The sequence below is a fragment of the Pan troglodytes genome, chromosome 17 (genome assembly GCF_028858775.2).
Source record: "Pan troglodytes isolate AG18354 chromosome 17, NHGRI_mPanTro3-v2.0_pri, whole genome shotgun sequence".
NCBI classification, from domain to species: domain Eukaryota; kingdom Metazoa; phylum Chordata; class Mammalia; order Primates; family Hominidae; genus Pan; species Pan troglodytes.
Genome location: NC_072415.2, coordinates 71823130 through 71967308, shown reverse-complemented (window position 1 = coordinate 71967308; position 144179 = coordinate 71823130). Strand labels below are relative to the sequence as shown.

The 144179-nt window shown below is 42.1% G+C and overlaps 2 protein-coding genes across 12 annotated transcripts; one reads left to right on the top strand and one right to left on the bottom strand.

The window, feature by feature from the left end:
• The first annotated feature begins 26415 nt into the window (after positions 1-26415).
• RNF152 (ring finger protein 152) lies at positions 26416-110852 on the top strand. Of its 11 annotated transcripts, none has more exons than XR_010151959.1 (5): positions 26728-28074; positions 52695-52895; positions 66741-66920; positions 67389-67520; positions 102307-102443. XR_010151959.1 is itself a non-coding variant. In XM_001143948.6 (3 exons), exon 3 carries the CDS (start codon positions 102442-102444, stop codon positions 103051-103053), a length of 612 nt encoding a protein of 203 aa, XP_001143948.1. In that variant the 5' UTR covers positions 26417-26720; positions 27952-28074; positions 102307-102441; the 3' UTR covers positions 103054-110852. The 11 variants fall into 11 exon arrangements, 2 of the variants coding, with proteins under 2 accessions (XP_523948.1, XP_001143948.1); XR_001711384.4 differs by having other exon boundaries at positions 52681-52895; XR_010151960.1 differs by lacking the exon at positions 52695-52895.
• On the bottom strand, positions 110501-127688 carry LOC101056901 (uncharacterized). Its single transcript, NM_001280262.1, is given in 3 exon segments — positions 110501-112327; positions 125246-125407; positions 127658-127688. A coding segment is annotated over 1 exon segment (309 nt). The 5' UTR covers positions 110839-112327; positions 125246-125407; positions 127658-127688; the 3' UTR covers positions 110501-110529.
• Between the last annotated feature and the right edge of the window lie 16491 nt (positions 127689-144179).

Here is a 144179-nt window from a genome sequence, read left to right as displayed (position 1 = left end):
AATTAGAACGTATTTTATTTTTACAAAACCTACCTCCATTTTACTAGATTGATACAGGGTCCAGCTTTGTTTCAATCACTACTACTGGCAACTTTTTTTTTTTTTGGACAGGGTCTCATTCTGTTGCCCAAGTTGGAGTGCAGTGGTGCAATCATAGCTCACTGCAGGCTTGAGCTCCCCAGTTCAAGCCATCCTCCCACCTCAGCCTCCAGAGTAGCTGGGACTACAGGTGTACACCACCATGCCTGGCTATTTTTCTTTCTTTCTTTCTTTCTTTAGTAGAGACAAGGTCTTGCTATGTTTCCCAGTCTGGTCCAAAACTCCTAAGCTCAAGTGATCCTCCTGCCTCAGCCTCCCAAGGTGCTGGGATTATAGGTGTGAGCCGCTGTGCCCAGCCTATTGGCAACTTTTGAATACTATTAAGAGCCAGGATAAAACACACCGCTTAAAAAACAAAACAAAACAGAAAAGCTCACACAGGAACTTCAAATGTATCTGTGTTCATTCTAAGTCTTTTGAAGCCCAACTCTTCTGGGGGTAACACTGATGTCCATGTGGTTCACTGGCTAAAAATGGACTCAGAGATTCATATCTCATGTGAACCTGAAATAAGAGGAAAAAATCCTTTAGTCTAGCAAACACTCCATAAAGAAAAATATTTGTTTCAAACTTATAAGGCAATTGAACATATTTTATAGCCTGGAAGAACCCTCAGGGTCTCCCTAGAGCTTTATTGTTAAATAACTTTTAAATCCCGATGCTATTGAAGTCTTAGAAGTTGCAGTTTTTATTATGAATGATGTTATTACCTAGGAAATAACCACCAGAATCACATTCTTTGTAAGAATTACATTGAATACAACACAAAAGTGTAGATTTTTCTGTATACAGACATTACACAACATAAACTTATAACAAATTGATTATGCAAATTTTTAAAAATAACCAAATCAAAAGGCTTTGCTGTATCAATATTTCTAGTAACTATATGCTGTATTACATAGAGTAAGAACTCTATTTTGCCTTTCTATTAAGTTTTACAAGTGTGGCTTAATATAATCATAGTCAAAATAGAAATGTAGAATTTTAATCGAGAATGATAAAATGCTCTGGAATCAAATAATGAGTAAATCTCACAACTGTGTAATTAATTTCTTGATTTATTAGGAAAGGGTTTGGAAAGGTAAAATTCAGCACGGCTCCTATTAATTTAACACTGATTATGAACTGGGGCATCTGAATTAATGAGGTTTAATTTTCAGTGAAACTTTATTTTTGAAAAAATTTGTTTTGATGATATTAATTATTTTGGTTGCATTCAGGATGTCTCCCCTAACTGAAAGTGCTTACTCATAGTAATCGAAGAAATTACCCCAAGGATCGTAATATCAGGGGCATAGTTTTTAAAGACATGCCCTGCTCATATTATTTGTGATTCTTGTGGGTTACTTTAATCTCAAGTTTGTAGTTTGTTCCAGAGCAGCCCACTCCTTCCCGATAGCTGGGCAGTAGAGTGGTGCAGCCTAACGAACTTGCACCCTGGAGTCAAACAGACCTGACTCCAAGTGCTCTCTCCAAGGCTTCCTAGGACATAACCTTGGTCTTCCTTAACCTTGCAAAGGCTCATGTTTCTTATCTGTAAAATGTGTCCAACTTCATAGGATAGTTAACAGGATTAAATGAGATAAATCCGGGAAGCACTCTTTAGTGCCCCGTAGAAATGTTAGCCAGTGAGATAGGCCAGCACCAGGTCTTGCTCTTCTATCCCTGGCAGTGTCTAGCACTCATAACTGGCTTAGAAAATGTTTATTGAACAAAACTGAGTCGCCATTATGTATGCTGGAGGGTTCATGGAGGTAAAAGGAGATGTGATAGTTGGTTCAGGTGAGATGATCTCACAGAGCCCCTTTAGGTTTAATGCTAGACGAGCCTGTGTGGTATAACAAGAAATAGATATTTGGTCTTTGCTCTGGATTCCTGGCACTGAGCTCTTAAAACCCTTGGGATTTACTGGGTGACAGTGGTGATAGGAACCTCTTGTGTTATTCATAAGGAGCCTCTTTCAACCATACCTGAGTTTATGTTGATGACATAATTCTTGGTGGCCCCTAGATGGGAATTGGCTGCCAGAAAGGCTAAGCCTTGATTAGAAGTTGGAACTTTCAGCCCTATTCCCCAGCCTCCAAGGAGGTGTTGCATCCTGACTCCACCGGGACAGAGGCTCCCCAGCTAGGGACCCTTTCAGACCTCACCCTGTGCACCTGTTCATCTGGCTGTTCATTTTTATCCTTATAAGAAACTATATTGGTAAGGTTAGCATTTTCCTGAGTTCTGTGAGTCATTCTCACAAATTATGGAACCTGAAAGCAGGGGCCACCTAAAACCCTGCAGATTTGTAGCAAAGCCAGACAGAACTGTAGCAAAGCCACAACATTCCATTTGTGATTGGTATTTGAGGTGAGGACAGTCTTTTGGGACTGAATCCTTAAACCTGCGGAGTCTGATGCTGACTCTGGGTGGTTTGTGTCAGAATTGAATATGACTTTTGGACACCAACTTGGTATTGAAAAGTCAGAGAATCTGAGAGCCTCTGAGGTTCATTTCTGCCAAGTTTTGTAACCCATTACATCTCAGCTGGGACCAGGGGGAGGTGTGTGTGTTTCTTCTTGGGGTCTCCACAGTGTATGTGCAATTGCATTGATGGGGGGCTGTCTTTCTCTTCTGGATTGCTGCTACCAGATGGGCGTCTTAGGGTGACAAATTAGTGGTCTAGATGAGCAACGATAGAGCTAACAGTCAAGAAAATAGGGAGGTTGGTTCCCATTGCCAAGGTCACCCTTGAACTGCAAACATGAAGCTGCAGATAAGCCACCTCACATGACCACAGGGGCCGTGCTTACTATGAAGGATTTTCAGATAGGTGCAAAACACTGCCCAATCCAGACTGAAAATATCCCCCTCAGCCACTAGGATTTTCTCATTCATTGTGAATCTTTTTTGGTAATGGACAAGGTGCAGTAGACATATGAATAAACACATAAATAAATTTCATCTTCATGTTAATGTCACTAGGATGAGTCTTGTTCTAAGGAGTTTCCATGCCCCCAGAAATCATGTGTCTCACCTCATGATTCATATTTTCCATTTTGAAATGCTTTCCCACAAGCCATTTTCTTTCAGGTTCTGGGCCTATGAAGCGAAATTAATTTACTTGCCTCTTTTCTGTGGTGTCAGCTCAGCCCTGTTAATTTGGTTGCTAGAGGACATGTGTTATAATGCTCCATGAGAACTAAAAATGTTTTCCAGCTTGTAAATTGCTTTTTGTTTATTTAATTGTGTCTTTCATGGACTATATATTCAGCATATTCCTCTGGGGTCTTCTGCACATTAACAATTCAAAAACCACTGACCCATAATCATATTAAAACTCCCATTTTGTCTCCAGTTTACCCATAACAGAATCCTCATACAGGAGCTGGGCAGAAGCCTTGTTAATAGCCAATCTTGCATCTAAAACACTAATGCTTTGTGGAGTAACTAGGGATTGTAAATTCAAATTGCGAGCCGTTTTATTATTGTAAATACTGTCATTATCATACCATTGCAAAACATTCCAAATTTTATTAATCTAGGTAGTCATCTCCTGATGAGTTTATTTATTTTCTTTCGGTCAGGGTTACAGACCTTTCCAAAAGGTAAAAATGAAAGTAGTTCCTAGTGAAAAAAAGGGCTTCCAGGTTCTTTGTGGGTGATGAATGAATCCTGGGTCTCTCAGTGATTCAAAATCAAGAGGTCATTCTCACAGTAACCTGAGGGATTGGAATACATCACTTAAGAAGCTTGTCCTCTCAAAAAGTAGTTTAAGCTTGGGACATTTGAAGTGTTAGCCTAAATTTGTTTCCCCAGCTAAACTTTGTCCTTATTAATCTTCCAGATTAGACCCTTAGCCTGTTTCTGAGTAGAAAATTCAAAGTATTTGTTTAAAACAACAATGACGCTGAATGTCTGCCAGGTTTCGATTACCCAGACAAGTAATAATGTCTGTCATGTTAATAACAGCATGATCTAAATTTCATAATTCAGTTTTATTGGTGGTTATATTATGAAAAAAAAAGGAGACAAGTTTAAAGCTGCAGGTATACATAGCCATTCATCCAGTCAATCTCTGTGCGGTGTGGTTGTTTAGACTTTTCAACAATAATTAAGGTTGATTTTTGCACAATTATTTGGATTACTATGTGGTTAAGCCAATTCGGTCATTATGACTGCTAAGATAATAGACTATTCTGTTATATTTATTTTGGCCATGTTAGGACAAATGAGGCTATATTTTAAGGAAATGTAACTGGCTAATTAAGTGGGATGATCTCAGTGGATACAAAAGTGATACAGAGTTATTTATTTTTCTCTTCATGGCTTTGTCCAATCTGTGTTCCCTGACCCAGGATAGCACTTTAGGAAGGTCTCATTGCTTTTGAATGGCTCTCAGTTGTAAGAACAATCTGAGGTAGCTGTGATTCACTTTCAGAAGCTAAAATGTCTCCTCGAGTCTAAATCAAAACTTCAATCTCTCATTCCATCCAGAGCTTCTTCCCTCCCACCCTGGCCTCACCTTGGCTCAGAGACACAGTGGGAGGGGCCATTTCCTTCACTCTTCTTCTCCCTTTCCTTGTCCTTCCGACGTCTTCTTCAAAATGCCCTCTCTGGCCTCTGGGAAGGGGTCTCTTGGGGCCTCCCACTTCCGGCTCAGAGTGGGAGGAAGAAGCTCTCAAACTGGGTGCTTGATAACATTCTCTAGTTGCTCTTTTCTATCACTGGCCTTTCTTACGTAAGCTGAAGGTGGACTTCAGGAATTTTTCTCTGATGGTTCTCAGCATTGGGGCTGTACTCAAAATATGTGACAAGAAAAGTCCCATTAAACATCTTTTTACAGATGCATATATCACAGCACAGATATATGCCAGTGTAGAAACTTCTCTTTATATAATCAGAGGCTTGTCTCTTTGGAGACAAACATTAGTCCTAGAAGTTCTTTAGTTTACTAGGGAAGAAGGGACTCTACTCTAGTGAGTAGAAAAGAATAGCCAATATGGAGCTTGGGAAACTGCTGCTTTTCGCTTTAGGGCCTAGACGATCTGTGTGTCTTGTTAGATTGTGTCTGTCATGCACGTGGTAAGATGTTGCTGGTGTCCATATTGACACGGTGGTCCTCGTTTGTTGGAAATAGAATTAGGACCATCTATTTTCTCTTGGTACCACCTCTGGGGGAGAAGGTGGGTGGTCTGAATAATGTGGAGAGAAATTTTGAGCTTTGTGCTAATTTAATTTGTTGATATTTTCATCGAACTACTCTGTTGGGACCATTAAATCAATGTGGATGATTTTTTGAAGAATATAGTCTAGAAAATTCAATTATTTAGTGCCTGGAAGGGTTTTGAAGATTAAAATGCTGTGTAAAAATGTGTAAATATTTATTATTACAATTAAATACATGTTTGCTCCGTGCAATTAAATTGTATTGTCCAAATGGTTTGCATAACTCAAAACAAATTTAGTATTATTTTTGTTTCATCTTTTCCTAGTGCACCCCAGGCGAATTAGAAATTGCTTTCCTCTGTTACTCCCATAGCTTTTTCTTTATACCTTCATTTTAGTTAGATTCAATTTCATTCGATTTCATTTCATTTCAAATAACACTTATTAAGTGTAAACTATGTTCTAGGTACTGTGCTAGGCCTTGAAGAACAAAACATTGAATCATACCCTCCAACAAGCATTTTTTGTGTGTGTGTGAACTTTAATGCAATTAGTTCCATGGTAGGAACAAAATTAAGGGAGGCAGTGGGGAGGGGACATTTATCATTGTTCCTGGTGCTGAAGAGTTTAAAGGTAAATGATTTTGGTTACATTGAATTAACTACGAACGCTTTCAGCAAAACTGCATCCTTTCTTTTGTGAAAGGATTCAAATCTTTGTGGACAGATGGAGAAAGTTCTCCTCTTCTCCACCCCTAAAGAAGAGGTGCAAGAGAAAACTATGGTAGCAAAACTTTCCTTTCACTAGTTTTGCCCTTGAACTTGATGAACACACTTCTGCAAATTGGAAATATTTCTGAGGTTTCCACACTGTTCAAATTTCCAGCAAGTGTGCCAATGGTGATGGCAGACTTCTTCCTGGAGTTAGGAAGTTTTCTTCAATTGCTCATAACTCTGGCTTGTTTACTGAGGAATTAATCCTGAATATTAAACAGTTGGTTTTCTAGAGAAAATCATTGGTAAGGAACAGGGCTTATGGGTATGGAGTCACTGCAAATGTAAGAATTAGAAAATCAAGATTTGGGCTGGGCGTGGTGGCTCATGCCTGTAATCCCAGCACTTTGGGGAGGCCGAGGCGGGTGGATTGCCTGAGGTCAGGAGTTTGAGACCACCCTTGCCAACGTGGTGAAACCCCATCTCTACTGAAAATACAATAATTAGGTGGGCATGGTGGTGGGCGCCTGTAATACCAGCTACTCGGGAGGCTGAGGCAGGAAAATTGCTTGAACCTGAGAGGCGGAGGTTGCAGTGAGCCGAGATCATGCCATTGCACTCCAGCCTGGGCGACAAGACAAAAGTCAGTCTCAAAAAAAAAGAAAGTGAAGATTTGGACGTAGATCCTTAAGAGGATTAGCAGAGTTTTTAAAGGGGAAGGACATTAAATACACTAAACTAAACAAAAAATATATATATTAAAGTTAAAATACAAAAAGGAAGGATGATAATTACAAACCATTTGTCTTTGTTTAGAAAGCAAGATAGAAGTCACCCATATTAAACATATTTATTGTTGAAATGTTGGATTCTGAAGAGGATAAGAAAAACATTTTTCTGCTTACTTCTTGTCTATAAACATGTTTCATAACCTATTAAAAGCTCCTTAGAAGCAAAAACCTTTTTAAACCATTTTGGTCAGGCAACAAGTTTGATGGAATATGGGGTTAACTGAGTGTAAAAGACCAATAAAATAAATAAAATGATGAAAGATAGGAACAAAAGAAAGTGAAGGGAAAAATTACAGAATAAATGGAGTAATTTTCATTTCTTACATGCCCTAAAACAGATTATGGAAGATATAAATTTTTATTCCTTGAGAATTTGAAAAAAATCTACTAGCAAAATGATCTGGTTCCAGATCCTTTTTTGAGAAGTAGTTCTTAGATTATTTTTTCAGTTTATTTTATTGTTACTGCTGTAGCATATTTTACTGTTTCTGGTTTCAGTTTTGGAAATTTGTATTTCTCAGATAATGTCCAGATTCTGGAACGTATTAGCACAGGGTTAAACATGGTACAAGAATTGCATATACAAGCTTATACTAATCTATTTAGATAAATTCCCTTTATATTAATTGTTGCATACTCTACCATTTCTAAATCTGTATTATTACTATTATTTGTCTTCATTTAATCCTTCAGACATGGTTTATTTTGCTTATTTTTTCTTAAGTATAAAGCTCTTGAATTTGTTGGCCAATTCCTAATCTTATTGTTTTGGGATTTCTATCTCTATTATTTTCTTTTTTCTCTTTATTTTAGGTATATATGATGTTTTTATAGCTTCTAGAGTTCAATAATTAGTTTTTCTTTTTTCAGCCTTTCTTGAATTACAGTGAAAGCTTTTAAAACTTTGCATTTGTTTCTGGGTACAATTTTGAGCAAATTCCTTAAGTTTTAATATATACAGTTCTAATTCTGATTTCTTCTAAATAGTATGCATTTTTATAGTAGCACAGTAGGATGTATATTAAACATACATATACAAATACACATGTATTTGTGTGTCTATATATTATAAATCTCCAATGGACATTTATAAGCATATATATATTTTTAAAATTTTAGCTTCGGGGGCACATGTGTGAGTTTATTATGTGCTTGTATTGCATGTTGCTGAGGTTTGGGTTTCAACTGAACCCGTCACCCAAATAGTGAACATGGTACCCAATAGGTAGTTTTTTTTCCTCCCTTTGTAAATATATATTCTTATTTATTTATTTATTTATTTTGAGATGGAGTTTCACTCTTGTTGCCCAGGCTGGAGTGCAATGGCATGATCTTGGCTCAATGCAATCTCCACCTCCTGGATTCAAGCAATCCTCCTGCCTCAGCCTCCCGAGTAGCTGGGATTACAGACACCCACCACCACACCCGGCTAATTTTTTTGTATTTTTAGTAGAGAGGGGTTTTTGCCATGTTGGCCACGCTGGTGTCGAATTCCTGACCTCAGGTGATCCACCTGCCTCGGCCTCCCAAAGTGCTGGGATTACAGGCATGAGCCACCGCGCCCTGCTGTAAATGTAAATTCTTAAATGAATACAGACAGGTATTAAATTAAATATATTGGTCAAATATTCCTAGGCTTCTTTCGTAACTTTACAGTATCTCCCCGCTTCTCAGTATATAAACATATTTGACCTTAGAAAATCTTCTCTCAATGCTGGTATTTCTTTGAGGCAGTGCTGGCTCTCCCCTTACCTGCACTGTATTTAGAAGTGTTGGCCACACCTTCACATACCAGGACCTCATTACTTGCTCCCGTGAAGCAAAAGGTTTGAATTCTTAAAATTTGAAACTTTAAGCATTCATTGAGAATCTACTTGAGGTAGGCAGTAAACGTGTGATGAGATCTGTGATCTGAAAGAGCTTGCACTGGGTTTGAATTCCAAGGCTCACATCAAGGACCTCTGATTTTGCTTGGTAGGAGACAGCCTTATTCTGAAGCTAGTTAGGAAGAATGGAGAACAAAGGCAGAACAGTAGCTTCTCTGAGCAATGGCTTCATTGTGCTTTCCTCTTCTTACCCTAGCCAGAGAGGTTAAGATTGGCGAGAGGAAAGGGCAGGCTGAGACCTCAAACTCTGGCTTTGAGGTCAGAAACATGGAGAGCAGGACCACTCTCCATGAATCTGGAAGGTGGGTGCCATGACCAGGCTGCCAAGAGCTTTTGTCTCTTTAGCAAGGGGTCAGTGGGACCCAGAGAAGGATATCCAGAGGTTTGGCTGATGATTTGTAGCTGTCAGGTCTTCCACTCAGAGTGGGGGTCCTATTTCCTCTCCTTCTACTTATAGGAATGCAATACCCTTTTTAATGTACTCTGGGATGCCCACCTTAACAGATGATTCTGATCTAATGTTACAGATCATGTTTTTCTGGGCACCGTCTCATCCCTTGTGTGACCCCCAAATTTTTAAGCCACTGCACTACTCTGCTATATATAATCCAAAGTGCTTTCTAATTTAAAATAAGCAAACACAACAATCTAAATATACAACATTTATTTATCCTGCCCTCCTGAAGCAGAGATTGAATATTATAGAATATTGTGGCTAGAAAAAGAGGCATCCCCTCTGACCCTGAGTGTCAGTGACCTGACCTTTCCAGTGTTTGGGGTTCAAGGCTCCTTCGCCATCCAGGTTCCTCTGCTCTTCCCTCTCACTGTCCAGCCAGGCAGCCCCTGCACTAGCTGTGCAGGACTTCTCCTGGGCTCTAGATCACATGAGTCTATGTATTTGCACCTTCTTTTCTTTCTGACATGCCTCTGAAGCCTGTTTTTACTTATATCTGACAAACTTCTGCTTGGTCTGCAAGACCCAGCTCCATACAACCTCCTCTAGGAGTCAGGCTTCTGTTGAATAACACTGACAGTCACTGATCTCAAAGTAGCTTTTAGCAAATAAGAATAACTAAATGCAGAGGTGCTGTGGCTTCAGAGAATCCCAGAGCTGGTAAGGTCATCAGGGCAGGCTTCTCCAGCTCTACTTCCCTCCATGTGGATGTCAGTCTCTCCAGGTCACAGTAAGGATGCTTGCTGGCAGCTCCACCAGGCTTGCCCCTATCTCAGAACAAGAGAAGAACTCTTCCATGAGTTCCAGCAGAAGCCTCTGGGGAATGGTTTGCATTCGCCTAGCTTGTGTCATGTACCCATCCTTGAACCAGTGTCTATGGCAGAGAGACACTATGTCCAGGGCATATGTGTAATTGGAAGGGCTCCTTCAAATGATATAAAAAGAGGCACTGTATTACCAGAAGACAGGGGAAAGGGTGCTGAGTATGCAGAAACAACAAAGGTGAAACATTCCACACAAAACCTTTCCTGACTCCCTTATATTTAGCTACTTCTATCTCTGTTCTCCCATTGTGCTTTCTTATTTCCCTCTTACAGCACTTACTGCATTGTATAGCAATACCTACTTACTTGTCTGTCTTTGCTATTTGTAGAATTAAGTGAAGGTTCTCCCTGTTATTTTTATCTATCACAATGCAATGCACCTGACAGGTGCTCCATAAAGGCTTACCAAATAAGCCTTGTCTTGAATTAAAAGACAAGAGTTTGAATGCAGAGAAGATTATGGCAAGTGAATGTGGTGGTTTTAAATACAGATGTTCCTCGACTTAAAGGGGGTTATGCCCCAATAAATCCACTTTAAGTCAAAAATATTATAAGTCAAAATGCATTTAATACCCCGTAAACTCATTGTGAGGTCAAAAAAATCATAAATGGAACAATAATAAATTGCGGATCATTTATATGTGCACAAATTCTTTAATACCTTCCCTTCCAAAGCTGGAGACAATTCCCTTTTTCTTGAATGTGGGCCACTCTTAGTGACACACTTCTAACAAATAGAATAAAGAGGAAATATTGATGTGCAACTTTGGCAGCTTTGGAGACTAGGTCATAAAAGACAAATGGCTTCCTGCTCTCTCTCTCTCTCTCTGTTTCTGTCTCTGTCTCTCTCTCATCAGATTCTCAGGGGGAAGCCAGCTGCCATGCTGTGAGGATATTCAGGCAAACCTGTGGAGGGGCTCATGTGGCAAAGAGCTGAAGCCTTCTGGTCAGGCCAGTGAGGAGCAGTGGCATCCTTCCAGCAGCCATGTGAGTGAACAATCTTGAGAGCAGGTCACCCAGTCCCAGTCAAGCCTTCAGAAGAGGGTGGCCTCAGCTGACACCTAAGCAACCTCATGAAAGACCCTGAGCCAGAACCACCTAGCTAAGCCACTCCCTGCTTCCTAACCCCCAAGGAACTGTGAGAGATGATAAATGTTCGACTCTTTTAAGCTGGTAAATTTGGAACTAATTTGTTATACAGCAATAGACAACTGTTGCAGTGTGTAAGATCTTCACAGAGAAGTACAAGGAGGGTTAAAGAAGGAACAGGTGAAATATCCACACAGGGGGATAGACAGCAGAAAACTCTCCAAAGAAGAGGGGGGCATTGGAGATGGGTCTTCCAGAGGACTGACCCCACATGGGCATATGGAGAAGAGAAGTAACATTTCAGGAAAAAGAACAAGGAGATGGAAAAGTGAAGATCATGCTCAGGGCCTAGCGACAGTCTCAGTGATTTACCTCGATGGTACAAGTAAGAAACCAGTGGGAGATGATCAGGAAAGGTGGTGGTACTCAAAAGTAAAGTACCCTGTGTGCATCCTCTTTCTCACTCAAACCCCTAAGGACAGCCATCTCTCCTGTTTGGTCCTTGAACCTCTTCTCTTTCATTACTGAGTTGCTTATTGATCTCCCCCATATCTAAGATGTTAATCAATTTCTACTGAATTGTTTAAGATGCAACCCAGTGATTCAGTCTCACACCGCCAATGGTTTGCTGGTCTTCTGCACCTGCATATGCTACCAGCAACTAAAATACTTTGTCTCTTAAATCCATTTTCCCTTCCAGCCATCCTGCCTTCAATCTCAAGAATGGCCCTGCTGTGGTTGACATCACCCAGGTTTTTTCCCCATGGGCCATGAATCTGGGTGTAGATGTGGAAATCCAAGAGGCAAACAATCTCATGGAATGTTTCCAAGGACAGAATTTAGCACCACTGGATAGAAGTCTGTGGGACACTTCAGGGGAAGCATTGTCCATATCACTACCTTTAGGGTTTGCCACCTCCAGCCCCCACTGAAGAACACACATTTGTCGTACACATACCCACACTGTTTACCAACTGTGGGATGGATGCCTGTTTTTGATCACATTGAAAGTAGCAATTTTCCTTTTATTCTAATCCCAAATGCAGCTGCTCCCAGTCATATGTGTTTCCATCCTGGTCTCGTTAAAGATGAGGTTAAAGAGGTAGTTAGTCCCTGAGGCTAAAAACCTCATTGCCTTGGCGTCTCTCCGCAGTTCAATGTCAAGTCTCATCAATTCTGCCTTCCCATGGTCTCTGGCTTTCAGGCCCTGCCTTACAGCCAGGCTGTGCCACAGCCCACAGGTTCTCCACCTGGCTGCAGTTGAGAGTCCCAGGAAGTTTTGAAAAACTCCCTTACCTGGATTTCACCCAAGACCAATTAAATCAGAATATCTGGGGGTGGCGTCTAGACACCTCATTGTTTGAAAGTTCATCCAGCAACTGGAATGTGCGGTCAGGGTGGAGGAGAAAAAGACTTGCCCATGCAGACCTGACCTGGCTGTGCTCGTTAATTACTCCCACCTGGGAAATCCTTCGCACTTTCCGAGAATCAATTTGCAATTCCATAAAATGCAATAATACTTTCCAAGCAGGATTACCAAAAGAGCAAATGAAACAGCGATGTGAAAAGATGTGAAAATATAAAGAAGTAGGTACTACTATTGTGATGATCACACTGTTACTGCTACCCAGTCTAATTCTAGTCTAATCACCTCATGGGAACTGGGGTAATGGCTTTCTAGCTGCATGCTTTTCCTCTAGTAGCTGCTCTCCAACTCATCTTTCATACCAGGGCCAGGTCAGCTTTTCTAAATCATCCTTTTGCTCAAGAACAATCCTCCTTTTCATTTCTATCAAACTTAAGTCCACCACTCTACACCTCCTTAAGTTGAAACCCAAAGAACTTTTTAACCTTATTTTCTATTTCCTAAATATGGCTCATGTATGTCCAACCGTCACCACCCAGCTAGCCAACCAGACAACCAGGGTTTGAGTTCCTATTATGTGACAGCATTGTGCTAGAACTGTGGGAAAATGCAAAGATGAACCAGAGGTACATGAACCAAGAAGTTGACCATCAGAAGCTCATAGAAATGATCGATTTTAGATCAATACAATCCCTGAAGTCATTTTAATTTTCCCATCTCTCTGCCTCTGTATTCTCTAACACCAAGGTGTGCCCAATGCTCACTGGCTATGAATAGCTCTTGAAAAAGCTTTAAAAGATGAACAGACACAATGTTCAATTACTAAATGGAAAAATAACTTGTGTCTGTTCCCCAGATGACAATAGTTGGCAGACCTGGCTTCATGGGCATGTGACCTGTACAATCACACAAGGTCCCATACTCAGAGGGGTCCAACATGTGGTTTAATGCTCTGCTGTTATCATCTTGAAATTCTTAATAACTTTTGGAAAGGCACCCTCCATTTCCATTTTGTATTGGGGCCTACACAATGATAGTGAGTGATAATGTTTGATGATTCATCGATTTTCTTTTTTATTGTTTTAAAAAGGATTTAAGGCAGTATTAAAAATGGCTAAAATGAAGGAAGATAAAATAAAATTTAAAAGTAGCTCTTTAAGAAGGCAAAGGAAAAACAAAATTAGGAAGTTAAGATGGAGTGGGGACTGAGTTCATTCCCTTGGAAAGCATGTCAGGATGGCCCATGGCAATCCCAGCAGCCATGGTGAGAAGGAAGGAATGACCAGTTATAAGATGTGCATTAAACATGATCAGTGACTAAGGAAGAAGCACAAATATCCCTGATAGGAGACCAGAGGGAAATTTCTCTCATCAGTCTTCATAATTGGGATATGCTAAAATACTCTTTAGGGACAACATGACTGGCAACATCCATACCGTGAACCCAGCAACAAGTGGCACAGGGTCAGTTCTTTTGATTTTCCTCACACTAGAGGCAACACACAATTTAGTAAAATTGCTTAGCATAGCTTTGCCCATGGCGGGGGCTCAGCACATATGTGCCCAGTGAGTGAATGAATGAAAAAATATGATGGGGTACACGAAGCAAAGTAGGTGTCTGTCTCTGGTGATCTGACTTAATTCAGGGATAGATTTTAGAGTATTTGAAGAATGGATGGGCTCCATATTCTTTAGAGAATCCTCCAAAGAGAAACGCTGCTTCTTTTTTGTGTTTCAAGGGATACTATGCACCCTGCAGAATGGGAGAAAATGTTTGCAAATCTCATATCTGATGAGGAATAGTAATCCAGAATGTGTAAAGAATGTCTAAAACTCAACATCAACAAAAACAAACAATTCAAAAATGGGCAAAGGACTTGAGTAGATGTTTCTCCAGAAAAGATATGAATGGCCAGTAAACACATGAAAAAATGCTCAACATCACTAATCATTAGAGAAATGCAAATCAAAACCACTGTGAGACGCCGTGCCGTATCCATTAGGACGGCTATTATTAAAAAAATGAAATGAGCAAGTGTTGGCGGGGATGTGGAGAAATTAGGACCCTTGTGCACTGTTGGTGGAAATGTAAAACAGCATTGCCGCCATGGAAAACAGTAGGAAGCTTGCTCATACATTTAAAAGTAAAACTACCATATGATCTGGTAATTCCACTTATGGGTATATGCTTGAAAGAATTGAAAGCAGGGACTCAGCCAGGTATTTGTACACCGATGTTCATAGCAACATTATTTGCAATAGCTGAAAGGTGGAAATAAGCCAGATGTCCACTGACAGATGAATGGATAAACAAAATGCAATATATGCATACCATGGACTATATATAAGTCTTAAAAAGAAGGGAATTCTGATATGTGCTAAGGCATGAATGAATCTTGAAAGCATTAGAGGAAAAAAATGAACCACACATAAAAGAAAAATATTGTTATGAGTACACTTATATGAGATACCCAGAGAAGTCAAATTCATAGAGACAGAAGGGGAAATGGTGGTTGCCAGGGGTTGGAGGAGGCAAATAGGGAGTTACTGTTTAATGAATACAGAGTTCCAGTTTGGGATGATGAAAACTTTCTGGAGGCCAGGCGTGGTGGCTCATGCCTGTAATCCCAGTACTTTGGGAGGCCAAGGCAGGCAGATCACCTGAGGCCAGGAGTTCGAGACCAGCCTGGCCAACATGGCAAAAGCCTGTCTGTACTAAAAATATAAAAATTAGCCAGGCATGGTGGCCCATGCCTGTAACCCCAGGTACTCAGGAGAATGAGACAGGGAGAATTGCTTGAACCCGGGAGGGGGAGGTTGCAGTGAGCCAAGATCGCATCATTGCACTCCAGCCTGGGCAACAAGAGTGAAACTCCATCTCAAAAAAAAAAAAAAGTTCTGGAAATGAATAGTGGTGATGGTTGCGTGACAATGTAGATATACTTAATGCCACTGAACTGACACTTAAAAGTGGCTAAAATGGCCAATCATATGTATTTTTTAACCAGCTTAAGAAAAGACGCAAAATGTTGTTTCTCTCTGTTGGAACTTTGAAACTCTGTATAGCAGTGAATCTGAGGTTATTTTTAATAATACGATGTCTAAAAACTGGTCTTACTGTGGAAAATCAAAGCATATTGGTAGAAAAGGCATATCGAGATGATTTCAGCAGCAAATAGCAGAAGGCAACACAAAATGGCTTAAATAATAAGGAATTTATTATCTCACAAAAGGAAAAATGTAGGGGGTGGGAGCACCTGTAGGGTTTGTGAACTCAGGCAAAATGATGTCATTGGTGCTGTTTCCTCTTCTCCCCGCAGAATGTTCTCTTGGAGGAAACTCTGCTCTTTGCTACAAGGTGGCTGCCGTCATCCTACTATCATATGCGGATTCGGTAACATCCAGCAGCAGAAGAGAAGCTGCCGCTTTGCGCATCTCTTTTTGATAGTGAGGAATGCTTTCTCTAGAAGCCTTCCAGCCGACTTCCTCTCATCTCTCATTGTCCGATACTGGTCACATCCCGATCCTTAAACCAATCATGAGCACAAGAAATGGGACCACCACAGGTTACTGCATAACTAGTTAGGATCATCTGAGGCACTTGGGTTGGGGAGGACACTGGAACAGAAAAAGGAATATGCCACATGGGGAAAGGCAACATAGATGACCAACGGGACACAGCCAGGCCTTGAAGTTCACTGGAAGCATAATCCTGGGTGACTTGCATTAATATCTCTGAGCCTCAATTTCCACAACTGTGAACTGAGGATAACAATACCCCCTGCCCCCAATTAGGTGGCTGGGAGAATTGAGAGAATGTTTGCAAAGCACCTAATATAGTGATTTATACACATTACTGTACTGAATATCATCTCATTGCTGACATACACAATAATGCTTCATAACAATAGCTATCATTACTATTTTTCTTCTCCCAAAAGGGAGAACACACAATTTCTTGGTTATCTTTTTAGCTTACCCATGGAGATAAACACTCAGAAAATAAATGGCATCTAGATAAAGAACCGCTGCAGGTTGTGGAATCCAATTCTGTGTCAACAAGAGTCCTAGGACATATTCGCTTGTAGGGCTACCATGATAAAATGCCACAGACTGGGTAGTTTAAACAGCAGAAACTTATTGTCTCACAGTTCTGGAGGCCAGAACCTTGAAATTAAGGTGTCGAAAGGATTGGTTTCTTCTGAGGGCTGTGAGGGAAGGATCTGTTCCAGCCCTGTCTCCTTGGCTTACAGACTGCTGCCTGCTCCCTGTCTTCACATCATCTCCCCTCTGTATTTGTCTACGCCCGTAATTTCCTCTACTTATTTATTTATTTAGTTTGAGACAGAATCTCACTCTTTCACCCAGGCTGGAGTGCAGTGGCATGATCTCGGCTCACCGTAACCTCTGCCTTCCGGGTTCAAGTGAATCTCCTGCCTCAGCCTCCCAAGTAGCTGGGATTACAGGCACCTGCCACCATGCCCAGCTGATTGCCTCTACTTATATGAACATCAGTCCTACAGGATTAGAGCCCACCTTACTGACCTGATCTTAATTCGATGATCTCTGTAAAGACCCTAATCTCCAAATATTCTGAGGTACTGGGGGTTAGAACTTCAACATCTGAATTTTAGAGGAAATAATTCAACTCGTAACATAAGGTGAAGATTGGCATTGGGAAGTCTGTATTCCTTAAAACCAAGAGTGAGAACTCTCATGTCATGTCATAACCCTTTACCCTACCCACACCCATCCCCTTCTCTAATCTCTGTTTTAAATGAATTTGGAAAATAATCCTAAATCTCACACTGACAGAGCTGGATCAACTGGGTTGTAATAGACTTGTGAAGAGACAATTTAGAGAGAATTTCCCTAGAGGGGCTACAGGAAACACGACTCTGAAAGAGAGAATAGAAAGTCCCAACTGGTCATTTTAAATGATTTTTTTTTTTTAAGACAAAGTCTCACTCTGTTGCCCAGCCCAGACTAGAGCGCAGTGGGTCACTGCAACCTCTACCTCCTGGGCTCAAGCGATTCTCCCACCTCAGGCTCCCAAGGAGCTGGAATTACATGGAGCCTGGAGCAACTGAGTTGTAACAGATTTGTGAAGAGACAATTTAGGGATAATTCTCCTAGAGGGGCTATAGGAAACATGACTCTGGAAGAGAAAATAGAAAGTACTGACTGGTCATTTTTAAATGAACTTTTTTTTTTTTTTTGAGACGGAGTCTCACTCTCTTCCCCAGGCTAGAGTGCAGTGACGTGATCTCGGCTCACTGCAACCTCTACCTCCCGGGCTCAAGTGATGCTCCCACCTCAGCCTCCCAAGTAGCTGGGATTATAGGCACTCAACACCACACCCAGCTAATTTTTGTATTTTTATATGTTGGCCAGGCTGGTCTTGAACTCCTGACCTTAGGTGGTCCACCTACCTCTGCCTCCCAAAGTGCTGGGATTACAGGCAGGAGCCACTGTGCCCGGACCATTTTAAATGAACATTTATTAAGCACTGAATGCATGCAGAGCATGAACACTTTATTCTGCATGATGCTGTGGGGCGTGGGTGTGCATGGGTGGTTGAGATGGAAAAATAACAGCTCAGGATCGACTGACCATTACAAATGTGTGAACAGCTAACTATGAGATAAAGCAGAATGCAAGTGCAAAATAAAACAACAATGTGTTATAAGAGTGCAAAGAAGGTAAAAATGAATCTGGTTGGGGAAATTTGAGTGAGCTTTGAAGGGGAGAAGGTCAAGGTGAGAGGCAGAGACATAAATGCCCCAGAAACTTTGAAATTACTGTATCTTTTGGGATTGACAAGTACAAATGTGGGTTGCGCTGCTGCATAAGGAAAGGTACAAAGGAGCTGTGAGAGTGAGGATAAGGAGGAGCAGATTGACTTGAAATCATGGGGGAGATATGGGGTCCTAAAGTACTGTGAGCCGCAGTGTCAGGCACCCTGAGCTAAAATAGGAATGGCTTGGAAGAGACTGAGATGCATTTTAAGGCAAATCAAGTGCAATTGCCTGGATACTTTGGTCTATGGGAGGAAGCAGTGCAGCAATTAGGGGAAATAGCTTTGGGTTAGGCGGACCTGAATCAAGTCCACATTCACCATTTACTGGTTACATCATATTGGGAAAGATGCTTAAATTCTCTAGGCATTTGTTTTCTCATCTGTAAAGTGAGGATAATCATATTACTTCTAGTGTTCTTGCAAGGACACGTATGGAAATACACACACAATCTGGTACATACACTCAATAAATGTTTGCCAATAAAAAAGAAATTATAGTAATCTATTAATTTTGGATATGGTTGCTATCCTGAAGTTCCCTTGTCCTGTAGCAGAATAATTTGTGTCCTTTAAAACAATCAAATCTGCTGTGAACGTTTAAGGAGTTGTGGAGATAAAAGGAAAAGGGTTGAGAAATGAGCAAGGGGTCTTTACTCCATGCCCTCTCCCAGCACACTTCACCCACTGGGAAGGCAGGGAAGGAACAGCAGAGGAGAAACACTGCAGTTAGAATCAGAGGAGGTGGGTTTGTGGAGACACGTCTTACTTGGCATTTCCCTGTGCTGACCTCCTCAAGGTCTGACCTGGGTGATGTGCAGAGGCTGCCACTTCTCCTCTTGACCACTAGAGGGTGGACTGACTTGATCCCCTAGATCAGGTGCAGCAGAAACAGACGCTTGGATTCCTTGAGTTTGAATGACGAGGGCAGACACAGTGGCTGAAAGCAGAGACAGTGGGGAGGAAGAACTGCGTGAAGCTAGGTCTGGACCTGGGGCAGGTACAGGGGTGCTAGGTCCACTTGGATGAGGTGCAGGTGGATTACAGAAGAATAGATCCTGGAGAAACTGGAGCCAGATTCTGCAGACCAGCAGAGGGCAAGACATTGGATTCAGACTTGGGGGTCTCAAAAAACAGTGGTGGGACCTCCTGGCTCTTTTGTTCCTTTTCTCTTTTCTCAAAGTGGCACCATTCCATGATCTGGCAGCTGGAGCAGCAGGAGGGGAGGGGCCAAGTGGATGCCAGGAACCTGATAGCCAATGGAAAGGAAAAATAAGGAGGACAGTTGGAACCACATGGGTGACAGAAGGTGACCTGGAGGGAAGGTGAATAGGACAGATGGTGGAGGTGGCAGACAGTGGGGTGAGAGGGTAGCTCCACATCCAACCCTTCCCTGGCTGATCACATGTGGTCACTCCAATCCATTAGGGAGGGCGAACACTGTCTTGTGTTGATTGTACAAGGAATGGAGCTCAGTGTATGATGATTCTCCTCTATCGTACTTATAGCAAAGACACCAGCAATTTGCTAGTGGATGTGAGGATCTTACTCAACCCCGAACTGCACAAACATGATAAGAACACAGCAGATACCTGCTGCTTAGGAGGGTGTCCAGAGGACTTTGGCATCAGTCTGAGCTGATGTTTAGCCAGGACACACACCATAAAGGCCATACTGATTGTGTATGGTCATTGCCCAAAACGATAGGTGGAGGTCTGCGCCTGCAGGTTGTTAAACATGTTGCGTGGTGACCGGCCATCGCCCTTGGCAATGGTCACATCATTCTAGCCAAATGTTTTGGAATGTGTGTTGTGCATATCGAAGATGAGGTTAAAAAAATAGAGAGGCGGGGTGTGGTGACTCACGCCTGTAATCCTAGCACTTCAGGATCACTTGAGGTGGGTGGGTCACTTGAGGTCAGGAGTTTGAGACCAGCCTGGTCAACTGGTGAAACCACATCTCTATTGAAAATACAAAAATTAGCCCGGCGTTGTGGCACATGCCTGTAATCCCAGCTACTCAGGAAGCTAAGGCAGGAGAATTGCTTGAACCCAGAAGGCCAAGATTGCACCACTGCACTCCAGCCTGGGCGACAGAGGGAGACTCCATCTCAAAAACCAAAAAAAAAAAAAAAAAAAAAAAAGAAAGAAAGAAAGAAAATAGAGATGGCTTTGTTCAATCCACCAATACTTTTAGAAAAGCAATTTGGATTATTTCCTATTCAAATCTTTTGAGGTTTCCAAAATACTTCAGTATTTTGTTCTAGATGAAGTTTCATTGTCCTAAGTAGCACTGGGCTCTAAATAGGAAAGAGATTAGACAATATGTCAAATTAATACCTTTTGCATTCAGAACATCTTACCAGAATAAGAAGTCTGTGGGATTGGTTTATATAGGGCCCCAAAATAAGAACAGTTTTGAAATGTACACTATATTGAGCAATCATTACTAGTAAACTTTCTGAGGCTAAATAAACTTTAAGACTTTTTTTTTTTTTTTTTTGAGATGGAGTCTCGCTCTGTTTCCCAGGCTGGAGTGCAGTGGTGTGATCTCGGCTCACTGCAGCCTCAGCCTCCCAGGTTCCAGCCATTCTCCTGCCTCAGCCTCCCTGGTAGCTGGGATTACAGGCACATGCCACCACACCTGGCTAATTTTTATATTTTTAGTAGAGACGGGGTTTTACCATGTTGGACAGGCTGGTCTCGAACTCCTGGTCTCAGGTGATCCACCTGCCTTGGCCTCCCAATGTGATAGGATTACAGGTGTGAGCCACCATGCCTGGCATAACTTCAAGACTTCTTAGACTTTTTAAGACTATATATACTTTAAGGTGGGCCGGGCGCGGTGGCTCACGCCTGTAATCCTAGCACTTTGGGAGGCCGAGACGGGCGGATCACGAGGTCAGGAGATCGAGACCATCTTGGCTAACACGGTGAAACCCCGTTTCTACTAAAAATACAAAAAAAAAAATTAGCCGGGCGTGTTGGCGGGCGCCTGTAGTCCCAGCTACTTGGGAGGCTGAGGCAGGAGAATGGCGTGAACCCGGGAGGCGGAGCTTGCAGTGAGCCGAGATCGCGCCACTGCACTCCAACCTGGGAAGACAGAGCAAGACTCCGTCTCAAAAAAAAAAAAAAAAAAAAAAAAAAAAAGACTATATATACTTTAAGGTGGCTAATATCACATAAGGGAAAAGTAAATTTGCAGATCAATTTGGTCTGCAAATTTTAAACATCTATTAGGAAGGATGATAATGTGTTTGGTTAAAGACGACTTTTTGGCTTATTATTGACAGCTTGTGAAAATTGTCTAAACATGGGATCCCACTTCAATGCTTTTAAACAATTTATTGAGGTATAATTTACATACCATAAAATCCACTCGTGTTAAGTGTAGAATTCAATGATTTTTCGTAGATTTACTGGGTTGTGCAACTACCACCCTAATTCAGTTTCAAGTTGCAATTTTAACATGTAAAATTCATACACGTTGAATAGAAAAGTCACTCTCAATATTGGGCTGGATTAGGATCTGTAGTGATAATCAAGCACTGAATAGTGTTTGCTTGTTTCCTCCTCCCGATTTCTCTCTCTCTCTGCCTTCTTGCCCCGCTGTCCGCCTTCTTCTTAGCGTGTTAGGTGCTGAGGATACAAGTTGAAAGATGATCTCTGCCCTCCCAGATCAGGAAGACAGTAATGAAAAGCCACTGAAGAGATCATCACATTCTTTTGTGAAAGTGTCATCCCCGACAGAAGGGCTGCCCTGGGTATTATGGGATCACATTAATCTCAGCTCCATGCCAGGTTCTCGGAGATTTAAGGGCTCAGCTCAATAAACATTTATTGGGCACCTGTGCATGAAGCTGCAGGTACAAAGATGAAGAACTCATCCCTGCCCCAATGTAAGCAACTCTAATACAACCTCAGGTGACTCAGCATCAATCAGTGTTATAGATCTGACTGTCCCTGTAACCCAGTTCCAGCATCTCGACCTTTGCCCGTGGGGAAGTGCAGACACCCCCCACTTGTTCCCTCCGATGATGGCAACAGGCTTTCCCTATTTACTGGCATGACACTGTGCTTTTCTTCCTGCAGTTTTCAGCTCAGAAAATGCCTCCTCAGGGAGGCCCTCCCTGGCCACTGATCTAAAATTTCCCCCCCAACACACAGACTTCATAATGCCCCACCCCCACTTTGTTTTCTTTTTTCTATTCTTTTCTTTTTTTTTTTGAGACAGAGTCTCGCTCTGTCACCCAGGCTGGATTGCAGTGGTGCGAGCTCCGCTCACTGCAAGCTCCGCCTCCCGGGTTCACGCCATTCTCCCGCCTCAGCCTCCCAAGTAGCTGGGACTGCAGGCGCCCGCCACCACGCCCGGCTAATTTTTTTTTGTATTTTTAGTAGAGACGGGGTTTCACCGTGTTAGCCAGGATGGTCTCAATCTCCTGACCTCGTGATCCACCCGCCTCAGCCTCCCAAAGTGCTGGGATTACAGGCCTGAGCCACCGCGCCCGGCCCCCACTTTTTCTCCCTTACCTTTTTCACTCTCCAACATACGATTTATTTATTTATTGTGGGACTAAACTCTGATTTTTTTTTTCATCTTGGCCAAATTCCTATCTAAGGGGTCTGGGGAGTCATGCCCTACAAATCATAAATTCTCATCAGATGGGTTTTATTTAACCCTATATATCATGATTTACTTTCCAACCTGATTCTGGCATAACATTATAAGGCAAAAAAGAATATCAAAATATTTTATCCCAAAACATGTTTCTTTCCATATTTTGAAATGACTCTGCAAAGCTGTTCTTTGAGGAGGAAAATTGGCATCTGTAAAGAATCTCTATTAACATAGCTAGATATTTTTCTTCCAGACGCTCTCAATCCTAAAGAGATTAACTAAGATCTGAATAGGAAACATTTGTCACCTACTGTCTCTAATGGCAGCCGCTATAAGATTTCAAAAGAACTTTGGTCTCCACAATCTTGATCATAACCTGAACATTCCCTTTCTATTTCAGGTCTTTAGACAAACTCAACCAATTGTCAACCAGAAAATGTTTAAATTCACCTGTAGCCTGGAAGCCCCTGCTTTGAGTTGTTCCGCCTTTCTGGACCAGTATTTCTTAAATGTATCTGATAGGTGTCTCATGCCTCCCTAAAATGTATAAAACCAAGCTGTACCCTGACCACCTTGGGCACACGTTCTCGGGACCTCCTGAGGGCTGTGTCATGGGCCATGGTCACTCATATTTGGCTCAGAATAAATCTCTTCAAATATTTTACAGAGTTCAACTCTTTTCATCGACATTTTTGGTATTGTCTGATTCCTCCATTAGAATGTAAGTTCTGTGAGGGCAGGAATTTGGGGGCGTTTTCTCTATCCTAACCCTAGGACCAGGTTCCCAGTACATAGTCCATACTCAATGAATATTTGTTGTATGAATTCATGAATATTTGGATCTTTATCTCAGTCCCCAGTGCTGGGGTCCCATCCTGACAGCCCTAGTCCTTCAAGACCTGGGATTCAGCCTTGATTCCCTCTCTCTCTCCCACACATGGGCAGTGCCCAGTCTCCAGGGCAATGCCAGATTCTCTGACCATGCTGCTTGCTGGCTTGCAGCTCTAAACACTACCTGGTCCTAACGGCCTTGATCCTGGAATTTCTCACCGAAGACTCTGCTGGGACGTGTTGTTGCCTGTTCTTCCTCTGACTCAAACTGTTTTTGCCCGCCCCAGTGCTGGCCTACGACCAGCCTTAAGAACTGGCCTATCCCAGTCTGCCCTAGTTAATTAACCTTCTCTGTGTGACAGCTTTACAAGACTGGACAGAAGGCAGAACACCCATGATGCTCTGTGAATTAAAATCCCAGCCAGTGGAAGTGAAAGAGTAAGGATGGGGGTGGTTATTCCACATCGAGTTGAATGCTTGAATCCCCCAAATAATAGTTCCAAAAGCAGCTGAATAAAAGAGTTGAAAAATTTTGGAACAATTACTGATCCCTGAAATTAGCTTCTGAAGAGTAGTCTTTAAAGTCATTCTTGTATAATCATAACATTTCTAGGCTGAACTTTCCTAGTAAAATTTGGGATGTTATAACTCATCTTCCTTATTCCAACTCCTTGCCAACATCAGAGTTTTCAAGACCCTCATTAACTTCTCCTTAAAGTGAATTTCTGGAGCTGGGCTTGGTGGCTTACGCCTGCAATTCCAGCACTTTGGGAGGCTGAGGCAGGAAGATCGCTTGAGGCCAGGATCAAGACCAAACCAGAGCAACAAAGAGAGACTCCTATCTCTACAAAAATAAAAAAATACAAAAATTAACTGGGCATGGTGGCACTCCTGAAGTCTCCCAGCTACTTGGGAGGCTGAGGCAGGGGGATGCTTGAGCCTGGGAGATTGAGGTGGTGGTGAGCCAGGATTTTGGCCACTACACTCCAGCCTGGGCAACACAGTGAGACCCTGTCTCAAAAAAAAAAAAAAAAAAAAAAATTCTCCTTCCTGCCCTGAAGTTGGGGCTTAAAATAAAGACTCTTGAAGTCTTCTACTTCAGGATTACCTTAGGCTTCTAAAACATGGATACAGATTTTACTCTTTTCAGGTGTATGATAGAGGTTTTAGCTTGGGTGAACAAAGGGATAAGCATCAGTCAGATGACCATAGGAGGCAACGTTTTAATTGGGATCCCAGGGACAACTGATACCCATGCAGCTTTATCTGTTTCTAGATGACCAGTTTTATGTATGTGCTTAAGGACAGCACTTTTGGAAACCCCATCAACAGGTCGTAATTGTGGGACATGACAAGGGTGCTCTCAGTACATTGTGAGTTTTATAGTAGGTTACCTAGAGTCCCCACTGGCTCATAGGGCTTCCTCTAAAAAAACAAAAACAAAAACAAAAAAAACCAGGCGCGGTGGCTCATGCCTGCAATCCCAGCACTTTGGGAGGCCGAGGCGGGCGGATCACCTGAGGTCAGGAGTTCGAGACCAGCCTGGCCAACATGGCGAAACCCCATCTCTACCAAAAATACAAAAATTAGCCAGACGTGGTGGTGCGGGCCTGTAATCCCAGCTACTCGGAAGGCTGAGGCAGGAGAATCGCTTGACCCCGGAAGTCAGAGGTTTCAGTGAGCTGAGATCGCGCCACTGCACTCCAGCCTGGGTGACAGAGCGAGAGTCCATCTGAAAAAAAAAAAAAAAGTAAAAAAAGAAATCTTGGCAGAAGCATTTCAGTAAGCTACTTGGGGGAGTGAAAATGGGGGCTCTTTCCTTGCGGATACTACGGACCTTAAGACAAAGACGGCTCCACTCCAGCAGTGGGGAAAGGCAGCAAGTGCCGCTGGAATCCGTGGGGATCACACTCAGCTGAGCCCTGCTGCTGGGGACCGGGTAACGTCCGCAGGCTGAACTTCATCTCAAGAAGAGAGTTTTAGGTTTTCATGCTGCAGAGAAATCCTTTAAAAAGGCACCAAAGGGCATGGAACTATCTTCTACCAAGGACCTTTCTCCTCCATTCTCGTATTTCGCAGTTAACTCAAGAGGCGGGAGATTTTCTCCGGGGAACAAGACATTCTAAGCACCTCCCTAGGTCAAAGTTAGGTTTTAAGGTGTGGAATAGGGTGGGCCCCGAGGTTCCGTGGGGTTCGCGCTTCCATATAACCCCTAGGACTTGCATCTCTTTACTCCCCTGCTTCTTGTCCCCCATTCGAGGGATTCAAGTAGTGGGGTGTCCATTCGGGCCTCTTTGGAAAGCGGGGCCCCACCCTGGCTGGACTACGTGAACTTTTAGGGGCAGCCAAAAAGTATCCGGTGACGAGGATGCAGGGCAGCTTCTGGAAACCTGATGATCTCAGCTCCTCCCTCTCGCTGTCCGGGTCCTAGGCACAGACTGGGCACCCCCCAACCCACCCACCGCGGCCCCGGCCCCCTTCCCGGCCCTGCCCCTCCTCCCGGCTGCCCAGGCCTCCTTTCACACCTGACGCCAGCTCAGGTCCCGCTTTTGCACGGTAGAGAGACGGCGTCGAGGTCCTGGCCGAGGGTAGGCACTGGGGGCAAAGCCGAGGGAGCGCGCGAGAGAGGGTCGGCAGCCCCTCACCCCGGGGGAGGTGGGCGATTCGGGACTGATGGACAGAAGTACCGGGCCCGCCGGGCTGTGGGCGGGGAGGAGGGGGTGGAGCCGCCGGGGAGGGCGGTGCCGCGGGGAGCGGAGCCCAGCCTCTCCCCCCACCCCCTTTGGTGCCGGAGTCTCAGTGACACAAAAAGCTCTCGCTCGGTGCCGAGCGCCTGGCGGCGGTGTCCGACCGCGAACGCGGAGGGCGGCCGGGCAGGTGGGGGTGCCGCCCGAAGGGCCGGGCCGGGAGCTGCGGCTGCAGGCGCCGCCGCCGCGCTGTCAGCGTCCGCCCCGTGGCTCTCGGCGGGAGGAGCGGCGGCCGCCGGCCCGGGGCGCGAGTCTGGCTGAAAGGAGCGGGCGCGCCGGGACCACCCGGCGATGCTGCCGCCGCCGCCGCCGCCTCTGTAGCGAGCACCCGAGCCCGCCGCGGAGAAAGGTCAGTGAGTTTCGGTTTGTTTCTCTGCTCTGCCGGCTCCGGATCGGGGGCGGACAGAGGGGTGCGCAGGGATGTGTGCGCCCCTACGGCAGCCGCGCCGAAGCCGTGGAAGCGGGAAAGGGCAGCTGCCGCCTGCTGTAACTGGGGAGATCTTCTGGACCACGGAAGGGGTGGCGGGGCCGCAGGGGTCCCGGGGAGGGGAGCGCGGCGTCTGGCGGGGCACGGGGGAGGTGGTCCCGGGAGTTGCGTGTCTCCTGAGAGCTGGCGGAATTGGGCGGGCGGCCGCGGCGGGGAGCGGCGCTGTCGGCTGCTCGGCCGAGTCCTCGGATGCCCCCTGGAGCTCCGGTCCGAGGGAGCTCGCCTCGTGCCCGCGCCGCGCGCCCCTGGGTGTGCACGTGCGCGCGCGCCCGCCCCAGCTGCGCCCCCGGCCCGCACACACCCCGGCTCATCTTCTCCCGGTCCCCTTGTCTCGCGCCTTCTCCAGCCCTAGAAGTTGCCCCAGGGCCCCTCCCGGGATTAGAGAGCGCTCTGAAGGACCAGATGTTGGGGGTCTTTTGTGCAGACACACGCGCCTGGGGCGCTTGCTCCTGGAAGGACAGCGGCAGGACAAAGCCAGCGGGACTCGTGGGGCGCTGCTTGGGAAGCGGCGGTCCCCAGTCCCGCCTGGGGTCGGGGCATGGCTTGGGGAGCGCTGCCTGGGTCTGGAGAGAGTAGAGAAATCGCCAAAGCAGAGTGACGGTGACTTGATGAGGTGACGGTGACTTGATGAGGTGGCGGTGACTTGATGAGGTGGCGGACAGGGGCAAACGAAAGAAAGATGCTCGGGATTGCCGCGCTGTGTGCCTGTCTGCGCGGGTGACTAGGCGCCCCGCATTCCCATATGACCGGGTTACCTGGTAAATTTTGCCAGTGTGTCTTTGCCCCAAGATGTTATTCCCCACCTGCTCCGATTTCTTTCTTTCCTAGGGCTTACTGTTGCTAGTAGGCGCTCTGCCACCAGAGGGGAACTCGTGGGCGGGGGAGACTGCGGAGGAGGGGGGAGGTGGTTATTTATCCTGTAGAGACAATTAGGAGCCGTGACGCCCCCTTCTCGGCCGCCAGCCCTCCACACCTCATCTGCCTTGCTCCACCTCCCTAGTGCACCCGCTCCAGCCCCGTCTGCCCAGGAGGGCGCTTGGATTTCCTTCTCCGCGGCGCGTATCTAACCCTTCCTGCATGTATTTCACTGCAGGCTGAAGAAAGCTCAGTCTCAATTGTGTTTCCTGCCTGTCAGCCTCTTGCCTCCTAAACGTGTACCATTTCCACTTGATGTCATCACGCAGAAGGGGTGAAAGAGACTCGGTGACAGATACAGGTAACCCACCACAATCTGGGTAGCCGCCTGGGTGTCTCTGGGTCATTTGGGCCGACAGTGCTGGCACAGGGCTGTTTGGGTGGTTTCTGCATCAAGATCGTTCCTATCTGTGAGAAGGTGTGGGGGCTGCTAAAACTCCTGGTTCAAAGAAATAAATTGCAAATGACTTTATACCTTCCGTTTGAAGAAGCCATTGGAGGTAGGTGCAGGGTGAATTTGGGATTGTAGAAATCCCACCTGGTTTCCTTTGATGGGAATTTTGATATAATTAATACACAGGCAGTTGTATCTGAATGTTAGGTTTCCATAGATGCCTGCTTTCTTATCTGTAGTAATATATTTAGGCTTCAGTCTAGAGGTGGGGTATCCTTTGTTGAAAAGTATCATTGGAAGGCTGATTGTACTTTTGCCCAGTGCTCTAATTGAGCACTGGTCAAATGCAGTGACCTTCTTATGAAATACTGTCTTTCTTCTGTTCCTTCATTGTAATAGTGTTTGCAATATTAAGAGAGACATGCTAGCAGTGAGTACTGGGAGGTGGAAGGGAGGGCTGTTGGGGGCAGCAGAAAGAGAACAGAGAAAACAGCTTGAGTGAAGTTTCCATTTAGATAGCCATGAACCAGTAGACTCTCATTCTGCATTTTATCTTTAGGTTATTGGGGCTTTTCCAAAAACTCTGGCCTGTTCTTTTCTTTCCAAGGATAGTTCTGTTTTGATGTCAGCCTAGCCAGATCTGGGGTTATCTTGATAAGAGTGCAATGAAAAAACGTAACCTTCAGACTTAGCAGGACACTCCGGCATTAGCATTTTCTCCTAGAGGGCAGAGTCCTGCGCATCCTACACTAGTAGCAGGGAATAAGAATGGTTATGGAAATGGGCTTTCGATTTTTCTTGTAGGAAGACAGATTGCTGAGGGCCAAAGGCTCCTGGTATACTCTCTTTTACGTTGCAGTAACACCTTGGTATCTGTGACAGATTCTCTCTTCACCATTTTCCTCCAAATCCCTTGAAAAATGAAGTTAAAAACTTGAAAGATTTATTATTCACCTCCAATGTAGTTTTGTTTTGGAAGGTGACTTTAAAAACATAGGTGACACTAGCATTTATCCTTCTACTACAGGCGTTCAGGAGTCACTAGTAAAAGTAGTTGAGTTATCTAGTCCCAGGTGAAACAAAGGCCAGTGCTTTGCAAAGATCAGATGAGTAATGTGGTGCTAAGATAGAGGTATTTCTGACAAGTAATTTTTATATCAGCAATAGTACAGGGTGTGTACTGTGTTGCTGCAAGAAGAAAAAACATGTGATGGGATAATAGGGAATGTAATAATGCAATAGAAACAAGGGTGTGGTTTTTTTTTAATAGAAAGAATAAACACTTCACACACAAAATTCCACATGGCAAAACAGTAGCCTGCCCATGTAAATGCACGTCCAAGAACAAAGATAGCCACAGTGCAGTGTTAGGTTTCATTGTGGTTTTAAATTGTGTACAGTAATAAATCATAATAAAGTGTCCATTGATGCTTACTTTTTTTTATATAAGAAGGAGGCTCCCCACCCTCAGATGTGTTTAGCTTTAGGCTGGAGGATCCCTAGAGGGTAGTAGGCTGATCTTTGCCTCCAATGCCCGCTTCCTTTCTACAATGCTCATTTATTCATTTAGCAGATGTTTATTGGCACCTGATAGATAATGGACTCTGTGATAGATAATGGACTCAAGGGGTTGGGGTTGGGTGTAGGGGGAGACACCAAATTGAACTCCCTGTAGGAAGACCTGATTCTAATTAACTTCAATGGAAGCTCAAGAGAGGTAGGATTGGACTTCTGGGGAGAGAAAATATGGTCATCCAGCCTCAACTTTAATGCCTCTTTCATTGAGGAGCTCACTGCTTCATAAATGGCTGTTGCTGTTGTCAGAAGGTGGCCTTTTCATTGTAGTCTTTTTAGCTGAATTCCATACAGTTCGATCCTTACATTGTTGAGGGTCATTCTGCTTTCATTTCTAATTCCCTCAGAGTTGTTTGAACCCACCTATGCTGTCAGCACCCTCTGCTTCTCAAGATAGTGTTCAGTTCCTGATGAAGCTGAATTTTGAAACAAATGCTGCTTTTCCATATTATCTGATTTAGAAAACAGATTGATGGGATGCTTTTGCAGATTTTTCTCTTTTTTAAACAGTGACGTACCAGCAAGATAGGTGAGGTTATGCTGCAGTAACAAATACCTCCAAGTCTCCATAGCTAAATACAGTTTCTTTCCTTCCCATGCTGCATCCAGTGTGGTTGGCAGGTGGACCCTGCTCGTCGTAGTCACTCAAGGACTCAAACTGATGGAGTCTTGGTCTTGATGTGAGCTTGCAAGATCATTGCAGCATCGGGAAGGAAATGCTGCAGGGTCTTGCTCTAGCAATTATGTGATCCTACCCAGAGGTGAGTTCCATCACTTTGGCCAGAACTGGGCATATGACCCTATTTAATCACAATTCAATATTTCTTGTGCTGAAAAAGGGAGAAGTGGATATGGGTGAGTAGCACTAGTGACTTCCACAGGGATCTGGTCTAGGTGAGGTTAGAAAGTGTTGGGACCTAGCTCAGTGCTTGGTGGGTATTGGATGTCACAAGAGTATTGATTGAATCAACAACCTGTAATTTACAACCTGTATATTTACTATTCCAACCTGTAATTTACTAATATATGGTCCTACCCCCACCTGTAATGTACTACTAATATGTTGATATGTTATTTACTAACATGGTTGTACACTGGTCATCAAATAAAATAATTATAATCCTCTCTTTGCCTGTTTCAAGTGCATGTTTACTCTGAAGTGAAAGGCCATTAGGTATTTTCAAGGCTGATTCTAGGAGGTTGTGAGCTTAGCATTATGTAATAGAGAGGTGTTACTTACAGACTTTCTCTTCCTCACCATCTGCCTCTTGTTTAAGGCTTCCTGAGTTTGTTTGGAACCGCCCAGGGTAGAAAAAGAGTGGCAATGGGCCTAGGGCCACCCAGGAGGTGGCCTCCTACAGCAGAGACCACAGGGCAACAGATAAGATCTGAAGGGGGCAGGAATGTGTTTAGGGTAACCTTGGGTCACCCTTTTGTTACTTTGATATTTAGAAAAAGCAATTTGGGCAAGAGGCTTTTTCTGGTCACAGGACTAGTAGAACACCCAGAGAGTTTAGGGACATTTGTGCTTCCATCAGCAACTGTATTGACTAGGAGGGTGGTGAGTTCTAAAGCCTTCCTTGCCTCACTCTCCCTAAAAAGAGTTGGATGCTATGGAATAGGCATTGCAAGGTGCTCTGGATTCAGCAGTTGGTGGCTTGCAGAGATTTTGCTTTGGGAAGAGCTGTTCACTCATATATCTTTGTTCACATTGTGATAACTGCATGCACGGATGAGCATTTTAAAGATTTGATAAATACCTTAAGCATAAGCGTAGAATTTAACAAAATAATATTGCTTTTGGTTCAGTAATCACCTTGGCAAAGTCATTTTTATAAAGATAGCTCTCCAAATAAGGAAGTGGTGTGGTAAACTATGTTAGTCTCCAAGTCACAGTGACTAAGGGGATATCAGTATCAACCTAGGGAGGTTGAGACCACCCGGCTTCATTCAAGTGATAAGATGTAGCACCCAAAGCGTTTCTGAATTGGGAGATGAGCAGCTTGGAGACCAGCAGGAAGAACCAGATATAGACCATCCAAAAACCCATTCAGGGTGCCTGGGGTTGGGCTGAGGGCCAGGCACAGACTGAGGGAGAAGGAAAATGAAGCCCCGAGGGACTAGTCTTGAACTATATTTGGGAAGCCCGAAAATGCATTTCTATATTTTCTCTGGCCTCTGGGTCCCTACCACTTTAATTTCATACCCAAGTCGGCTGGTCAGGTAGGACACTTGTGGCGTGAAAGTGGTTTCTGGCACTGCCCATTGTGACGTCAAAGAAACCGGAAAGGAAGAAGGTGTTGGTTTTCCTGCTCCTTTTCCCATGGCTTCGAGAGTTACACTGTGTGATCCAGCAGTCTGATCCATGATTGAAATCACAATTGGGATAAAGTTGGTAGAGATGCTTCTTAATTTACAGTGGGGTTATATCCTCATAAACCCCTCATAAGTTAAAAATATTGTAAGTGGAAAATGCATTTAATACACCTAACCTACTGACATCATAGCTCAGCCTGGTCTACCTTAACTGTGCCCAGAAATGCACATTAGCCTACAATGGGGGTAAAATCATGTAACAAGAAGCCTATTTTGTATTAAAGCATCAAATATCTCATGTAGTTTATTGAATACTGTATTGAAAGTGAAAGATTGGTCGTATAGGCACTCAAAGTACGGTTTCTACTGAATGTGTATTGTTTTCACACCGTTGTAAAGTCAGAAAATCAAAGGTCATAGGTCAAACAGTTGTAAGTAGGGAACCGTCTGTGCTTGTTACATGCTTAGGGATTTTCTATTTCTAATTGACTCACTGTCATTGTAGGATTTAAAGAGGGAGGCCTCAAATAGTGTATCTGTGACCTGCATCTCCTTTGGGTGGTTCTTGATGTCCATGATTTCTTGGCCGAGATCATGTTTGGCTGCTAAGGCCTGGACTACGTTCTTTGTGGAGTTGTGAGGGGGCTGCTTGTGATCTCCTAGGAGTGGAGAGGATGCCTTATTTACCCCTTGATGTACTAATGCCTGCATAAATAAAACTCATTGCAAACATCCTGCATGATGAAACTTACTCAAACATCACATAGACTTCCTGGTTACCTGCCTTTCATGCAAAGGAGGGGCTGAGCAAAGGAAGATGTGCTGCTGGTGGGAGCAAAGTTATGAGGAAGTGGAATCTCCAAATGCTGTGTTCTGTGCTTGTATTTTCTCTTTCTACAACCTCCTTTCCCCTGCCACTATCGCATTCCCACCTACCAAGGAAGTGTAACTTTCCCGGCTCAGTTCTGATCTAGACATCCAGATAATCACACTTGGTGCACTCCTCACTGAGGTTTGACAAGAATGGAAGAGATTTTGGTAAAAGCTTTGACAGATACTGTGGAAATAGGGAGCATTCTTTTTTTTTTTTTTTTTTTTTTTTTTTGAGATGGAGTCTCGCTCTGTCACCCAGGCTGGAGTGCAGTGGGGCATGATCTCAGCTCACTGTAACCTCTGCCTCCTGGGTTCAAACTATTCTCCTGCCTCAGCCTCTCGAGTAGCTGGGATTACTGGGATAATTTTTTCTATTTTTAGTAGAGACAGGGTTTCATCATGTTGGCCAGGCTGGTCTTGAACTCCTGACCTCGTGATCCACCCGCCTTGGCCTCCCAAAATGCTGGAATTACAGGCGTGAGCCACTGCACCTAGCCAGGAGCATTCTTCTTACTATTGCTGTTCTGCTCCTTGACAGATTCACTTAGTGACAGTTGCCACTGCCGCATCTTAGTCAAGAACCTTGTTTCTCTCTGGGCTATGACAATGGTCTTGCTCACTTTCTGGCTTTCCCACCCCACTCCAGTTTGGAAAATGCTGTCACTCTTAGACCATTAGGCCGATTAATCCTTCATCCCCTCACTTAATAACTTTTAGTTGCCCTTGTGGGAGGAAGCTCATATTCTTCAGTTTTGCTTTTCAAGTTTTCCCCAGGTTGACCCCAAACTTCCTTTCCAACCTCGACTTTTGCTCCGCCTGACTTTAAAACTGAACATTAGCTGGGATGGTTAATCCACTGTTGCCCAAAATGTTTTTCATTGCCTCTTTCTTATTCTAGCACATTCTGTGGCCTAAAATGTCCTCTTCCTTCCTCTGCCTCTATCCTATCATCGAAGCCTCAGTTCAGCTCTCAACTCTTCTGAAAAATTTAACTTGATCACATTAGCCTTTAGACATTCTTTATAATCCAAAGTTCTCTGGCAAAATTGCCTCCATCTCTCATTTCATTCAACATTCATTCATTCATTCTACAAAGGCCACTTGTCATAGATTGTCTTGTATTATCACCTACGATTGAAGTATCTTTTTCTTTCTGTTTAATTGCAAAGAATAGAAATTCACTCAAGCTTGTTTGCATACAGGGAGGTGAATTGAAGAGATGTCCCAGGATGTCTTGTCATCAAGCCACATTTCCCAAGAGTTCCAGTGAATGGGACCCTTCCAGTTATCACTCACCCTGGACCTGCTTAGTGCAGGAGAGGGTTGGGGGCACAGTTCCTTCCAAGGGGGCCTGTGGCTGGCTGATGTAGCAGTTGTGACCTGCAATTAGCCTACAATGGGGGCAAAATCATGTAACAAAAAGCCTATTTTGTATTAAAGCATCAAATATCTCATGTAGTTTATTGAATACTGTATTGAAAGTGAAAAACAGATTGGTTGTATAGGCACTCAAAGAGATCTCAGTTCTCTTGCAAGCTCCTTAAAGATGACTGGATGAGGCTTTACACCACTGTGTGTTTGCCACCGTATTTGTACACAGGAAGGGCTCAATAAACAAATCATTGGTGACTCTTTGACAACACAGAAAACGATTTTGACTTACAGTGATTTAAAGGAATTTTAGACCCTTTTAGCTTGAAGTCTTAAAGGAAGTTAAGAAGATAGAAACTTATTTTTAAGAGCTTCCCCTACTTGCATTAATAATGATTAAATGTTGAATCAAATTAGAATGACCAGGCTGCAGTGCGTATACCAATGTTTGGGAGGTGAATGTTCTCAATGAGGGTCATGATTCTAACAAAATTAGTTGTTACTCAAAGCCTGTTTTTCAACTTCCATTTGCCTCCTACTTTGCCCACAAAAAAAAAAAAAAAAAAAAAAAAAAAGAAAGCAAAAGAAAGCAAAAGAAAAAAAACCTCTACTTGGTGACATACAACAAGCAGCTTTAGGACTTGACAGCCTACCTACCAGGCCACCCCACAATCTAAAGGAGCAGGCATTGATGCCTGGATTTGTGATGACTGGGTGTAGTTGCCCACCGCTGACTGCCCCACCTGCGTTTATAATTAAAGGCTCCAATACCTTTGTGATATACATCTGTTTTACCTCCCTTCTTTTGATTTTGGAATACTCGTTCACATGATAGAAACTCTTCTTTGATACTCAAAATGCTTGATCATTATGAGAGTGTTATTATGAAAGAGGGAAATATGTTCAGCTGCTTGAAGAAAATGACCAGAAATACATTAATATTAAAATAACGCTCTCGGCTGGGCGTGGTGGCTCACGCCTGTAATTCCAGCACTTTGGGAGGCTGAGGCGGGTGGATTACTTGAGGTCAGGAGTTCGAGACCAGCCTGGCCAACATGGTGAAATCCCATCTCTACTAAAAATACAAAAATTATCCAAGCATGATGGTGTGCACCTGTAATCCCAGCTACTTGGGAGGCTGAGGCAGGAGAATTGCTTGAACCTGGGAGGCAGAAGTTGCAGTGAGTTGAGATCGCACCACTGCACTCCAGCCTGGGCAAAAGAGCGAGGCCCTGTCTCAAACAAACAAGCAAACAAACAAAACACTCTCAGTTTGAAAGGTAGTGAATAGGGCTGAGATAAGTGTCTCAGGAACCAAGTATTTGTTGTGATATTCTTTTGCAGTTGTGTTGCTCTGGGGTAGGTTTGCAAATTGCTTCCTCGAAGATTAATAATATGAGATTAGAAGTGGTTGGTGAGCACATGGACAAATTTGTGTACTTTGGAGAATTTACCCCTTTTGTTGCATGAGACATAAGATTACTGCTATTTTAAGTGAGTAATAGTTAATTCAACCATGCAGGTAAAGAGGCGTCCTTAACTGGGATAAATAGTCCATCCGCTCCACTCCTTTACACTGGTACTTCAGAAACTGAAGGTACAGATCCATCCATTCACCTATGGTGGTGTGTAAAATAGCATTTGAAACACTGAGCATCAGTTATTTAAACCACTTATTGGGCAAACAATTGCATTCATTAAATGTATTTTGAATGGCCAGGCATGGTGACTCACGCCTGTAATCCCAGCCCTTTGGGAGGCTGAGGCAGGCAGATCACCTGAAGTCAGGAGTTCAAGACCAGCCTGGCCAACATGGAGAAACCCCGTCTCTACTAAAAGATACAAATTAGCCAGGCATGGTGGCGGGCACCTGTAATCCTAGCTACTCTGGAGGCTGAGGCAGGGAGAATTGCTTGAACCTGAGAGGTGGAGGTTGCAGTGAGCTGAGATTGTGCCACTGCACTCCAGCCTGGGCGACAGAATGAGACTCTGTCTCAAACAAACAAACAAAAAAAGAAAAGAATGTTGAATGCCTATGTTTTACCAGGCATAATTCTAACAAAAATCCCTGCCTTCTAGCTTCCTGTAGGTATTAAACTCATAATTAATTTGGTTTTCTGCTTTTTTTTTTTTTGTAATGGCAAAGCTAAAAGGGTAGAGAATAAAAGAAATGTATCTGATATTCTCTCAATTCTTGATACCTTAGCATATATGCCTGCCTTACATGGCTCTAATTCAGGTAAGTCATTATGAACTGGAATTTTAAAAAGTAAGGTGGGTTTGGGTTTAAATTTCACGTCTGCCACGTGACCTGAGTGCACAAGGTCTGACTGAGCTTTGTTCTTCAGCTGCAAAATGGGGGAGAACCGACCTCATTGAGTTAGTGTGAGAACAGGAGAGACTTACATATAAAGTGCTTAGTGTGTTGCCCTCCACAATGTAAGACTAAATAAATGGCAGCTGTTGCTAACGTCCTTATATCCAGCATCTACTATCCACCAATCACTGGGCTCAGTTCTGGAAATATCGGGATGAATAGGCATGGTCTAATCTGAAGAAGCCCTTAAGCTAGCCAAGGAGGTGATGGCATCCAAGTAACTACAGCCTTCAGCGTTTACATGGAAGTTTCTTTTACCTGTCATTATTGTCAGAGTCTTTGGTTTGAAAGTCTGTAAAGCTTTCAGTGGCTCTGAGTTTAAAATGATAGGCCTTCTCAGGAGGAAGCGGGGAAAAAGCTGGAAGCAACTGGAGGAGAGGAGTCTGAGAAAGGGTTCTGAGCTAGCCCCCAGGCAACCTGAGTCTTCCTTAAAGGAGATGAGTCGCCTTTCTCCTGTGGCCTCACTCTTCCCAAGTGAAATGAAGGACATCCTCTTTCTCAGGGTCTGCTTTCTTGGGAGTAGAGTGACCCCCAGACTTGCCCATGACTAAGAGCATACCTGGGTCATGGAACTTTCCGTTTTAAAACAGTCCCAGAAAAATTGGGATGAGCTGGTCACCCTCCAGTCTTGTTCTGTGATTGTTGTTTGACATCCTGAAGCAGGCTTTGTAGAGATCTAACATTGTTAGTAGAGATACAACCATCCTACAAGAGAGGAGCAAACGGGGCAGAATAAGATGGGAAAAAATATTGTAGCCTTGTCAACCCCTTTATTTAGGAATCTGCTTTTTGGAATGGGATATTTATTATTATTAAAAAGAAGAGAACTGTTTAATAAAGGCAAAGAATCTAGGCTATACAATATAAATATAAAGTTAATGAAACCTTTTAGAAATTCTTCTTAAAAAGGGGTAGCCGCTTGGGGCCCGGTACACAGTAGACACTCAGTAAAGACTTATTGAAATGGTGGCATCAATTTATTCTTCAGAAATACTTTTGAAAGCTGCATAGAGAAGTGCAAGAGGCCTCTGAGACGTGCATTCCAGGACAGGTTGAGGGGCTGAACACTGTGGGCTTTGAACCAGTCTGCGCCTCACTCTTCTGGGCCCTTCCATCACTCATTTGAAAATGCATGCATCTAGATATGCCCTGGGTTTCCTGTGCTGGTATCTGAGTGTGTTTATGTATGAGCTGATGCTCTTCATGACTGTGTTTTTTTTCTTTCTGGTGGAACCGCGTGATGCTAGCAGACAAGTTGCTCTGTCTTTTGTTTGAAGCTAGGATGCCTCTGGAACATTCCTATGTTGAATACATGATGGTAGTGTGGGTTGGGTGGAGGGGGACATTGTGTACTCAGCACCCAGTGTTTTCTTTCCAAAGATTCCAGAGGGTTTTCGTGATGAGTCTGTAATACCAAGTGGGGGTTGGGAAGGGAACCAGGCCTGGCTCCACCCTATAGCAGAGCTCTTAGAGATCTCAGGAGCTGGACTCCAATTTGCCAGCATTTCCTCTCTCTCTGAGTCTCCATTACTAACATGTGGGATTGATGGAGACTGATAAGGCCCTTAGCCAAGCCACCAATTCTTCTAGTATTTAGCTGATGCCTCAAATGATAACCCTTTGTGCTCTCTTTCTCCTTGGAACCTTAGCAAATTGCCAGCAACAGTGATTAGTTTGTTGGTTGCCAGTTCTGTAACCTCATGCACAGAGCACCTGAAGGCAATTGCCAGACACTTGCGTGCCTCTTTCCCATGTAATCATCATGCACACCAAGATACTGTGTTCACTGTGTTCCTGGCAAGCCAGATTTCTTCATAGTCTATTACTTCACTGAATAAAAAGGCAAATGACTTGTTTTTGGAAGGGGAATTTTATAGGAAAACAGAATGCATTTAATAAATTGCCTTTATTTTTACACACACAGTGCTAAATATTAGTACAAAGAGTTCGTTTCTCTGCAGATTAAGTACAGGCTAATCTATGTTTTGGATTTTGGATTTTTTTGGATTTTGTAATATTTGCATTACACTTAATATTCACACATTATATTTACTGGTTGAGCATTCCACATCTGAAAATCCAAAATTCTCCAGTGAGAATTTCCTTTGAGTGTCATGTTTTCACTCAAAAAGTTTCTGATTTTGGAGCATTTCGGATTTCGGATGTTTGAATCCGAATGCTCAACTGTAGTTTACTTTTCTTTTTTCCAACAGAGCTGTCAGATCTATTAAAAATTAATTGTTCATAGACCCTACATCTTATAACAAAACAATAAGTTATTTAAGAATTGCATCTCAAGGCAGTCCACACTGTCCTATAAGAAGACTGTTAATTAACAAGGAAAAATGTCTTCTCTGAGAAGGAAATAAGAATATGTCAGATTTCACCCCAAATTTATTTCATCTTATTTGTAGAACTTGTGCGTGGAGATGCTAAACCCTCTCTTTGTGCTCCTTAAAATAACATTCTCTTGGGGGCAAATCTAGTTTGCAATGAAGATTGAAAAATAGATACCATCTAGATAATTTAGAATTCCTTATAAATTAGGAAGACAGTGATAATCAATTTTGGATTCTAAACCTGAGTCAGCCTAGTTCTAGTTGCTTCAGCATTCATTTGATTTCATGTCTTTGACTATTGCAAAGGGCAACAGTATTAGCTTCTGTTACCGCTTTTAGTAAAGGTGAATGTGATTTTACTGAGACAGAAACCCTAGAAATGGGTTGTTTGCCTGCAATCTGCACTTCTCCTCTTCCCATCAGAGGAAGCAGTTCTGAACAGACTCATTGTCCTCTGGGTTCTGGAGTCCGCTTCCCTCATTTTTATTTCTCCCTTGAGATTCTGACTTGTAAAGAAACAAATTTCTTCCTTTTATGAGGCTTTTTAGTGCCAGGTGACTGGTGTCGTTCGATATAATCTATAGTACTTAACAGCTAAATACATTTTGTTTTCCCCAAGCTGATTACAGTGAAAATAAGAAAACGAGAGAGAGAAGGCCGGGTGCGGTGGATCACACCTAATCCCAGCACTTTGGGAGGCTGAGGTGGGTGGATCCTCTGAGGTCAGATGTTTGAGACCAGCCTGACTAATATGAGGAAACCCCATCTCTACTAAAAATACAAAAATTAGTTGGGCGTGGTGGCATGTGCCTGTAATCCCAGCTACTTGGGAGGCTGAGATGGGAGAATCGCTTGAACCCCAGAGGCGGAGGTTGCAGTGAGCTGAGATTGCATCACTGCACTCCAGCCTGGGTAACAAGAGTGAAACTCCATCTCAAAAAAAAAAAAAGAAAACTAGAGAGAGAAAGACAACAGTTTGAGGGAGGAGGAGTGAGTAAAGAGAAGAATAAGGGTAAAGAATTGTGTAGGGGTATGGTATTTTCAAAATTCAGTTTTAGTCAAAATGAAGAACAACTGTTTACATGGTGGTGTTGGCTTCATAATTAAAAACATTTTGCCTGATGCAAATCGAAGTTATTATTAATAATGTTTTACAAAATGACATGGAAATTTATCAGATTTTTCCCTTTCCTAACTATCTTGGATTCCACAATGTATTTCATGACAACCAAAAGACAATTTGGGAGAGTGGGGGAGATAACTGTAGTAGAAATATAGTAGTAGATAGTGTTTATTAGACGCTTGGGTGCTTTCAGTTTAAAGTGCTTTAATCACGTTATCTGGGAGGCAGTGGAACTTGGAAAAGCCCGGTGACTTGTCCAAAGTTACGTGGCGAGTTTGTACTGGAGCTGGAACTGGGATATGTGACCCTGGGCAGTCTGGCTTGAGTCCTTCCTCTTAACTGCCTGTGAGCCACACTCACAACTGGGATTAGGGTTCAAAAGCATTTTGAAAACTGGTTCAGTGTAACGTAATTTAGGAAGAGATCTGAATTCTTTGCGGACCTGTCTTTGGGAACAAAGATGGACAATTTTGGCCACCCATCTGTTGAATGTGTTTGATGTTGACTTAGAGAATGGGTTGTTTGAAAGCTTGGGTGTCAAGTTTTGTTGGGAAATTTGCAGCAAGATTTCTGGCTATTACCTGAGTTTTGTCCTGTGCTAATTCAGGTTTCTGTGAAGTCAGGTGGTGTGAATTGTTTCTAGAAGGGCCACTTAATTGAACACCAGTGTATATAGTTATGTGAGAGATTCTGTCAGAGTCTGGGAGCTTAGGATTTTTCGGAATACGCTACTAAAAAGCTGTGAACAAAAAAAAAATTTTTTTTTTTTTGAGATGGAGTTTCGCTCTTGTTGCCCTGGCTGGAGTGCAGTGGCGCGATCTCGGCTCACTGCAACCTCTGCCTCCTGGGTTCAAGCGATTCTCCTGCCTCAGCCTCCTGAGTAACTGGGGTTACAGGTGTGCGCCACCACACCTGGCTAATTTTGTATTTTTTCAGTAGAGATGGGGTTTCTCCGTGTTGGTCAGGCTGGTCTCGAACTCCTGACCTCAGGTGATTCGCCTGCCTCAGCCTCCCAAAGTGCTGGGATTACAGGTGTGAGCCACCGTGCCTGGCCTCAAAAAAATGTTTTTACAATCCTCCCTCCCTAGTTACTGTTTCTTCCTGACCCCATACCAGAAAGTGGAATAAATCATACCCTTTTGTATTCCCATTCCTTTGTGTAGTTCCCTTTCCCCGGAACACGCTTTCTCCCTATCCTTCCTCTCTGCCCTCCCGCAAAACACAGCATAGTGATGGAAAGCTATAAGTACCATATATACAGTCGTCCCTCAGTATCTATGGGGCACTGATTCCAGGAACCCCCTTAGAAACCAAGATCCATGCATGCTCAAGTCCCTGATATGAAATGCCATAGTTTTTGCATATAACCTATGCACTTCCTCGTGTATACTTTAAATCGTCACTAGATTACTTATGAAGCCTAATACAATGTAAATGCTATGCAAATGTAATGTAAACATGATGTAAATGTAAACGCAATATAAATGTAAGTTGTTGTTATACTGTATCGTTTAGCAAGTAATGACAAAATGAAGAAGTCTGTGCACATTCGGAGTGGAGGTAACTATTTAGTATTATTTTTCCTGAATATTTTTGATCCATGGTTGGTTGAATCCACAGATGTGCGACCCAGATATGGAGGGCAGACTGTACTTTCTTCGATACTTCGTTCCCATTTTACTTGTCCTGTTGATCCTCCTCCAGCTCCCTCAGGCGGACTTACTTTCCTTTCCATTTGTTCTTTCTAATCCCACTTACCCTGTGTGTGAAAATTCTGCATATGGTTGCCTCTCCAGCTCTAGTGTAAGTTCTTTAGCTGTAGGAACTGCTATCATTTGAATGTATGTCCCTCCAAAATTCATGTTGGAACTTAAACCCCAAGATGATGGTATTAAGAGCTGGGCCTTTAGGAGTTGATTAGGCCATGAAGGCTCTGCCCTTGTGAATGGGATTAATGCCCGAAGAGGCTTCAGAGAACTGCCAGGCCCTTCCATTTCTTCTGCCACGTGAGGACACAACAATCAGGTGTCATCTTGGAAACAGAGGCCTCTCACTAGACACTGAATCCACTGGTGCCGTGGTCTTGGATTTCTCAACTTCCAGAACTGTGAGAAATAAATATTTATTATTTATAAATCACCCAATCACAAGTATTTTGTTGTAGCAGCACAAACAGACTAAGACAGAAATCTTGTCTTGTTCAGGAGTTTGGATCAATGAATGGAGGCTCAAACAAGCAAATGAACAAACAAGTGATTAACACGTGAGTTTGTTGGGATTGCTTAGGGTATATGTTAGTGGACAATGATGTTAGACCTGAGCATGGACCTGTGACTGCTGCAGAGGCTGGCTAGATGCTCACCAGAATCTCAGCATTTTGACCTCTGGGGCTGGATAATTCTTTATTGTGGGAAGACCGTCCTGTGCAGTGTGGGATGTTTAGTAGCATCCCTGGATTCTACCCACTAGGTATCAGTTGTCCCAGTTCAAATAAAAGATGTCTCCAGACATTGCCAAATGTCCTCTAGGGGACAAAATTACCCCTAGTTGACAATCACTCGACTATACTACTTTCTGTACCTAGGTGGGGCCATGTGACTGGTTCTCACCAATGGGATGTATATGGAAATGAGAGGCAGTTCAGAGTGGGATGCCTTTTCTACCCTCGTTCTCTTTCTAATCTGCTGGTCAGTTTCAAGAGTCCAGGGGAGAAGTCTGAAGTCCTAGGATATGGCAGAAAGAACCTGGGTTCCTAAGAGACCTTGTGGAGCAGATGCTCCCTTGCCAAGTGTCATTGGAATACACTGTGAAGAAGAGAGAAACCATTACTGCATTTGGCCACTCAGATTTGGGGGTGTTCATTTTGGCAGTCTACTGTCTGACTTTCCCTGACATTTGGGATGAAGAGACTTTGCTGAAGCAGCCGTGCCAGTATTCCTGGTAGTGAGTAAAAATAGAGATTCCAAACACAAAAAAAGGGACAGATTTTGTTTGTTTTTTCTTGTGCAGCATCAGCCTTATTGCAATAATTCTTGTAATTTCTATATTTTATCAGAAAATGAGATGATGATAATATTTGTTATCCCTACCACCCTAATAATTTTGACGTGTGATTAACAAGCAGCTTTGAGCTATAAATACTTTCAGTAGAAAGTAATAAAACCTCAAGTGTACTGGCAGTTTTCATTTCACTGTGTATGTATGTGTGTCTGCAACGAAAGTTCGAGTTGAGATATTTGTGGCAATTTATGTATAATGCATTTTAACATTTTTTGGGAACAGTGACAGATGTGGATACCCTGCAGTCACAGCTGTTTCCCACACCATTAATAAATAAATCACTGTATAATATGACAGTCTTTGAAATGGACTCTTATATGCTTAGTCCAGCTGAATGCCATGGATTAGTGTCCTGTAAAATGCTGAACCCAAGAACTTGCTTATCAGACTAAATTCAGTGCACCATTCTAAATTTATTCTGCTGCAATCAATTGTATTTGTCATTGTGTCTACGCAGAACCCCTGACCAAAATACGTAAGTCAAATGGTTTCATTTGGTGCCCATCTGGATGACAACAGCGGAGTTGTTTGTGGGAGACAATGGCTGTTTGTGGATGAGTCTTTCGATGGCTGGAAGCTTTGTGTTTGGTTCAGTGGTCTGTGTGCCTGTTCTATTTGCACAGGATTCAATCCTTTGTACAAAGAGCCACCCCAACTGAGTTTCACCATACCTGTCAGTCAAAATCCCTGTCTCCAGGAAATATAGCAAATCTGGCTTGAGGATACAATGGTCAAGTCTCTTTTTCCAGTAAATATCCTGCTAGGTGTCTTAACTTCCAAATATCTGAGTCTAGTGTTTTGTTCCCCCATATAAAGCATTTGCATAATAATGAGCATAAGACTGACACTTACGCCATGAATTGTGTGCCAGGCTCTAAGGGTTTTGCTTACAGTGCGTGCATACTCCTCACAGCAATCCTACGGGGTAGAGTAGACGGTTCTATTAATGTCTCTATTATATGGGTGAGGAAATTGAAGCACAGAGAGCCTAAATGACTTTCCTGAGGTCACAAAGCAAGTAAAAGCCAGAGCTGGGATTAGAACCCAGTCAAGACGTCTCCAGCATTGATGCTGTAAGCCACTGCAGTATGCTGCCACAGCCTTGTCATTCTGTTAAGGAGATGTGCTTTCTCTGAGATCTCCTGTATTTTCATGACTTCGACTAACATCTGTATATGATGCTTAAAAAGAGTTGTTGATATTATTGCTTAGTTTTTTGTGTGGGCTGAGTGTACTTTCTCAACTTCATTGTCAGCTGATGCTCTTGTATCTTCCCTAACTCTTGGTATAATGCTTCCATGTCAGAAAGTAGTTCATTAGCATGTTGATTTGGTTATTTTTATACCAAGATGCTCCTTTAGAAGGTTACCCTGCAGGAGTAAGAACATGTGTACAAAGGGATGCAATTGCCAGGTGGTATAGGAATGAAATGGTAGTGGAATTCAGAGGATTCAGAATGCCTTTACAAAAAATGTAGTATTTGACAATGCCCGTGAAGGGTAGACAGTAATTATCTGGACACATGGCAGTGAGGAATGGCATTGGTGACAGCATGGGGGTAAGTGGCTCCTGTCTTCCAGACAGTGAGTAATGCTTTATGACTGGGACTGGTAGTATGGGAGTAGGAATAGTATGAAAAAGGATTGGAAAGGTTGGTGGGAGGGGGACTTAGGGATTTATTTGACAGGAAGCCATTGATGGTTTGGGGACTGGAGGAGGATGTGGTCATAAAGCTGTGTTTTTAGAAGCTTAATCTGGCAGTCATCAATATGGATTGGAGCAGGAAGGGACGAAGGTGGGGAGACCATGGAGGTGGGTGGGGGAGGTCCAGAGATGTAATGAAGACCTGAGCCCTTGGGGAGGGTGGCAGGAATGGGAGGGTGAGTCAATGCAAGAGACATTTCAGAGACAGAGCTAGTAGCAGTTTGGAGATTAATTGAATGAGTGGTGAGACATACACAAGTTTTTAAGTCTGAGGTATTGGGTAAATAATGGTAACGGATATAAAATTGCAGGGAAAAAAACAGATTTGGGAGAAATTAAGAGTTTGCTTTAGAAGCAGCATTGAGTGGACAGTTCAGAGCTGTACCTTCGTGGGTAATCCACGCCCAGATGGTCATTATGAATGTAAGGCTTAAACACCTTGCCACCAGGGAGAGAAGCTCTCTAAAGAGCTGACCATGTAAAGGCATAGGTCTGAAGGGTTGTAGGAACGAAGAAAAAAAATTTGTTTACTGGAACAGAGGACACTTGCATGCACTGACAATTAAATTTGATGTCTTATTAAATTTGATGTCTTATTTAAAGTTAGGATGTAGCTTAACTTATATTTATTATTCCCAAATTGGTTATGATTTCAACTGGATTTAAAATATTGAAAAGATTTTACAGACGGTGCTTAAGGACTGTTCCATATAGGACCCTGTCTGGAATATTGGGAATCTGGTTGGAAGATCCCTTCTCATACAAATTGGTTAACTCATTAGCCTCCAGGTGTTACCCAAGTTGTTGCCTCATTTAGAATGCCTGCCTTCCCTTTCTTCCTCTATCCTTCTATTCAAACTCTAACTCTTCCTTCAATACCCTGTTCAGATCCCATCTCTGAATCCCTGATTCCAACTGGAAATGGCCTTTGCTGCCTCCAACATCTTGCAGACCATGGCATATCCCAGGGGATGGCCAGGTGCTGGCCGGTGATGCAGGTGGGTCTTTGAGGGCTGGGCTTGTTCATCTTTGCATCTCAAGCATCTTACTTATTTTTTTTTCACCAGGTCAGCATAAAGAGTGTTTAAGGTCTGTACCCAATAAAGCTAAACTTCATCTAAGTTGTAAAAAACCCCAGCTGAAATAAAATACACTATGGAAATGACTTCAATATCCTGAAAACACAATAGCTAAGAACCAGACTGGGATTAGATACCCCACTATGCTTAGCCCTAAACCCAAGTAGTTAAATTAACAAAACTATTCACCAGAGAACTACAAGCCACAGGTTAAAACTACTTGGCGATGCTTTATATCCTTCTAGAGGAACCTGTTCTATAATTGATAAACCCCGATATACCTCACCATCTCTTGCCACTCAGCCTATATACTGCCACTTTCAGCAAACCTAAAAAGGCCTTAAAGTAACCATGAGAACTGTTATGTCTCTTACTAGTTCTGCCTCCTTAAGGACTGTGGTGATCTAATGCTTTTTAAAATAGTCCCACATTATTTTGAATGTGATTTCTTCAGTGGTCCTGGTTGGTTGATTGAGGGCTCTTTCATCAAGAAACGTTCTTTCCACTCTGTGCACGCTAACTACACTTTGGTAGCTGAATCCTGTATCTGTAATCAGAAATACAATATGTTGGCTATCACCAGTGACTTGGTTTATATTTGTCTGCTCTTCAAAAGACATTGACTACCTTGATGGATTCTTCTGTTTGGTCAGTTCATGCGCTGTTAAACTGCGGCAGCGAGGAGGTAATATTAGGGGAAATTATTATGTCATTTTGCCTTTGGTTTTACCTAAGATGTCAGGGTAGCTTTTCAGGAACTGAAATATACTCAAGCCTAAACAAGTAAAACAGTAGTAAAGTATGAAATTAGTTTTTATATTTCTAAAATTAAATTAATTAGACAAAGTACACTTATTATAGTATGAAGAATGATCATGAATAAAGAGATTGAAACTATGCTTAGTAAGATAGATTAGGAAAATACTTTAGAGGATGCAAGGGGTTTACTTTTCCTTTTATGAGATTTGTTTACTAATAAAATTTCATCTCCATCAGCCTCAACAAATGCCCAGTAATTAGTACCGATTAGCTAAGATCTGCTACCCTGGACTTGGACTGTTCCATTTTCTCGGAAAACAAGTCCACTTTCCTTGGGTTGTGGGGAAAGAAGTGTTATTTCCTCAGAAATATGTCAGGTAAACTGATGTTCATAACGGACTTTTAAACAATTCGAGTTCACTATATGGGCAGAAAAAGAAACAAATGGTGGTGGTAACCCCACTGCTGTAAGATGTGAGGCCTGCCCGTGTTTAAGAATGGAGACTGAGGCTGGGCGTGGTGGCTCACGCCTGTAATCCCAGCACTTTGGGCGGCCGAGGTGGGTGGATCACCTGAGGTCAGGAGTTCAAGACCAGCCTGACCAACATGGTGAAACCCTATCTCTACTAGAAATACAAAATTAGCCAGATGTGGTGGCGTGCCTGTAATCCCAGCTACTTGGGAGGCTGAGGCAGGAGAATCGCTTGAACCCAGGAGGCGGAGGTTGCGGTGAGCTGAGATAGCGCCATTGCACCCCAGCTTGGGCAACAGAGCGAAACTCTGTCTCAAAAAACAAACAAAAAAAAAAAGAAAGAAGACTGCAGAATTTTGAGTACAATTTTAAATATCTCTGATATTTGTACTTGTGTCAGTTAAAAAAATTGCTAATATACTTGGCAATAATTAACTTTTAAGCATTTTGTGAAATTCTGCAGAAATTACCCAATTTCATTCTTATAATAATTAGGAGTAGGTTCTGTCTTTGCCCTGTATTTTTTGATGGGCAGACAGAAAGCACAGTGAACTTTAGTAGCTTGGTCAAGATTGTGCTAGCAAGTGGCAGAACCGGGACAGAACCCCAAATCTGGTAAGTAGAAGCATTCATATGTTGTAGTCCATTAAAATATATTAATCTTTCAAAATTTTGCAGTAAGTTATTGAAAAGTACCAACAAAAGGAAGCTATTATCAGAAACAAAATAAACTAATAATAAACATCTTTAGAGTAATTATTTGCTCACTACAAAAATGAGCATGGCATTAAAAATGAAATACTAAAAATTTTAGAGTTTTAATTTCAGTCATGGTGTACTTTAGTAATAATAGAGTTGTAAAATCTTATTATGACTGTTTTGTTTCTATACCAGAAATTCATCTGGAAATTATAGCACAACAAATAGCTGCGAAAATCATGATGGTAGTCATTATATCAATGACATAGTTGTGGAAGAAGAGAATAATGAGGTTATTTTGAGGGAAGTCCACTACAGTAGAATAGCAAATGCTTTTCAAGTGTAGGGCAAGCCAGAAGGGAAAGAGGCCTAACTTTGGGTTTATAATATATCATGAAAATTGGGGGTTGGGAGAGGGGCGTGGTTTCATGAATATTTGGTGATTAAAAATTGGACTGCAAGGAGTTAATTTCGAATTTTTAACCAGACATTTTCAAGCTTGTTAGCAATAGTTTTGGCTCTGATAGTAAGATTTTTAAATTTTTAAACAAGCATTGTTAGTCTCTAGCCTGTTGCTCTATGAAGTTTCCACCTCTAGGACTGGAAGGAACTTCAACGATCAGGTTTGCTACCTGATGTGGTTTGGATCTATGTCCCCACCCAAATCTCATGTTGAATTGTAACCCCCAGTGTTGGAGGTGGGGCCTGGTGAAAGGTGATTGGATCATGGGGGTGGATCCTTCATGATGGTTTAGCACTATCCTTTTGGTGCTGTTCTCCTGATAGAGTTCTCACGAGACCTAGTTGTTTAAAAGTGTATAGCACCTCCTCCAACCCTTGGTCCTGCCATGTAAGATGCCTGTTCCCATTTTGCCTTCCACCATGTTTTGTAAGTTTCCTGAGGCCTCCCCAGAGCCGAGCAGATGCCAACATCATGCTTACTGTACAGCCTGCAGAACCGTGAGCCAATTAAGCCTCTTTTCTTTATAAATTACCCAGTCTTAAGTGTTTCTTTATAGCAATGTGAGAACTGACCCATATACTGCCCTTAATATAGGATCCTTTCTTGGAGGCTCCCTCACAAGTAGTTTTAGTTGTTGCCATGAAGATATGTACCTATCAGAGGCTTACTACCTCTCAAGTAAATTGCTCTTATTTTATAGTTGTAAAACCTGAGACTAAAAGAGGTAACTTGATAGACCAAGGGCTCTGCAGCTCCAAGGTGGGCCATGAGTTGTCCCTACCAGAACAAGCCAGGCTGTTCATGCTCCAAAGCCCAGCCTTACCTTCTGAAGGCTCGGCATCAGGATACCATGAACCACTGCCATACAATCCCACAACCTGCAGAATAGCCTGGTTTTTACCATGAGAGAGTCATTTCTTAATGATATGGTGAAAACAGCATGAATTTTGTTCATTTGGTCGGCTGAGGGCAGTAACCCTTCTGTTTATTATCAGCCCTGTGATCCTAAGTAAATTACTCATCCTTGCTGACCCTCTGTGTTCTGGGTTAAGATGAGACCAGTAATATCTATCTCGAGAGGTCATGGAGATGATGAATCCTGGTAACTTGATGTGTTGGAGCACTTGCAAGGTATCTGGTGCTGTTTTAAGTATTGTATATGTGTTACCTAATTCTCAGAATAGTAGTCTAAGGTGGGAATCCAGAGGCAGGCCCAGAGGAATGAAATGATGTGTCTGAGTCCAGAAGCTGGTAGGTGGACAATTCAGGGTGAATCAATTCCCTTCTGTTTTTTTTTTTTTGGTGGGGGGAGGTGGGTGGGGGTGGGAGGTGGTTCACTTTCTGTGAGTCCTATCCTAAACTGGCAGTGCCCTTGTGAAGGTAACATGTACACACCTCCGAGAGGTTGTGGTAGCCAATGATTTGAATCGAAGCCTAAGGTAAAAGCCTCTATCAGAAAATACAAATGCTTCTAGTAAATTCTAGTAACAGCCTCTCTGGGAAGCAGGTGCAGGGCCTTGGGGTGCCATTATCAGGATGGGGTCGGGGATGTCTGATGGAGGGAATATGGAAAAGACTAAGGTGGCACATTATCTAGACAGCTGGGCTGAACTGATTTGGGGCTGGAATCATGGGTGCAATGTGTGTGATGGGTTAGGAGTCAGGTGGGCATCAGAGGTTGAGAAGGAGTTAGGGGAACAGAGAGAAACAGGGATGCTGTTTCCCCTGAACTGTTTTGCCTGGACTGGAGCTGGAGCCTTATGTGGGTTTCACTTCATTTCTTCCTGGGCCCAAAGAAATGAGGTCCATAAACCATAGTAGGAAAATAGGACCTCGATCCTTTTTCTTTCTTGATTAACCTTGAAAGAACTCCCCTTCTCCCTGCATCCAAAAAAAGAAGAGGAAGAATGCCCTGATGGAAAACCTACAGGGGGTAGCTTTCAGAGTTCATGCTTGGCCAAGAGGCAAACAGCATAGCAGGCTTTGGAACCGCAGAGTCGGCAGGGATTTGAAGCCTTCTCTCGAGGGACAGCAAGCTAGTAGGTAAGGTGACAGGCGTGGTCTCCTCTTTCTTCCTGGGGTGGAAAAAAACCGGAGCAGGGGACAGCCCAGGGTGAGAAAATACCACGTGGGAGATGAGGACAGGAAATGCATCAGACATGAAGATTTCCATGCCTGTGTGTGTTTACAGTAATCAATCCCACCCTCAGAGGCTGGGATCAGGAGAGCCTGTTTCTCTTTGGAGTGCAGAGGCCACGTCACAGCTGCAATTGGATTTGACCACCAAAAGCTCCCTGCTGTGCTTTCCACACCCCCACCCCGACACAGCTTCTTTATAATCCTCAAAGCAGGGTATTCGTGATAAATGTGGGTGCAGGAACGTAATATTTCCATGTTTTCAAATTATTTCTTTCCAAGAGAGCGTGAGGTTTGGAATAAATGGAAATACTTTTTTATGGTATAACAAGTTATATGGTGACTTGCCTGTCTTTTCCTTCATGGATAAAAATCAGAGTCAACAAGCCCAATGTAAAAGCCTCTGTCAAGGAATACAAATGCTTCTAGCAAATCCTAGTGACACTGTTTCTTTCATGGTTTCCTGTCCAAAGTACATCTGCTTATAAACTTTCTCATTTTTGTTTACATCATTGTTGTGCCAAGTTCATGGATGCATAAAAGCTGAGGAAGTTGGTGGGTAAGTGGCTTGTCTGAGTTTATGAAGATGATAAGCTTCTAGGTGTGTGCATGTGTGTGCGTGCATGTGTGTGTGCCCACTCAGTTACATGAGTTTTCCTTTTCATTCATTTAGTGGACATTCATTTACTTTGAAGTTCCTTCTAAAACCTGTACTTATTCTAATGATCTGTGGTGTCTTCCCGGCACCCTCCTGGATCAGCTAAGTTCTTGATGCCAAACTTTGCTGCATCCTTTATTGAAGGTGTGAGTGTAAAGTAAACCTAAACAAATGGAAATAACACAAAAGTTTGTGTTCCTTTATCAAGTGGGTCTCTGGGTGTTCACCTTTAGTGCCGTCTGTGGTGAGGTGACAGGGCATTCCACATTTAGTTCTTTTCCAGTAACAGAATCTCTTGTCAGGTGCAGGAGACAATACCTCCATGGCCCATGTTTATTTGGAAGTAGGGGTTGTTTTTATGTATCCTAAAAGATGAATCTTGGAGACCAGTTTTCTTTGAACACTTGAGTTGCTTGGAAGTATGATTGGAAGAAGGCCCCTGACAGCTTTTGACCCCACCTAGTGATTTTGTGGAGTTAGCAGTTGAAATCTGAGGATAGACATTCCCTATTTCTTTGGATTTTACTAATTAGGCTTTTGTGGTCAGTGAAATGATTAAGACTGGGCTTTCCTTTAGCTCATCCTACTTAGAGAGACATGGTGAACTTAGGAAATTTTATATAACAATCGAGATTACCTCTGAGATGTTAGAATATTCTCAGAATCTTTTCTGATAACCTCAAATGCTTATAAAAACCTGTGTTCTTACAAATGGTGAATGCTTTTTAGTTACTCTAATCATGAAGCTGGGAACCCTAAGAACCTCAAGTATAGGCAATTTATTGTCCATCTGATTTTAAGTCATCTATGAAGATGTGTGGATGCTGCTGGTCTTTTTGCGCTGTTGCCTTTGTAATGCCTGCTCCTGACTTGACTACATGCTTCCCTGCTCTGTCTTTCTGCCACATAACTACAAGGCACACTACTGATTTATGCTTTTCATTCATTTCCTGGACATTCATTTACTTTGAAGTTCCTTCTAAAACCTGTACTTATTTTATTTTATTTTATTTTTTTGAGACGGCGTCTTGCTTTTGTTGCCCAGGCAGGAGTGCAATGGGCGATCTTGGCTCACTGCAACCTCTGCTTCCCGGGTTCATGAGATTCTCCTGCCTCAGACTCCTGAGTAGCTGGGATTACAGGTGCCTGCCACGACGCCTGGCTAATTTTTGTATTTTTAGTAGAGACGGGATTTTACCACGTTGGCCAGGCTGGTCTCAAACTCTTGGGTAATCCACCCGCCTTGGCCTCTCAAAGTGCTGGGATTACAGGCATGAGCCACTGTACCCGACCTAAAACCTGTACTTATTCTAATGACCTTGGTGCCTTCCCAGTGCCCTGCAGGATCAGCTGAGGGGTGGCTGGGCTGGGTTTACCTCTGTCCTGTGGTCTCTGAACTGATACTGAGCAGTGTAGCTGCTCTTGAGACTTGGAATAAGCTAGGAGGAAAAGAGAAATATTGGGACATATTTTTAACATGCTTTTAAACATCCCTGAAACATAACACAGATATATGCTGTAAGTCTACAGCAACACCCGAAGGCCAACCTCTACAGTGGGTAACTTGTTCTGAATGCCTGTGCTGGCTACGAGGAAAATGACTGGAGAGAGGAGCCAGGAAAAGCCCAGCTGCACACATTACCATGAATCTCCTCGGACAGCTTTCTAAGTGAGGAGCTGGGGTATCTGAATTGCCCCTAGGAGGCTCGTTAAGTTCTAAGAAGGTGAGCAAAATTGATTTAATATATTGTTTGTGTTAGCTAGCATATTTGTTTAAGGTTAAATTTACATAATAGTAAAGTTGTATTTTTATGTGCATTTTGGGTATTTTTATGGTACAGTGGGGGTTCCTTACAGAATTAGTGTGCACTGGACATTCGTGGCCATTTTATAGGATTTAAGAGCAGTATTTTACATTTTAAATGATTACTGTGAATTCAGTTGTTATTTTTATTTTTCCTGCTGCATTGCTGGTAATATCTAGGTTTATCTGATGCTGAGTTTATAGTCAGAATTGTATCCCAGGATGGTGAGGCCGGTGATGTGGAGAGTTCAGCCTGGTTTACATATGGTTCACCCTGGGTTGGGGGTTGCCATAACAGTTTCATCAATAGTGGGTGCTCTCCCTCCTTAAAATGAAAAAAATAAAAAACAAAACAACCAAACTCCTTTCAAATATCTCTTTGCCCCTGCTCCCCCTCCTCCCAGGAAACAACTATAAAAACCAGACTGAGCTGAAGATTCAGTTTGTCATCTCTTTTTTTTTTTTTGAGATGGTGTCTCACTCTGTCGCCCAGGCTGGAGTGCAATGGCGCAATCTCCTCTCACTGCAACCTCTGCCTCCCAGGTTCAAGTGATTCTCCTGCCTCAGCCTCCCGAGTAGCTGGGACTACAGGAGCATGCCACCATACCCAACTAATTTTCTGTATTTTTAGTAGAGATGGGGCCTCGCCATGTTGGCCAGGCTGGTCTTGAACTCCTGACCTCAATTGATCCACCTGCCTCCCGAAGTGTTGGGATTACAGGTGTGAGCCACCGCACCTGGTCCCCAATCTCTTTGTATTTGCCATGCATGGGTAACTCTTGAGTTCCCACCTCTTGCTGATTTAAAATCTGCCACAGGCTTTCTTCCTACTTCAGCTGGCGAGCATCTAGGTGTTCTCCCCTCACTTGATTGCAATGTTTGATGTTTGGTGAGAAAAAAAATTCCTGATGTGCAGTGTTTAATAAGCCCACATAAGCCCCTTCCCATCCCTCCACCCCTGCTTATAAGGGATCTAACAGTCATTTTGGGACAAGCCCCTAAGTCTGTTTTTTTTTGTGTTGTTTTGCTTTTTAAAGTTTCACTGATGATTTGCCTTAGTGCATTCCTTGGTGCCAAAGCTATGGGCTGTCTTGTCATGTGCTGCTCAGCGGTGGAGACAGCGGGCAACTAGGGGAAAGCCAGAGCTGCTGCTTTGAGGTCATACCCCCAGTGTCACCACCAATGTTGGCAGGAAGTAGTGAATGGTTGATGAAGGGATGAACATGTCACTGTAGGAGCACACAGCAGGGAGAGGAGACATGGAGGAGAAGCACAGGGAATACCATGTGCAAGTAACTGATGGAGATAGAGGGCAGATGGAGGGCATAGGTTGGATGAGGCTGGAAACGTAGCCAAGTCACCAAAGGATGCGGGGGCCCTGCTGGGGTGTGTGGCCTCACTCTTGGTACTAAGGAGCCATGGGATGGCATGATCAGGTGGCTCAAAGCACAGAAACGCGGGCCGAGAGTGTGGATGTGAATCTTGTCCTCGCAGATTCTCACTCTGTAGCTTGGGGTAGTGTTTGAACATCTTTGCTGCCAGCTCCTGGTGTGTAATAAGAAGACAATGAGGGTGACTTCCTCAAGTTGTCCTGAGGATAAATGAGTCCCCGTGTATAAGGCATCTGGTGGGGGGTAGCCATCCATGGGGCTACCTGGGCCCGACTCGCTGTCTAGAAGCAGTAGGTTGGATGGTTGGTACTGGGGAGAGATGAGAGGCAGAGAGAACCTAGTTTGCTGGGCTTTGTGATGATTTGGGCAGGGGTTACCACAGGGGGTGGGGCCCTGTGCCACTCAGCCCTCCAAATTCCCTTGGAGGTGGGAGTATATGGCCAGGAATATTCCTGCCTGTTCCTCCACGCAGCCATAAGAATGAACCCAGGCAGTGGGAGGAATAGACCTGAGAGAAATTTTAGGAGGCAGAATAACCAGGGCTTGGTGAAATTTAAGAAGCCTTATATCATCTGTTGGACAACATGATGACTCTAGTGCCTGATTGTTCTAACAGGGAGATATGTAATTGACACTCAGCTGACTAGCCTTCCTTGCAAACTAAAAGAAAATAGGCATTTAAAAAAATGTTTTTAAGCAGATTTTTTGTAGATTTCTTTGGGGATTGGGACAGCTGTCACGGGAATATTTGCCTTCAACTTAAAGTGAGTTTCCTTGGAAGTCCATTGGGCTCTATGTCTAAACTCTAATGTTCAGAAAATTCTTTTCTGAGGTACAAAGTATTAGTCCATTGTGAAACTCTCTGTGGCAACAGAGACTCTAAACTAAATTCCACTACGGGATGGAAGCTGCTAGCAGGGGATTATCTAGTACTCGGATTTAGGAAGTTTGCAAAAACAATTCAGCAAAGTCTATAAAGGCAATGGGGGACAAATAATACTGCGTTTTTTGTGCTGCCAACCAGGTTTGTCACATGGATTAGTAATTTAGATAGGAACAGCCATGAATCACTGCTTAGAGTTTTGTATTTAATTTTATCCTGGAAGAAATTTCCTTTCAAATTCTCGAGCTGTAGTTATTAATGAATTAAACATTATGAAACTAGCATTCCTTTCCCCAGGGCACAGGGTGGGACCCCCTCATGGAGGGTCTTAAGACCCTCAATCAGAAATCTTCCCTCCCACCTTTTTGAAAGCCTCTTGCTCTTCACCTCTTGCTCTTGCTTTGTCAGCTGAAGTTCTTTTCAGGATGGTCACCCTCCCCCAGCTCCTCCAAGTGTTCACCGACCAGAACCCTGTCACTTAGGGGTTTGATGGATGTTGTTGGAGAGTTGGAGACTTGGTTGCTCTTGTTGAGGTGGCAGACACCCATGTGTTTGATGTCAGAAATGTTCTATGGGTAGAAACAGATTGTGGCTGTAAGGGGCAGGAAAGATGAAGTCAGGTTCTCCTGATGACCAATGACTGGGTGTTTTTCAGAAAGAGAAAGATTAAAATATATGGAAAAGGCAGCCGATTAGAGCGGGAGCTCACCACCCAAGTTCCTTATCATCAGTGCTGTTCAGCTTAACCCTTTCAGTCCTGTCCTTACCTTGGACACCTGCCACTCTGCCCTGGCTCTGCCTTCCTTACTCTTGTCAGGTGTTGCTTTGGGGAAGAGATTTGTCCAGTCATCAGATGTCCTCGGACATTAGCATGTAATGCCCCCACCTCTCAAGCACTCTTCGAAGCCCAGAATCAGGAAAACGCACTTTGTACAGCATGCTAGTTGAGGACAGGCCATACGGTTACACAGGATTGCTTGAAGATTTAGAAGCACAAAAGGAGACAGAATGCAAAAGCTGAAGCCTTGGCTTTTCCAGCCTGGAAAATGTTCTTAGTTTTTTCCCCAAAGATATTAACTATTTCCATGTAAAAAGTTAGTAGGAGAATCTACAGATTGTGTCTACAGTGATGTTACCTGAACAACTGAAAAAAGTCAAGTCAAGGGGCTACTTTTTTTTTTTTTTTTTTTTTGAGACGGAGTCTCACTCTGTTGCCAGGCTGGAGTGCGGTGGCACGATCGCCGCTCACTGTAACCTCCGCTTCCCAGGTTCAAGTGATTCTCCTGCGTCAGCCTCCCGAGTAGCTGGGACTACAGGCGCGTGTCACCACGCCTGGCTAATTTTTTTGTATTTTTAGTAGAGACGGGATTTCACCGTGTTAGCCAGGATGGTCTTGATCTCCTTACCTGCTGATCCACCTGCCTCAGCCTTCCAAATGCTGGGATTGCAGGTGTGAGCCACTGCGCCTGGCTACGGGACTACTTTTCAAGAGCAGATGTTTTACAGGCAACACATTTGGTTTGTTTTGGACATGGATGGCTTCCAGAACCTTTGGTTAACCTGTCTTCAAAATTTTTTTAAGATAATATTTTGGGCTGTGTGTAGGGAAAACTCTCTGATTTTCTTTGTTCTCACACCACAACAATCATCAGCACACAAGTAGAGACACCCGCTGAGTATCCTCTAATTCACTTCCAACAGTGTCTACCCAGAGATAATGTCAGAGCCCACTGATTGAGGGCTCAGTCCCCAAGACTGCCCCTACCCACACATCAATGATAAGTCTGGGCCTCCCCGGAACTTCTGACCCACCAGCTTCTGGTGGGTCCCCAGAACCCCCGCTTTGGCTTTGATGAATTTGCTGGAGCGGCTCACTGAACTTGGTGAAACCCCTACTTATGTCTACTGGTTTATTGTAAAAGATATTGCAAAGGATACCGATGAAGAGACACGTGGGGTGAGGGGTGGGGGACAGGGTGTGGAGCTTCTATGCCCTCCCTGGGTGCCACCCTCCAGGAACCTCAGCATGTTCAGCTGTCTGGAAGCTCCTTGAACCCTGTCCACTTGGGTTTTTTTACCGAAGCTTCATGACACTAGCATTCCTTTCCCCAGGGCACAGGGTGGGACCCCCTCATGGAGGGTCTTAAGACCCTCAATCAGAAATCTTCCCTCCCACCTTTTTGAAAGCCTCTTGCTCTTTACCTCTTGCTCTTGCTTTGTCAGCTGAAGTTCTTTTCAGGATGGTCATCTCCTCTCTGGGCAGTTCCTGATCCAACTGAGCCTTAGTTTCCTCGTGTGTGAAATGGGAATGAGAATTTTTGCCTCCTCCTCTGCCACACACATTGTCATGAAGATTAAATGAGGTGGTAGACATGAAAGTACTGCATCTAGTGCCTTTCTGTAAGCATAGGAGGCAGAGAGGAGATGGGGGGTCAGGATGGAGGAGGCAGGGCTTTGTATTAACATGTAAATAGGGAGAAAAAAGCCTCAATTCCTACTTTTTCCCACTCATGGTCCTTCCCCAACTTAGGACATGAATTAGAATGCCCAGCTTCTTCTGGGAAGGAAGGTTCTTCTGAGGGCCTCATGGAGTTGTATTCATTTTTCCAATTTAACCAAGCCACTGCTGTGAAGGATGTTCCTTAGTGGTATAGTTTGGATGTCTGAGCCCTCCAAATCTCATGTTGAAGTTTAATGCCCAGTGTTGGAGGTCGGGGCCTAATAGGAGGTGTTTAGGTCACAGGAGCAGATCCCACTTGAGTAGATGAATGTTCTGTGGGTTGGTGAGTGAGTTCTCACTCTATTAGTTTCCATGAGGGCTGGTTGTTACAAAGAGCCTGCCTCCTCACCCTTGCTTCCTCTCTCACCATGTGATCTCTGCACATGCCAGCTTCCCTTCACCCGCTGCCATAAGTGGAAGCAGCTTGAGGCCCTCGCCAAATGCCGAGTCTTGAACCTTCTGGCCAGTGGAACTGTGAGCTACATGAACCTGTTTTCTTTATAAATTACCCAACCTCATGTATTCCTATCTAGCAACACTAAATGGACTAAGACACTGAGCGTAACATGTACAGTCATGCCTCACTTGATGACAGGGATATATATTTAGGAATGCATCTTTGGGTGATTTTGTTATGTGAACATTATGGAGTGAGTACACTTACACAAGCCTAGGTGGTGTAGCCCAGTACACATGTAGGCTATACAGTATAGCCATTGCTCCAAGGCTGCAAACCTGTACAGCATATTATTATACTGAATACTGCAAGCAATTGTAACACACACAATAAGTATTTGTTTATGCAAACATGGAAGAGATACAATAAAAATATTGTATAAAAGATAAAAAAGGTACACCTGTATAGGACACTTAGCATGAATGGAGCTTGCAGGACTGGAAGTTGCTCTGAGTGATTCAGGTTGTGAGTGGTGAGTGGATGTGATGGCCTAGGACATTTCTGTACACTACTGTAGACTTTACAAACACAGTACACTTAGACTACACTCAATTTATAAAAAATAGTTTTCTTCAATAATAATCTTAGCCTACTGTAACTTTTTAACTTTATAAATATCTAAATTTTATTTAACTTTTTGACTCTTTTGTAATAACACTTAGATTAAATCACAAATATTATACAACTGTACCAAAATATTTTTCTTTATATCCTTCTTCTGTAAGCTTTTTTTATTTGTAAAATTAATTTTTTTCTTTTACCTTTTAAACATTTTTTTGTTAAAAACTAAAACACAAATACACACATTAGCCTAGGGTTACACAGGGTCAGGATTGTCAATATTACTGCCTTCCACCTCCACATCTTGTCCCACTGGAAGGTCTTCAGGGCAATACACGCATGGAGCTGTTATTTCCTGTGACAGCAGTGCCTTCTTCTGGATACCTCCTGAACCACTTGCCTGGGGCATTTTACAGTTAACTTAAAATAAATAAGTAGGAGTACACTCTAAAATACTGATAAAAATATTGTACAGTAAATGCAGAAACAAGTAACATAGTTGTTAATTATCATTATCAAGTATTGTGTACTGTACATGATTGTGTGTGCTAGACTCTTATGCAACCGGCAGCACGGTAGGTTTCTTTACACCAGCCTCACTATGAACATGTGAGTAATGCGTTGCAGTGCAACAGTGCTCTGATGGCTGTATCACCAGGCAATAGGAATTTTCCAGCTCCATTATAATCTTATGGGACCAGCATCTTCTATGTGGTCTGTTATTGACCGAAACGTTATGTGGTGCGTGACTGCATTTTCTCTTTGCTATTTGGTGCTGCTTCTAAATTGGGAGGGTTTTATGATTCCTCAGTTGCTTGCTTCCCCCTTAGATGAGTTTTCTAGGGCTGCCTTAACAAAGTAGGTGGCTTCAAACAACAGAAACTCTGTCACATTTTTGGAGGCTGGAAGTCCACAGGCATGGTGTCGGCAGGCCCATGCACTTCTGAGACCCATGGGGAGAACCCTTCCTCCCTTCCCCAGCTTCTCATGCTGTCGGCAGTCCTTGGCATTCCTGGCTTTTGGCTCCTGTCATCACATGGCTCTCTCTCCTTGTGAGTCTTTTCTGAGTCTTTTCTGTATTAAAGGACACTAGTCATGTTGGATTAAGGGCCCACCCTACTCTAGTATAACCTCATCTTAACTAATGACATCTGCAGTGACCCGTTTTCCAAATAAGGCTACATTCTGAGATACTAGGGGTCAGGATTTCTTTTCTTTTCTTTTCTTTTTTCTTTGAGGTGGAGTCTCTGTTGTCCAGGCTGGAGTGCAATAGTGTAATCTCGGCTCACTGCAACCTCCACCTCCTGGATTCAAGCCATTCTTCTGCCTCAGCCTCCTGAGTAGCTGGGATTACAGGTGCCTGCCACCATGCCTGGCTAATTTTTGTATTTTTAATAGAGAAGGGATTTCGCCATGTTGGCCAGTCTGCTCTTGAACTCCTGACTTCAAGTGATCTGCCCGCCTCAGCCTCCCAAACTGCTAGGATTGCAGGCATGAGCCACCGTGCCCGGCCTAGGTGTCAGGATTTCAAACTATCTTTTTGGGAGACACAACTCAACCCATTCCCCTGCCCCACACAGGTGGGTGATGCTCCTTTGCTCTGCAGCTTCCAGGCCCTTCTTCAAGGGCAGCATCTCCTGCTCTGCATGGGAATGCAGCTCCCTGACTCTCCGGAACCCTTAGCCTTGCAATTCTGTCTCTGACGCATGTGTTGGGAGCCCTGGGAACAGTGTGTGAAACTGATGCGACGTTTCTGAAGCACGTCAAGTTTGAATTTGTGCCACAACAGCCCTCTCACGCTCTGTTGCCTGTTTCACTTCAGTCAACTAAGCCTGAAACTGAGGGGCTTTGATGGTACCTGTGGGAAGGACAAAAGTCCTTCCAGTTTTATTTGAAACAATTGGTTTGGTCAGAAGTACTGCGGTGGGAATTTGAGCAAGTACATACTTGTCCCAGTCTGCGAGGTGGAACAAGTGCATAGTGGCATCTGAATGGTGGTGATGACTTGTAGGAAGCCACCAGCCCTCGTCTATAATACAGAGTCGTGGCTGAGGGACATCAGATGGGCCCATGTGGGTTAGAAAGGGCCTCCTTCACCCTCCTGTAATTGGATATTGACATCACCCGGTGCGTAAGAAACATGGAGTTTCTCCAAATATGATTTATACAGTAAGAACAAAGCCAGGGGACCCCAAATTTAGTTTTTGTTTTGTCTCAGGCTTGCTGACCGAACTTAAGCACATCTCCTATTAAAACGGGATCTCTGTTTTTGTGAAAATAGTGAAATCTGCTGCATCATGATGTCTGCAAGGCAATTAATAGGTTGCTGAATGCAAACTGCTGGCAGACCTCAAGTAAATAGCCAGGGGTGATGATGGGGATGGCCACTCTCCAGCTTCGTCTCCATGGAATACAGAAGTTTTAGGCTAGGATGCAGGATTTCAGTAAGAACAAGGCCAGACCTAGGAATGAGTACTGTGGACTGGCTTGGTGGGAACCCTGAGTGGAAGTCGACCACTGGGGGAAGTGGAGGGGCTGCAGTAGAGTTGGGGCCCAGGGCATCCTTCAGGGTGATAGGTTGGAATGTGAAGTCTAGGGAGAAGGTATCGGGGGAAATATTTCTAGAGGTGGCTGGATCTTAGGGGCAGATTCCTCATCCTAGGGTATACGGTTGCAGGGGAGATAGGTCCAGAGAGCTTGGGGGAGGGAAGGGCTGGCAGGAATCTAACAAGTGGCTGGATCTCAGGGACAGATTCCTCATCCTAGGGTATACGGTTCCAGGGGAGATAGTTCCAGAGGGCTTGGGGGAGGGAGGGGCTGGCAGGAATCTAACAAGTGTCAGATTCAAAGAGCTAAGGAATCAAGAAAGCACTCAATGTCACAGAGCTCTGGGCAGGAGGTCACAGCCGAGCCCACGGTCAGTGGGACCTGGCTGGAGTCCCAGAGAGTTATACCAAACTACCTAAATGTCTCTACTAAGTTTAGGGCTGGTCCTGGAAATTGGGGTAGAGGGTTTGCATGTGGCTGCAGAGGGAGATTTCAGAAGGACAGACAATTGTCTTTTTCAGCCCCTGCTGGGGTGGCTCTGCTTCATTTATTTTAATAGATTATAGCAGAGGAGACCCAAACATAAAGCTAAACCCATCCCCACTACCTCAGATTGACTAGAGTTGTTTTTTGCTCCTGTTGTTATTGTTTTAGTTGTCTGATTATTTATATAATCACAAGGCAAATGTGTTATTTTGGAAAATGCTCTTGAATGTACATGTTTATACACGCCCATGACAAATGTACTTTAAATGACTATTGATTAACAGGACTGAGGCTGAAAGATGTTTTGTGATAGGCTATTATCCAAAACTAGAATGACCAAAAGCCCACAGTTTTTTGTTTTTGTTTTTTTTTTTTTTTTAATGACTGGCGAGTCCCTGGAGGATATGGAACTTGTGTTATTTGCTACTTTTGTGTCCCTGTATCGTCAGAACATGGCCATGAGATGGAAGGTGTGGTCATTTAAAGGAAGTAACAGTAGGTTTGAAGAAAAATTATAGCAATAACAACAGATTGTGGGGAACATTCTCTTGCCTGTTGCTGTTTGAAGAGAAAAAGCCATTTTTATGGCTTTTGAAAATTTGCTTCATTCTGCCAGGATTCAAACTAGACTATTCTGAGGCCCTAAAGGTTCTAAAGCAGTTCCAAGGCAAAATATTTGACAGCTTTCAGTATAAAAATTGTTTCAGTTTCACCATGAAAATAAAATCATGTGGACATAGTGTGTGGTTTCCGGAGCAGGCGTTGAAGATCTGGGCTTTTGACATGAATTGACTTTGGACAAATCATTTAATTTCCTTAAGTCTCAGCTTTCTCATCTGCAAAATAGAAAAGTGTCTGCACTTTCTCCCTGTTACAGTGTTGGGGGTAATGGAGACAGAGCTTGAACCCTGACGTATAATGCAAGTCAGGGTAGGAGTTATCAGCACAAAGTAAAAAGTGAGATTCTGTGTCTTTTATGCCTGTTCCCCTGCCTGTATTTTAATTATATTCACTCTAGAGTTTTGATTGAATAATGCTGGTTTCTCCTTGTTTTACTACTTAATGAATTTAAAATGTTGCCCTGGGTAATAGCTCTGTATCTGAATGAGGGCTGTTAGAAGAGGAGGGATTGTGTGTACAGATGCTTGTAAATAACGCTTAGGTGACACTGTTGTGATAATTATGGCTTTTTGAAGATGAGCTTTATAGCTAGTCCTCAATTTTCCTGTGGCTTTTTTCCTGGGCTCTCCCACTTCAGTGAGCACATTTGTTACATGGAGCTAGCTGTTCGGGGAACTGAATCCCCCCAGATGTCAGCAGCTCTGTGAATCCACTTTTCATTTTCTGTGCCTAACTTTGCAGACCCTCAAAAGTACAAAAGATTGCTCGACCACCCCTCCCCCAACTCCTCACCTCTAGTAAGGATGTGGGATGAGTAAGGACAGCAGAAAGAAGGGGTATCAAATCTAAACACTCCAGTTATCAACTCCCAGGAATAGCCATCCTTGGATCTGAGTGACCTGGAAGGTGATGCTGGGTCCTTGGTGGCTAGAAGGGTCCTAGCTATGACCCTTTATATGGGATTTGCATCTCAAGACTGTCTTCCCATCCCCTCCCATCCTTTCTGTGCCTGTACTCAGGGCTAGTGCTGAGTGCTAGAGCTGCCATGAAAGAAGTAGGCACTGTGGCAGATGAGTTCCCAACAGGCATCTTTAAAATTAACTCTTGGGACCCCCAGCCTTGTAGTGTTCCCAGGACAGGAACCCATCGTGTATTTCCCCATGTCGTTTTCCAGCTTATGTTTGTTCTCCAGCATTTAGTTTTCAAGAGTCTTCGACATTGGCTTCATTGTCATCGCTTTACTCACCAACTCAATTAGAATCTCATTTCAGATAGAAATCAGCCAGTGAATTTTGTTAATGGATCTTTTAGAAGCTTTTAGAGTCAGAATTGGAAAAGACCTTGGAAGGTCATCTCATCCAGCCCTCTCCCCTTGCAGATGAGAACCCTGACACCCAGAGAACTCATGTGACTAGGATAGTGAGTTAGTGTCAGAGTCAGGACTAGAACACAGAGTTCTTTAAGTACCTGGTTGTAGGGAAACATGGCGTGGTCAGATTAAAGTATGTGGAGTAGTGAATACTTAGCAGGTGTACTCTCTTTCAGTTTACTCAGTTTATTTTTGAGGCTTTTGTCACGGGATCCTCTGGGAGTCACCAGCCGGAAACCTCTGTGGCCAATGGCACCTTCTGCCTGGGTATTGCTCGTACCTGCTGGGCTCATTCTGTCCGCTTGGCCTGGCTAGCTGCGCTCAGTTCATGCTACCAGCCCAGATCCCACACCTGCCAAGGGCGAGCCAGACATGGAGTGATGAGGTTGTGTGGTGAGCGAGTGTGGGGTCCGGCCACTGTGCACAGCCAGGCACACCGGGGGCTGCAGCGGGGCAGGCAGCTCCAGGCGCTGGCACAGGTGCTGGCTCCATGCGAAGCTTCAGCTGCACCAGATGTACTGCACGTGGCTTCTACTGCGGGCATCCACATCTGGATGAGAACACGGTGGCACCCAGAAAGTTGGAGATGCGAGGAATTGCAGAGCCCCAAAGGGGGTGTCACAGCCCTGGCTCGAGGAGCCCCTAGGTAAGGGCTATGGAACGCACAGTCCTGGCTGCGCCTCCCCCACTACAGCTGGCGTCCCTGCAGTGGCTGCTCCAGACAGGCCGCTTCTGCCATCACTATGATATCATCAAAATAAGGAATTACATGAACCAGAACTTCCTGATTTTATTAAACTTTTAAGGTTGACTCCTGGTAAACCAGAATTCTCTTACAATGACATCCTTATTGAAAAGCTTTACAAAATGCATTGTTTTACTTTTCTGAATTAGTGACCACAATTGACTCTTTCTTAGATACTGGGGAATCTTGCTGTCCTTCAAATCCTTCTTCCCACTGGTTATGATTATGTAAGATAATAGCTTCAGAGCACAACTTTGGCATGAACACAAGCCAGCAGCTCCCTCTCCCCACCACCATTAGCTTATTTAAAATATAATATTTAGGTTATTTGAATTCTTCCACATGACCTTTAAAAGCCCTATTGCTGGTATTTTGTAGCATTTGAGACAGTCTGTGAGTTATCTGTAGTTCAGGAAAATCATGTAACTTGCTGCTATTATACCAGTTGCATTTTGATGTGACATTGATTTTTCTCTGCCTGCTATTTTCACGTCAGGTTGAACACAGACATAGATGAAATATAAGCTTGGCAGCGAGCTTTGCTTGGCTTGTTTACTTCTCTCATTGGTGAAGTGGCCATGATTCAGCACTGGGTTCTTTTCTCCCTGATGTGCTAGTGAAAGGAGAGAGAGAGGAAATTCCAGGTTACCAATAGCAGTATGACCATCATAGTAGAAAACTGAAAATTGTAGTCACTACCTTCTGATTACCCCAGCTTAAATAATACCTCGTTCAAAAGATGACTAATTGAGGCTCCAAATACCACCTCCCAGCCCTCTTTAATTCGCTCAGTTGAGAAAGAGGAAGAGGGGAAGAAACTAGGGAAAATCATTGAGAGGATGGTTTCCTGTGTAATTTTGAATAGATTGTGTTGAACATGGAAAACACCGGTGTTACCTATTGTGCGTTTCCTTTAAGGCTGTTGCTGTGTGTATGTCTTAGCAAGTTCAGATTATTTTGCACTCTCAAAACTGAGAGCTTGCTTTTTTCCCCCATATACTTTCTTGCATGACCAGTCTCTTAGATGGTTGTGACATTGTAGTCTGTATAATGAATTCCTGCCTTGGTGGGCTTTCTGGTTCCTTTGAACCTTAGGGAAAGGCTTGGTTAGTTTCCATTTGCTATGCATTGGCTGAGAAGCAGAGATAACTGAGTGAAAGTAAAAACACTTCTTGTTAACTGTATAGTGGAAGCTTGGAAAAGAAAAAAATATTGCAAACATCACCTTGTCACGGGGAGTCAATAAGCAGTGGCAGAAAGAACGTGGGGCTTGGAGTTGTAAGATTAGGTATCAGCTTGGCCCATTTCCAGGTGTGGACCTGGGCAAGTCAACCCTGGACCTCAGGCAACCTTGAGCCTGAGTTTTCTCAGTTGAAAAATGGGCAGGTGGGCAGGGAGGATGGGCACAACAGGGGTGGCGATGTTTGCCTTACTCTGTGGTGAATAATGGACCCCAGAGAAGTCCTTGTCCTCATCCTTGGAACCTCATCCTTGGAACTTGTGAATATGTTACCTACATGGCAAAAGGGACTTCAAGGAAGTGATTAGGTTAAGGATGTTGAAATGGTGAGTGTATCCTGAAATATCTGGTTGAGCCCAATGTAATCACAGGGGTTTTTATGAAAAAGAGGTAGAATAGTCAAGGTTAGTGGTAGGAGATATAGTGACAGAACAACAGTAATGTGAGGAAAGGGCTCGTGAGCTGGGGAATGCAGGCAGCCACTGGCAGCTGGAATTTTTTAAATCTCTCCAGGTGATGGAAGTGTGCAGCTAAGGTGGGACTCACTGCAGAGGTATTGTGTTTGCTGAATAAGATTATAAATCAGTTTCTCTTTGAAGACTGACAATCTAGATATTCTTTTGAGTTTTGAGGGAAGTGGGTGGTCTGTTGAGGACTCTGTCTTACATCTTTCAATGATATACACAGATCAGTGTATGAGTGATGCTGTAATTGTGGCAGGAAATACAAAAGTATTTATTACCCAACACTCTTGAGTATGTTCAGCACCACATATTGGTATGTCCTGGTGGCAAACACATTTTCAATCAGCCAACATTTTTCTCCTCTTGTTGCCCAGAGGTTTTTAAAAAAGCAGTAGTGAGGGGAGAAAAGGAAGATGTCTAGGCCTTTTCCTCAAATGGGCAAGTCCCTTGAGACTTGAGGAATATTGTTTTTACTTCTGTCTTATGTCCTTATGTTTCCAGTTTGGAGGAGAAATAATCATATTGGAATGTTTTCCTTTGGAACCACTGTTTCCAGAAGCCACGGTTTTTGAAAAATGCCATTGCTGCTGGCCTCGTCATATTCCTGGGTGTTTTGAGAGCACATGTGCCCCCTGGCTGGCTCTGAGCTGCCTATCACTGAGAGCACCCTGGCCTTTGACAGTAGGTGACGTCATTTGCCTTATATATGTCACAGGGAGGATATTATAGATAAAATTATTTTAATAAGCCACAAGGTGCTGTGCAGATGTCGTTATATTTTCAATGAGACTTCTAGGTTGAGGTTGGAAAGATGATAGAAAGCCTGTAGAATAAGTTTATTATATTCATGTACTGCTGTATAAGAACAGATAGGGGTTGTTATTTTCTAGTATCCTATGGTATTGACCAAGTAGAGGCTCTAGTGCCATGTAACTTCTTACTGGTTATTTCAGCAATTGAGTTTAATTTTCTGAACTATAAATGGAAATATTAATGCTTGGCTCTTTTAAGGTTGCCCTGGGTGAATTTGGGTGTCCAGACAGTCTGGATTATATTGTCTCAGTTTAAACCTTGGCTCTGAAACTTACTGTGTGGGGGATACTCAGGTAGTTACTTAACTTATGTGTACCTCCATTTCCTCATCTGTAGAAAATGGGCAAATAAGATACCCTCCCATAGGGCTGCTGTAAGGATGAGATAAGGCACGGAGAAAACTGGGCACAGTTCCTGAGTGTCTCACTGTAGCCTCACCCCTGAAGCTGGGGCAGCTCAGGTGCTTGGGTAAGTGTTTTCTCCTCTTTTCCGTCCTCCCTCCCCTCTTCAATAAGCACTTATTGGACACCTACTACTGGTAGGAATATGGTATAGATGCAGTGTTTATGCAAAGTGGACACCCTTGTGAAGGACTTCAGTGATTTAAAGTTTGATTTTAAAAATGAAAATAAAAAATAAAGTTTGATTTAAAATATTGACACAAAGTAGTGATGGGAGGGAGGGATGGGGTGAGTACAGCCTGTCTGTTTCTGATGGGTCAGAAAGGTAAGACCTGAAATGGTTTATTTGCACCAACCAGAGTCAGATCATAAGATTTTTTTTTTTTTTTTAATCATTGTGGATATCAGCAGATGGTCTTGAGGACCAAACAGAGAAAGGTCACTGGCTGATGCACCTGGTGGTAGGTACCGTGGGGAATGGCCATGATTCTCTAATTTGATTGGCTGCACAGCCAATCATGTATGAAAGCAAACGTGATGACTGGGCATTTCCATGTGCCCAGAGCTGCACTAGCCATTCAAGGGTGCATGCTGTCTGCCTGGATGGAGCTTCCTGAGTACGTGCGTACCTCACAGCCTGAGGGTGAGGTGCTCAGGGGGAGGCTGCAAGGTAGGAGGTGAGTAAGCTCTCATCAGTTCCCTGAGCTCAAACAAGCGGTTTGGATAAACCATAAAATTGTCTATATTTTAACCTCTCTGTTTTTAGGGTAGCATTCACATACAGGTTTACTTTGTTGTCCTGAATTTATATTTTTTTCATAGCAAATGGTCCAAACTGAAATCCTCCTTTTTCCAAGATTCCCTTAGTAAATATTTATTGTGCTCTAATCAAGTATATGGAGCTTGAGTCCGCCTCTCAGTAACTTGAAATTTATCAGTGATTAGAACTGTTAACCGAGTTTGATGGTGATCATAATAGTGATGTGTTATTTTTAACTCTGCTTTTCAGGAGTAGAAAAGAATTATTTTAAGGGTATAGAATAATTCTAGCAAGTGCTCAAAGAAATTTTGTTCTGTCACCTATTTCACTTAAAAACCACATATGAAAAATGAGAGGACTGTAATAATGATAATGATAGCATTCTGCATTCAAGGAGTTATTCTGTGCCAGATGATATGTCAAGGGCTTTGCACACATTTCTCATTTTATCAGCCAGAAACTATATGAGGTCGTGCTTTCTTAGTGTTCACACTTTACTGACAAGGGGCATTGAAGAATAACAAGGTTAGATAACTTGCCCACGTTCAAGCAGCTTGTCAGTGGAAGGTCTTCCATTTGATTCCAGACTCGTGTCTTTTCAACACTACCGTATTATTGCCTTGGGTAGAATCCACAGTTAGGTGGATTGAGAAAGAAGAAGCTCTAAAAGAGACAGGAAGAAAATATTGGCTAATTCACCCCAATATGCCCCTGCCAGGTTTGGATGAAGAGGAACCATATTTAGACATCTTAGAGATAGGCAGTAAGCACTGAGAATGAGAATTGCCTCAGGTCACACAGTACTTGATAGAACTTACCCAGAAGCCAGGTGCTCCTCAAACTCATTTGATGATGTCAGGGCATGGTGGCTCAAACCTGTAGTCCCAGCAATTTGGGAGGCTGAGGAGGGAGGATGGTTTGAGGCCAGGAGTTCAAGACCAGCCTGGGCAACATAGTGAGACCACTTCTCTTAAAAAAAACCCAAGCCAAACCAAAACAACAGCAACAACACTCATTCAATGAGGATTCAGTCCATACAATTACATGCTTTCAAACTAATTGATAGAGGAGAGATCCATTTTGTTTTGGATAATCTAAAACCATAGTTTTAAGAACTTTCCATTTGGGTTAAATTTTGAAATTTCTTTCTGCATATTTTGGAACAGTGCACAGGGTTTGGCATTAGCTCAGTGGCCACTTTGGGCAGGTTACTTCAATCCCTTTCGTGTGGCTGTTGGGGGAAAGAGGTGTTAATGACACCTAAAGCTTTGTAGGTATTCGTTGTAATTGCTCAGGGATTGGCCACCTGTGACACTTTTGACATAATTTTAGAAAAGGGAGCCAAGTTCTCAAAAGTAATTATGGGTCCAGGGAAATTCCTCAGGGTTAGCTTCAAGGTAGCAAAAATGTAGATTTTCTAAAAAGGAAAATTTCTGGCCATGTCACATAGTGATTGGGTCTTGGTTTTTATGTGTTATGTACTGGAGATCATTTGCCCCAGAGAAAGGATTTAGTACTCAGGTTGTGAGCTGATGAAGCCCCTGCAGGGCAGTACTCCCCTGTTTCTCCACCCATCTCCCCTCAGTGGAGCACGAGAGAGGAGGCAGGGAGTCATAGTACGGGTTGACACAGACCTGGCTCCCAAACCCCGGGGGATTCACAGCTGACAATGACGGGAAAGTAGGAATGCTCGAAGGCCCTCTCCAGGCTCCCCTTCCCTGTTCTTCCCTGGGCTGGTGCAGAGTCCAGGATCTCCACGGGCTATAGGTTTGTGCTGGAGATTCTGCATCCCTATGGATCATTCTCCAGTCTTTTGAGACCTCTGTGGGCTGTGTCCTGGCTCTCTTGCCCTCTGGCTTCATGTTGGGTTAGGCCACTGGCAGGAGACTGAAGGACAAGATGGAGAATTCTGAGTACTTTCCTCCTCCCTGCCTTAGCCCCTTGTCCCCATCTGTACATCAGCTCCTGCCAGGCAGGCCTCTTCCGTGGCTCCAAACTTTCACTGCTTCTGGTGACAGCTGCTGTCTTGCCCCCTCCACCCTGAGGTCAGTAGGGGCTTTCCACAGGTGCTGGTCTCTGGGGGCCTTGTAGGACCCTTAACCCTGCATAGACCTACATACAGTTCCTTCCAAAGCCTCTCTGCAAATACTACTTAGGAAGGTAACTGTGTTAGGCTGAGGCCACGTACAGTCTGGGGGGCTATGTGTAGTAAGTATACGGATGTTGCTTGCTATTCTGTTACTGACTTCTGGTTTTATCTGGGGGAAGGTGATGGTAGCAGGGTGGTATTGATTTTTTTTTCTTTGACTATATTTGACATAGAAACCTAGAGCTTCTCTTTGAGGCTATGGAATCATTCAAAAAATGTGGCATAATTACTAATGGTTAGAAAAATTGTGGAAGCACTGATATCTTGCAAAAATATGGAGAAAGCTAGAAAACTTTAGCTGTTGTGGTGGGTCAGAGAGAGAGGGAGAGGGAGAGACAGGGCAGAGTTAGTAAGAGCCCGCTCTTCCTGCTACCTCATAGGGTTTTAGTTAGCTGATGTGAGAGGAGCCCAGAGGCGCTTTTGAAATCAGGTGTCTACTGTGTGCCAGGCACAGTTCTAGATGCTGGAAATGCAGCCCCAAATGAAACACACAGTGGGGCTTATGTTCTGGGGAGATAGCAGGTGACTCCAAGTAAAATCAGATGGGTAGATTACATAAGGTGTTAGAAGATGATCTGCATCTGGAGAAAAATAATCACACCAAGGGAAGCGTGAGTGTGGTGAGAGCTTGCAATGTGTAAAAAGGCAGTCAAGGAAGACCTTCTGAAGAAAGTGATATTTGAGCTCAGACTTGAAGGAGGTGAAAAGGAAAAATACATCAGCATTTGAGAGAAGAGATTCCAAGCAGAGGGAAGAGTAGGTGTGAAGGCCAGGCCATTGACTGAAGGGGAAGACTGTGGGTAGAGCAGGTTTGGGAAGTGGATGGGAGGGAGACTGGGAATTCCATTTTGGAAATCTTAGCTTTGAGACGCCTATGAGAAACCCGAGGAATGATCTCAAACGCATGACTATTGTCAGTGTTTAGTAGTTTTCAGTTTCAAATTGTATCACCATTGGTGGCTTGCTTTCTCTGAGGTGTGTTTTAAGAAAAATAAATGTTTACACCATGGTTTTGGTAGTGATTTTGAGAGTAAGCCTAGGGGCAGAATATGCAATGCCTATATTTTCGCTTGATTCAAAAACCACCTCTGCATAGTTAACAGATTCAAGGACACTTGCGGGAATTTTTTCTGAGTTGAGAGAATTTTGCCACTGTTTGACCAGCTCTGACTGTAACAATACCAAACCTCTTTTTAGAGCAGAGCTGTGTTTTATGGCATTATGCAATGAAAGTTTCAAGTCGCCCACAAAAGCAGACCCCATGCAAATAGAAATAGCACATTTCTCAAAGCCCCGATTTGCTTGTATGTTAAAGCTTGCTGCCCTGTTAGATGTATTTTTCCTTTTAAATGTTACTCTGGTACCTCTTTTTTTGTGTTTTTCTCTCCACTTCTTGCTTGTTATTTATTTCTGAAAGTTCTGTTTTCTTGGTGGCAATGTCACAGTTGCTCTGAATAGTGAGGTGAGACTGTAAGTATGGGGGAGGAGTACCGGTGTTTGCTGAGCAGCTACTATGTGCACTACTGGGCTGGATACCTTGCTACTTACCCCCATTTAATCCTCATAACAATATTTTGATGGAGGTGTGATTGTCCCTGAGTTACAGATGAAGAAGCAGATACTCAGTAAGGTTAACTTGCATAAGGCTACATTACTAATTGGTGACAAGAGTTGAGACTCAAATCCAGACTAGTGGATTTCCAAGCTCTGGAGTCTCCATAGCTCAAGCAAAGCTTTCTCTGCAGGCAGTTTAGTGCTTCTAGATATCAGTGCATTGCATTGTCTGGCTTTGTTCCTAATGAAGGTGAGGAGAGCAGTATTAATAATTCTATGTCTGGTGCTTCTTTCCTAAATGTTTCTATGAATTTCCCAGAATGTACAGAATACCTTTCTGGTGCCAGGTGTTTGCCCAGTGTTGAGTTGGTGGCAGCAAGTACTCGTGGAGCTTACACCCTAGCAAATATTTAGTAAGGAATCACTCAGGAGAAGAGTGTTGCGGGGAAAGGAAGGAGTAGGTGCTCAACGAGTGTGCATCTGTGAGTTGGGGACCACTTTTCCCCTTACCTCAACCAGTAAGACAATGAAATGTCCAGGTCAGGGAGGTAGAGAAGAAACTCTTGGCAGCAGAAGCAACATGAACAGAGGCTCAATGTAGCGATGAGATTGAATGAGATGAGACTGCACAGGCACAGTGGGTAGAGGGAGATGAGAAGGGGGCCTATTATTTGGTAATAAGAGACTGTTGTACCTTTGAGTTTTTATTTCATGACACCATGGAAGCTCCCCAAAGACAGTTTTTTGGGATTGTTTTTTATTAAAAAAGAAAGAAAAGATTGAGGAAAAGGCAAGAACAAGAGAGAGTGTTTGGGTTGAGAATTATGAAGTGTGTATCTTTGTCCTTTCAGGCTGCTATAATATAATAACATAGACTGGGTGGCTTATAACAACAGAAATTTATTACTCACAGTTCTGGAGGCTGGGAAGTCCAAGATCAAGGCAGATTTGGTGTCTTGTGAGAGCCCATTTTCTGGTTCATAAAGGGCATCTGCTGTGTCCTCACATGGTGGAACGAGATAAGTGAGCTCCCTTGGACTTATTTTATAAGGGGCACTAACCCCATTCAGGAGGGCTGAGTCCTCATCACCACCCCCCCACACAAAGCCCCACCTCTTAATACCTTCACATTGGTGATTAGGTTTCAACATATGCATTTTGGGGAGACACAAACATTGAGACTGTAGCAGTCTGCATTGACTACATTTTTGAACAGACTTATGGTCAGGTTCATCAAACAAAAGTGATTCCTGAGAGGAGGGTTTCAATGAGGAGTACTATTATTCGGGCTGCCTCTGCTACGGGAGGTCAGTTCCTTGAAGAATGAAGATTGCAAGTGCATTATAGGGCAGTAATCTATAGCCTTGTTTTGGAGGAAAATTGACTTCACATAAACCCTTCGATGTCTTAAAGTACAAATGTATCTACCATTTTAAAATGAAACGTTATAAAACTTTCCAAACCTGCTTTAAGGGAAGCAACTCTTTTGACTATAAATTTCAAACTTATGCGCCTAACTAGGAGAGAGATTGATGTTCTCCCAGCACAAAAGCTCCCAGGTGGCTGAGTCAGTTTGAGCAGCGGCGGCCTGAGTGGTTTGCTCTGTGTGCCCAGCTGGCTGGGTCTGATGTGTGGGCTTGGCGAGAGTTCTGGCACTCTGAGCGGACTTCATTGTTTAATGAGGTTTTATTTGAGATCCCTAGCATTGCTCTTCTTACACAGCACAGCCAAAACTGTCACCTCCACAAGTGAATAAGAAAATCATCTTGGGTGGGTGCAGTGGCTCACGCCTATTATCCCATTGCTTTGGGAGGCTGATGGGGGAGGATAGCTTGAGTCCAGGAGTTTAAGGCCGCAATGAGCTATGATCAGGCCACCGCACTCCAGCCTGGGCAACAGAGTGAGATCCTATCTGTGAAAACAAACAAAAAACCCACCAACCACCAACAAAATAAAATCATCTTAACTCAGCCTCTGCACTTGTATAACAATCCTACAGTGGCACCAATGCGTTCAGTCCTCATGTCCACTTATGGCCCTCAGGAGGAACGGAAGGAATAAAATGAATGAAATAGGCTCTTTGTTAGTTGCCCTCTATAAATCGCTAATCACTGGGGCGAGTAGGTGAATAAATGCTTTTTTTTTTTTTAAAGGCCATTGCGAATATCTAAAGGTTATCAGAGCCTTTTAAAACTAGGTTAAAATGCATTTTGCACCTTCCCTTGATAAATCAAGTTTCATTGCATCTTACTGCCCTCATTAGAGGTACAGGTTTTAAGCACATATGACCTACCGACCCGTGCTATGGTTACACTTATTCTCTCCTAAACCCCAGTCACTGGGTAGACACAATATGAATAATTTGTTGGCCTGTTTGTGCTAGTGATTTCAAAAAGGAAGCTTAGCTTTTAGATTAAAAAAATGCTACTGTAAATATTCTGCAGTCCTGAACATGTTTCTTACACACAAACAATAATACCAACAAGCACATAAAACCCACCAGAGCCAGTGTGGCTTTTTCCACCAGATCGACATAATGGATAGTTTTCTTTTGCCAAGGTGAAGGATAGTGGTAAGGTATTGTTTTTATGATTTTCCAATAGTCTGTTACTCATAACTCCTCTCAGGTTTGTTGTATGAGATTTTATAAAAGGTATTTGCTCATGAATTTGACTTTGGCTTTCATACAAAATGATTAGTATCATTTGTGCTCTGTAGAGTTTTAAACTTTGAGCTTTTTAGATTCCTAGATACTATGGGGCCTGCCCTCCCCTCCCCTCCCATCTCCCTCCCTCCCTCCTTCCCTCCCTCCTTCCCTTTCTTCCTTCCTCCCTTCCTCCCTTCCTTCCTCTCTTCCTTCCTTCCTCCCTTCCTTCCTTTTCTCTTAATTTCTTTCTTTCTTTCTTTCTGTCTTTCTCTCTTTCTTTCTTCTTTTTCTTTCTCTCTCTCTCTTTCTTTCTCTCTCTCTTTCTTTTCTCTCATTCTCCTTATCTGCTTATTATTTATTTATTTTTACTGTGGTAAAATACACATAACATAAAATTGAGCATTTCAATCATTTTTAAGTATACAGTTCAGTGGTGGTAAATACATTCACAATGTTGTACAACCATAACTTCCATCCATCTTCGTAACTCTTTTCATCTTGTAAAACTTAAACTCTATGTCCATTAAATAATAAGTCCTCTTTCCCCATTCCCTGGCAACCATGATTCTATTAATTCTTTCTGTCTTTATAATTTTGACTACTGTAAGTACCTCATGTAAGTGGAATCACATAGTATTTGTCTTTTTGTGACTGGCTTATTTCACTGAACATAATGTCCTCAAAATTCATCCGTGTTGTAACATGTCAGAATTTCCTGCTGTTTTAAGGCTGAATAATATTCCATTGTATGGCCATACCATATTTTGCTTTGCCATTCATCTGTCTATGGGCATTTGGGTATTTTCCCATGTTTTAGCTATTGTAAATAATGTTGCTATGAACATGGATGTAGAAATATCTCATCAAGACCCTGCTTTCAATTTTTTAGGGTAAATACTCAGAGGTGGAATTGCTGGATGATAGGGTGATTTTATTTTTAATTTTTTGAGGAACTGACATACTGTTTTAAAACAACAGTTATTGCTATAGATTTTTAAACAATAGCCAACAATCCTGAAGAATGTTAATATCTAATTTAGTGAGGCCTAAGTTGAGAAACCAGTGAAACTGGCTAGAAACACACCATTGACCATAGTCATTTCTACTGAGAGATGGATTTTCTGTAGGGTGTGCATGAGTTGAAAAGAAAATAGTTTTCTCAGTCATTCAGCAACAGTTGTTCAGGTGCTCTTGGCACTTAGCTGGCATTCTAAAATCCTTCCCACAGAGCAGGTTGTCAAATACCCGGCTAGCTCTGAACTTTAAAATGCAGGACACTTAGAAGGAAAACACATTTAAACCACTTCCATTCTGTAGAGTCAGGTTGCTGTGAATGGAGAGGTTACCAGAGCCAGTCATGAAACAGGGTGATATGGTTTGGCTCTGTGTCCCCACCCAAATCTCATCTTGTAGCTCCCATAATTTCCACATGTTGTCAGAGGGACCTGATAGGAGATGATTGAATTATGAGGGCGGGTCTTTCCCGTGCTGTTCTTGTGATAGTGAATGGGTTTCCTGAGATCTGATGGTTTTAAAAATGGGAGTTTCTCTGCACCAGCTCTCCCTTTGCCTGCTGCTGTCCACATAAGATGTGACTTGCTCCTCCTTGCCTTCCACCATGATTGTGAGGCCTCCCCAGCCATGTGGAACTGTGAGTCCATTAAACCTCTTTCTTTTGTAAATTGCCCAGTCTCAGGTGTGTCTTTATCAGCAGCGCGAAAATAGACTAATACACAGGAAGAGACAGAAACTCACTCATGAAGGTGCTCAATAGTCAAGCATTTGACTTTTTGCCATGAAGGAAGAGAGAGGCCAGAGAAGAGTCTCTTGCAGGTCCTAACTTTTGTGAAAACAAGTCTCCAGGGAAACAAAGCCCCTGTGACAACTCGCTTGGGTGTGACAGCTGCCAGCCTTGTTCCAGCAATGACAGCAGCCTCCAGAAGAGAAATGGGCCACTGGGGAATGTTAAAGAATGTGTTTTGCTTTTATGTCTGGTGTGTGGTCAGCTGTCAATTAATAGAACTGTGCTGTGAGTTAGAAAACTAGGCCACAAAGGGGCTTTCAGGAAATGTTTATAATGTGGAATTAATCTGACACTCACTGTGTTGGCTAGAAAATGGAACAATGGCTTGTTCATGACAAATTGTTCAGTAGGAAAAAATGTCATAAGCAGAATTGCTGGTTAAGAAAATAACAAAGTGAATATGATCAACTTGTGGTAAAAATACATGTGAACCCTTAATAAAACTCAGAGCTGAATTTAGTTTTGTGATTTGCTATTAGATTCCTTGTGCTGGCTTTAAAGTGATACCTTTTAGTATAGCCCTGGGGTCAAATGCAACCCACCTCATGTTTTTGTAAATAAAGTTTTATTGGAACACAGTCATGTCCATTTGTTACGTATTGTCAATGGCTGCTTTCTGTTACAGTGGTAGAGTTGAGCAGTTGTAACAGATGCTGTGTGGCACACAAAGCCTAAAATATTACCATCTGTCCCTGTGCAAAGAATGTATTGACCCATGTTCTACAGCCTTGCCACTGAAAGCAGGATTAGTGATTTACTGCCATGTTGGAGATTGAGAAGCACTAGTCTAAGACCAGTTCTTCACTTGCGGTTTCATGGAGAGGCTTAAGTGATTGCACTCCATGAAATTATACGCACAATTCTGTTTTTGTACAAATGTGTATTTTTCTGCATCTCTACCCACTCAGAGGTAGAGGGGTTTGTGAGCCTTATCACTTTCTCAGAATGACTTGTAACCCCCCCAAAGTTAAGAATCCCTAGACTAGAAAGAGTGGCCTTGACTCAGTATGGGTTCATGTCTGAAATGATGGTTGGAAAGATCTTACTCCTCTACACCAAAAATGGATCCAGCTCAAGTTCATTTATTCATTATTCTTAAATAAAGAGTATAAATTTGCAGCACAGCACAGAGGTGGGCTATGTCATTTTGTAACTATTATTAATGGAGAAGGGACTATTTCATGAATATTGGTTCCTTGTGCCTTAATAACTAGTGTCATGTTATGTTGCGGGTCTGGAGATATTTATTACATGCCTCTCCCACCTTGATAAAGTGAAAGCTTTCTAATGTCCAGAATTTTAGGCCTTTGTAGTGACTTTTAATGGGAAACTGGAAATCACTGCTAGTTAGCTTGACAGTGTTATTAAACTTCTATCATGTATGGAACCCTGCAGGAATTTCTAAAAAGCAGAAGATGAAATCTGAAATGGACCAAGCCTGACTTCTGATCAGCTTCCCCATGAACTGCTGCTCCATGTGCCCCATGGGTCTTTCTCACCCCATGCCAGCCTCCTGCAGTAGGTGGTAGGAACCAGATAATTTATATGTGGTTTTGTGTTACCCAGGTGGACAGGTGCTTCTGGAGATGGAAGCTGGGAAGAGCAGTCAAGGGAAGAATAACAATGGTGCTTTTAGAAAGCTGTGGTTTCACGGGTAGGGAAGGGGAAAAGGCTCTGCAATGCAAAACTAGCTGAAGAGAACAGACCTTGTCACTTCCACAAACCTAGAAAGGTACATGCTACACTGTCTATCCATTAGAGATTAATGTAGGGAAAGATGGACTATTGCTATTAAAAATATACATCCTTTTTGGATTTTTCAATGGGAGAATTCTCTAGAACAAATAGGTCCCTGGGTGCTAGGCCCCCATTCTAGAAGCTGGGTTCTGGGAGCTGGAAGGGAATTGTGCAAGGTGCGGGACTAGTTCTCAGGCTCCCTGGGACCCAGGGACTCTGAAAATCCATCTATGAAGCCACAAGCTAGAAGCATATGCACAGAGTATGGCAAGGATGATGCAATCAGATAGAACTAGGAGTTTCCAGACTAAAATGTGAAGAGAAGAAGGACCACTTAGAGACAGAATACCCACCCCACCCCCATCCTTTGCCCTGTACCACAGCCCCTTGGGGTTCTGGGTTATAAAGAAAAGATAGACCAGGATCCTAGGAGATTTTACAGATGTTGAGGCTTGCCTAACTTCGTGAGAGCAAGACTTTGGACACTGTGGTCCATTCAGGCTGCTATAGCAAAATACCATAGACTGGGTGGCTTATAAACAACAGAAACTTATTTCTCACAGTTCTGGGGGCTGGGAAATCCAAGATCAAGGTGCTGGCAGATTCAGTGTCTGGTAAGAGCCCATTTCCTGGTCACACACAGTATTTTCTTGCTGTGTTCTCACATAAGGGAAAGAGCAAATAAGCTCCCTTGGGCCTTTAGGTTACATTTGTTTTCTAGCTGTGCCCATGGGCATGCATGGGAGCAGTGATACCCAATGGCAGTGAGCCCACCTGTTACCCAGGCCTTGGTTTCTAACTGACATTTTTCACTAAAGGGAGCCAGGGCTCCCTGGAGAAATGGCTGAATCTGGGCCTGGGGATGGGGAAATACAAGTTGAGCCTGAAATATTTTTTCCTGTCACAAAGTAAGGCAGTGCTCAAAGAATGATGGGGACATATCAAAAGCACACAGGCACGATCTCGGCCCACTGCAAGCTCTGCCTCCCGGGTTCACGCCATTCTCCTGCCTCAGCCTCCCGAGTAGCTGGGACTACAGGCACCCGCCACTATGCCCAGCAATTTTTTTGTATTTTTAGTAGAGACAGGGTTTCGCTGTGTTAGCCAGGATGATCTCGATCTCCCGACCTTGTGATCCACCCGCCTCGGCCTCCCAAAGTGCTGGGATTACAGGGGTGAGCCACCGCGCCCAGCCCACAAAATACTTCTTAAATGTAAAAAGAGGAGGAGAATCCAAGGAGGGACAGGTGATCAAAGTTACTACAACACAACCACCTGCTAGGATGGAGTGGGAACATTATAGCATTGCTTCTGTAATAGCTCATCCTCTCTAAAATAAAAGTAAAAACCAAGGTAAACCTGAATCCATTCATGAGAAAACATCACACAAACCCAAACTGAGGGATGTTCTATGAAATATTAATAACTTCTGGAAATCTTTAAAACTGTGAATGTTATGAAAGTCAAGGAAAGACTAGGGACTTTTGAAGATTGAGGAAGACTAAAGGATTATGACAAGTAAATGCAACCTGTTTTCTTAGGGTCTATCCTTTTGCATTATTAGAGGAACACTGGGTGAAATGTGGATGAGATCTGAGGTAGTGTACCAAAGTAGATTTCCCGATTTTAATGACTGTACTGCAGTTATGTAGAAAATACTTGGAGCATATGGGGATAACGGGACCTCAGGCCTGCAGCTTACTATCAAATCATTCAAGGAGGGAAAGTTATTAGCACTTTTTTTTTTTTTTTTTTTTGGCCACAGGGTGGGATCTGATGAACATTATGTTTACTGAAGTTGTAGAAGATGACGGCCAAGTTCAGCTTGGATTGGAGAAGTGTAAGGAAGGTGAGAGTGAATGGGCAGTTTCTAATATTGTCAGCAGAGAAACAGGTTCTCCAGGGACAAGGAGGATGAGAGGGCAGGTGGGATGTGCTGTAGCCAGTTTAGGGTCAAGAAGCATCAGCTGACAAAAGGAGGGAGTCAAGGAGTCAAGTCATGAGAAAAGGCTGGGTGAAGACTTTGATAGATCTGAACGTGGAGGTGAAAGCTGGGCCTGCAGTCGCACTTTGAACAGCGGAGGGAGGTGCATCAATCTTTGTTGGCCCTCTAGTGCCATCCTGATAAAAGCAGCTCTTCCTTGTCTTCCTGGCCATGAATGTTAGTGCTGTCTGGGGACCGTCTGTGGCTATCTATAGATGTTTTGGGACCAAGTTGGAGGATTGCCAGGGACTTCAGAGGAATGATGACTGTTCATTCTAGGAAAGGGGGTTGGTTTAAGCTCACACTGAGGTCCATTTCATTGAATCTTGGTTCTTTGAGATTCATTTCTGCCAATGTTAATGAAAATTTGGCTGGCTGGAAGTGCAGATCCAAAATGGGAGGATGTAAGTATGACTCCTCCGTCTCTGGTTACAGGGCTGATCTCTGGAGTCTTTTGTGATTGCTACTTTGGTCCCTTGAACACGCCAAAGCAAATGAAAAGCCAAAAGAGGAGTCTGAAATTGAATTAGGATTGTTTGTGTTTCATATTAATTCAATTCACTGAAGGATATGAATGCCTAGTATGTGCTTTGGATGCTGCTGTTTGCAAAGATAATGAACATGTGTTTCTTGCTCTAGAGGAAACAAAGTCTGATGGGGGTGAGAATGGTGAGTGAAAAAGTAATTACAATGCAGCTTGGGAATTGATTCATAGGGACTGATAAAGGGCTGAGGGTTTGGGAGGGAAAGAACCTCTACCTTTGTATGTGGGGACGGGAAGCCTTTAAGTCAGAGGAACCATGTGTGTGTTTCTTCAAAGACTGGCACAGAGGTGAGAAATCAGAGGTTGAAGAGTGTGTGGACCCTTGGTGAAGACAGGAGGGCAGGAGATGAGGCCTGGATTTTGTTGGATCCAGATCCCCAGGATCTTGTGGGCTATCCCTGCAAAGTCTGAAGGAAAGAGTGCATTTGGCTGCTGTGAGCCAGGAACTCTGCTAGACTCTTTGTCTGTGCAAAATAGAAATTATATCAAGAACAGCACTAAGTTAGGAAGCGTTATTTTTGTGGATCCTCACACAAGTTGTTTAAAGGGCTATTGGCAGCTTTTCTAGAAGCACAAGAGGCTTGCTATCCCTTTTTTGAGGCTTTCTCCTATCAAGTATCTTAGAAATAAAAGGAACAACTGAGCAAGTGGAATGGAGATCTGTATGAGGGATTTTGTTATATGGGGATGCAGATAAGTCCATAGTAATTAAAAAAATACTTTGAAAAATGTAAAATACACAGAAATGTGGAGAGACTGGTACAAAGTCAGCAGTCTTAACATTTCATCTTATTGGCAGACATCATGACCTTTTACCCTGGAATACTTCCAGTAAATATCTCCTGATAATAAGGACATTCTCTTACATAATCGCACCATTATCACACCTAAGAAATTCACATTAATTCAATATCATATAATATGCAGTTCATATTTTAAAATGCCTTGTATCACTGTGGGCATTTTCCCCACTCAATCCTGGATCTCATTGTGGTTCATGAATTAAATTTGGTTTCCTCATCTCCTTAGTCTCTTAAAATCTAGAACAATCTCTTTGCTTTTTGTTTTCCTTTCCATGACATTGAGAGTTTTGAGGAGCCAGTACTAGTCCTACATGTCTCATCATCCCTGTCATGACTGACTGGATGCAAGACGAACATTTAGGCGTGATACTTCATAAGGGATGTTGCCTTCTTCCCATTGCATCACCTTGGGAAGCATGATGTCAGCTCTTCCATTATTGAGGGTGCTAAAGTTGATCTTTGGTTAAGGTGATATCTGTAAAGATAACTCTTTATCATTTAGTAAGCAATCTGTGAGCTGATATTTTGAGACATGTAAATATCCTGTCTTTCAAAGCCTTTAATCCAATGATTTTAGCATCTATTGATGATTTATGCCTAAATTGGTCATTACATTGGAGATGGTAAAATGGTGGCTTTCAAAAAGTTTAGTTAATCGTAATCCCCCCTCTATTCCTGCCTTTCTTTCCCCTTCTTTTTCTGTATGTTTCCCCCTTTGAGTGTTACTATGGAGTCAAGGATTTTTTATAAATTCAGTGTCTTATAAAACATTACCATCTGTCTTAGCTAGCTTGGGCTGCCATAACAAAACAACATTGACTGGGTGGGTTGAACAAGCATTTATTTCTCATAGTTCTGCAAGCTGGGAAGTCTAAGATCAAGGTGCTGAACATGGTCAGATTCGGGTGGGAACCTTCTTTCTGGTTTGCAGAGAGCCGCTTTCTTGCTGTATCCTCACTTGGCAGGAGAGAGAGAGGGCGCTGATCTTTTCTTCTTCTTATAAGGGCACTAATCCCATCTTAGGGCCTTACCTTCATGACCTCATCTAAACCTAATTACCTCCTGAAGGCCCTACCTCCAAATGTCATCACATTGGGGATTAGGGTTTCAACATACGAATTTTGGGGGGACACAGACATTCGGCCTATAGCACTTTTTTTTTTCAATATTCAAATGTTTCCAAATTTGGCCACTCCACTGTGAGCTGGCTCCTGGGGCCTTTTGACATGTCCCCATGTCCCCACGTGATGGCACAAAAGGACATTCCAGGCTCACTTTGTATTTTCCCTGCCCCAGACCTGGAATCAACCATTTCTCCAAAGATGTCAGCTTCTTTTTAGTGAGAAATGCTACTTAGACATCAAGATCTAGGAACTAAGTGTGCTCATTGTTACTAGACTGTCACTGTTTCTAGGCCTTTCAGTTGACAAGGCTTAGAAATTTATGTATTATTTTAAATCATGGGTGTAATCTGATGGTTCCAATTTAAATTCAGTACAACTATGTTCCTTCTCACCTTCTCCCATTCTAAAATTTTTGTCTCTCCTTCCACAGTGAGAAAGCCTTGGCCTTGTTTTCTGACAATATCAATATGGTTGCTTATTTGTTTTAGCATATGGTCTATACAAACTAGTTTCAGAATTACTACTATACTAGTATCAATACCGATACCAACAACTAACCAACTAGGTAAAGTTCAAGACTGCTTTACAGTTATTATTATTAAAGAATGTACCCCACTAAAGGCGTATGGAGTGCTTGTATTCAAAAGGGATTTGAATGTGGTTCTGTTGTTGAATTGAATCCAGTTTACTTGTTTCTGTTTGTATTTAATTTTAGGGTTTGATTTTGTTTATCCTTTTTAATTTATTATTTTTGATATGTAACATATTTACATGGATCAAAAGTCAAAAATTCAGAAAAGTCATATTGAGGAGGTCTCCCATGCCTTTCTTCTCTGTTCCCACCTGCCTCCTTATTCATGACCCTTTCCCTTAATTGATTTATCCTTTCTGGGTTTATTTTTGTAAAAATAAACAAATATATATTCTCACTCTTTCACCTTGAAATAAGGTGAACTCTTTCACGTAACAATATAACCTGGCTCCTATTCCAAAGCCATTCATAAACTTCTTTCTCATTCTTGTTTTACAAACACATACTACTCCATCAGGTGGAGAGACATAGTCTAGTCAGATTCCTATGGATAGGAATTTAGATTTTTTTCCTATTGCAAATAATGGTGAAATGAATTACCTTGTAAATATGCTATTTTGTACTGTGGAGCTGTATTTTCAGAATGAATACTTACAAATACTTTTGCTGGGTCAAAAGTTAAATCATATGTAGCTTTATTAGATAATGCCACATTTCCCTGCTACCATTTTGTTCTCCCATTTAGCAGTGTTTGAGAGTGCCTATTTTGGGGCAAATTGTTAGAGCCCTTTTTAGTTGGAGTGAGAAATTATCAGTGACTCTCAACCCTCAATTGACATTGGAATCACCCAGGGAACCTTGCCTTTTTGCAGATCTTTGCAGTGGGACCCTACCCCCAGACGCTGATTTATCAGGTTTTCAGTGGACATTATGAAGCATGGATTCAGATTATTTTGTAGAAGTACTAGTTTAACATCTAAGTTTAGTTACCTACCTAGTAACTCTTTCTTTTAAGTAACTTACCATTCTGCGAGGAGATATCATAAAAGCATACTGATAATGTATGAATCTTACTATACTCATGATTTCTGAATTGCCTGCAAATACTGGTAGCCAGATATTCTTAATTTTTTTTAAAATGGCCTAATTTCAGTTAGTTTTCACCCCTTCTACAAGCATTTATTGAGCACTTACTGAGTGCCAGTCATTGCCTAGGTACTGCAGAAAGAATACAAGACAGACCAGATCCCTGTCCTTGGGGTCTTCTTTGTAGCCGAGGGAGATGAAGGTAAATAAAGGTCAATAGAGTCCATCAGTTGGCTAGATGCTGGGTGTGTGTGTAGGTGCCTTCCCTCTAAGGAACTCACTTTTCAGTGTGGGAGACTAAAAGGACACAAAATGTGATCATTCTAGAAAGGTTCCTAGGAGAACATAGAAGTGGTGTCTAAGCCAGCTGGAGGGGAACGGGAAAGCTTCTAGGAGGAGGTGATAGACATTTGGGCTGAAAGCAGTGTGCCTCATCTGTAAGCCATTCTTTCTCTTAGCTTGGGATGCTGTCCTTCTCTTTTTTGGTTCCAGACCAAAAGGACAGCATCCCAAGAGATGAGATAAGAGAAAGAACGGCTTAGAGATGAGAAAGGCATGTTGCTTTTAGAGATGTGCAAGTGACTCAGAGTGGCTGGAGTGTGGGATTCAAGCCAGGACATAACAAAAATAAGATTGGACAACTACCCAGGGGTCACATCTTTTGCTCCAGTGTCTGGTACATAGTAGGTGCTTAATAAAGCATTGGATGGTTGATTGAGTGAATGACGACTTGCTGATTTGTGGAAAAGAGCAGTTTTGCATTAGCTTTTGCTAACCACACATAATTAAAGGAGTTGGTATTCTTAGCGCATCTGATATTTTATCTTGTGGATAAAACTTTTTTTTAAAGCTCAAATGGCAACCAGATTATGAAAGTAGCTATAATTGAGAGAGGTCACCTGAGGTGATGTATCACCCCATTCTAGATCTATGGACAGAAAGAAAAATCTCTTCAAATTGTTGTCACAATGCTTTTGTCTCTTTATCTGCTTATTATAATCCAGCTTCAGGGATGGATGACATTTTTAAAATGCATAGTCCCTTTGGCCCTGAGAGCTCTTGTAATGTTTCCCATCAGCTAAAGAAAAACAAACAGACGAGACTAACAGACGGCCCTCGTGTTCAGTTATGTTAGCCCTAGAATCACTTCCTCAGGAAATCGTGTTTGTGTGTGTCTGTGGTTCTGTGGTTTCATTGATATTCCATTAGAGGGAAACGCAGAGGAGTTTCGACAATTAAAGCCATCATTTGAAGGACAGTTCTTGGTAGAAGCTGGAATTGGATTTGCAGCTGTAGCAGTGGGGCATTGTGAATCACCTTAAATTTGGATTCTTTGAGGCTTTGCTACCTCCACCTTCTTTCCAATGTAGGTTAAATTTGACCTTGTTTTATTTTAAGTTACTCAATAACTTGAGAGTATTAGTTAGAGAATTATTTTCTGAAATAGACTGGCTGTCTCAATAAACCAATTTAATCTGATTCTTGCGACCTACATCAGCTAATGGTTTGTGAGAAATCTATCTTCATTTAAATCTGTATTTGTTGTTTTACTCCTAGCACTGCTACATCTTCAGGAAAGGTGTCAGAATATGCATAAAACAAGGAAATAGTAATTTCCTGTTGGTAGAAGTCAGTGAATTTTAGTAGAGATACAGGCTGAGGAATGGAAGAAAGCACGCTGCCATCCCTTAACTGGCACAGTGACTGAATTAATATATGCCTTACTGTTTCTTCTGCTTTGACAAACATCTTGAATTAAGCAGATACAGATTTTCCATGTTATAGGTACTTATAAAATGGGAACAGACTAACAAAAGCTATAGCAATATCCCTGTGTGGAGTGAAGGTCATGATATGCCAACTGGCAAGATGTATTATCATCTAATTACTATTTGGTGATTGAAACCATGTTCTTTGTATCTGGCAACACCTAATAATATGGTGGGCTCTAAACTCAGGGTGGCTTTTAAAATCCTGTCAATTTTATTTGCTGGCCCAGAAGACTCTTGTAATGATTTTCTGCTTATAAAATGCATGCCTGTTAAATCGGGCTGTTTTTTTAATTCACAGGTAGAATTTGGGTAATTAAAAAATATTAACTTATTGATTTTAGATACTTTTCATGACTATCCTGAGAAAGATAAGTTATTGAGAATTTTTTTCACAAAGGAAATGAAAACTGAAACTCAAGCAGTTATTTGTGGATTAAACAGGCTTAATTCTACAGGGTATGCATAGCTATTTGGGAAATATTTTTGTCTTACTGAATTAGGATAGCAGTTTTTACCAAATGAAACTTAATTACTGTAACTAAAATGACTAGCTTAGGACAAATAAATATTTTATAATGTAAAAATAGACATTTTTATTTTTAAAGTAGTTTTAGTTAAGTAGTACATATATACATGTGCGCTTAAAACAAAAACAAAAATCCATATACTGTGAATAACAGCAGTACAGACTTTCCTACTTGTACACATCTGAAATGCTTTAGAATGAATTCACCCCAATCAAAAATATATCCTTTTGCATTGGTAGAAATTACTATTAAGTGTTGATTATTATCGATTAATATGTTTAGTGGCTCTCAACAGTTTACAAATGTGACTTGAATGTTTGACTTCCCCTAAAACTGAATACATTTGATGTTATGAAGGACAATTGCAACGACTCCAACAAAACCAGTTCAAGGCTTAGGAACTGTGTCTCTTAGTTTCAAGAAAATGAATTGGATTTTATTTGGTCTATATGTGTGAGTATGATTACAGATCAAGACACACACCCCTACACACACCCACACCCCCCCACACACATAATACTATATTTATAATATTATTTACATTTTAAATAGGTTACATAATTTTTTAAAATGTTCTGGAAGTAAATTGTTTCTTATTGATGACAGGACTTTAAGTTTTTACCATTTGACAGGACACTTTTTAAAATAGTCATTAACATGTAAAATTTTTAATTAAATGAATTATTGCTTTCTATCCAACATAGAAATTGTATATACAGTGGTTTTTGTTTGTTTGTTTGTTTGTTCTGCTTTGAGGGTAGCTAGTGACAGTAGGAAGTGAGCATTGTGTTCTAAATTGCTTATTTTTTTTATCTTACATCTTAAATACTTTGTGCGTAGTCTTGGATATAAAAGTGTGAATAATCCATAACCTCACATTTCAGTTCCTGGCTCCTTAGAAAGTTGAATATTCTTATTATGGAGATAATAAGGGAGACAGTAAGAGCAGGAAGCATTTTCATCCTGGCGTTATTGAATAAATTAGTGCCCAGTGTGTGCCATCTACTGTGCTGGGCAAGCTTTCATTAGTTTGTAAAATGTGTCCACTTAGAGAGCAGGAAGGAGCTCAAGCTAAATAAGCAGCAAAGGGAAAGATGATGAATCCGAGCATTTCCCCGAGCTGATTCTGTAATCACAGCCCAGGGTTTAGAGTGGGAGGGATTTACAAGATGAGAAGTGGCTGTGGACTAGCGACAGTGGTGATCTGAGGACCCAAGGACCAGCTCCAGCCTGGCGCACAGAACCGCTTCTAAGTACTTAGCTGCAGCTTTTCACAGATGAGAAGAATTTGAGTGCTGTTAAGGTTTAATCTCTATAAACATAAATATTTGTGATTCATAGTCTCTTCCACATCCTTTGTTTCTTTCTAGAAGGCCTGTTAATGGAAATACCTATTTCTTTATTGTCTAATAATACACTTGGTGAAATATAACTTCATATAAATAAAATTACAGGGTAAAGCTAGTTTCCCAATAGTTGTCTAAATTACACATACAAGTCAGGACTTTGCTAGGTACAAAATCTCAAGATTCAGAGAGTATTGGCCATCTCTGTAACCTTCAGATGCCACTCTCTTCACTGACCTTTGTCACAGCTGTACCCCTCAAAAATGCTTCCTCCATCCCGCTGCCTCACTGAGAAATCAGGGATCTTTTCCATACTCCTCCTTCACTCTCAGCTCTTTGTAGTTCCAGCCAATCTCCAAGCCTTCTTCCTCGTCCTTCATCCCTACCTTCATTCCAGCCTTGCCCCTCTTTCCTTTAGTTCAGCCTCTGCCAATTCATATCTCACTCTGCTGCCAGAGTGGCTTAAAAAGAAAAAATAATACACAATTGAATATTACTCAGCCATAAGAAGGAAATTCTGATACATGTTACAATGTGGGTGGACCTTGAAGACATGCTTAGTGAAATAAGCCAGACAAATATTAGGACAATGGTTGAAGGACAAATAGTGTACAATCCCACTCTTATGAGGTACCTGGAACAGGCAAATTCATAGTGCCAGAAAGATGACCGGTTAGCAGGGGCTGGGGGCAGGAGAAATGGGGAGCGGTTGTTGAATGAGTATGGAGTTCTGTTTGGGATGATAAAAAAGCTCTGGAAAGGGCCGGGCACTGTGGCTCATGCCTGTAATCCCAGCACTTTGGGAGGACGAGGTGGGTGGATCACTTGAGGTGAGGAGTTCAAGACCAGCCTGGCCAAATACCAAGACACCCCCATCTCTACTAAATATACAAAAAATTAGCCAGACTACAGTGGCGTGTGCCTGTAGTCCCAGCTACCTGGGAGTCTGAGGCAGGAGAATCCCTGGAACCCGTGAAGCGAAGGTTGTAGTGAGCCAAGATCGCACCACTGCACTCCAGCCTGGGCGACAGAGTTGAGAATCTGTCTCAAAAAAAAAAAAAAAAAAAGAAGCTCTCTGGAAATAGATGGGGACGATGGCTACACATGATGGTGACTTAAAGCCACTGAATTGTACACTTTCAAATGGCTAAAATAGTAAGAATATTAATAGCAATAATAATGCCGTTATAATGGTTACACTTGCCCCCCTGAAGTCTTCACAAGCCCCACAGCCTACAAGACAAAACCCAGATTACAGAATAGGAGGGGACTGGTCTTTCTCTTCCATTCTTCAGATTCTCACTTCTTCTCACAACATAAGAACTTCCGCTTCCAGCTACTCCTGGAGGCTTGGCCTTTCTCAGCACCCCTTGCTTTGGATTGGAAGAGGAGGGGAAAGGTTTGGACCGCATCCTGCTCCTTCTACCCTCACCTCCTGGTCCTCCCCTCTTCACTCCCCTTCAACCGCCCTATGATGTCTCTCTTTCTCTCTCTCTCTCCTTATCTCTCTCTCTCTCTCCTTCCCCCAATCTCTCTCTCTCCCTCTCCCAGTATATATATCTCTCTCTCTCCCTCCCCCGATATCTCTCTCTCTCTCTCTCTCTCCCCTCTCTCCTCTCTCCCTGGGCCTTGTTTTGCTCTCTGCTTCTGCTGCCCCCTAGTGACCTGGCCCATCCCAGCTGCAGGGACAGCCACTCTGGTCCTTGGGACCACCCCCTGCTTTAGAGCGCTGGGGCTGGCAGAGTGGACCTTAACCCCCATCTATCTCTGGGTCTGTGCCTCCTCTGGCCGGGCTGATTAGTCATCCTGAGAACTGTCACACTGCACACCACTGGGCAGGCCAGTCCTCCAGGCTGTGCCCTGTGTCTCCTTCCTGCCTCCCCTTACAGTGATATTCGCTAGGAGAAGAGCTAAACCACCTGCCGTGTGCTGCCCTACATGCTCAACATGTATGAATGCATGTTAATCTTAACAACTCTATTGCAGGGGTATTTGACTTACTGGAGGTCCCAGGCTCTGGTCCCTACCCGTAACCACCCTGGGCACTGCCTCCCCTCGTCTTGGTCTCTGTGCCTTTGTGTCTGCTGAGTCCTCACCCTTGACATTGAAATGGTACTTTTTCTTGAAAAATCCTTCCTGGCTGCCCCAGACAGACATAGGTGCTCCTTCTTCAGTTCAACCTGATACTCCCGCGTGAAGTATCAATCACACAACTGTAGTTTCTTCACGTCAAGCATGGCTGCCTGTATTCCCCACCGGCCTTAGCAGGAGAGGGCCCTATCTTTTTCTCTTCAGATTCCCCAAACCTAGAGTAGTGCCTTTTACTCAATATGCATTTGAACGTGCCTACGTTAATAGTAGTATTTGTTACTCTATGGCTTTCTCTGGGAAATAGGAATATGAAGTTGGATGAAAACTTTGTTTCTAAAAACACACTAAAGTACACTGAGAATATTATCACTTTTTTTTTCTAAACCAATACCTATGGATTGGGTTTTAAATACATAAATTTGCCAGTGCAATGGTGTACACCTGTAGTCCCAGCTACTCTGGAGGCTGGGATGGTAGGATCACTTGAGGCCATGAGTTGGTGGCTGCAGTGAGCTATGATTGTGTCACTGCACTTCAGCCTGGGCAACATGGCAAGATCCCGTCTCTACAAAAAAATGTTTTTTGGAAAAGTAGCTGGGCATGGTGGTGTGCATCTGTAGTCCCAGCTACTCGGGAGGCTAAGGCAGGAAGATTGCTTGAGGCAAGGAGTTCAAGGATACAATAAGCTATGATCATGCTTGTGAATAGTCACTGTACTAGCTTGGGCAACATAGCAAGACCCCGTCTCTTAAAAAAGAAAGGAAGGAAGAAAAAACGCAAACTCAAATTCTCTGGAAAGCAGAGCCGTGGCTATTAGTGGCAGAGATAGGGGCAGATGTATGAACTGCATGAGGCACAAGGGGACCTTTTGGGGTGGCGGAAATATCTTGATTGGCATAGTGGTTACACAGGTGAGTACATTTGTCAAAACTGGTTGAACTGTACGCTGAACATATGTGCATTTTATTGCTGATACACTTTGCCTTAAAGTTGACTAGAAAATAAATTTAAGAAAGCAAGAGGAGAAATCTGGATTTTTTGTTAGGTTAGAAAAGGTGGATTAATGATGGATGGTGTTGGGTTGCACCGCTGTTCCATATCTAGTTTCAAGGTTTGTACTTTTTTCTTTCCTTCTTACCTTGCCTAAATGGAAAATCAACCCTCATTGAGTTACTGCAGCTGGAAGTAAGAAAAAGCAGAAGTAATGAGCAGACTGACAGCTGACTCCCTGTAGTGCTTAATTTTAGTACCAATGCCTTTAGGAATTCTTTGCAACTTCAGTGTAAGGCTTAACTCGTGCCATGAATCATCAATATTGAGGGTAGGTAGAGAAATTGCAGCAATAAACACTCTGTGCTCAAAGAAAATAATGTTATGAATGGCTTTCGAATAGACTTACTTAAAGAGATATCTATAAAACCCACTGGCCTTTTACTTTACCATTCTTTCCAAGTGTTAATATAGAATGTTCTCTGGGTAATTTGAGGAAATTTAAAGAAATATATATTTTTTAATGTGTGAAAGTAAATGAGTCTTAACAATTAGGTAGGTTTTTGTTGTTGTTTTTTCATTGAGCCAAGATTTTCCCTCCTTGCACCTCCTTCCAGCCTTAGGGTACCTCAAATTAATGAAGTTCTACTCGTCTGAAATCATACATGTTCTTTAGTATTTTGAAGGAATACTGAATGTGTTTGGGCAATTTATTCAATGTCCCTTCTTGATGGTCAAGGTGACCCACCGTACGATACTGCTGTGTAGAGTGAGATTAACCTGGCCAAATCGAAATTCATTCAGCTACTTTGTGGCCTGCTATAGCTATGCAAAGGAACACGGGAATTATGGCCAAAGTTCAGACTATAAGGAGGAATTTATCATCATGTCTTCGTGAAGTTTCATCAAATAAGGAATTACCTTTAATCTGGAGCTATCATTTTGACTTTTGGTGCCATTGCCCATATTGTTGAAATAATAGATCCATATTTCAAAGAATGAAGAAAGATTTGACCCCTTCCTGTATGTTCTCAATAATGGTAAATGATGGCCATTGTTTATGTTCTTTGCTCAGCTCTTTCTGGTTGTCTGGAAACAGTTATTTAAAAACAAAGTTGCATCTGTAAGCCTTATTATCTCCAAAATAGAACGCACAATAATTTTGAAAACAGTTTGCATTCTGGAGCTTGACAGAAAACTCAGGTAAGGTAACCACTGTTAGAGCAACAAGCTGATTTCGAGGTAGGTGTCTCCAGAGTAGTATACTAAATTTAAGAGAATCAGGGAAGGGCTAATGGAAAATGATGTAGATCTGAGGTCAACAAATAATAGCCTGTTTTTGTAAATGCAGTTTTATTAGAACTGTTGCAGAGAGAAAGTTCTTTCTTAGGTTCAGTATCATGGACGTGCAAATGAAAGTAACCAAAAACATGTAAAGAGGAAAAAAAGTTTATATATGCATACAACATGTGCCCAGATGAATGTAAGGATTACATACCTAACTTAGTAGGGGAAAGGGAGGAAGGTGAGAAAGGCCTCTATGGGAAGAACAAATAGGTATCTTTAGGAAAGACAAATGGGTTTTTAGAGTTCAAACGGGAGATAAGAATGTTTTTGTGATAAGATGTGTGTTTGCGTGTGTGAGTGGTCTTTCTGTCTTCTTTGTGGCCATGAAACTACCCTGGAGAGGTGATTTATGGTGGGTTTCTCTTTGTTTCTCTCCTGGAAATAGACCTGCCCTAAAGAAGGTATTTATGGCAGTTCTCATTTCTCAGAAGTTTCTGCTTTTGGTCAGGTAAGGGATGCCCCACAAGTCTTCTTTCTGCATCTATTGAGTCTCAAATGCCTCCAGCTTAAAATAGTCTTTATACCAACTCTGGGGTTTCCAGTGGGTCCCCACAGAACATAGCCTTGCTCATTCCTTGAGATACTATGACTGCTTTCACACTTTGATGGCAGAGTTGGGTATCTGTGAAAGAGACTGTAGGATCCGCAAAGCCTAGAAGCTGGATATACTACCTGCCCCTTTCTGGGAAAAGGTTGTGGGTCCCTGACATAGATAAAATATAATGGGAAAATATTTTAAAAAGCCAACAAATTGACTTAAGGTTTCAATTTGTTCTGGAATTTGTGGTTGGTAAAAAAAAAATTAGGAGTAGGGAACATGTGTAGTTCATTTTATTAGAATGTAAATTTGTACATGGGAACTTTGGGCCTTTGGGGGTCCTGTATATATTGGACATGAAGAGTAGGGGCACTGGAGGGCTATAGCAGAGAGAGACCTTTGCTCTTCAAGGGAGCCTGGCTACTTGGAGGCCCTTGCAGTCCCTAAGGCACAACTCTCAGCCCTCAAACCCTCCCTTCACCTCCAGTGATGACTGCATGCTTCCCTGGTCTGCAGCTGCCTCCAGACCTTAAGTTACCATCTTAATATCTTGCATCTCTTGAGGTTTGTGGTTGGAGTCTCCCTGTATGATGCTGACAGGGTCAGTTGTGATGTTTAATCAAATAGAGGAAATGCCACTGTCCTTCCCCTGAGTTTTCTTCTCTCTCCAGTATCTCTGGAGTGGAAAGAACAGTGGGCCAGCTTGTAGGCTCCTTAAATTCCAAATGTCCTTTCTGGCTCTGACAGGCAATGATAGTTCTGTTTAAAGGTTCTGTTTAATCCCTATATATATGATCAATTGGACATACATGCTCAGTTGAAGAAGAGTCTCCTTCCAGTGCTCTGTCTACCCTTCTCTCTTTCCCATGGTTCTCTTTATATGGTTCTTTTCTTCTGGTTGTACATCCAGGCTCCTTGAGGGTAGGAACTCTTGTTTGCCATGGCAACCCCGGTTCCTTGAATAGTACACAAGGTGAGTTCACAATAAATATCTGCTTACTCACCGCTATGTGCTTTGTAGCTGTTCAGCAGCTGGTAAGACTTAGTAGGATTTTTGTTTTTTCATCTCTTTGGCTTTCCCTGTGTGCTTGATGTGTCAGTTATTTCAACTCTATTCAGAATTCTGGCAGTCAGGGTAATTGATCATCTTTATGTGCTCTACCTGCCTGTCTGTCTGTCTGTCAGCATCTTTTATCACTCCCTCTTTCCAGGGAGCCTGGGGATCTCCTGACAGTCTTTTATAGCTCTTTCCTGCTTTAATGACCATGAGCAACTTTTTCTTGACTGTCACTGAGTGATTAGAGCAAATGAAGATAAAGCCATGTGTTTGATGAATGCCAGCGCTAACCTTGGCTTCCTGCACAAGCCAGAAAACTGTGCAGCTTCTTTTCAAGGTAGCGTTGTTGGGACCCCCTTCATCTGGTAACAAGTTTGGGTAATAGGAATATCTTTCTTCATCTGGGAAGGCTACTGATCAGACTTGAAGGAGTTTTTCTTTTGATAGTTGCTAAAAAATTGAAGTTGTAGCATTTTCTGTTAGGATATGGGCTCTAGCTAGATGCACTCATTAAGCTGAAGGCATCAAGGGAGAAATTTCTAAGTAGTTTATATGCCCACTCCCCCATCTCACATAAATGCGCATTCTTGCCAGATCACTAACAGATAATATTTGTAAATGATCTGTCAGGGATGAGAAGCATAGAATAAGTGGCCTGGCAGTACTGCCATGCGGTTGGAAACCCAGCAGTGTTTTCAGCAATTATTTAGGTCATAGAATATTTTTACTAGAAGGTGCTTTAGGGGACCATCTAATCCAGAGTCCTCATTTGTCAGGGGAGGAAATAGGAGGCTCATCTAGAGGTTATTTGCTTAAGGTAACCTATCTATGTAACGACAGAATAAGAGCTAGAATCCTTATCTCCTGATTCCTAATAGTAATGATTGGCAGATATACAAACAAAAACCAGTAGTTATCATCACTCACTGCAATACTGACATGTGGCTTTAATTCCTAAAAATGTCTAGATTCCAATACACTTTGATTTTTAAATATGCATCATCAAACCATGGAGGGGTCAAATTCATTCATTGTTTAATTTGACATAAACAAAATGCACCTGGGGCTGGGTAAATACCTCTCTGGTGACCATGGTGCTTGGTTAGTTGAGTTTTGTAGTGACAAAATTGGCACATGCCCTAGCAGAGTCCCCTGGCACAGGATGCCCTTGGCTCCATAGCACATCCAGACAGGGACAGCACCTAGGCTGCAGCCAGGCCAATTGGGCCCACAGTTGACCTAGTGGGCTGTGCTGGCAGGGCCAGGCCTTCAGTTGTGTGGTGAGTCCCTGGGGTGACCTTGGCCTTCTGGATGGTGTGCTGCTTTTGTCTGGTTCAGCCAGTATTATTCTCTCTGTCCCATCCTCCCTGCCTCCGCCACCTGGGCCAGTTGGCCTCCAGCACTGTCAGCATCCCTGCCCTATTCCCTGTTTAAATATGTAAACATCTTAAATAACCAAAAGGCTGGGTGTGGTGGCTCATGCCTGTGATCCCAGCACTTTGAGAGGCTGAGACGGGCAGATCAGTTGAAGTCAGGAGTTCAAGACCAGCCTGGCCAATATGGCGAAACCCCATCTCTACTAAAAATACAAAAAAAATTAGCTGGGTGTGGTGGTGCACACCTGTAATCCCAGCTACTCAGGAGGCTGAGGCAGGAGAATAGCTTGGACCCAAGAAGTGGAGGTTGCGGTGAGCCAAGATTGCACCACTGCATTCCAGCCTGGGTGAGTGAGAGTCCATCTCAAAAAAACAAAAAACATGTTTAAACGACAATTTTCACTTTCTGGATTCTTTGCTTCATCAAATACAGCAAACCAGGATGCTCATAGGAGGAAACTGCAAATATTAGAGCTCGAGCCAGTGGAATTCTCAGTTGAGATTTGTCAAAGTCCTGCTCCATTAAAACAATGACTGTTGTTACATCAATTGGACTACGCATGTATGCAGCAGTTGTGTCCTGGAAGGATTGCTCTTTGCTACCAGAGGACAAAAAGTCAATGACACATCTGTCACCGGGCATTCCCATTCTTGCCACTAATTGGAGTGTTTGCTAAGATCCAATATAACTAAGTGGCTGGCAAGCCAGCTGAAATACCAGATGAAATGGAATTGTGATTATTTTGTTTAATCCCATTTCAAATATTTATATTTTGTTGAAGATTTAAGTAGATGGCCTGTATCAGAAAGATGTGCTATTTCAATAGGAAAAGAAAAGCAATGTAGTGCCTAGTTTAATCTCTGCATTTGAGTTTTTTTCTCAACACAACCATTGAATTTAAGGTCCTCATAGAGACTATCAAATGGAACACTTCAAGGTCAGCCCGATGTAATCAATATCAGCTCAGGCCACAATTCCACAGAGAGGCTTCATAATTAACCCCACTGTCGCAGAATGTATGAAGATTCTTAAGAGTGTAAGCAGAGTAAAACTATCTGGATTATCTACTTCACTGGCTTTTTTTATCCTTGGGCTCATATGCCTAGACTTCTAAAAGCAACTGGGATTATAAAAATTCAATGTTGGAGATCTTTGCTATTTTACCACCTACCAAATGAATGGGCGCACTTTGTCACACCTGTACCTTTTCAAAGATGCATAAAATTATGTATAGTTTTTAAAAAGAAATTTTATTTTGTGAAAGTAAATCGTTATTGTAAAGGACTTTCAAAAGAACAAAATATCTATGGCCTCAAAATAACAACAGCAACAACAACACAAAGACCCCTTTTGTTTATTTATATATTGTTCAATTAATATTATTTATGTAACTATGTACTGTTTTATGAGGTTATGTTTGAAATAAGTTCTATCTTGGGAGCCATCTATTTTTTGAGAATGCCCTCCGCAAACCACTGTTCTTCTCTTTGTCGTCTGTTTTTCTCTTTGATCTTGACTTTAAGTTTTTTTCAAATAAATTGTGGTGACATTTAAAAATTGTTCTCATATGTTTTCTTATATACTTGTTCTTATGCATTCTACTGCAGTACTCTTTCCCTCTAAATCTTAATGAGTATTTTGTTGGAGTATCACATCTTGCTCTTCCTGTAAGGAAAACAAGGCCAAACAGGTCTCTGAAGCAGCAGTCCCCAACATTTTTGGCACCAGGGATGGGTTTTGTGGAAGACAATTTTTCCACAGGACGGATGGGTAGGGACCGATGGTTTCAGGATGAAGCTGTTCCACCTCAGATCATCAGGCATTAGTTAGATCCTCATAAAGAGTGTGCAGTCTAGATCCCTCGCATGTGAAGTTCACAGTAGGGTTTGTGCTCCTATGAGAATCTAATGCCATCGCTGATCTGACGGGAGGTGGAGCTCAGGCGGTAATTGTCTGTCACCAGCTGCTGACCTTCTGCTGTGTAGCCTGGTTCCTTACAGGTTGTAGACTGGTACTGGTTGGTGGCCTGGGGGTTGGAGACCCCTGCTCTAAAGTAATCACTGATATGTGTTTATTATAACACGCTTGACAGGGAACTCTGAATTTCTTTTCTGGTCTACATGGACTTTGTTTCCATTCTTTCTTCTATAGTTGATGCACATCTTTAGACTTCATGATGAAAGGGGGAAAGAATGATCCATCATTAGCTTCACTCCATAGCCTCATAAATTTCCTTCTCTTTACCTAACGAATCATCATCATTACTAATTATGCTCCAGAAAATAAACTGGAATGCAGTACAGGCTGGCTTCATGTAGAACAAATCAGTGCATAAATCAGAGAGGCTGCTGTCAAAATGGCTTGTAAGGCCTAGAACTTACTTGGATAGAGTTGGAAATTGAATAGGATAATCTAATTTTAAGGGAGCGTAACACAAATTAAGGGAACATTACTTGGAACATAAATTCATGAATAAAATTGCATATTGGTTTTGTTGACCAATGATGGTACGCAGGTCTTGGGGCAGGGCCAGGAAGAACACTTGCATGCCTCCTCCCAAGCTGTTCCAAGTGGCAGCTCTTTGATAGCCAGGAAGTGCCTCTGGGCAGATATGTGCCTCAGTGCAGAGCACTAGACTGACTGGAGAGGAAGTGGAGAACAAGCACTGTCCTCTCTGAACCTTTCACTATGTGGAAGTATGTGGATCCCCTGAGCTCACTTGACCTTCAGCCACAACTCCATCATCCCTGCTTGGCCAGGGAGAAAGCAGGCTCAGAGAAGGTAAATGACTTTGGCCTGGTATCACAGCTGGTTAGTGACAGAGCTAGGCTTTGAGCCCAAGGTTCTTTGAGTCCCAAACCTCCATTCTTCCCACTCTGCTGAGCTACTTCCCACATTGTGATGTAGAAGTTAAGGTAAATAGTATGGAAAGAAAAAAGGTTTATACATAAATCGGTGGTCACTGTTTTGATATGATGTCATGAAACATTTTTGTCCCCAACCTCATTTGCAATTGAGGGTTTTCCTGTTAAGGAAAAGTCTCTCCAAATTCATAAAATTGCAGGAGTCTGTAAAGTTTTGTACCCTGCCTCAATTTTATTGTTCCTACCCACCCGTAGCTCAACGTGAGCAATCCTTCCCCGCAGGCACAGCTACATCTCAGTAGAGTCAATCATAGTCTCACCTGATTGCTGTCTGTGCACTTTCACCTGGAGAGAGATAGAGCAGGATTCACCAACGAACCCTGTATTTTGTTTTGTTTTAAGAAAAAAAAAGTATTACCTTGGATATAAAATTATAGAAGAATTTTATCCTACTCTCTTTGACTCTTTTATTTTTTTTATTTTTATTTTTTTGGTGAGACGGAGTCTCTCTCTGTCACCCAGGCTGGAGTGCAGTGGTGCGATCTCTGCTCTCTGCAAGCTCTGCCCCCTGGGTTCACGCCATTCTCCTGCCTCAGCCTCCCGAGTAGCTGGGACTACAGGCGTTCGCCACCACGCCCGGCTAATTTTTTGTATTTTTAGTAGAGACGGGGTTTCACCATATTAGCCAGGATGGTCTCGATCTCCTGACCTTGTGATCCGCCTGCCTCAGCCTCCCAAAGTGCTAGGATTACAGGCGTGAGCCACCGTGCCTGGCCGGATTCTTTTTTTTTTTTTTTTTTTTTTTGAGATAGTGTCCCACTCTGTCATTCAGGCTGGAGTGCGATGTTGCCTCACTGCAATTTCCGCCTCCCGGGTTTAAGTGATTATCCTGCCTCAGCCTCCTGAGTAGCTGGGATTACAGGTGTCCACCACCACACCCAGCTAATTTTTTTATTTTTAGTAGAGACAGAGTCTCGTTATGTTGATTAGGCTGGTCTCAAACTCCTGGCCTCAAGTGATCCACCTGCCTTGGCCTCCCAAAGTGCTGAGATTACAGGCGTGAGCCACTGTGCCTGACCTTCTCTTTGACTCTTTAATATCTTCCTGAATAACTTAAATACCTTCCCCAGCACCTCCAATGGAATATGGCCTGAACAGAACACATTGTATTTCTCTTCATGATCCTTATTTCTCATAATGATATTACCTTCCTCTAAAGGCTTCATTTTTGGCTTCTTTCACTGTACAACCTTATTGCAATACCTTGCAAGATCCTGCTGGAATTCTGTGAACCTCTTCTCACACCTCATCATTCCATCCTAATCATCACTATTCACTTCAGCTACTCATTAACTCTTGCCTAATGTAATAGCCTCCCAATAGGTCTTTCCAGTCTTCCCTTGAATGAATTGTTCTGCTACTCTTAACCTTTCTGGTGTTTTCCCATTGCTCACTCTAAACTCCTGAATCCTTGGCCTGGCACTGGGGGCTGCCCACGGTCCACAGTCTCTGGCCTGTGCCTGACTAAGCTCATTTCTCCCCTCCCTGTGGGATCTGCTATCCTTGGTTGGGTCTGGGGAGAGTGCTTGCAGGTTCTCTGAGAGTTTTATTTCTTTAAAAGACATCTGTATCAGAGACTGTAAGGGCTAAAATGATCAAACTCTTAGAGAAGACTTCTGTAAGTTACTCTAGTATTAGAAACAATCCTCTAGCCAGTGTCCCAGGTAGAATAGGAAATAATTCTGTAATCGCTCACCTTCTTTCCTTTGCTCATGCTGATTCCATAACCTGAAAATAGCCTGTCCCCTGATTTTTTGTGTCTAATTCCATAATCCAGATTTTTCACTAAACTCCCCCTGATTCCTTCGGCTCCCTTAGGGTACCTTGTATTTACGTTACAATTGTCTAAGTACTTAGCGCTCCCATCTCTAGGCCAGGACTTTCTTATGGGCAATGACAAGATCTTAGTTACAAGGGACAAAAAGGAACATCACGCTTGACACATAGTAGATATGCAATGAAAATTTGAATGAATAAATGAATGAAAGAAAAAATATATTCGTGTGTTCCTTCTTACCTAGGTTTAAGTTGTTTTCGGGTAGAATCTGGGTCTGATTTATATCCTACAGTATTTAGCTTTGTGCTTTGTGCATAATAGATATTCCATAAATATTTTTTGAATTAGTGGATAGCTATGTAGTTGATCCTGATATGAACTTTCTGAATGCTACATTACTGTATTTCACTTTCAGTAACTTAAGTGTTTCTAATATAGCTAATGTATTTTAAAGTATGTTGATCTTTTCATTGTTACTAGTTTTTAACAGTGGTTATTTTTGTCTTTGAACTGGTTTGCTTTTTCTTGTTTTTTGGTTTTTTTTTAATTTGAGACAGGGTCTCATTCTGTCATCCAGGCTGGAGTGCAGTGGTGCAAACACGGCTCACTGCAGCCTCAACCTCCCAGGCTCAGGTGGTCCTCCCACCTCAGCCTACTGAGTAGCCGGGACTAGAGGTGCTTGCCACCATGCCTGGCTAGTTTTTGTATTTTTTGTAGAGATAGGGTTTCACCATGTTGCCCAGGCTGGTCTCAAACTCCTGAGCTCAAACAATTCCCCCTCCTCGGCCTCCCAAAGTGCTGGGATTGCAGGTGTGAGCCCCCACGCCGGCCAGGTTGGTTTTGGGTGCATTCTTAATTTTGATTGTTAACACATTATATACCATGATGGGGGGGTGCTTTCTTAATTTCACAAAGGAAATTAGAAAGGAAAAAGAAGGGTCACTTTTAAGAAAAATGTGAAGGAGCTTATCTATTTGTTATAGCTCCCATCTCTAGGTGTTGGTGGGGTTCTAGGACTAGCAATTTTTTCTGCAATAGTGGTTGAGTAATTCTTTCTAGAGTCATCATGGCTCCATCCAGGGACACATAATTTGGATGCTTTCAATGGGAAGCTGAGTCAGGCAGCCCTTATTGAAATGCCAGTGGAGCATTAGGGGACATTCCCAAACTTCAGTGAAGTTGAACTAAGTTTCTCTGCCTCCCCTCCATACCAGGATGCTAACACTTTTTTTTTTTTTTACAATGAGGAATGCTTGCCAGACTTCCCTGACAACCTTTAACTATAGAATATTTGATTTCAATTAGTGAATTAATGGTTCAGTCATCTCTCTATCTGAGGGCATTCGTTCCAGGACCCCCATGTATACCAAAACCTGCGAATACTCAAGGCCCACAGTTGGTGCTATAAAACCCAAGAATATGAAAAGATGGCCCTCGGTATGCAGGGGCTTTGCATCCTGAGAACGCTGTATTTTTGATGTCATTTGGTCGCAGATGCAGAACCCACTCATAGAAAGGGCTGACCATATCTATTCAAAAAATTCATACTTAAGTGGATCCATGTGGTTCAAACCTGTGTTGCTCATGGGTCAATCGTACTTGCTTTTAGTTGTGTTACTTGGTACAAGCCTAAGTAGTAATGAAACAAAAATAACTGACTGGAAAATGTCAGTGATGCCTTTGCGATGAGTGTGCCTTTGTGATCCACACTGCCTGAAGCTTCACTGCTGCTTTTGGTTTTGTTGCTGTTTGGGGTTTTTTGTTTTGTTCTCTTCAAATGATTTGTTGGGAAAGATGAAAGATGCTTTCGTGTGCTTCTTCTGCAGTGTCACTTTACTTCTCTGTGAAGAGGAACAATCCTAACCCATATGTGTAAACTGAGCGAGCTAGTTATAGGAAGTACCTAGGTTTGTGAAGTTGCCTAAATCTTGCAATTAAGACTTACAAGTGGGTAAGTAGAGTCAGGGAAAAAGGTCAGAGGATCTAAGGAGAGAAATTTACTTCTAGGAAATGCTATGAACTTATTGGAAGCAGGAAAGTTTCTCTAGTATATTTTAGAAGGATGACCCAGAGCTTGCTTAAATGTACAAAACAGAAACAAAAGACACCCTCTTTATGAAATACAGATGCATCGTCTACAACTATTGGAGTTGTTCATTTTTTTAGAAATGAACAAAGTATTTGCCATGACATGCTCTCTGAGACAACTTTCATTCGCCTTTCACTGGGCGTTATGGGAATCCTGTAGTCTCAAGAGTGGTAAATTTTTAGGCTTTTGGCCCAGTGTCAAGACTTTTGAGCAATGGTATAAATCCATTAGATATGTTGACATCTCAACTTCTTTGAAATAATTAAGATTGTTTGCATTATTTGTCTCTCTCAGAAATGAACACACCTGCGAGTACTGGATGCCTGTGAGCTCGCCATTACCTGCACTGCAAAGACACAGGGCAGTGGCCTCTGAGAAGCAGCTCCTTCCCCTTCACCTTGGCCTTGCCCTTCCTGCTCACGGTCCACCATGGAGACGCTGTCCCAGGACTCTCTGCTGGAATGTCAGATCTGTTTCAATTACTACAGCCCCCGGCGCAGGCCCAAGTTGCTGGACTGCAAGCACACCTGCTGTTCAGTGTGCCTCCAGCAGATGAGGACCAGCCAGAAGGATGTGCGGTGCCCCTGGTGCCGCGGTGTCACCAAGCTGCCCCCTGGCTTCTCCGTGTCGCAGCTCCCGGACGACCCGGAGGTCCTGGCTGTCATCGCCATTCCACACACTTCCGAACACACCCCGGTCTTCATCAAACTTCCCAGCAATGGGTGCTACATGCTGCCCCTGCCCATCTCCAAGGAGCGTGCGCTGCTGCCCGGAGACATGGGCTGCCGCCTGCTGCCCGGGAGCCAGCAGAAGTCCGTCACTGTGGTGACCATCCCTGCTGAACAGCAGCCTCTGCAAGGTGGGGCTCCCCAGGAGGCGGTGGAGGAGGAGCAGGACAGGCGGGGTGTGGTGAAAAGCTCCACCTGGTCGGGGGTGTGCACTGTCATCTTGGTGGCTTGCGTCTTGGTCTTCCTCCTCGGCATCGTGCTTCACAACATGTCTTGCATTTCTAAGCGCTTCACTGTGATATCCTGTGGCTGAAGAGGGCTGCAGGGAAGTCTCTTGTGGGTGCCAACTTAGGGGTTGAGCAGGTTGATGATGAGATCCCAGTGAGAAGATGGGGGGCAACACTGACCATTTGGTGCTGAGCGCTGGCCTCTGGGTTGCCTCTTGATTACCCCAAGACAGACACAAAGGGCAGAAGGTGCGGTCTCAACAAGATACCAGGTGAATTGTTCTGAGTGTTGATGGCAACAGCTTGGAAGATGATTGCATGCATCCTCATAATCATGTATTCAATGGACTGTAATTTATGATTTTTCAAAATCATGTTACAAGACAGACATATTCTACTTAGACGTTAAACTGTACAAGTGCGTACAATGTGACCTTCTCTAAATGCGGTAGATTCAAACAAAGATGCTCTGTAGACAAGCAGAATTAAACCTGCGAATCCGTGTAAAAATTCAGTGAAGACATGCACTGCTGGCTTCTTTATTTTTTTTTCTTTTTATTGAAACCCAGTCTTCATTTAGTTGCTAAGGCTTTTAATACATTTTGAATGGCACCAAAACAAAATAAGTCAAAATGGACAGTCATTTTATTTGGAGGAAATATTTGAACAAGTGTCTCCAATGTGTTGTGTTTTGTCATGAACCTTCATTTTCTTCACTTGTAATTAGAGCTCGCTACGTGTTTATGGAACTGAAAGCTCAACAGGGGAGCAATAAACCGAGAAATCATGAGAAATGTCTAATCCCACGGGAAACCTGTATGCCGATTTTCCTCAAGCCATCTCACAAAATAAGAATTTCAAATGTAAATATTGTGTATTTGTGTGTGTATGTGTGTGTGTCTAATTTGATTTACCTCAGGTGTTTGAGTCTTTGCTGAAGAATCCTGGGATGAAGACTTCATTGGGCATGAATGAGTCAAGTCTCTGAAGCGGTGGCCACTTCTTGGACATCTTGACCCAGCGAGTAGTCTCCTACACATCACCTGCAACACTCGCTCCTCTTCTGTGTATTTAAGTCCTGCATTTTGTAAGAGGCAAATGGAGAGTAACAGAAGAGTGTCTTTTCTCCTGGTTTTGGAGTCTTGCACTGGCCATGAGTGTTGTGACTGATGGTCAACGCAGGCGGGCATTTTAATAGATGGCCTGTGATTCTTTTTTGAAAGATGCTCTTCCACAAGAGTTAAGCCAGTTAGAATTCCTGTTTCCTCTTGTTGATGTGAGAGAAGATCTCCTGTATTTTAACACGTTTTTACCAAGAAAGGTGGCAAGGTAAACTAACAGCTCAAATTCCCAATATAAGTGGACCAGTTCCTCATAAACTGTCAAATGTTCTTAAATGTGTAATGATCCATAGATGCTCATGAGGAAAGATCTGCTAGAAGTACGTGATAAATTCCCATCCCTGGGTGCATGTGCATTCAGAAATAGCTGTGAGCTTTACAGTTCTCATCTAACTTCTTTTATGGAATTCATGAAGCAAGTGGTATGTGACAAGGACTCCACTTATAAATATAACTGTTTTTATGTTCCACTGAATCCCTGAAAATGGTGAGGAGGGTGGGGGGAAGTGAAGGAAAGACAAGCAGGGCTAATTCCGAAAAGCAAGGCTAGAAAATAGCCCTGTGAGGTCAAGACAATTTAATTTATTTACATGCTACCTGTTATCTTCAAGCAGCACAAAATATGCATATAAAAGTGATGAATTAATGTGAAATAAAACAAAAATATAATGGCTAGAATACAAAGCTAATACTGCTAATTGGCATGAGAATTCAACATAAAATTGTGAGCTCTGATTTTTCAAATTTGTCATAAAACCTTTAGGAAATGTATTTGAAAGCTGAAAATAGAAATTAGGTTAAAATGCCATTTTATTGTGTAAGCTCTTGGGCATTATACAACAAATAATCTAGGATTTATTTGGTATTAATAATTTAGGTATCATATTAGCTGAATACTATCCTCTATTACATAACATAATATACTGTTGGGTTAGTGTCCATTTCTCAAACTCTCCCAGGCTGCCGTAATGCATGTCTGACCTAATTTCTATTTCTCTTGGAGGAAAATACACACACACACACACACACACACCCCCACACACACCACAGAAGTGTTGCATTAAGAATGCTACATTTCGAATAGACTTTGCCCTTGCAATTTTAAGCTATGCCATATTCAGATTAATTTTGTGAGTGACATCTGCATATGTTTCTGTACAGTATGAAATGACTGACCCTGTAGTATAGTATGTGATAGAGTTCTACTTGTTAAAGTAGGTTAGATATAGACACTAATGTGTGTGATGATAGTGTCCTGTGTTTCTTAGTGCAAATCTGTAGAGTAAAAATGTCCATAGAACTTTTACTTAAAAACAATCCCATGCTAGAGTTGCCATTAAGCAGTGCAAAATTAATCGGCTGTATGGTAGATTCTTGACCTTAAATTTAACAATAACAACCAAAATCAGATTTTTTTTGTGAGTCTTACTGACCTAAGAAACATTGTTTAAATTGTTTAAATGGATCTGATTGCAGTTATTTGTGTACCTGTTTGTTGGGGTGTGCATTCTTGTGTGTGTGTGTGTGTGTGAGAGAGAGAGAGAGAGAGAGAGAGAGAGAATCTCAGTCTCCCAGATAGAATTTTATAGGCTTAATGATGTTTTAATGTTGCTTGGCATCCCATTGCTCTGGCGTCTTCTGGCATTTACCAATGACCCTTAACAAACACATCTACCCATGTGACCAAAGTCCACTGACACAAGAGGCCAGGATTCATACTTGCACATTAATGAAAAGTCACAACTGGAAAGCACAGAAAGAGCTGAAAGCAGCCTCCGGTGGCTTCATTTTGTAGATGAGTCCGTTTTGTAATTCTGCAGAAAAGGGGGAATATGAACTTTGCACTGCAGTGTCTTCTTGCTCCATCCTAGGTCTGTCTATATCTCTATCTGGCTATGATCCTTTCTAGGGTTGATGAATACCCTTTACTGAGTCAACTATTGCTTTAAAGAATTTTTTTTGTAGGTTTATGTACTCATTTTAGTTAGCATCTACCTCTCTGGGAAAATGAAAGGAGGGTTGACTTAGGGATGAGTATAGATGTTGAAAGACAACTATCAAACCATGTGGTTTGAATTTTTAAAATTGTAAAACATTGGTGTCCAAACCTCCCACCCCACTTGTATGTAAAGGACAGTGAGTGTTGTATAAATAGTAAACTATAAGAAGCATGAATTTTCATCTTTATTAATGATCTTGAAATAAGGAAGAGAATGCTTAATATGTTAAGTAGAGCCAAGAATGCTACTAAGAAGCATTGTCTTTGGAAAAATTTTGTATAATGACTTGGGGCATAAGTTGTGATGAAAAGGCAACTTGGTTTTTGGTTCCAGTCATACTTAATGATCAGAAAGCTCTAAGATGTTTTCTTTAAAAACAGAATTAAGTTTAATTTTTTGCATGGCTTACAGATTGGGTCCCTTGAAGGTTAAACCATGTGATGGTATAACCTGTGAGATCTTCTAGATTGGCACTGTTCAGTAGGGCTTTCTGTGATGATGGAAATGCTCGAAAACCTGTGCCATCTGGTATGGTAGCCACCAGGCACATTGACTTTTAGGCAGTTAAAATGGGGTTACTACAAGGGAAGAACTGGATTTCAAATTTTATTTAATTTTAATTAGCTTAAATTTAAATAGCCCTATGTGTCTAGTGGCTGCCATATTGAACGACGCAGTTCTGGGTGATAGCGCTTGGGGATCCAGCATCAAGGTATTAATGGAGTAACAGTGAGGCTAAGGTGAGAGTTTGTGGGCTAGTGACATGCAGTTGGCAAAAGGCAAAACATTCCTTTCTGGGCTTAAAAAGTATGTGATCTCAAGTATGACAGTAAAAATTCATTGTTGCCCTTTGGAACTGTTGCTTATAGATTTTAGGCCAAGGAATGATCAGTGAAGCTTAAAGAATGCTTTATTAAGCCCCTTTTCTGGGATCATTAGCTGCATGTTAACCTATTGTCCAAAAATAGTAGTTAGACAGTACCTGTAAAACGTTTGACTTGCAAGCTATGCATGATCTGTACTGTGAAATTGTGTCTAGGGTCTTGTGGCCAAAAAGTAAATGTTACAGGAAAAAAAAAAAAGCCTAATGAAATCCCTGTTCACTTCCAGTATCTTATCCAAACTTCATTGCTGTATTAGTAAGGTGCAAATATAAGAGCAAGCATGTTTTGCAGTGTTCAGACTGGTTTTGTTTGCCCTTGAAGTTGGCCAGCTTGTCGTCGTATTTGGTGTGGGCATATGTGGGCATCATTTTTCAGATGCCAAACTAAAATGTAGGTACTATTTTTAGAATGAGATTTGACATTGTTTTAATGTCTTTCTTTTTTAAGCAAAAATTTCAGTTATCCCTGAAAGAGTTGAAGATTTGAAGCTTTGCACAAAAGCACTTTTTTTTAACAGTAAAAAATACTGCCCATGAAATTTAAAGACTTGAAGTTTACTAAAGCTACAATAATTATTTTTTAGCTAAATAAAAGGAAGCAGAAAATTCAGTTTGAGATATATTTCCTATAAAGACCAGATTCTTACTGATAATCTGGTATTTATTCCAGTCTAGATTTTTTTGATTTTAAGAGTTCCCATCCCTTTATTTGAAAACTTATGTTGTTTCAAAATTGGTTAGTCTGCTTTTCATTGTTTTCCAAATGGAATATATACAAAATACATTTACTTCATTTTAGCAGAAATGGGTTGATTTTTTTTTCTAGAACTCATCAATGTGCAAGACTTTCCTTCTTAGCTTGCCTTTAAAAATCATTTAATTTTTTTTTTTTGCCAAGATAGTAATCTTTCTTTAGCCTTAATAGGAAGATAGAAGTTCAAAAGTTATCTGTGCAAAAGGAGTGATACACAAAAGACTTCAATTTCTATCTTTTCTCAGAAAAGTGATGCTGCCCACCAGTCAGCATTTTGTTTCCACATAAGAAGTGTCAGGTAGTCAGTCTGTCATCCCTGACTTAGATAGAGAAGCTGTTCCTTGACATTTCCATCATTCTCAGTAAATTGTCACCTACAAGGTAATTCTTACCAAAACAGAAACTATTGAGAAGAATAAGATAGTCAAGATAATTCAGTAGCTGTTTTGAAAGTAGTAGTCTATTTAAAAAGCAATGATGTTCAGTTGCTGGATTTTGTTCAACATGAGACATTTATTTATTTATTTATTTATTTATTTATGAGATGGAGTTTTGCTCTTGTTGCCCAGGCCAGAGTGCAATGGCATGATCTCAGTTCACTGCAACCTCCGCCTTCCAGGTTCAAGCTATTCTCCTGCCTCAGCCTCCTGAGTAGCTGGGATTATAGGCATGCGCCACCATGCCCAGCTAATTTTGTATTTTTAAAAGTAGAGACGGGGTTTCTCCATGTTGGTCAGGCTGGTCTCCAACTCTGACTTCAGGCGATCCACCCACCTCGGCCTCCCAAAGTTCTGGGATTACAGGCATGGGCCACTGCACCCAGCCAACATGAAACACTTCTAAAAGATAAGTGGAAATTCAAGCCGTTGATTTTTCTGACACAACTGACTTACTACACACACACACACACACACACCACGATTTAGCTGTAATTGGAGTTAAAAATCAGTAAAAAACTGTTATTAGTCATGTTTTCCAATTTGTGAGTTATACAATATTGGATTAGATGCTAATTTCTTAACTGTTGCTATGGGCTGCATACATTATGTCAAACTAACTACCTTTGGGAGTGTCTATATAAACACTTGAAACTTTTCAAATATATGAAGAGGTAGGTTCTACTGTATACATTTTATTGGAAAGCCATTGATCATTGAAGAACATAAGCAGGTGGGGCATTTAATTTCTTCCAAATACCTTATTTTTTGGATCTGCTCAAGTGGTTAGGACGAGTGCACCATTATTCCCGAATCCCTGCAATTTGGTTCCCATTTTTCTGCACAAATTTTCTTGCTCAGTCGAGCCAATGACTTTTTTTTTTTTCTTTTTTTCAGGATTCACTGCCTGGGGTATCCCACTGTATATATCTCACCTATGATGTAGTGGTGCTTGAAATACTCATCTCATAGCTAGATTTTATTATTCTAATCTAAGTTTTTTATATTATTCATACTATGATATTTTTAGGGACAATCAGTAATATTTGGGGCAGAGTACTGAGGGACCTCTTGAAGTCTGCAACAGCATGCATTTTCTTTGTTTTCGTGGGAGTGCTTCCCTGTAGCTGTCTTTGTTCTAGAACACTGCTCTAAATTTATTTCCATGGGATGTAGGGCTAGTATCCCATGTGAAAGTCTTCTGATTTCTCCTTGGGGTGTGAGTTATTGGGTTATTCTAACAGGAGTTTTCCAAAGGGATGGCCCATTTTTAATTCAACATTTGCTTTTTGAAAATCCAGAAGTAGACAGTTGGATATAATAGTGGTGGAAGAGCATGGGCTGTAAGCAGAAGGAAATAGAGATGACAAATGCCTCTTAAAGGGGATCTAGTTGATACCTCTGTTAAATAGTGGGAGAACACAGTAGCTGGTACCTTACACTGTGCTTTAGGAAAATCCTATGAGGATTTCATTTACAAATCCTCATAGGATTTTCTGGGTTGAGGGACAACCCAACTATTAAGTAGAGGGAGAGGGAGAGGGAAAGGGAGACGTGAAGCACTGGGTCTATGTGAGGGGACAGGCAGATATACCCACAGAGGGAGAAAATACTTAATAAAGGAAGCGTATAGCTGCAAAACAAGACATATAGGAGCTGAAGGCCAGATATGGCAGAAACCAGCTGGAGAAAGAAGCACAGGACAACTAGGACAACTTAGTCAAGCACAATCTGTCATTCCAATACGGACTACCAAGTTCAATTCAGGATGCTTTAGCTGAAGACATGTGGGGTAATGTGCTCAGCTCATGAGGGTCCAAGGAGGCCCCATTTTCCCTATCACCCTATCCTATGCTCATGGTTTGGATTGTTAGCACACTAGGCAATTTCAGAGTCTGCTCTAGAGTTGGTTGCCACGTCAGTGCAGACAGACTCTAGAATCCTCTTAACCATGGAATGCAAGGCCTGTTCCTGTGGATCTATCCTGACTTGAGTATGTCAGTACTGTTGGGAAAATGAGTTCAAGAATATTTCAGTTTATATATCCTGGTTGCCGTCATATATTTTTTCATTTCACCACTTGTTTGTGTTTGCCTCACTCAACAGTCATGGGTGTAGAAGCTGGTTTCAGTTTGGGGCTGTTACAAACTCCCAACATAAGCCATGTAGCTGCAACCCAGGGTTCCTCCCACCCTACGGCTTCAGCGGTGGGTTCCCTGGCCCTCTTGATAACAAATACTCCAGTCTAATGGCTATATTAATGCTGCTCAGAGGCTATTAACTCAAATCCTTGATGTGTTTCATTTACAATTATGTGGATTATTTATTTTAGGAGCTTTTTTTTTTTTTTTTTTTTTTTTTTTTTTTTTAAGGGCCAAATAGCCCTACAGATAAATGAGCTGCTGGGCTGTGTAGAAAATATTGTCCAAATGTTGCCAAATATTGACTTCGTAAAGGGGATATCAAGCTGCTGTTTATAAATCTGAATGTCTTAAAAGCATTCTTGCTTGCTCTCTCTGTTATAGATGGTGTCTTAGCCAGTCCTGAGTTTTCCAATGAACCCAATTTTAATATATGGTATTTTTGTATGCCAAACTGGTGTCTTGTCCTTTGTATATGTGGTAATGTTGATTTTATGACTACTGTAAAAACACATTTGCTATGATTAAAGTTCATAAAATGATTTCAAATAGACTCACGTATTGGTTTTTTCCCCCCTCCTAACCCCAGGAAAAGAAAAAAAATTGGCTGAGATTTTCATCATCAGTTATTCTAAGGATTTTAGTAGACTTGGGTGATAAAGCAGTAAGAAGATCCTGAGCCAAGGATTTTAAGTGGAGGTGACTTTCAAGTAGCTCCTCCGAGAGGCCAAAGAACACATCTTTAATGAGTAAGCCCAAGCTTGTCTTTGCAACTTGGGTTTTCATGGCTTCTGGTGGCCCTTCCTTTATCCTCCACTGTTTAGAAATTGTGCTGCATGCCCCAGGTCCCAGGTGAATCATATACAGAACAACTTGTTGCACCATATACAGAACAACTTCATGCAGCCCCTGTGAAGTGGGGTAGAGTGACTTGGCCTCTTGGCCCTGAGCCTGGAAAGGTGTCCTTCAATTAATGTTCTCATGAATAGGGTATTTTGGAGAGACTTTTTTGATAAAAAGCATTCTGTCTTTTGATAACTGGATCATATCAATGAATTTCAATTTAGTTTAGCAGGTAGCCTACTCCTAATTAAGGGCTATCAATGACCTGATATGCATGGGTGCAGGTGTAAGCATGCTCTGGCTTTCTGGGAAATTATAAAGTAATCCCCACAGTTTTAAAAGTGAGATGTGGCCAGGCACAGTGGCTCATGCCTGTAATCCCAGCTTTTTGGAAGGCCAAGGCTAGAGGATCACTTGAGGCCAGGAGTTTGAGAGCAGCCTGGGCAACATAGTGGGACCCCTGTCTCTACAAAAATTAATGAGGAAATTAGCCAGGCATGGTGGTGCACACCTGTAGTCCTAGTTTAATCATGAGGCTGAGCCTGGAAGTCACTTGAGCCTAGGAGTTTGAGGCTACAGTGAGCCTGATTGCGCCACTGCACTCCAGCCTGGGTGACATAGTGAGACCTTGTCTCCTAAATAAATAAGAGACATTATTGTGATTCAATACCCACTTCTTATACCAAAAAAGCAAGGAGTATTGTATTAGTCTGTATTTTTAAATGTGCAAAATTTATTTGGCATATTTAAACTTTTCTGATCTGTGAATTTCCCTGGTTTCAAGTAGCATGGGGCAGAGGTGGGTGGGTGGGTAGGAATTTCTTTGTTAGAGTTGGTTACTCATGCTTGAACCTCTCTATCAGCTACAGAAGGACTTGATTGGAAGAAGGCAGAGAGGCATTTAAGGAAGGCATTTAGATACCCTGACTTCTCCAGGTCTTAACTCCTTCATGCCAGGAGCCAATGGTATCTATAGTCTTATGTTATCAAGACTCACCTGTAGACTTGATGGGGACACAGCGAAGGAAAGGGGGTCTTGGGAAAGCCCTATAGGTGCATCTTGCCTGGGAATAGACACACTGGCAACCTCTTCAGATGACACTACTGGTGGTGGCACAGGTTTTATGCCTCTGGATGTGGGCCTGGAAGGAGAGGAAGAGGCCATGCCAGCTCCAGGATCCCTGCAGAGGAGGAATGTGTGTGAGTAGCTGAAGATCAGGCAGAGGGATATGAAGGTGCAGAGAGAGAGGGTAACCAGGTCTGGCATTCACTGCATGCCATCCTCACCCTCAGGCCTTCCACAAACAAAGCCCTCCAACACTCCGCCAAACTTCCTGAAATGAAAGCCCGTCTACCTGCCAATACATTATTTTTCTTAATGCTTTTGTTTTCAGAGATAATTCTTGGAAGAGAAACCCATTTTCAGTGTACACAATATAGCACTAGGCTGCGTAAATGGCAGGGGAGAAGGGGAAGGATTTCTAGAATCAAGACTGAATCTCTGCTTTTCTTTTTATAGATTTGAAAACTTTTGCACAATTTTACTTGACTCATATAATGACACAGCTGTAATTGGATTCAGTCTCTCTCACTCCCCAAAACTACTGCTCCTTGAATCCCCTCTTTACACTATTGTGTTGGCAAACGCCTATTTGTTTTTATTATTTGCAAGAGTAAGTGAATGTACAGACGTGCGTGGGGATGTGTGTGTATACACATGCATATGTGAACATTTCATGGACTCTTGGCATAGGTTTTTTTCAAGGTTAAGAGGGTGAAGATCTTTAAAGAGGGGTCAGGAAAACACTCTGGTTTGGGATTACTTCTTCTTCTTTTTTTTTTTTTTTTTTGAGATGGAGTTTCACTCTTGTTGTCCAGGCTGGAGTGCAATGGTGCAATCTCGGCTGACTGCAACTTCCGCCTCCTGGGTTCAAGTGATTCTCCTGACTCAGCCTCCCAAGTAGCTGGGATTACAGGCATGCACCACCACACATGGCTAATTTTGTATTTTTTTTAGTAGGGTGGGGGTTTCTCCATGTTCGTCAGGCTGGTCTCAAACTCCTGACGTCAGGTGATCCGCCCATCTTGGCCTCCCAAAGTGCTGGGATTGCAGGCGTGAGCCACTGCACCCAGCCAAGAAAGGATTATTTCTATGGAATCATGAGGAAAATTAGGGAGAAGGAAAGCCCCTTCAACCTTTTGTTACTTCACTGAGGGTTTCCGTGATGGCCAGTCACTATGGCTGCTGAGATGAGCAAGGTGGGAACAGTCCCTGACCATGTAGGGGAGAAAGAGAAACTTCTTTTCTCACCCATCACAAGGTTTATGGCTGACACCCATTAACAAGAGAAATGCATAACACATTTATTTAATATAAGTTTTATGTGACATGGGAGCCTTCAGAAATAAGACCCAAAGACTGAGAAGAAATTATTTTTATGGACAGTCATGCAGAAGTATAATTGGAGGACAAAAGGATCTGATCTTATGGTAATAAACTGGGGGTTGGGAGGAACTTAGTAGGACCTGTTTGTTCAGATTCCTCCTGGCATCCCTGCATGCCATTTCTTTTCTCTGGTTATAGGGTGACACATCTGTCACATGGGGATCTTCAGGGGAGAAAGGAGGAAGAAGATCAGAGAGTGAGCTTCCTAGGTTTTAAGGTCTGCTTCAGAGAAGAAGGGGCAGGTGGAATTCTAGTTTCTATGGCCCAGTTCAAGAGAAAGAGGGTGGAGAAGGTCAGAGAGACCTTCCTGCTTTTGAAGCTTTCTCAATTTCCTTCAGCTTAAAATACTCAGTATGCCAAGGTGCCACACATTGCGGTATCATGTTCTGAACCCTGACTTCACGTGGACCTTAGAGTCTTGTAGGAAAGACAGGCATTGGTAATAAACAACGTCCAGGTCCAGTGCAGAGGTGCAGGGGATTTGAATGCATGTAACAAGGAAGACAGATGGAAGGCTTGCCTGATGGGTTTGGGGTAGGAGCAGAGTCAGAAAAGGCGTTTTGGAAAAAGTGGCTTCTAGGATAAGAGCTAAGGGATGAATTGGGATCAGTGAGGAACATTTCTGGAAACACACTCAAGAAGGGATCACAAGAGAAAAAGGAGGCATAGGGCATGGAGACTTCTCTCTAGGGTAAGTTGACTTCTCTTGTTAGCCTCCCTGCTGTTTGTACATTGTCTTGTGCCAATTACACTGCAACTGATGATGTTTCAGTGTGACATCCCAGTCCCCAGGAAGATCCATTGCGATGGTCTGTATGTTGTGTCCCCCTCCAAATTCATTTGTTGAAATGCTAAACCCCAAGATAATGTTATTAGAAGGTGAGGCCTTTGGTGAGGTGATTAGGTCATGAGGGTAGGGCTCTCATGAATGGGACTGATGACCTTATTAAAGGGACCTAAGGGAGCTGCTTTGCCCCTTCCACCATGTGAACACACAGCTAGACGTCACCATGTGTGAACCAGGAAATGGGCCTTCACCAGACACCACATCTCTCAGCACTTTGATCTTGGACTTCCCAGCTGCCAGAACCATGAGAAATAAATTTTTGCTTATAAGTCACCCAGTTTATAGTATTTTGTTATAGCAGCCCAAACAGACTAAGATACCCAAAGAAGAGCATTTTACAAAAGCACAACTATAGGGTTGATTTTATAGGTAGATATTTTTCATAAGACATAATTACATGTGAAACTGGCTCTGCAATGGACATTTACTTCATCATGTTCATATAACATGTAATTATTTTCTTCTGCCTATGCTCTGTGCAGAAGAAAACAATGCGTAGAATCTTTTATTCCAATATTTGTGCCACTAGTTTCTGAATTAGACAGATTCAGACTCCAATATTGCTGACACAGGCTGCAAATAAACCTCTGTCTAAGGTATAGTCTTGAAAAGGGCATTTTCCAAGCTGTGTTTTGAGATATTATTAACAGTAGGTATTTTATGAAAAATGTTTTGTGATTAAATAAGCTGGGAAAATACTAGGTTAAACAGGTTTGTTTTTTTTTTAATTGCATAACTTTTCAGAGCCTTTAATATGTAGATTAGTCAGGGTTCTTTAGAGAAACAGAACCAATTGTGTGTATTGGGGGTGGGGGTGGGGAAGGGGAGAAAGAGAGATTTTAAGGAGTTGGCTCACATGATTGTGGATTGTGGCAAGTCTAAAATCTGCAGGGTAGGTCATCAAGCTGGAGACCCAGGGAAAAAATAATGCTGCAGCTTGAGCCCGAAGGCAGCCTGTTGGAAGAATTACCCTTGGGGGTAATTACCTACCCTTGGGGTAGGTCAGTCTTTTTTCTCTTAAGGTCGTCAATTGATTGCATGAGGCCCACACACATAATGGAGGGCAGTCTGCTTTACTCAAAGTCTACTGATTTAAATGTTAATCGTATCTAAAAAATGTCTTCACAGCAACATTCAGAAAGGTGTTTAACCAAATATTTTAGTATTATGGTCTAACCAAATTGACACATAAAACTAACCATCACAATATGCTAAGGGGCCCTGGAAATCTCTAAAATGGGAACATAATATGTATCACTTTCTCCCAATTTATTTCAGTAAAGAATCCATCATTTGCAGAATGTCTGTTGATGTCTAGCAGAACACAGTTGGGGGAATACTGGCCTTGAGTGATAATTCACTATTTTGACTTACTCCTTTCGTTTCTGGTTTGAAGTGATAATCAAAGGCTGGCCCAAAGCAAACCAACCAACCAGCCTATAAATTAAGTGCTCATATTTACATAAGAAGATTGAACTATTAGCTCATGGTTTGTTTTTTATTTTAAAACAATATCATGTAAACATAAAATAACCCAATACTTATATTAGATTTACCTTGATGGTATATTGTAAGTAATTCGCAAGCTAAAATGTACTGCACACATTACCAATGAAATTTTCTCACATGAGCAAATTATGGGGGAAATATGTATACATCTGCTTTAGCAATAAGGGTATGGATGAATCATACTTAAATGCAGTGCATACATATCAGAGTCTAGTTTTAGAAAATTATAGCCTAAAAATTTATAAATATTCATTACTACATATTGTGGGGTTAAAAATAACCCACAACAAACTAAACTGATAATGATGAGCAAAACCAACAATAATTTGCTATTAAGCAAGAAGAACAGCAATTAAGAAAAACATGATCAATTCAAGACAGTACTGATAATAAGTATCCTTCCCACAAATTGTAGGAATTTCAACTATTTGCACATGCAGTAGGAGCCTAGCAATGTTGGGAAAATATTGAATTAGCAAAATACAGAATTGGAGCAATTGCTAAACTCTCTAAGCTCTGAAAAGCACTCATTTGGTTCAAAAACTGCAAAATTTAGCAAATCATCTGTAGGCAGTTATTAATGAGTTGATCTCATGCAAGCATTTAAGAAGTTTTGGGATTGGTGGGCAACCTGTTAATAAAACCTGTTGGCCCTCCCAAGTGGGCAGAGGGCCATGCATTGAGAACCACTCCCTAGATTAGGCAAACAAAAACAGGAATTTATGAACATGGGCAATACATATAAATGAGAAACAAAGCAATTTTCCATTTCATAAAACATCATTTTAATAGAAATACAATTTCATGGAATAAAATCAATAGTTATAATATTTACTTTCAAATATGCTCAGGATATAGTCAAGACAAGAACTATCCATGTTCTATAAATTTCTATCAGTTTTTATGTACTTTAAACACATGAGATCCCAATGTGCATTGGTTAAGTTTCCTATTAAATTATACCCCCTGCCCCAACCATTTAGGACAAATCACACCTTCTTTCTAGCTTTATGTCAGACAACCAAGAAACTGTCTACTTTTTTAAAATCCCATATTGTTGCCTCATCACCCACATTTGGAAAGGTAAACTTCATTCCTATGTAAAATGTTTGTACCTCCTTAAGTTTCAGTCCAGCTTCTCCAGTCCTTCACAAAGAAGATATTGATAGTTTTGTATATTTATATGGAAATGGTTATTAATTTTACAATGACTTCTGTTTATGTAAGTGATGTTTTGCTTATAAAATATAGGATGGACTAAATAGTAAATTTTGCAGAGAAGCAGAATTAGTGAATGTGGGGTGAAATGGGGAAGACTTCCTATGAGGTATTTTGAAGTCGGCACCACTGGCAGCACAGAGCCCACTGCTCCTGCCTGGAATGTCACTGATAGACTTCATCTATCCATTCTTGCCACTCACCACTGCATCCCACGGCACCTAGGAGAGTAATAGCTGCTCAGTAAATATTTGCTGGATGAATGAGTGTCTAAGTCATATTGTCTGCTGAGACAATTTAGTAACATTAGGCTTCAGATGCACCAACGGTTTTGGAATATTCGGCGTGGTTGGGTCTCTTTTCTTGGCAGATCTCATCATTTTCTGCACTTAGAGTCTTGCAATTGCTGTGGGGAATAGTTCGCTTTCTCTTTCCCGCCCATCAAACCCATTTTAATGAGCTGTTTCTGTTCGGCTGTCTTCCTGAAATAAAATCATTTCCTCTTCCTCAAAATGTTCATGCTCAAGGCTGACTGGCTTGGCAACTGGGTTGTTAATCAGAATTAACTAATGTCAAGGCTCTATCTGCCCTGTTACTTTGACCATCTACAGATGCTGTGCATTTTCCCCATAGTCCATTAATTTGAATACATGATTACACTCCATTCTGTTGTATCAATGATGGTGCTTGCTTGGTACGGGTTTAAGAGGCAGGGGGCAGGGCTGGGGTGAGGCAGGCAAGGCGCCTAGGGTGGAACATTTTAGGGGGCTCTCACTCCTTCGGGGGTTTCCCTTGCCTCACCCCATCCTGGCACTGGGAGGGGAAAGATTTGAGTGTGTGTGAGCATGTGTTAGTCTTGACTGTAACTAGATCAAAAGCAAGATCAGATATATATCACTGGTTTTCCCAACAGTTGGCAAAGCAGTCTTCTCTGCATAGTCTTCTCTACATAGTAGGTGCTCAGTAAATACGGCATTATGCCAAAGCGTAAAATAATCCAAATTACAAGGTGATACTTTATCTTCCCAGTGAGAAGACCTAACAAACAAAGCAAAATATGATTTAGGCCAGCTTGAAGATGTAAACTTTTGTAGATGTAGTTGTGAAATGTTCACTTTAAATATAATTCACCTTCATTGTACAACAGGTTTTAAATCTTATGTTTTTCTATTTGCCTTTTTAAAATACCAATTATATCAGGTGACCTGTATAAGGATCTAAACCTAGCAGTTTCTGGCCTGGCGTGGTGCCTCACACCTGTGATCCTAGCACTTTGGGAGGCCAAGGCAGGCCGATCACCTGAGGTCAGGAATTCGAGACCAGCCTGGCCAACATGGCGAAACCGCATCTCCACTAAAAATACAAAAATTAGCTGGGCATGGTGGTGGGTGCTTGTAATCTCAGCTATTCAGGAGGCTGAGGCAGGAGAAACACTTGAACCTGGAAGGCGGAGGTTGTAGTGAGCTGAGATGGCACCACTGCACGCCAGCCTGGGTGACAGAATGAGACTCTGTCTCAAAAAATAAAAATAAATAAAGTAAAATAAAGCTAGCAGTTTCCTCATATTACAATCAGGATAGTAATAGTAGCTGATTTAGAGGGTTGTTGTGAAGATTAAAACAATTAAGGCAAATAAAAGACTTAGGACAGTTCCTGGCATATTGGGAGGTCTCAGCAAAGCATTGCTACGTGTGTGTGCGCTCACACGTGTAGGTGTTTCTAGCCCATGTGTCTAACCCAGGGAGAACTTTGTTGTTCAAAGCATCTGAACCTCATACTAGAAAGGGCAATGACGATGTAAATGAGGGCTACCTCTTCCTTTCTGAGGGCGAGATCTTGAGGGAAAACAACCTTCCTTTTTCTCTGGGAATACACAGTATTTATCAAGTAACCAACTGACTCTACTTGAGAAGACCTGCATTCAAATCTCAATGGGAGGTTCTAGAGAGATAAGCTGAATTGAGGCTGAGGAAAAGGCAGTTGGGAGACAAAGCCCCCAAAATAACAATGACGGATTCTCTGTGCACATATGACTTCCTTGAATTTTTCATGCCTTTGGAGAGCTTTTCCCCCCTTTTCTTACTTTTTCCTCAAATAAAGAGCCTGTTTCTCATTTCATTACCATCTCCACTTTACTCTTCAAGACTGTGTGATTTTAGATACATCTAATTCAACTGGATTTATTTGAGAAGCTTAGGAACTAATTTATTTATTCCATTGATTCTTACAGTTTGCCCACTACCCAGGGATTCTGGGCACATATAAATGATCTGCTTGAGACTGGCAAACAAGAACTGGTGATAGATGAAGAGTAAGCAAACAGTCTAAAAACATTAGTCAAAAGGGCTCTTCCCTTCTAGAAATGCTTGGTTAAGCAAGTTGGTCTTATAGTTTTCTTGGATCTGGGCATTTTAGGCTCACACTGCTTGTCTTTTTACTGACATGCACAAGAGAAGTGTTGCTAAGCCCCAGGGTAAGAGAGGAGTAATCAGAGAGGAGCCTTATGGGGCAGAGTGAGGGCAACGGGAGGCCAAGGGCACCTGCCACCCGCCTTGCAAAGGCCTGGGCTCTTACCCTGGAGGGCTATTTGTTTTGTGATTCAATAAGGGAAAGGCTCTGGGGCAGATGATCATGTGTCCTCCAAAGGTCTCTAGTAGTTTCAACCTGGATTCAAGGAGAAAAAGGGAAAGACGCTAGTCCACACTAAAGAGAGGCCAGGAAGGGACAAAACTCTTCCCTTGTTGAAGGGAACCAGAGTTGAAGATCATCTGAAGATTCCCATTTGGGAGAAAAGCACTAATATTGAAACAATAGAAAGAAAACCAGGATGCTGTTGTTGGTCCTCCTTTTAAGTCTTTCCTGGGCTGAGGAGACCCTGGGGATACCACGCTGTTCCTGTCACTTGCTGTCAGTCTCCGAGCAAGCCACCTAGCTCTCTGGACCTCCCTTTTCTTGTATGAAAGATGACAAGGTCACCCTGCAGTAGAAGTTTTCAAAGGATGTTCCCTGAGAGCCCTAGGAGCCACCAGGGAATGACTAGGGAAGGCTGTAGCCACTCCAACCAATCCAGCATACATTTTGTCTGGGAAAAGGAGTTCTGCTGGAAAAAGGAAATGTGAAAATCACTCCTCTTGGTGATTTCTAAGGTGCTTTCCAGTTCTACTATGCTTTTTCTCTAGCCAGTCTTTTCCCACAAATTTGGTTAACTAGTTTGGATCCAAATGTGGATTTGGGCAGCTTCTCTCAAAGGGATTCTGGAAACAAACTGCCAACATATCCTTCTTTAAGTTCATTCCCTCTACCAGGTGGGTCAAAGGCCTTTTGTTTTCTTCACAGTCAAAGTTCGACGGAATAAAGCGGCTGATTTTTAAAAAGCCAGCCTCAGAACAATGAGGCTTTGAATGGGCCTCTCAGCCCAAAGTGCTCTCTAAATGGAAAATATTATTACAGCAGGACTAATCCCTTTTTATAGCAATAAACGCAGACCCAGTCATGTAAATACATTGGCAGAATCAGCCAGATTTAACTCTGAATAGAAAATGTTTTTCAACAAGTAGGTCTGGGAGCAACAAATAAATGATGTGCTTAGCAAGAGGGGGAAGATGTGACCTTGGCCTTTTGAATGCACTCATATTTGAGATGCAGGAGAATGGAGACACCAAACAAAATTAGTGTATATTAATGTGCCGAACAACAGCGCACTTCTCATGATGTCAGAGAAGCCTAAAGGCAAATTAAGCCTAAATAGGTCACCAGATGCATTTTGGTTTTCTTAGTGACGGAGACAGATCTTCACAGCCCTATTAGCCTTTCCATCTAAAGCAGAAATTTTACCCAGGCAGCAGAGAGGAGGTAAAGGCATCCTGTCAAGCACCTCATAAATCCTCATTCACTGTGCCAGAGTCATGTGTCTGTGCAAGTGGATTCACTGTTTATTTAAAAAGCAAACCAGAGGCACTCCTGCATTTCTTCCCCTTTGCCAGGCCATTTGTGTCTAGATCAATAACTCTGAGACTCCTACAGTCTGCTAAAACTTTCAACTTTCTTTAAAATTTTTCATTCTCATGACTGATAGCATATTGTTGAGCAAACTTTTATTTTCTGGGGATGCATAAGTAGGAAAATTATGGGGAGGGGAGATTTGTTTGTTTTTCTGACACAGGGTCTTGCTCTGACACCCGGGCTGGAGTGCAGTGGTGCAAACACAGCTCATCAATCCATGGGCTCCAGTAATCCTCCCACCTCAGCCTCCTGAGTAGCTGGGACTACAGGTGTGTGCCACCACACCTGGCTAATTTTTTTATTTTTTGTAGAGACAAAGTCTCACTGTGTGTGTTGACCAGACTGTTCTCAAACTCCTGACCACGAATGATCCTCCTGCCTTGGCCTTCCATTGTGCTGGGATTACAGGTGTGAGCTCCACCACACCTGGCCAGGAAATTGTTTTGAGCTGATAATTCCATGGTGTGATGGTGGAAGGAAACCTGGACCACAGTAAGCAGATTTGGGTCTAACTCATACTTTTCAGTTTGCTATCTGTATTAACCTTGGGAAAAATGAGTTCATCCCTCTGAACCTCAGTTTCTTCATCTGCAAAATGGGGATGATAAAACCCATTCTTCTTGCCTGACATAATTACTCTGGCATCAAGAAATATAATGAAGCTTGCAAAAATGCTTCAAAAAGCTGAAAAGTATAACATATATTAATGAAATGCTTCCCTTAACAGTGAGTGCTCATTAAATGCCTGTTAAATGAATGACTATAAAGACTAATAAAAGAAACACTGTATTTGTTCATTTTTCTTTTATTTCTTTATGGCCGCTGCCCTGATTTAGATGTTCATCAGGAATTTCCAATCTCCTCCTGACTAACGGCCCTGTCTTCTGCTCTGTCTCTACCACCGACTCTTTACTAAAGCTGTGCGTTCCTTCAAAGACCACAGATCTCAGAGCATGCCCTTCTCCTCATTAAACCCTTTTCTGGCTCCCTGTCATCAATAAGACCAGGGTCCAGGTAGCTTAGCATAACAACACCCAGGTTCCTTATGAAACTCCTCCTACCTACATACCCCTCCAGTCTATTTCTAAGCTCCAGCAGTGTTAAACTATTTTAAATGTTCCCTGGATGCATTTGTCCATATGCTGTTTCTCCCTGCCTGTCTGACTGGGAAACTCTCTTTCAATTTTCAAAATCCAGCACAGATGTCATATGCACCAGGAAGCTTTCTTGACCCTACAAGAGAGACCTCAGCTGTCCCTCCTCTGTGGTTCCCTGGTACGTTAAGGATTTGTATTCTTCTGTTTATCATCTTAGCATTCATTGGCTTATGTGTCTCTGTCCACTACTAGATTGTGATCTGCCTGTAAAGAGGGATAGGATCTTACTTACACATTTTTTCCTTCTGTCCACACCACCTTGTTTAGTCCTTGGCTATCAGAAAAGTTGATGCTCTCAGGGGCCATTGAAAGGCAAGTCAGGATTTCTGCACCTACATTGAATGGCTGCAGCTTGTTCTGCTTGGATTCCTTTTTGTTTGTTTGTTTGGTTTTGTTTTTTTTTGAGACAAGGTCTGACTCTGTTGCCAAGGCTGGAGTGCAGTGGTGCAAACATGGCTCATCACAGCCTCGACCCCTGGGCTCAAGTGATCCTCCTGCCTCAGCCTCATGAGTAGCTGGGATCATAGGCCCCCACCACCATGCCTAGATAATTTTTAGATTTTTTGTAGAGACAGAGTCTCACTATGTTGCACAGGCTGGTCTCAAACTCAGAGGTTCAAGTGATCCTCCCACCTCGGCCTCCCAAAGTGTTGGGATTACAGGTGTGGGCCACCACACCAGGCTGGATTCTTCCTTCCCAACCTTCCTTCTTCTGTTCCTCCCTGCCTCTTTTCCTTCTTTCTTTCCAAATATTTTTGTCAACTTCCCTACTGAGAGTTGTCCCTGTGAGCCTGCTGTGTAGTGTCCTCTGTTTCCAACTTTCAGTATGAAGGCTGAAGATGAGGCCACTGTATGTCTTATGGGGAAATGTGCCTGGACTTGGGTAGCTCTTATCCTTACCATTAATAATCCTTTATCAATCATCAGTCTCTGGTTAGCAAATTGTCTGGATTAACTAATAAGGACTAATTTAAATAAATTATATAGAGTACTGAAATATACTTACATATTTATAAAGATCAATTGTTCTCTATCCTATAACCAGTCCCCGAAATGGAATGAAATTACTATAAGTTTTCTGAATAAATGCATGCTACCGTGTACATGTATATGCATCTTATGTATGACATTGGCTATTAGAATTATTATTATCCTGGTTTTTCAGATGAGGGTGCTAAGTCACAAAAAGGTTAAATAACTTTCCTAGGGCCTTATAGGTAGCTAATGGTGGCAAGGTTAAAATCCAAGCTGTCTGAAAACCATAGATTTGGATAAATCAATATCCTTTCCTTTTCAGAGAATTAAAGCTTTGAACGATGTATAATTAGGCCATTTTAATGCCAAAAGCATTATTCCTTTTGTATGTATTTACAACTAAAATAGAGAAAATGGTGAAGGAAATATGGGAGAAAAGAACAATATTTTTTAGAAGTGGGATACATGCTACAACATGGATGACCTTGAAAACATGCTGAGTGAAATAGGCGAGGCACAGAAGGACAAATATTGAATGATTACCCTTCTATGATGTTTCTAGTGTAGGCAAATTCGTAGAGATAGAAAGTAGAATAGAGGTTACCAGGGACTAGGGGAGGGGAAATAGGAAGTTATTGTGTAGTGGGTACCAAGTTTTTGTTTGGAATGATGAAAAAGTTCTGGAAATTGATGGTAGTGATGGTTGCACAACACTGTGAATGCACTTAAAGCCGCTGACTTGGCACTAACTCTCAAAAATGGAGAAATATTATTTCTATTTTTCCACAATAAAAAAAATGAAAATAGGCCGAGCGCAGTGGCTCACGCCTGTAATCCCAGCACTTTCGGAGGTTGACACGGGTGGATCACCTGAGGTCAGGAGTTTGAGACCAGCCTGGCCAACATGGTAAAACCCCATTTCTACTAAAAATACAAAAATTAGCCGGGTGTGGTGGCATATGCCTGTAATCCCAGCTATTCCAGAGGCTGAGGTGGGAGAATAGCTAGAACCTGGGAGGCAGAGGTTGCAGTGAGCTGAGATTGTGCCACTGCACTCCAGGCTGGGCGACACAGCGAGACTCCATCTCAAAAAAAAAAAAAGTTAAGATAAAAAGCAAATGAGGAGGAATGCTAGCAGTTTTGTAAGACCAAAGCTTCCTCCTGAGGCAGCCAAAGAGGTGGGAAGCGTAATAGAGACTCTGACACTTGCTCTCAGCAAACAGAGTTCAATTAGTCAGGGCAAGGCCTTTTTCACCAGCTCTTACCAGTGCACCAGAGGCTCAGAACAATTACTGTTGACAGCAAAATCATGTGGCAGGGAGAAAAATAAGTTTCCTCTTTAAAATTAGGGAATTATCCAGAGTAAATGCACTGTGTCTATATCAGGGTAACCGGGGTTAAATATATTCTGCATACACTAAAACTGAAGTCATTTGAAATGCAAAGTGTTGTGTGAGAGGAAAAGCTGCTCATTTAGCTGACCTGGGTCAGAGCTGCAAAGCGGTAGTCCCATCCAGCCAGAAACTGTGTTTTATTTGACCTACAAACATGTTTCTCTTAGTTGCCAATATTTTAAAATCTGGCTATTTCTTACAAATATCTGGATTTCTAACTTTTCTTGAAAAATCAGAAGATGTGTGTTATCAGTATCATAGAGTGGGTAGTGGTTCTTCCCCATATTCCCTGGACGTGCAGAATTAATATTTCTATCCTATACTTAGTCTCATTCATTTATGTTCTCTGGTTGGCCTCTGCGGCCATTTGAGTTCCCCATATCAGATTTAAGTCTAACCTTTCCATTTTTGTTTTAATACATTTTTTGTAGAGATGGAGTTCTCACTTTGCTGCTCAGGCTGGTCTCGAACTCCTGGCCTCAAGCAATCCTCCTGCCTTGGCCTCCCAAAGTGTTAGGATTACAAGCATGAGCCCCTGCGCCTGGCCTTACCTTTCCTTTATCTCACCTCCTTAGTAAAACTTTTCCGTCTTTCAACTTCCTTCCTTGGTATCTCTTCATTCCTGTAGTAGTTATTATGTCTATACCACTTGGTTCTTATCACATATTATTTTTTATAATGTAATGTAGGCATGCCAGAAAGTTCCATATTTTCTAAAAAAGAAAATTTAATTATTTTGCCTCACTCTCTATTTCTGTTTCTGAAGACATAGTCAACGAATATATCTGTCTCATGACCCCAGCTAGATTGTAAGACCCTCAAGTGCATAGACCATACCTTAAGATGTTGTGGGTTTTTTTGTTTTTTTTTGTTTTGTTTTGTTTTGCACAAGCATAGATTGAGCTGTTGTCAATAATAAATCAATAGGTTTGGGATTGTCTTTAAGAACAAAGATGACTCATGAGTGCAGACTGGCTAGATTATCAATGGCTAGAGCATAGATGAAGAAATGGACTTCGTCTCTCGGGAAGTCAAGGCATTTTCCATATCCGATGGCATTAAATTATCATGTCTCATCCTTTTGCCAATCCTTGTCCTTGTTTAAAGGGCAGAAAGTGTGATGGACTCATGCAAATTCATCCTTCAGTCCTGGGGGAGGAATTCATGGCTTCTGGATTGGCTTGATTATTTTTGCACAAGGAGGCTTTTCCTAAGATGATAAAGGCATTTTTACCAAAAGAAGATAGCAGCTGTGTAAGTTCATGCTATAGCATTTTCAGTGAATCAATGTTTAATTATGATTATAACTGTAACTGATAATGACTTATGTGTTAAGAAGAATGGTGGCTCGGAGATGAAGAAGGGAGGCTATGACAAACAGAAATTTTAAGACAGGGTAAATGAGGTTTATTGTTATTGAGAAGTCACAGTAATTTATATTAATAGGAAAAACATTCTTGAAATTTAAAGAAAAAATGTGAAACTAAATAAAATGTTGCAAAAATTGAGTTTCAATGTCTTGACCCTGTGTAGTTTAATACTTTCTAGTAAAGTCAAATACAGGAAGTCCTTGCTTTGCATGGCCCCAATTAGTGTGATTTTGAATAAATTTTTTTTTCACTTAAAATGTGTTTTAGTCCTCATGTGCGGAAGGCACTGTGGGGAGTGAGACAAGATGGGATTATGGTATAAATTTTGCCCCCAAAGGAAGGAATTTTAGAATGAAGAAAGGAGATGGGGAATATACAAAGGGACTATAATACAAGTTAAATATGATTTTCTTTAATGATAAGAATTAAAATTTACTGTCAGCTACTTGCCAGGCTCTAAGCTAAATACTTTCCACGATTTAACTTATTTAACTTTCACAACCACTGGGTACCTCCTTTTTCAAAACAAACAAACATAAGATGTGACTTAAAGATGGTAAATGATTTGTCCAAGGTAACACAGCTAGAAACTGTGCTGCTAACCGTTGTGCCCTGTTGACTTGTCTAAATCTGATAAATATCACGACAGAGGTGTAACTGGAAGGCAAGAGTCTGCTTCTACTTAGGAGAAGGCAAATGAAGGGAGGCTTCTTGGAGGAAGTGGCCTCACTAGTGGCATTTGACTCTAATTTTACTGTATGCAGAATTACTTGGATTCAGGGAGAGGACATTCAAAGAGGTCTTAGTATAAACAGAGGCAGGGTGTTAAAAAAAAAACTTAAGAATACAATTAAGGAGGACAAGAAGTTTGTGCTTGTCTGGAATTGGAGGACAAAAAAAGGTACAAATAAGCTGAGAAGGAAAAATTGGGATAAGATCACACAAGAAGGCTTAAATGCCAGGCAAAAGAGTTTGAACTTTGTTAAAATCAAGCAATAGTAGCTATTGAAACTTTGGAACAGAGAGGTGGAAGGAGGAAAGGCTGTGTCTTGCAAGGAATACACTGGCCAACTATGTGAAGGGTGGATTAGATCAGGACAGTCTGGTCAGACAGACCAATTAGGAGCCCTGAAAAGTGCAGTGGCAGTGAAATGGAAAGGCATGAAATGAGAGGCAGAATGGATGGCATTTGTGATGACTGTGGCAGGGGAGGGTCCGGGAAGAGGGAGGGAGGAATAAAAGATAACTCAACCTGGTGAAAAATCTAGATAATTCATTATTTTCTTCCAATTTACACTTTGTTTCCACTTTAACATTTATCTTTGATCCCCAGACAGAAGTCAAATCAGAATTTTGTTGCAGACTTCTTTTGTGAGATTCAGTGAATGCCAATGGAACAAAGCTCCTTAAATTATGAGCTGTAAAGCTTCATATCTCTTTTCCCAATGAAAATCTCATTAGCTTACCATTTGAAAAGGAGCATATTCAAATCTGACTTTGTTTGGCTTGTACGATTTGATCCCCTTAAAGTGATAGTTTTTTAGGAGTGTGGCAGGTAGCCTGAAATTTCAATTAGATAAGCTGGAGGTTTACCTGTTGGAAGAGAGAGAGATTATCTTCCTGTTGCTAGGTGATGGGTCTCTGAAGCAATAGCTCAGTCTTAAAGGAACAGGGCTGTTTTTAAGTTCCTTTTCTTTTGAAAACAAACATCAATTTAAAACTAACCCCAAATGCTCTGCTTGAGTTGTACACGGAATAAGACAGCCTGCCTGCTGTAGATCCACCAAACCTTCCGTTCACCCCAAATTTTCATGGACAAGCATCCTTTACTGTAACTATAGGGGATGGGCAACAGTGATAATGACTAGGATTAATGCTGGGAGCCGTCTTTATTGCTTTGTGTGCATTGTGGCTTCCTAATTTTATGATACAGGTACTATTTTTCTTCCCCTTAACGATAGTGTGACAGTTAATTTTATGTGTTGACTTGGCTAGACTATGGTACCCAGTTGTTTTGTCAAATGCAGTCTAGATATCACTGAGAAGGTATTTTGTGGATGTGATTGACATTTAAATCAGTACACTTTGAGTAAAGCAAATTACTGTCCATCATGTGAGTGGGCCTCATCCATCCAGTTGAATTGAATCTTAAGAGCAAAGATTGAGGTTCCTTGAGGAAGCAGAAACTTTCCTCAATACTGTAACATACAAACCCTGCCTTGAGTTTCTAGCATGCTGCCCTGTGGAACTCAAACTCAAGACTTGCAACATCAACTCTTATCCTCACTTCTCACCTGCTAGACTGTCCTGCAGATTTCAGACTTGCCAAATCCCACAACTGTGTGAGCCAATTTCTTAAAAGACATCAATCTCTCTTTCTCTCTTTGTCTCTTTTTTTTCTCTCTAGAGCTATCTGTATCTCTATCTACCTACTTAACTATCTATCTACTATTAGTTCTGTTTCTCTGTAGATCCCTGACTAATACCGATGGAGAAACTGAGGCCTGCACAGGCCATTTTGTTCAAGGAAACGCAGGTAAAAAATGGCAGAAGCAGTACTTGAAGGGATTCTGTTTGCAAGAGCCTAGTCTCCTAACAGCTAGACTAAGCTACCTCCTGCACATGGATAGAGAGTGATTAGTGGCAATTATATTCTATATCCAAAGCCCAGATAAGAAAAATTTATTAAATGAATTTTAAATTCCAAACGAGGAGAGGTAGATACTAGAAGAGACTCTGCTGGCCTTCTTCACCTGATTACGCCTCCTCTTGTCTTTGAGGCAGGAGCACCAATCTGACTCTGCCCAGGAGGTTTAGTTGCCTCTTTTTCCTGAGCTCTTTATTTGACCCAGTTCCCATGGATTCTGCATCTCCAGTTCCCTACAAATGGTTCTAACAGTGACTCACTCATAGTTTTGGCTGGAGAAAGAAGAAGACAGTTTGTGTTTGAGTCCTGGGATAGGGACATTCACAATAGTATCACAAATATATTTCTCTTCTTTTAAAAACATAGTGGCTTAGTCTCTTTGGAGATTAGATTATAAAGCCATTTTAATATAGGAAAGCCTAGGCTTCTGAGGTGGAACTAGTATGGTCTAGGGTATGCAGGGGGTGTGCCCCTCCAGATCCTGGAACTGCATGAAGGATGGTGATGCTGAAAGGTGCCATCTTCCCTGGATTATATTCACCAGGAACAATGAGAACTCAGTGTATATGGGGCCCAGGACCAAACTGGGAACTTCTCCTATAAAAGAGCAATTTCTGGGGAATTCTCCCCTAAAAAATCTATACCCTAGCAATGGGATTCTGGAGTAGATTGTTTGTGCATCTGGCCACGATAATTTCCTTTTCTGTCCTTAGGTAGCACCCTCCCACACTAACTCTGGGTTTGGCCACATGAGTTGCTTTGACTGATGGTACAGTAGCAAACATGACACAATTGGAAACTAGAAAAGTAGTCCCACTGAATGTTAGGAACTGCTCTTTCTTTCTGTTTTTTTTTTTTTGGAACTCTTAGACTACTATGTGAAGAATCCCAGGCTAGCTTACTGGAGGATAAGAGTCCACATGGACCTTCATGATAAAAACCTTAAAAAAAACTGGGTATAGAAGGTACATACCTCAAAATAATAAAAGCCATATATGACAGACCCACAGCTAATATTACACTGAATGGGGAGAAACTGAAAGCCTTTTCTCTAAGATCTAGAACAAAACAAAGATGCTTACTTCCACTGCTGTTATTCAGCATAGTACTGCAAGTCCTAGCTAGAGCAATCAGAAAAGAGAAAGAAAAGGCATCCACATGGGAAGGAAGACATCAAATTACACTTGTTTGCAGGTGATATAATCTGATACTTAGAAAAATCTAAAGACTTTACAAAAAAACTTATATGACTGATTAAAAAAATTAGTAAAATTGCAGGATACAAAATCAACATACAAAAGTTATTAGCATTTCTATATGCCAACAGTGAACAATGTGGAAAAGAAATTTTAAAAGTAATCCCATTTACAATAGCTACAAAAATTAAACATCTAGATCTCTATAATGAAAACTGTAAAATGCCAGTGAAAGAAATTAAAAAGGACACCAAAAAATGGAAAAATATTTCATGTTCATGAATTGGAAGAATCAATACTGTTAAAATGTCCACACTACTCAAAGCAAACTACAGATCCAATGCAGTCCCTATCAAAATACCAATGACATTCTTCACAGAACTAGAAAAAAAATCCCAAAATTTAGGATTTGTTTCTGCATTCTCTATTCTGTATAGCCAAAAATATCCTAAGCAAAAAGAACAAAACTGGAAGAATCGTACTACTTGACTTCAAATTATACTACAGAGCTATAATAACCAAAACAGCATGGTACTGGCATAAAAACAGATACATAGGCCAATGGAACAGAATAGAGAACCTAGAAACAAATTCATACACCTACAGTGAACTCATTTTCAACAAAGGTGCCAAGAACATACACTGGGGAAAAGACAGTCTCTTCAATAAATGGTGCTGGGAAAACTGGATATCCATACGCAGAAGAATGAAAGTAGACCACTATCTCTTGGCATATACAAAAATCAAATCAAAATGGATTATAGAGTTAAATCTAAGATTTCATACAGTGAAACTACTGCAAGAAAACATTGGAGAAGATCTCCAGGACATTGGTCTGGGCAAATATTTCCTGAGTAATACCCCACAAGCATGGGCAGCCAAAGGAAAAATGGACAAATGGGATCACATCAAGTTAAAAAGCTACTGCACAGTAAGTGAACCAATCGATAAAGTGAGGAGACAACCCACAGAATAGGAGAAAATATTTGCAAACTACCCATCTGACCAGGGATTAACCAGAACATATAAGGAACTCAAACAACTCTACAGGGAAAATCTAATAATCTGATCAAAAAATGGGCAAAAGATTTGAATAGACATTACTCAAAAGACATACAAACAGGAAACAGGCATTTGAAAAGGTGATCAACATCACTGATCATTAGAGAAATGCAAATCAAAACTGCAATGACATAGCATCTCACCCCAGTTAAAATGGCTTATGTCCAAAAGACGGGCAATAACAAATGCTGGTGAAGATGTGAAAAAAAGGGAACCCTCGTACACTGTTGGTGGAAATGTAAAGTAGTATAACCACTATGGAGACAGTTGGAGGTGCTTCAAAAAACTAAAAATAGAGCTACCACAAGATCCAACAATACCATTGCTGAGTATATAACTAAAAGAAAATAATCAGTATATGGAAGAGATATCTACATTCCCATGTTTGTTAGAGCAAACTATTCACAATAGCCAAGATTTGGAAGCAAACTAGGCATTCATCAACAGATGACTGGATAAAGAAAATGTGGTACATATATACAATGGAGTACTATTCAGCCATAAAAAGAACATCCTCTCATTTTCAACAACATGGATGGAACTGGAGAGCATTCTGTTAAGTGAAATAAGCCAGGCACAGGAAGACAAACATCACATGTTCTCACTTATTTGTGGGATCTAAAAATCAAAACAATTGAACTCATGGACATAGAGAGTAGAAGAATGGTTACCAGAGGCTGGGAAGGGTAGTGGGTGGTTGGGGAAACGTGGAGATGGTTAAAGGGCACACACAAAAATAGAAAGAATGAATAAGACCTACTATCTGATAGCACAACAGGGTAACTATAGTGGATAATAACTTAATTGTACATTTAAAAATAACTAAAAGAGTATAACTGAGTTGTTTGTAACACAAAGGATAAATGCTTGAGAGGATGAATAACCCATTTTCCATGATGTGATTATTATGCATTGCATGCCTGTATCAAAACATCTCATGTACCCCATAAATATGTACACATACTATGTGCCCACAAAAATTAAAAATCAAAAAAATTTTTAAAAGATGCCATCTGGAGCAGAGATGATTCATCTCAGTTGAGGACCCTGGACCAATCAGCCTGCCAATTGCCAATAATCTGAGTGAGGCCATCTCACCAGTTGGCCATAGTGCTTGAGAGTGCTGGACAGATTTAGCTTAGCCATTCCAGAAGAAAATCCCTGCCGACCCACAGAATTTCAAGCTAAATAAAATGTTGTTTATTTTCTTCGTTTAAGAGGTATTCATTATGCAGCAAAAGCTAACTGATAGATACCACCGCCCTTCATTAAATAAAGATACCATTTCCTCCCAGCAAGTTTCTAAAACAGGTGTCTATCAACTTAAATAGACCCAAGATACCCACAAGCTGTTAACCTTAAGAAAGGAACTTGAATTTATTTCCTTTCTATACTTTATATAATTTATGATTTATACTTAATCCAATTGTTACAGCACACCAATACTAAAGCATACTAACTTTTTCCAAAGTAAAAATTCAACAGATAAGAACATTTCATAGTAAATTTTGGAGTTTCTTTTGTATCTTGATGTTGGTATGATAAAAGGACATAGCAATGTCAGTATTGATGACATTTACAATTTAGATAATATTTACATTTCCAAAAATACCCAACTGCTGTTAGACAATTCTAACAGTATTTTGATAAATAGATACAAATATATATTCTAATATGTTATCAGAATAAAAGTTTTATAAGAGCAGCCCTCTTGCCTGTTTGAGTCATTGCTTATCCACAGAACCTAGAATCTGTAGCAAAGTAGATGCTCAGTAAGTATTTGTTTAATGAATAAATGAATGATTATGGACCCAAATGACTTGGTTAAGTGTGTAGCTCCTTTAGGGTACTATAGAACATTTTAAAACTTTTTATATTATTTATCAAATGTATCGATCACTGTCTTCACACTGCTTAGTTATCTTTTCAGCATGATTACTAGGGTTAAAATATTCATATAATGCTTTTTTAGAAGTAACATGTTAATTTTCCTTAAGTTCTGCAAATCATCAACCATTCCAAAAGAGCTCTACACTGTCACTACTTGTATTATCTCTATTTATATTCCCTTTAATCTAACAAGGAAGCGACCTCTCCAAGACCTGTAATAATTGATAAGACCATTAATTATGCAATCCGAAGGCACCAACCACGATGGTAAGCAGAGTCATTTTTGTCTGAATGAATGCCAATCGCGTTCTCAAGCATGGGCTGCTCTATTAAGAAAGAGTATTGAGAAAACAAACAAGCATTTGGGCTGTGGTTTAATCAGATATTTTTTAAAAGGCTATTGGATTCCAGCTGTGTAGGCAGTGATTGAACTGAAACTGAGTTCTTAGTCCTGCCTGCATTATTGGAATCACTCAGTGTTTTTAAAAAATATTCTATATGGTATATTGGTGTGAGTATATAGGAACTATCTGTACTCTTTGCTCAATTGTTTTGTAAACCTAAATCTGCTATAAAGAATGAAGTCTACTAATTAAAAAAAAAAGATGCCAACACACACACACATATACACATGCAAATGCTGATTCCTGGTTCCCACTCCAAACCAAATGAATCATAATTTCAGAGGCTGGGGTCTGTGCATCAGAATTTTTTTAATGCTCGCTAGAGGTTTCTAATATGCAGCTAGGTTTGTGAAGGATTGCCTTAAAGGTACTGTAGCTTTTCTGGCTAATGGAGTAGCCCCTTGATGGCAAATAGGTAAAGGAGTTTGATTTTGCTTTAAAATGTCTATTGGATGTTGAATGGAAATGATGGATAGAAGTGTTACAGGCCTAGAATTGTGCTAATGTCTGAAAATAGGGAAGCACTACTCAGCAAATCATCAATCACAACTGTGCTTACACGGAATCTTCTAAGAAGGAGCACCGTTGAAATCAGAGGTCTCCTTACTGTGTGACAGCCTCTGCTGCCTGTCTGTGCAAGACAATGGGCCTGAATTTAGCAACTGTGTGCACAATGTGTTCAAGGGGACAGCCCTCTGTTCCCATATGTTTACAGTGAGATAGCCTAAGGGTTGGCTTAGGGTCCTAATTATGGTAATATCTGAGCATCCTTCAAGATAAACTGCAGGCAGGATTCTAACTAATGAGCTCATTTCATCTGAAGCAAAAAGTCCACGTACTTCACAAGAGAGACACGTATCCATCAAGTCTGAGTGAGGCTTGGGGCCCACAGAATGTGTTCTATTCATGCCATTTAACATCTTTTATCAGTGGCTCTCAGAGCACTTTATAAACATTAACTCTCACTGCACTCTTAGGAAAGTTACTGATAATGGGGGAAAGCCCTAGCCTTGGGTCACCCCAGGAGATCCGGCTGCTACTGCTCCAGATCCTTCAGGCGCTGCTCACAGCCCAGCCTGGGGGAGGCAGGAGGAAGGAATGAGCAGTGCTTGGTAGCAAAAGAGAAAGCGTGGAAAGTGGTAATTCTGGTCCATGTTCTGACTCAACATTGGCAAATCTCAGACTTCAGCATCTCCACTGAGAAACAGGATAATGTCTCTTCCCAGTTTAAAGGGATTGTCTCAAGGTGGGGACTCTGCCTATCTTAGGGGGTCCTCTTGCTCCTTCAAGCCCTTAAGTGTGGTTTCCTCCCAGGCAATCCAGTATCAGTGAGGAGTGTGAGAGTTAGTCTGACTGGGTTCAGGTTCTAGCTCTGTGGCCTTGGGCTAATGACTCAACTTGTCTGGGCTGCAGACCCCCCTCCACACCACACCCCCAAATGAGGTTTATCCTACAACCCATCACACAGGGCTGTTGTGAAGATTAAGGTAAAGGAGGGTTAGGATTCTGCCTGTGCCTTAAACTCTGTGCAAACTGTTTTAGACACTGTCAGGAACGTAGTTCTCCATAAATGTGACTGTTATTGCTGCTAAGGTTTCTTCTTATCCTTGGCTTATGACAGGGTTAGGGAGACCATTAGGAGACCATTACAGAATCCAGGCAAGATGGCATGGAGGCCTAGTTTGGAGAAGTGGGTAGATCTGAGAGCTATGTGAGATACAGAGCATTGGTTAGGCTACCATTTCATCCATGGTTGAGGCTTCAGGGTCTTCCTTTGGGCTTCTGATTCTGTCCTTTCTAGGGAATCCCCATTGTATTTCTTTCCTAAGGCTGCTGTAACCACAGACTAGGGAGCTTAGAACAATAGAAATTTGTGGCCTCGCAGCTCTGGAGGCCAGAAGTCTGAAATCAAGCCTCCCTCTAGGATTCCAGGAAAGAATCTGTCCCATACTTCTCTTCTTGCTTCTGGTAGCTTCTGACAATCCTTACATTCCTTGGATTGGAGCTGTATTCCTCCAATCTCTGCCTCCGTCTTCACATGGTCTCCTTTCCTGTGTGCCTCTGGGTCTAAATATCTATAAAAATGTATATAAATTAGTCCAAATTTATAAAGACGCCTGTCATTGGGTTAGACTTACCCTACTCCAGCATAACCTCATCTTAATTTGATTATATCGGCAAGACCCTCTCTCCAAGTAAGGTTACATTTACAGGACTTAGGGATTAGGACTTGAACATGTTTTTGAGGGACACAGCTCAACCTGCCTACAATACCTTTTAAGAATGCCAGTCATGGCCGGGCATGGTGGCTCATGCCTATAATCTCAGCACTTTGGGAGGCTGAGGCGGGCGGATCACCTGAGGTCGGGAGTTTGAGACGAGCCTGACCAACATGGAGAAACCCCATTTCTACTAAAAAAATGTAAAAATTAGCTGGGCCTGGTGGCGCTTTCCTGTAATCCCAGCTACTTGGGAGGCTGAGGCAGGAGAATCACTTGAACCCGGGAGGTGGAGGCTGTGATGAGCTGGGATCGCGCCATCGTGGGCAACAAGAGCAAACCTGACTCAAAAAAAAAAAAAAAAGAAAAGAAAAGAAAAGGAGAATGCCAGTCACAGCAAAAACAATTCAGTAGCCAATGGCATGGTTTTGCTTTCATGAATTGTACTTCCATCACCTGCTAGATGCCTCCTTTGCCCCAGATAGGCTGGGAAGGAGGGTCTTGGCAGATAGGATGATGCCACCCTCCTTGGGTGTAGACTCCCTCTGGGTGAGCCCCAAGTGTTTGAGCATCGAAGAGACTCTGGAAACTTGGATCAGCCTCTCACAGGCTTTGCAGGAGGCAACAGGGGACCCCCTTAACCAGCTCTCACAGGCAAGCATCAGCCAACAGCTCTTTGCTACTTTGTCAGGGCTTAGGGGCATTAAAACTGATGCCTTATCACCTAACAGCAGATGTTATTCCTGGGGCTTCTAGAAGTAACTTATCACATTCACCAATATTAAACATACACTTTTACAACAAACACAATTCAAATGCTTCAAAAGCAGACTTACAAGAACATACACAACAGCAGGATTACTACATTACCTCTAAACATTTCTTTATTACCAATACATGTCAACTCTTTTGAATATTCAAGTCCTGTTTCTTAAAACACAGACCTGACCACCATTAAAACATTTGCTTTTTACATACAATTCAGCTTATCAATGGCCTACCAGATAGGCAGAGCTTATACATTTTCTTCTCAGGGGCACTGGCCTACCTGAGGATTCTTTAATGCCTCAGGAGAGGTATAATCAATGTGATTATAACTGATGGGAAGTGGGCACGAGAGAGGGGGTGAAGTAAAAGATGAGGTGAACTTTCTGGTTTGGGTAATTTAAGGTATATTTGCCATTTCAACAGATGGCATGTTGGAGGAGGAGTTGGTATGCGTGTGGAGGTGTATTGAAAAAACAGTTTTTCCTCTGCTCTCATGCCAAAGTGTGGGGAGGGGGAGTTTCCCAACACACCAAGCAAGCAATCAATTCTTTTTTTTTTCTATTTTTATTATTTTATTTTATTTTTCCATAAGTTATTGGGGTACAGGTGGTATTTGGTTACATAAGTAAGTTCTTTGGTGGTGATTTGTGAGATTTTGGTGAACTCATCACCTGAGCAGTATACACTGCATCATATTTGTAGTCTTTTTTTTTTTTTTAAGAAGGAGTCTCGCTCTGTTTCCCAGGCTGGAGTGCAGTGGCGTGATCTCGGCTCACTGCAACCTCCGCCTTCCAGATTCAAGTGATTCTCCTGCCTCAGCCTCCTGAGTAGCTGGGACTACAGGCATGTGCCACCACACCTGGCTAATTGTTTATTGCATTTTTAGTAGAGATGGGGTTTCACCATGTTAGCCAGCATGGTCTCGATCTCCTGACCTCATGATCCACCCGCCTTGGCCTCCCAAAGTGTTGGGATTACAGGCGTGAGCCACTGTGCCCAGCCCATATTTGTAGTCTTTTATCCCTCACCCCTCTCCCGCTCTTCCCAAGTCCCCAAAGTCCGCTGTATCATTCTTAAGCCTTTGCATCCTCATAGCTTAGCTCCCACATTTCAGTGAGAACATACAATGTTTGGTTTTCCATTCCTGAGTTGCTTCACTTAGAATAATAGTCTCCAATCTCACCCAGGTCACTGCAAATGCTGTTAATTCATTCCTTTTTATGGCTGAGTAGTATTCCATCATAGTTTCTTTATCCACTCATTGATTGATGGGCATTTGGGTTGGTTCCACGATTCTGAAATTGTGAATTGTGCTGCTGTAAATATGTGTGTGCAAGTATCTTTTTCATATGATGACTTCTTTTCCTCTGGGTAGATACCCAGTAGTGGGATTGCTGGATCACATGGTAGTTCTACTTTTAGTGTTTTAAGGAATCTCCACACTGTTTTCCACAGCGGCTGTACTAGTTTACATTCCCACCAGCAGTGTACAGTGTTCCCTGTTCACCGCATCCATGCCAACATCTACTGTTTATTTTTTTTATTATGGCCATTCTTGCAGGAGTAAGGTGGTATCACATTGTGGTTATGATTGCAAGCAATCAGCTCTGCAGGGAATACCAGATGGGTGTCCTCCAATTCAATTCCGACACTGTCTATCTGGAGATAGTGTCAAATCCCACAAGTTGAGGGCTCAGTCCCATGAGACTGCCCCCAACTTCCAATGCCTATCACAAATCCCAGGTGCTTCTTACCAACCAACTGTAAATCGAGATTCCTAAAATCTCCTTTTTGGGGTTGATTAATTTGCCAGAGCAACTCACAGAACACAGGGAAACACAGTTACTGGCTTATTATAAAGGATGTTACAGATAACACACATGAAGAGGCACATAGGGCAAGGTATGGCAAAGGGACTCAGAGCTTCCATGCCCTCTGGGAATACCACCTTCTGGGAACCTCCAGATGTTCAGCGGTCCAGATGCTCTCTCTATGTAACCCGTCCACTTGGGCCTTTTATGGAGATTTCACTGGATAGGCATGATTGAAGATGGAACAACTGTTATTGGACGGAGAGGGTAGGAGCTAATACTAATGGACAGTGTCAGGGAAACCCAGCAAGGCCTGCTCAGATTCTTCTTGGCCTCTTTGTGCAGTGTTCCTCCTCCAGGGGATGGGGCAGGACCTCTTTTGAAATGAGGGTCTCATGACCTACAATCAGACCAGGTAGGTCAGAGAATTTATGACCAATTCCAAGATAAAACCACAGGGGAAGATTAGAGCGTATTTTTAGATTCTATGGCCTGCCTTGGGGAGGAATAAAAAGGCAGGTGAAAGGAGGGCAGGAAAAAAATCAGGGAGAGAAAGAGAGTCGGCTTTTCAAGGCCTGCTTCTGAGGCCTAAAGCACCCCAACATTATGGTAAAAGACTGTCTTTCACCTTTATCGTTCTGAAGTTGCTTTGGAACCAAGGACAAAAGGCCAAATACTTGAACAAAAGATATGCTTATTTATTGTTTTGGTTACTTAGGAAATAACAAGGGTGATGAGAGTTAGAAGCCAGGAACCCTGAAGGAAAACTTGTGTGTGTGTGTGTGTGTGTGTGTATACTATTATATGTGTGTGTATATATATGGTGTATATATATATGTATGTGTATATATATATGTGTGTGTATATATATTCACAAGTGGGGAGGGGCTACAATGAATTCAAGTCTGAACAGGTTAAGTTTGAAATGTATTATGGGGCATTCAAGTGGAGCCGTCTGGAAGTTCAGGGACTCTGTGGGTCTGAAGTTCTGAAGTGAGGTCTGTCCTATAGATGCTGACTTAGGCATCATCAGCTTATGGTGGTAACTGGGCCAAAGGGTGTGCAGAGTAAGAATGAAATTGAAGGTGGGATGGAGCTGGGGGTTGGGGTGGCTGCCGGCACTTATGCAAGGAGGATGAGCAGCCAAGGGGAGCCTGCAGGATGGGACCACGGCGGCGGGGGGGTGGGTAAGGGGCATGAGAACAAGAGGTGAGAGACAAATAGGGAGTCTGTTGTGACAGGAGAGGGACAGAAACTATGAGCTGTTTGAAGAAGGAGCTGGTGATCACCAGGATAAACTGCTGCTCAGCTGTCCAGCCAGATACGGACTAAAAAGCATCTGTTTAATTTTAGGAGAATAAGGTGCTTGGTAGAGTGGAAAGGATGTGAGTCTGAAGGTAGCAGTTGGGGAATGAAAAATTAGATTATACAAAGTATAGAAAATTATTTGAAGAAAATTGGCTGGAAAGGGGTGAGAGAGAGAGTGAGAGAGCAGTAGCTGGAAGTGAACATGGAATTTTGTTTTTCTTTAAGGTGGGTAAGGCTTAAGCACGTTTATGTGTACATGGGAGAAAACCAGGAGAAAAGGGGGTCTCGAAGGTCTAGGGGAGAGAGAAAGAGATGGAATGATAAATGGAATGACATCCCTGAGAAGGCAGGAGATGCTGGAATCCAGAGGCCTGGACCAGGGGAGGCATCTCTTTTTTTCTGTAAAAGATGTTTCTCACATTCAGGCTCAGCCTGACAACTCTCCTGCTCTGTTAGCCTCACTTCCTGAAATGCCTAGGTGTTTCCAAAGAGGCTTTCTCCTTCTCTCCTTCCCTTCCCTCACGTCTGTCCTGATTCTGTTTTTTTCTTATGATTCCCCTCCCCATCTATAAGGAACTCCAGTTTACAAAGAGATACCTGTCTAAGTTGCCCCAAACAGGGCTCAGCATACCCACCACCTACTCAAGCATTCCTGAGAATACCTGCCTACTGCCTACTTCCCACAACAAGAATGAACTCTGGGTTATTTTCAACATCCTCATCATCACATTAATTGCTAACTTATATATTTTCAGTCAGTCTTACATGCCAACGTTCGCATTTCTCTCCACACAAATGAATCACTGATCCCTCTAGAAGCCCTCCTCGTCCTTATCTCCCTGACTCCACTCCTGCTGTTTTCCTACATTGAAATAACCTGCCCTGTGCTCTCAGCACCCCAAAACCCCTGCCCATCCTAGATGGCCCAATTAAAGTGTCAGTCAAGCCCTGTTTCTTCTGTGCTTTGATGGAGTTGTCCCCAGCCATCGAACCACATTCCCACATTCTCCTCTCTGGTCATCTGTCACATGTAGCACCATACAGGTAAGTTCTTCCTTTCCTATGGATAAGAACCATCTGATCTACAGTGAGGTTATAACGTCCTTGAGGGCAGGTCCCATCACTCTTGATACCATCCCTGCGTTCTCTGCCATACCTAGAACAGCTGAGAGAGATGACCCTTGATGTGCATAAATATTCCCTTGAGAAATGGGAAATAGGTTAGTTTAGTCCAAACAGGAATAGGCAAACTGATGAGGGTGGAAAGAATGATTGAATCTCATGTCAGCCCAGAAAAGTGAAGAAACTTGCTTAAGTCATACAATTATTTAGTGACAGAGCTAGGACTTGAACTCAGAACTTCAGACTTTTGGACAAATATTTTTCTCCTTATACCACATGGATTCCCTCAGGTTTTGCTGATAATATCAGAACTCTCAGGCAGAATTTGCTTCAACTTGAAGTGGTAGTTAACTCTGATTGCTTTTTGTGCTCTATGTTCTCCAGACATTCGAGCGTCTCTGACTCTAGCTCATTGTCATGTACATCTTCCTTCAGGGAATGGGAAGCACGGTCTTCAAAGTGTCCCTAGAGATCCTCCAGCTCCTTCTTGAATACCTCCATCACTGGGAAGCTCATGGTCTCAAGGAGGCAGGTGAATTACATGGCCACTCTATTAATAATGTTAAGTTAGCTACCAATGGGTTTAAATTAGAAAGTCTCATGGGACTTGTTTCCAGAATGTGGTGAGTGGTGATAATCAGATTAAGTGATTATTATATAATCAGAATTGGTTTTAATCATCCATCTTGAGGTGAATACCAGTTGGCAATGTTACCAGATTAAGCTGATCACTGTTTGAAGCCAAGTCATTTCTCATGGAACATAGCTCATCCATAACCACTTATTCTTGGAGACGCTGCATGTGAAGGAGTTTGCAGTGAAAGAACAAACCTGGCTTTACCACAACAGGTCACTAGGTTTGTTCAATGGTTTGTTAACATTAAATGGTGACAGAAGTCACCACTGTGGATACAACAAAAGACAGAATCAAATACAAACTTCTGGAAGTATTTAATGCTAAGTCAACATTTGACTTAATTCCTTTGAACTAATGATGGTTCTCCTTAATTTCATTTTTAAAAATTTAACTTTTATTTTAAGCTCAGGGGTACATGTGCAGGTTTGTTATATAAATTATATAAGTAAACTTGTGTCATGGGGGTTTGTTGTTCAGATTATTTTACCACCCAGGTATTAAGCCTAATACCCATTAGTTATTATTCCTGGTCTGTTTCCTTCTCCGACTGTATTAGTCGGAGTACTCTATGAGTTCTCTATTGGGACAGAACTAATAGGATATATATATATACACACACACATATATACACATATATATATCCCATTATCCTAATATCCTAATATATATATATGAGTTTATTAGGAGAATTGACTCACACGATCACAAGGTGAAGTCCCATAATTGGACGTCTGCCAGCTGAGGAGCCAGGAAGACACTTTGAATCTCCAAACCTCAAAAGTAAGGAAGCCAATAGTGCAGCCTTCAGTCTATGGCCAAAGGCTAAGCTGAAGAGCCCCTGAAAAACCACTGATGTAAGTCCAAGAGTCCAAAAGCTAAAGAACTTGGAGTCTGATGTTTGAGGGCAGGAAGCATCCAGCACAGGAGAAAGACGGAGGCCAGAAGACTTAACCAGTCTAGTCTTCCCACGTTCTTCAGTCTGCATTTATTCTGGCCATGCTGGCAGCTGATTAGATTGTGCCCATCCAGATTGAGGGTGAGTCTGCCTTTCCCAGTCCACTGACCCAAATGTTCATCTCCTTTGGCAACACCCTCACAGACACGTGCAGGAACAATACTTTGCATTCTTCAATCCAATCAAGTTGAAACTCAGTATTCACCATTACATCCATCTTCTACTCTCCAATAGGCCCCAGTGTGTGTTATTCCCCTTAATATGTCCATGTGTTTTCATCATTTAGCTTCCACTTATAAATGGAAACATGCAGTATTTGGTTTTCTGTCCCTGTGTTAGTTTGCTAAGGATAATGGCCTCCAGCTCCATCCATGTTCCTGAAAAGGACATGATCTTGTTCTTTTTCATGGCTGCATAGTATTCCATGATGTATATGTACCATACTTTCTTTATCCAGTCTATCACTGATGGGCATTTAGGTTGATTCCATGTCTTTGCTATTGTGAATGGTGCTGCAGCAAACATGTGCATTCATGTGTCTTTATAATAGTACAATATATATTCCTTTGGATATCTACCCACTAATGGAATTGCTGAGTTGAATGGCATTTCTGTTTTTAGGTATTTGAGGAATCACCACACTGTCTTCTACAATGGCTGAATTAATTTACACTCCCACAAATAGTGTATAAGCGTTCCTTTTTCTCTGCAATCTTGCCAGCATCTGTTATTTTTTGACTTTTTATTAATAGCCATTCTGACTGGTGTGAGATAGTATCTCATTGTGGTTTTGGTTTGCATTTTTGTAATGATCAGTGATGTTGAGCTTTTTTTCATATGATTGTTAACTGCATGTATGTCTTCTTTAGAAAAGTGTCTGTTCATGTCCTTTGCCCACTTTTTTTTTTTTTTGAGGTGGAGTCTTGCTCTGTCGCCCAGGCTGGAGTGCAGTGGCATGATCTCAGCTCACTGCAACCTCTGCCTCCTGGGTTCAAGCAATTCTTTTCTCTCAGCCTCCCGAGTAGCTGGGACTACAGGTGCCCACCACCATGCCCAGCTAATTTTTGTATTTTTAGTAGAGATGGGATTTCACCTATTGTCCAGGTTGGTCTCAAACTCCTGACCTCAGGTGACTTGCCCACCTTAGCCTCCCAAAGTGCTGGGATTATAGGCTGAGCCACCACGACCGGCCTGCCCACTTTTTAATGGGTTTGTTTTTCTCTTGCAAATTTGTTTAAGTTTCTTACAGATGCTGGATATTAGACCTTTGTCAGATGCATAGTTTGCAAATTTTTTCCCATTCTGTAGGTTGTCTACTCACTCCGTTGGTAGTTTCCTTTGTTGTGCAGAAGCTCTTTAATTAGATCTCATTTGTCAATTTTTGCTTTGTTGCAATTGCTTTTTCCGTCTTCATCATGAAATCTCTGCCTGTTCCTATGTCCAGAATGGTATTGCCTAGGTTGTCTTCCAGAGTTTTATAGTTTTGGGTTTTACAGTTAAGTCTTTAGTCCATCTTGAGTTAATTTTGTATATAGTTTCTTTCATAATTTGTTTTATATTTTCCAACATTTTAAATCTGTAATGTGCTTTCTCTGTTTTAAAACAGATCTCTGTTTTAAAACATCTGAGTCATTATTGTTATTTTTCTAAAGTAGCATTGCAAATCATGTAAGTAAACAAAATTTTCCAGTCCCATCATGAAAAATATATTACCAATATTACTAGGCTCCAACAGACAGACAGCCTGCTATAAAATAGCAAATTCAGCATTCTTGACTAGTGGGATGAGGTCATTGTATATCACATTAGTTAATGCATAATCTTTCTTTAAATATTTTATTTCTAATCCCCTCTCCTCCACCAAGTTATCATAAAATCTTGTTTTATTTCCCCCCCCACCAGGGAAATTGTCAAAATTCTGCTGCTGTTGACATTGGCCCTCAAATTATAACACACAAGCCACACATTTTAATCCCATTACCCATAAATTTGATGTTACAAGTTATATGTAGACCATAATTCATTTCTAGAAATTGTTGTCGTAAAGCAACTGCCATAAAGCAAGCTATATTTTCCCATGGGAACTGTGTGATAAC

What these genes read in the sequence shown, in the direction of transcription:
- RNF152 (XM_523948.7), top strand. Translation starts at nt 102,442, where the DNA reads ATGGAGACGCTGTCCCAGGACTCTCTGCTGGAATGTCAGATCTGTTTC.